This window comes from Rattus norvegicus, chromosome 1 (genome assembly GCF_036323735.1).
Source record: "Rattus norvegicus strain BN/NHsdMcwi chromosome 1, GRCr8, whole genome shotgun sequence".
Classification (NCBI taxonomy): Eukaryota; Metazoa; Chordata; class Mammalia; order Rodentia; family Muridae; genus Rattus; species Rattus norvegicus.
Window position 1 is genome coordinate 252672985 of NC_086019.1, and position 119741 is coordinate 252792725.

At 47.4% G+C, this 119741-nt stretch overlaps 1 protein-coding gene and 1 long non-coding RNA gene across 8 annotated transcripts; one reads left to right on the plus strand and one right to left on the minus strand.

Moving 5' to 3' along the window:
• Positions 1-12421: 12421 nt before the first annotated feature.
• On the minus strand, positions 12422-105658 carry Dnmbp (dynamin binding protein). Of its 7 annotated transcripts, none has more exons than NM_001395001.1 (17): positions 105596-105658; positions 76158-76313; positions 74368-74490; positions 64768-66759; positions 37323-37516; positions 36666-36765; positions 32631-32778; positions 32024-32041; positions 31253-31452; positions 29995-30125; positions 29074-29178; positions 21494-21622; positions 19984-20316; positions 19365-19544; positions 17692-17890; positions 15483-16033; positions 12422-13870 (listed from the first exon to the last, which is right to left on the minus strand). In NM_001395001.1, exons 2-17 carry the CDS (start codon positions 76300-76302, stop codon positions 13685-13687), a joined length of 4734 nt encoding a protein of 1577 aa, NP_001381930.1. In that variant the 5' UTR covers positions 76303-76313; positions 105596-105658; the 3' UTR covers positions 12422-13684. The 7 variants fall into 7 exon arrangements, with proteins under 7 accessions (NP_001381930.1, XP_038935990.1, XP_038935994.1 ...); XM_039080062.2 differs by lacking the exon at positions 105596-105658 and adding an exon at positions 97005-98586; XM_039080066.2 differs by lacking the exon at positions 105596-105658 and adding an exon at positions 78951-80114.
• Positions 78444-80682, plus strand: LOC134484058 (uncharacterized). Its single transcript, XR_010061388.1, has 2 exons — positions 78444-78602; positions 80110-80682. It is a non-coding gene; the product is annotated as an uncharacterized LOC134484058 (long non-coding RNA).
• Positions 105659-119741: the final 14083 nt, after the last annotated feature.

Sequence of the window (119741 nt, forward strand, 5' to 3'; positions counted from 1 at the left end):
GTATGCTGTCTTAGCTGATGTAAATGGACGTGCACAACTTGTTCCCTGTGGCTACCTACACTACACCTTTGCTAACAATGCATTTGCAGTTTGTCTACACTGATGCACAAGGCAGGGCGCTCTCTCTCTCTCTCTCTCTCTCTCTCTCTCTCTCTCTCTCTTTCCCCCCTCTCTCCCCCCCTCCCCCAGCCCCACCCCCACCCCCATAGCACAGCGTCCTGCAAACAGATCGTACTTTCTCTACTGACAGAGGTGAGCGAGCATTGGGTTTCTCCTCTGATACATCAGTGTGATGAACATCCTGGGATACTGTGTTTGTAAATGGGTGGTATGCAGGGTTATCCTGAGCAGCTCCAGTTTAAGCAATGAGCATTAACTAAGATCTGATTTTGGGTTCACTGTGTGTGTGTGTCCTGGCTTCTGTGGAGGGTCAGTATCCTGTGTGTCTCCGTAGCATCTGAGTTTATTACAGTTTTTAAAACGTTGTATCTCATGGTTTCAGCATCTGGGTTCTTTCTCACGTATTGCCTTTTTAATGTTAATTTTTATTCATTGATTTATTTTAATTATTAATTATTTTTAATTTTATTTAATTATTTTTAATAATTTAGCTATTTTCACTTTTAAAAGATTTATTTATTTTATTGTATAAATGTTTTACTTGCATGCATATATGTGTAGCATGTGCATCAGAAGTCAGAAGAGAGCTTTAGATCTCCCTGGAACTGGAATTACAGACAGTCGTGAGCCACCTGTGGGTACTGGAACCGAACTTGAGTCCTCTGTGAGAGCAGCAGTGTTCTTAACCTTGGTGCCATTTCTCCCCCTCTGTATTATTTGTGGTGTCATATTTCTTTGATGTCTCAAGTTTTGCTATGAGTTTTTTTATTTCCTTTACAATTTGATCTGAGATTGTTCTTTGAGGTTGGAGTTAAATTCTTCCGAAGAGAACAGTTGAAGGCCTCTGCCAGCTCCCTGGGACATCACCTAGACCTCTTGGGGCTAAGTTCTCCACTAAGAGTCCAAACCAGACAGTTCAGAGAGCACAATCATCTAAGACCTGGTTTGTGATTTCAAGTCTCAGGGAGAGTCCTCGCTTAAAGAGTAAGATGGCGCTGGGCATGGGCTTCGTGGCTGTTCTTGACTCCTGAACTCTATGTTCCTCATTTATCTGGCCATTTCAAGAGGAGCTGTTTCAAGACTCAGGGTTATCAGAGGAGTCTGTGTGGGTTCATCTTGGCTTTATGTCTTAGTTGGTGTCCTGTATTATTGACGGAGGAAGCCTTTAAGCTTAGGTGGTTTGGAAGCCTGACTGCCTTTGTGCCAACCTCACAGCCCTTTTTTGGATTGTGCTGGAGGACCGTTGTGTTCTTCCATTAGGGGAGGTAATTCTGAAGACTTGAGTTTAATATGAAGATGCCATAGTTCTCAGAGGTTGGGTATACAGCTAAAGTATTTCCCATCTCCTTTGCCCTGGCGGATCCCAGTTTCATTGGTTATCCGAATCATAAGTCTCCCCTGCCCTCTAAAAGTTTGTCCAGAGTAGATAACAGTGTTCCGGTTTCCAGCACCTGAATGAACAAAGTTAAGTAGATATCAAACTGTTGACTTAAGGAAGATGCTCCTTCCCCGACTCTGCAGATTGGATACATTGCGAACAGTTCACAATTAGTGGCTAGTTTTCAAAGCTAGCTTTTGAACTGTTACCAACTTACTCAAAAAGTAAGTTCCTGTAACTGCAAGTTAGCAGACATGAATCTAACACTCTACTGTTGTAGAAATACCCGTTGTCCTATGTTCTCTGAAAGAAGAATGAAGCCCCGCATGGCATGCCTGAGATAACTCCCATTTTTTGGTGGCAGGGGAGCGACATTTGAGGATTGATTAATATAGTACTGTACCTCTAACGCTCTGTCAGAACTACTGTGTGCCTTTAGCTCTGTTGGTTCTTTGTGCTTGCTCTCCCTCTCCCGCAATCTTTGTTGCTCCCTTTCTCCGCCACCAGCACAACCTTTAGCTCAGTTTCTTTTTCACTTCTGGATAATCAGTTAAGCAGTGGAAGTTTCTTGTTCTGTACTTTAAACAAAACAACCCTCATTCTCTTCTCAACTGCACTCTAAACCCATACAATTCTCCAGTTTGTTTCTTAAAACATGTTTCTAGACATACAACGTTTGGAGAAACAAGGGGAACTTTGGAAACCAGAGGCACAGTTTACATTGAGGATGAAGGAGAGTCCTACCAACCTCCAGATCATCTCCCAAACTAATCAGCCCAGGCGGATCCTTGTATGGTTATCATCAGAGAACTTAGATTTACAGCCAGTTCTATTTATTTAGTATCTATTAAGTGTTTTATCATTTTAAAAGTCATTTAATATAAATAAAACTATTTTATTTAAATAAACGCTCACTTCTGCTGTGTTGTCAGTTAATCTTCCCCTCGAACGTTCTTATTTTAGTAAATTAATTTCTGGGACAGTTTTAGGTAGTAAGTATGGAGGACTAGGACTTCCTCCAAAATACCACCGTCACCTTCATTGATCTTTTGGCCTCTTCCTGTCCTTGCTGACTCTTCTGTGCATTAGTATGTTGAATCAAGGCTTAAGGTGTTTAGTTCCTATTCAAGCTTTACGTAGACATTGTACATTAGTCAAACAAACAAAAAACCACGCTGCATCTGACCCACTGACTGTTCAGTAACCTTACTTGGAGACCTACAGATACATGGTCAGAGGAGTTAAAATCAAGAATAGTTTCCCCCTTGTCTTCCAAGGTCAACTAAGGTGCAGCAAACTATGCAGCATCTCTCAAAATGTCCCATAACTACGGAAAGATGCTCAGGTCATTATTAAGCTATTGTCTTATCTCTTTCAAATCTAGCCTTCCTGCCTCTGCTCTGTGAAGTCGAGGCTGGGATTTATCAATCCTGTTTGTTTGGTTGGGTTTTGTTTTTGTTTGTTTGCATCATATCTTAGCCCTGAGAGTTTCTCCTCTCAGGAGCTGAGGCAGAGAGACCTAGGGGAGGCAAAGCCTTTTCCCTGCCTGTTCCTCCCCCCCAGGCTCGCTCAGCAGTGTCTCGGCTGCAGCAGTTCAGACCAGCCCGGATACTGACTGTTTATGGCCCTTCAGACAGTCACAGAACCAATTCTCACTGCTTCCTCTGAAGCTACGGTGGAAACAAAGTAGCCACACTGATTCTCCTGAGCAAACTGCAGCAGAGAGAGGACCAGCCCGACATAAAACCGGATGTGAGGGTTTTGTTTGTTTTGTTTGTTGTTGCTGTTGTTGGGTTTTTTGTAAGCTCATTTTGTGTGCAAGCTTTTGGAAATATCTGAAGAAATACATTCCATTTAGGCAACAGAATGAGAATATCTTTAATCACAAATGCATACTAATCGGGTATTGATGGGACAATTAGCAAACACTGTACAAACAGATATTTAAATGTAGGTAGCTTAGATTTACTTAACGAAGACTAGAGCCTACTTTAAGTGTAAGTTAACCATCCATATAGACTATCAATGAACTTTTTAAAAAAGTTTTCACATTATTTGGAAATGACACAAGAAAAAGATTGTAAAATGTTTTCAAAGAATCAAATGTAAGAATTATTCCATTTTCACAGCCTTTCTTTCTACTTCCTATAAGCAATTGTTGTACTTCAATTCTATCTATCCATCCATCTATTTATCTACCATCTATCTACTATCTATCTATATATCTATTTTTTTTTTTGAGACATTGTTTTCTGTGCAACATCCTTGATTGTCCTAGAACTCCATTTGTAGACCAGGCTGGCCTTGAACTCACAGAGATCCACCTGCCTCTGCCCCATCCCCCAAGTGCTGGAATTAAAAACTCGGGTTGGGGATTTAGCTCAGTGGTAGAGCGCTTGCCTAGCAAGCGCAAGGCCCTGGGTTCGGTCCCCAGCTCCGGAAAAAAAAAAAAATAAAATAAAGATTAAAAAAAAAAAAAAAACAAAACAAAACCGCGTGCTACCACTGCCCAGCTAGAGTTCAATTCTTATAGAGGAAAAAAATAAGGAAGACGTAGAAAATGAGAAATAAAAGAGTGTAGACTAGGCATTATCTCATTTAGGTAAAAAGAAATATAAAGGTAGGCCTTTAAAGAGAAAATAAAAGTTACTTTAGGCTCATTTGAACCTTAATTTTTAAGAACAAACTCGTATATTCAACTTTTTTCTGTGCACAGCTCTGTTCCTTTATTTTATATTAGCCATGCTTGATTTCATGTTATAATGCAGAGTTAAGTCATAGCTGATTTTATGACCTCCATTCCATAAAATATGTACTCCCTAGATCTTTATTCAAAAGCCTTTTTTAGGCTTATATTTACCTTATCAAAAATTTTTTTTTAGGGGTTGGGGATTTAGCACAGTGGTAGAGCGCTTGCCTAGCCAGCGCAAGGCCCTGGGTTCGGTCCCCAGCTCCGAAAAAAAAGAGAGAGAAAAAAAATTTTTTTTAAAGATTTATTTATTTTATGTATGTGAGTACATTGTCGCTGTCTTCAGACTCACCAGAAGAGAGCATCAGATCCCATTACAGATGGTTGTGAGCCACCACGTGGTTGGTGGGATTTGAACTCAGGACCTCTAGATGAGCAGTCAGTGCTCTTAACCGCTGAGCCATCTCTCCAGCCCTCAGAAATATTCTTACGATAGAGATGCTCACAATCAAATCCACAGAACCTGACAATGTCACATTCTGTTACAAAAAGGGGGTTTTGCTATTGTAATTAAGGGATTGGGGACAGAAAGAGTAGACACCAGGTTATTCAGATGCCCAGCGTAATCAGAGCTGGCGGATGGGGTGTGGCTCAGTGGAAGAGCTTTTGCTGAGGTGAGAAAGGAGACAGTGGAGACTTGGATGCTGAGAGACAGGCTGCAGCATTGGTTGTGGAGTTAGGGGAGGAGGTCCAAGCTGAGGAACAAAGTCTGAGAAGGTAGGGGAGCACAATCCCCAGGAGCCTCCAGAAAGAACAAGTCCTTGATTTTGAAATTCTGATGTGTTTTAAGCCACAGAATTCACGGTGATTTGTTTTGGCAGCAAGTACTGAACCACCCTACCTCCTTCTTAAGGTTGAAAGGCATTTTATAGCAGACAAACTAGGTTTGTTTCTGTGTTGTGATTAAATCTGTTTTTCAAGAATTGGGCTACGTATGCCCCACCTGAATCCTCAGTGACAGTTTTGTGTTCCAGGAAGTGGCAGCCGTGCCTTTGTTTTAAAAAGTTATGACCTGTCTCCTGAGAGGCTCTGCCAGAGCCCTACTGATACAGATGAGGATGCTTGCAGCTAACCATTGAGCTGAGCATGGGGACCCCAATGGAGGAGGTAGAGAAAGGACTGAAGAGCTGAGGGGGTTTGCAACCCCATAGGAAGAACAACAATATCAACCAATCAGACTCCACCAGAGCTCCCAGGGACTAAACCACCAACCAATGAGTACACATGGAGGGACCCATGGCTCCAGCTGCATATGTAGCAGAGGAGGGCATTGTCCAGCATCAATGGGAGGAAAAGCCCTTGGTCCTGTGAAGGTTCATTTCCTCAATGTAGGGTAATGCTAGGGCATTGAGGTGGAAGCGGGTGGGAATGGGAGCACCCTCATAGAAGAGGGGGATGGGGGGAAGGGTTGAGATGGGGAGGAAGGGATGAGATGGGGAGGGAGGGGGATAACATTTGAAATGTAAATACATAAAAATATCCAAGAAAATAAAATTAAAAGAAAGTTATGACCATCTTGCAAACTCTTACCTTTGCTTTAAAAGGTTATTATAACCACCTGTTGTTAGGCCCACCTTGTTATGACTGCCTTGTAATTTTCTGCTTCTGTAAAGCTTCCAATTTGCCTGCCAAATCCCCATTTGGAAATTACCTACCCTGAGCTATAAAACCCTTATCTTGGGGCTGGAAAGATGGCTCGATGGTTAAGCGTACTGGCTCTGTGGTTCAATTCCCAGCACCCGTGTGACAGCTCACAACCATCTGTAACTCCAATTCCAGGGGATCCAATGTCCTCATACAGACATCCATGTAGACAAAACACCAATACACATGAAATAAAAAGAGCTATGTTTATATATTGTGATGGTTTGAATATACTTGGCCCATAGAGAGTGGTACTATTAGGAGGTGTAGCTTTGTTGGAGGAAGTGTGTCACTGTGGGGGTGGGCTTTGAGAGACCTTCCTACTTAGCTGCCTGGAAGCCAGTCTTCTGCTAGCGGCCTTCAGATGAAGATGTAGAACTCTCAGCTCCTCCTGCACCATGCCTGCCTGGATGCTGCCATGTTCCCGCCTTGATGATAATGGACTGAACCTCTGACACTGTAAGCCAGCCCCAATTAAATGTTGTCCTTTATAAGAGTTGCCTTGGTCGTGGTGTCTGTTCACAGCAATGAAACCGTAACTAAGACATATATTATAAAAATCCCCTTATCTTCCCCACGTCCAGAGCTGACCCCTTAAACCCACCTTAGGGGAGGCAGCCTATATACGTAAATGAAAAAAAAAAGCTTGCTTTAATTCATTTGGTCATGATTTTGGTTGGTCATCTGGAGGCCACCAAGAACGGCGAGCTCTGTCTGGTGGCTCTGATAAAATTGACAAGAGTTCCAAAGAGCACTTAATTTTTGTAACTCATCCCACCCTTCTGTACTTGGGATTTGAAGTATCATACTTATCACTAATAGTTGGTTGTAACACCTTTTCCAGAACATTTGGTCCTGGTGTGAGAACTACTTCCAAGGTTCTGTGAAACCAAAGGAAAGTAACAGGCAGATTCAGAATTTCATAGGGTATAGTTCGAGGGGAGTTATAATAGAAGTCTTATCCTGGGGCAGCAAGGCCAAGGCATTCTAACATCTCTATAAGAAGCAGGGGAAATAGCTTTAAGGGCTCAGTGGAAGAGTGCTTATGGGAGGCAAACACAGACACAGACCCACAGACTCAGACACACACACAACACAGGTACACACAGACACAGGCACACAGACACACAGACTCAGACACACACCACACAGGCACACACCACACAGGCACACACAGACACACATACACAGACTCAGACACACACACAACACAGGTACACACAGACACAGGCACACACACACACACACAAACACAGACACACAGACTCAGACACACACCACACAGGCACACACAGACACAGATACACAGACACACACAGACACAAGCACACACAGACACAAGCACACAGACACAAGCACACACAGACACATACACAGACACACTCAGATACACAGACACATACAGAGACACACACTGACTCACACACAGACAGACACACACACACATAAACACATACACACAGACAGACAGACAGACACACACACACATAAACACATACACACACACGCACATACTAAGTTGGAATGTAAAGCTATACGTACCGCCCTTTGGGGGTTGTGGCTGGTACTCACAAATAATATTTCTGAATAATTTATTCAGGAAATAGAGATTGTTCTTAAAATTCACCAACAAGAAAAGAATCCATTGCTTAAGTTAGGCAAACCATCTAGAAGGGTTTGTCCGTGTGTGGTTTGCTGTGTAGTATGCTGGGACACTGCAGCCAGACTGTGAGGTTCACCTGTGGTGAGGTGACTCCAGCCGGCTGTGGCCCTGTCATCAGCAGGCTCGTCTTTCCAACTGGAATGCAACAATATTGCTCAGCTGCATCCTCTTTGGAGCCAGCCATGTCCTGCTCTCAGCTGCAGTGAGGGCGCTGGCCAAAGGAAGTCATAATTTTAGCAATGGTGGATTAGGCCTGTCGTGCCTAGCTTTTCTGATCCTGTGCTTAAGGGGTGGCTGCAATGGGAAATGCTTGGGGTCTGACTCCTCTGGGGTGTACCAGAGGCTCTGTTGACACCGTCTGCATGAGTCTTCAGACTCCTCTGGTTGGGTGCAAGGTCCTCGCAGCCTGTCTGTCCCCAGTATTCCCAGATACCGCTAACCAGGCTGCTCTTTTTACTTTCTCCCTCCTGTCACCAGGTCACAGCTACACCAGGAAAGCATCCTATGTGGTCTCTCTCCTTAAAGAGTATCTCTTAGGCTGGGTGTTGGTGGCACATGCCTTTCATCCCAGCAGGCAGGTTTCTCTGAGTTTGAGGCCAGCCTGGTCTACATAGTGAGTTCCAGGACAGCCAGAGCTGTGTTGTGAGACTCTGCCTCAAAAAAATCAATAAATGAAAAGAAAAATAAAGGACATCTCATTAACTATTGAGGCGCAGGAACCCAAGTACTTTGCAAAAGCTTTGAGTCAGATGGTGTATATGTTCCTAATCCCAGCACACTGGAGTTGAGGCCAGTGGAAGGATCATTGGGGCTACATCCTGTGAAGGGAAAGAGAGTGTCAATGAGAGGTGCTGCTATTGGCTACAGAGAGAGCTTAAGAACCTGTGCACGGGAACTGTGGGGTACACAGGGCTTCAAATCAAGTGCATATCTTTGGATGTGTTCTTACAGGCAATTCCTCGTCCTGGAAACCACATGAGTCCCAGCCTGGGATGGAAAGTGTAGTCAGTCCTCCTCTGAATCATGTACTTCCTGTTTGTTGCCTGTGTGCACAAACATCTTCTCATGGGCTTCTTGTCATAATCTTGAGAGGGAGACCCCAAATCTCCATTGTCTAGACGTAGACTCCTCACATCCATGCCTGCCCTAGTGATACTGAACGTGAGATAAATGAAGAGCTACTTCAGACAGATGGAGAAAGCCTGAGAGTCGGAAAGCAGGCACACGAGTGTGGAAGCTTTCTTCAGTGCCTTCCCTTCTAGTGTGCGAGTGGCTGCAGCCTCTAACTTCTACTTCTCTGGCAGCCAATAAAATTCTAGGGAGCCTTTAATCCCAGCACTCAGGAGGCAGAGGTAGGTGGATCTCTGTGAGTTTGAAGCTAGCCTAGTCGATATAGTGAGTTACAGATTAGCCAGGGCTATGTGGAAGAGAGCTGTTTGGGGCTGGAGAGACGGGCCAGCAGTTAAGTCCTGAGTTCAGTTTCCAGCAACCACATGGTGGCTCACAGCCATCCATCTATGAGATCCGATGCCCTCTTCTGGTGTGTCTGAAGATAGCAATAGTGTACTCACATACATAAAATAAGTAAATAAATCTTAAAAAAAAAAAAACCAAAAAGGCAAAACAAAACAATAGAACAAACAAACAAAAACAAACAAAACCCAAAAAATTCTATTAAACATTAATTGCTTAGCTGAGTATGGTGACACATGGAATATATATCACACGGGAGGATCATGTATTTGGGGCCAGCCTGGGCTACCTGGACTCCGTTTGAAAAGCTCAGTTTGAGAGTCTGGAGAGACGGCTCAGGGGTTAAGAGCACATGCTGCTCTTGCAGAGGCTGGAGTCCTGTCCCATTACCCACACTGAGCAGCTCCCAGCTTCCTGTGACTCCAGCTCCAGGGGATCTGACCCTCTCTTCTGGGTTTGACAGGCACCACGCACATATGACATACATTCACACAGATGCGCATTTAAAAAATTAAATAGCTTTTAAAAATTACTTAGACATTGTGCTGGCTAGTTTTATGTCCACTTGACACAAGCTATGGTCATTCAAGAGGAGGGAACCTCGGATGAGGAAATGCCTTCATAAGGTGGGGCGAGCCTGTAGAGCGTTTTCTTAGTGATTGATGTGAGAGGGCCCAGCCTGCTGGTACCTTCCTTGGGCTGGTGGTCCCGGTCCTGTAATAAAAAAGGCTGAGCAAGCCACGAGGAGCAAGTCAGTAAGTAGCACCCTTCCATGGACTCTGCATCAGCCCCGGCCTCTAGGCTCTGCTGGGTTTTGGAGTTCTTGCCTTGGTTTCTCTCAATGGTCTATAACTCAGGATATTGTTAGCCAACTAAACCCTTTCCTCCCCAAGTTGTCTTGGACGCAGTGTTTCATCCCAGCAATAGGAACCCTGACTAAGACAGACGTGTGTCAACCTTTACTGCACACACAAATTCCCCGGGGACCTCTTAGGTTAGTGTTCGTTCCCACAGCTTCCCGAGGATGGTGGTTTAGCCCTGCTGATCCTGCCGATGAGATCTTACGTAACGGAGGCCTAGAAAGCATCCGGTATTGAGATGTATACTCTTCCTTAACGACACCCTGATTTCTTCAGTTTCGTATTCTTTATAGGATATTTCTCTTTCCGTTTCTCAATAAGTCTTTAGCCTAAGTCAGTTAGACTCCATATCCCCAGCGACTGCTTCTCCTGCCTTGGATCCAATAATCTTCATCCGCTTGGAGTCCATTCTCTCCAAACCGGGCGATGCCTTTTAAGGAAGCCAGCATGGCTTTGCTGTCAGTCACCAGCTCCGAACGAAGCCCTTGATGCAGCCCTCGAGCCCCTCCAACTGTTTACACTGTGATGTTCTAGCCGACATTTCCCTGCGGCTAGAAGTTGTGTTAAGTTTATCATGAGCAACATTTCAACTCATGAACCCACTGCAGAATGACCGACGCACAACTAACTGGATATAATTATCTTTTAAATATTTTATTGCATTTCACATAATGCATTTGATCATACTCAGCCCACACTCAACTCAGATCCCCCCCAGAGCCCCAGCTTCTTGGCTTTTGTTTTAATAACTGTCGACTCCAATTTGTGCTCTTCCTACACTTGTGAAGTTGGGGCCATCCATTGGAGTGTGGTCCAACTTCCTAGAGCCTCTAAGAAAACCGAGACTCTTTTCCCAGAAGTCACAGCTCCTCAATTAACATGTGTGTGTGTGGGCGGGGGGGGGGGGGGCTGGCTCATGAACCCTTTCTCACTATAATTAGAATGTTGACTGGGTTGGTGTCCTGTCTAGGAGTTTTACTCCAGCTCTCCCTGACCTCTGACCCTCACAATCTTACACACACACACACACACACACCCCACTTCTCTTGTGGTCTCTAACTGTAACATCTGTATCATTTGTAGCTGAGCAATGGCTGACACTTCCTCTCTGTGCTCTGGCCTGTTGTGAGTTTCCGTGCTAACCACTATCCACCACACAAAGACACGTGTCTGATAAGGTCTGAGGGCTGCATTAATTTATGGGCAGGGGTAAGAATTTAGAGGCAGTTTGGTGTGCACTGAGCTGAACAGCAGTGCTAGGGTCATTGGTGGCGCCTGTGAGCTCCCCAGCCAGAGCCAGATTTCTGGCCCATTTTCATAGCACTGAGCTGTGCAATGCCGGCTGCTGGGAACAGTGATGGTCTTGCCCAGATGGGAACATAATTTCCTTTTGGTGAGAACACTTGAAACATTCACAGAGGAAAGAATTCAGAACCTGTAGCTGGTCTTTGCTACTTTGTGGGTTCTTTTTCCCACCCTCCTCATCCCTGACACTGGATGAACAATAACAGAGGGGAGAGAGGAATTAGGGAAAATCCCGAGTCTAATTCCTTTCCGTTCTTTGACCACGGCTACTAATAAAACAGAACCGACTTCCCTAAATGACCGACACCCACCCACCTATCTTGAGGGGTGGGGCAGTCTAACATTTATATACCTTTAAAAAGTTCCCAGAATTCCAAACATCACACCATCACAGAAATTACCTGCAGCTGGCAAAACTAGGCCTCTGCTAGAGCACCAGGCAAATCAAGGTCAGCTGCTTAGGAAGGTCCGAATTCCACATCTCTACAGCCGGATTAAAACAAAAGCACATTCTAATTTCTTTTGTTGTTGTTGCTGTTAAGAAACCAAAATTCCAAAATTCTCACTACAAGAACCAAAACAAGGAATTGAAATCCTAGAGAGACTTAAGAATTTGGATGAAAAAACTCAGCAAAGACCTAGAAATGCACAGGAAAGCAAGTCCCAGAAATGAAAAACTCTAAATCAATTAAGTGCTGGGATTAAAAGTGCACACCACACGCCCAACAGCCTCATACTTTAAAAAAAAAAAATAAAATAAAATCGGTTGGGGATTTAGCTCAGTGGTAGAGCACTTGCCTAGCAAGCACAAGGCCCTGGGTTTGGTCCCTAGCTTCAGGGGGGGTGGTGGGGGGAAGGTCTCATTTCACCACTTATGGGGTTGGTGATTTAGCTCAGTGGTAGAGCGCTTGCCTAGGAAGCGCAAGGCCCTGGGTTCGGTCCCCAGCTCCGAAAAAAAGAACCCCCCCCCAAAAAAAATTGACTTACAGGGTACAAACACGTGTAACCCCACCACCCAGGCGAGGCAAGAGGATCTCATTTGAGAGGTGCGGGCTACACAGATCACCCCCACCCCACCCCCCAAAGAGAAAGGAAAAAGCCTCAAACTGGATTAATGACTCAAATCTATGACAGTAAACTGTAGACGTACTGGAAAAAGACAGGTCCTCTTTGGCTCAGCAGGGCAAAGATGAGAAAAAAGGCTCAGATTCAAGATGAAGGAAACACACTTACGGTCAATAGAAATGCTTTATTTAAAAAATAGCGACTTAAATATAAACATCTCTAAATATAAACACTTCATAAGAGGCTCCGACCAGTGGTGCAGCCGGGGTGTCCACAGGCTGCCCTGATTCACCAGGATTTTAAGGCCACATGTGCATCTGGAAGGCTGCAGTCTAGGACCCATGCTGAGACAAGTCTCTGGGACCGTTTCTTCACATGAGGGTTTAGCGATCACCTTCCAGCCTTGGGTTCGAGGTCTCATTAGGCACATTAGCATCTGTCTGACTTTGAAATATTGTCCTTGAAGTATGGCAGTTGGTGGTGAGAAAGAAAATTCTTATTTCCAAACTCTAAGGCAAGCTTCTTCGGCCACCGGTCCTACCTACTTCAAAATAAGCCACGTGGGTTGTCTTGAGCACGTGTGGAGGTGACTAGACCGCAGCAGAGTGCTGCGGTGGAAGGGGGTGGGGCAGGCGTCTGGCTTCCACCCAGCAGAATACTTTCAGTGGCTGGCCGGAGTGCCAAGCCCGCTAGACTAGGGAAATCTTGTCAGTCAATAAGTATAGGGAGAAAGGTTAGGAGACACCATCAAGATCAAATAAAATTAAGATGAGTGTCAGGGAAGAGGCAGATGACCATGTTCGACAAGGTAAGAGAACCTTCCAGACACATGGTCCAGACTCACGGGTGGAAGAAAAGTTAGACTGTAAACATTCAACGGGGAAGCAGTGAAAGGCTATCGTGTTAAGAACTAGGAGTGAGGGGCAAGTGTCAGAGAGAGAAGGCTGCCGGGCACCGGGGTGTCTTAGACACCTTGACACACCAGGTTTGGTGTGATCCTGACATAACTGTTCCTGTGTATGGAGGCGAGATGGAGAAGGTCTTGGAACCCACTCCTCCTCACCCCGTGACTACTCAGTTGACCAAGGCGTACGAGGCAGCCAATGCCAGCATCCTCTGATGCCATACAGCTTCCGGCATACAATACTGCATTTCTGATTGGGAATGTCTCATTTCCCAAAGCTGACACCAGCATTTGGCCTGCTTCCTGTGGACACTGAGTCACTGGCAAACCTTTGGGGTCCACCCACGTCAAATTCTAGCGAGCATCAAAGTGTACAACCCAATCAGAACAAAGCTTATTGTGCGCTCCGCGTTATGGATAGGCAGTGGGGTGGAGCCCTGCTTGACAGCAGGTGCCTGGAGCCCACCAGAACTTCTCAGTGGACTGAAAGCGGCCTCGAGGTGGGGACCCAAGGCAACTTGGCTCAGGTGTACTCAGTTTTTCGGATATAGTTGGACGGGACGTAGCCCTTCTTTCCGTTAACTTCAGCCAACCACCACTCTGTATTGCCTGTGACGTCTTTAAACTCAAGGATCCTGAGTCTCTGATTGGCCAACACAGTCAGCTCATTTGGGTTTCGTGCCTTGAAGGTGTAGATGGCAAAATAGACCTGTGTGAGGGAGAGAGGGGGTTAGAAACCTGCGGGAAGTTGCTATGGAGGCAACAGTCTGTGCTGTACAGCTGCTGTGCCCCGTGGGCCTGGAAGAAGAGTTTTCTTTTTTGGTTTTCTGAGACAGGATATCTCTACGGAGCTCTGGCTGTCTTCAAACTCAGAGATCCGCCTTCCTCCGCCTCCAGGGTGCTGGGATTAAAGGTGTGTGCCACCACCTACCTGCCCAGCTGGAAGCTGAATTTCTAATCTGATTTAACTTGGAGTTTTAACAGCTGTATACCATCGAGTAGTCCACAATGAACAGGGCGGAGGAAAAGAAAACTGAAACCATCTCAGATGGTGGCAAGTGCTGTCATCCCACAGCTCGGGAGGCAGAGGCAGGAGGAATGCCACCACCTGGAGGCCAGCCTGGCATTCACAGGGGACACTGTTTCAAAAGCAAAGACCTCTCCAGAACCCGCAGAGCTTTCCACGGTTTCAGAATGGCTTAAAGAACGGCAGGGATGGGGCTGGGGATTTAGCTCAGTGGTAGAGCGCTTACCTAGGAAGCGCAAGGCCCTGGGTTCGGTCCCCAGCTCCGAAAAAAAGAACCAAAAAAAAAAAAAAAAAAAAAAAGAACGGCAGGGACATTTGGTCCACATGGAAGATGGGCGAGCTGTGCCAATTCTGGATTCCACCTAGAAGTTAACTATTAGGACAGCTCAGCCCACCGGCTTAGCCCGCCCCAAACCCTAGTTCCATTCCCAGAGCGGGAAAGAAAAAACTTAAACCAAACTAATGTAATGATATGCAATTATTCTCAAAGCAAGAAAGGTCAACCTGTAGGAGTCATAAATGGGGCACAACATGGAGGTGGGGTTTGCTCGGTGATGGGAGAGGCCATGAGACCCTGGGGCCAGCTAGGCTAGAAGTGAGTTCCCTCTGGGGCAGAGCTGGGACATCTGTCCTAAGCTGTCAGCCAGAAAGAAGCCAGCGGCTGCCATTCTCAGCTGTGGCATGAAAGCCAGACGTGGCCTTTGGCATCTAGACCCCAACAGAGGCAACACGACACAGACTGTATCTCCTGACACCGATGTGAAAACCTGCTGCTGTGTGAGCCCCTGCAACCAAGGTGAGCCTTGGGGGACCAACGTGGGGACAGAAAGGCAGCCCCTGGCCTTGTGAAGCCCCGTGAGCAGGCCGTGTGAAACCAGGAAAAACTGAACCAGCACCGCTCTTTTGTTTTTAGATTCTAGGACTAAAAATATAGCTGGGTGGGTAAAAGTCTGCATGGGTGCAGAGTTAAACAGCAGCCTGCACATCCTGGCAGGATTCACGGGTTTGAAGAGTGAAAAACAGGCTTCTTCTTGGTGTCTTTTAAATGCCCAGGGATGAAGAGAAGAGCCCTAGGGATGGCCTGGTAGTGTCTGTGGAAACAGGCGTGCGTGCCTGTGTGTGTGTGTGTGTGTGTGTGTTGGAGTGTATGGGAGTTGGGGCGAGCTGCTCCCTAGGACAGCATGGTCCTGGGCCATGTAGGGCAGCACCTGGTTTACTGGCCCTGCCTGGTCCTCTCCCACACTCACTCTATGTCTGCCACGCTCTGGAGCCACACAGGGCAGGGTGTGCGTACCTGGTTGCCCTCTGCCTCGCTGCTTCCGAGCCCTCTGTCTCTGTCTCCTGCGGTCTGACAGGCTCTTGAGGTTCCTTTTATGGAGTCACTGCCTTGGTCACTGCGCCCTGGCACAGGGTAACCGAGCACTTCGGAATGCAGGGAGCGTCGCTGGCAGCCCCTCAAGGTTGAAGCAGGTTGGCTGATCTCTCGGGTGCCATCTGCAGGGTTGCCCGGCCTGCGCTGGCAGGAGAAGCCTGGATCTGAAGGGCATGGGGAAGGTCCAGTTTCTGGGTTCCCCGTGTTCGAGGACACACCAAGAGTTTCGGGGACACATTCCCTCAGTGGAGATGTGTCCTGAGGCTGCTTCTGGGGAAGCCCTGAGGTGAAGGACACAGTCATGCTGTTGGAGTTGAAGGTCAAGGCACTGCTGCTGTTCTGGCGATGGAAGCTGGGGGAGGAGCCGCTGTGCTCGGACTCTGTGGAAGAGTGGCTGACCACAGAGGAATCCGAATGGCTGCATCGAGGGTTGTAAGGCTTCAGGAAGGAGCTGTAGACAAAGCCTTTGGTGACTGCAGAAGGAAAGAAAACAGCTAGAGCATGGAGCAAGAGGAGCTGGGCAGGGGAGTGGGGTATATCGAAGAATTTACAACATGCCATTTAAAAGCTAGGTCAATGGGCTTAAAAGCAGTGGCTGGGCAGTTAAGAGCACAGGCTGCTCTTCCAGTGACCTGGGTTCGATTCCCAGCACCTACATGGCAGTCACGACCACCAGGAGGTCCAACACCACCTTCTGTGTTCCACAGGCACACCAGGCATATGTGGGGCACGGACACACATGCAGCCAAGTCACCACAGTCAAACAGAAAGCTAGGTCAAGAGTGATCCACAGTTTGCAACATCCAACACCGGAAGACGCCCATACCCATGGCTCCTACGTTCTAGGTCATTCTTACAGCTGCACCACCCTAAGTAATAAGGTGTCTGTGCACAACTGACAGGACAGTGACAAGACAGCAAACCAAAACTCAGGTAGCTCGTACTTGTACCCTCCGCACTCAGGAGACTGAGACAGAGGGATTACTGCAAGTTCAAGGCCAGCCTTGCTGAATTTGGCAGTGGCACAGCAGACAATGTGACAGGATCTCCAGGGCATCACTAAACTGAGACAAGACTTGGGTGAGCTTAAGTTCAAAAACACCACATCTGGCCAAGATGGATTTCAAGGGCTGAGCTCCTCAGAAAGGCCACCTGCACTCCTTTCCTCCACACATCAGAGCCATCGTAGGGTCAGGGGATGCTGGGACAAGAACACGGCCATGCCCAGCACGTGGTGGTGACAGATGGCTCTCAGCACACAAGTGTCTCTGGTCTTAAGAGAACGCAGGACCCTGGTCATGTGACTCCTGAAGTGGGGAGCGCCCCCTCACGGTTCCCTTTTAATTAAATGCCAGGATTATTTAAGTCTCATCAAACTTTGCCTTTGTTTCCATCCCAGGATTCTGCTCACAAGGGAATTACAGATTTCTAGAGCCAAGGGACTCTCCTGGGTCCCTCCATTAGAGGCTGCCTGGCTTTTTATATGGATTCTGGGTCTGAATTCTAATCTCAGGCTGGTACAGCATTATCAACTGAGCCACCTCATAAAGATGCTTTTAAAGGAACCCCAAAATGCTAAAATTGGCCTAAGCCCCCAAAATACTTGGGCCATGGTCTTTGGAACTCATAGTTTTTTATTTGAGGAATGTCAAATGCTTATCTATTTCATAATGTAAGTTATGATCATAAATTCTTTCCTTTACTCAGTTCAGGCCTTAACAAGGGGGTTCTGAAAAAGCCCTGTTTTTATCAACTTGCTGCATTTAGAATTGTGGGAAAAAGGACTATACTAAAGCCCATAATCCTCCTCCAAAAAGGAGAAAACTGTGAATTGGTTCATTTCGGTCACTTAGCCATAAACGTCGCTGCGGAGAAAGCTGACAAAACCACACACACTTTACAGAATCAGGAGGCAAAGAACAAACACAGTGACTGACACCTTCAGGGTAGATAAATACCACAACTGTCTCTGAAAGCTGTCAGAACAAAAGCAATCCGAAGCAGGCAGCTTCAGGATCAACCCGGGCTCCACACTCGAGAAATCAGGACGATTCTACAGTTACTTCCCCTAACCCAGGGCTCACTCGTCTTTCTCCTCAGAGCCTGACTGCCCAGTGCCTGGGGTGCTCACCTCCGTTGTCCACGAGCCAGCGGTTCTGGCTGCCCATGGGGTCTTTCTTTTTGATCACGCCCACCAGATCACCTTCCAAAAGGGAGACATCCAAGTCCTGAGCTGCGTTGAAGTTGCGTTGGACATGGAAGAGCTTTTCCGGTGGGTACCTCGCCAGCAGGGAGCTCCGCAGTTCTTCTGACTGCAGCATGTAGCTTGGCTGAAAGGCAGAACGGGACCAATAAGAAACCACCGGCCAGCACCCTGGCAGCCACGTTTAATCTCAGCTTGCCATGGCGGGAGCGAGGCACCAACCCTGAGCCACCCGACCACCTACAAAAGACACTTTTATAATCAAGTCAGGCTGTGTTAGGTAAAAGACACAGTGCAATGATTTAATGTCTTGGAAGCTAGGAGGCAAGCTAACACCCTTACTTTATGCAAAAACAACAACAGTGACAACAAAATGATTAAAATGCTACTAAACAGCCAAAGTTCTGAGGCTGGGGAGGTACAGTAGCCCAGAGGCAGAGCATCTTTTTAGCATATATAAGGCCTTGGCTTCAATTGCTAGTAACAAAATAAAAGCAAACAATCTTAAATAAGATTATTTATTCCGTTACAGTGATCTGCCTGCACGTACGCCTGCAGGCCAGAAGAGGGCACCATATCACATTACAAATGATTAGGAGCCACCGTGTGGTAGCTGGGAATTGAACTCAGCATCTCTGGAAGAGCAGTCAGTGCTCTTAACCTCTGAGCCATCTCTCCAGACTCTAAAATATAAAATAAAATTTAGAATGAAAACAAAAAATTCCAAATACCAAGTCTATCACTAGGTCTTCTATTATTGTTAGATAAACCTAAGTAGTGAGGATTAAATTAAAGGTAGGAGCTGGAGAGATGGTTCAGGGGTCAAGGGTGCTCACTGCCCTTATAGAGGATGGGAGCACCCATGTCAGACAGCTCATGACCATGACTGGAGCCCCAGAGAATCCAACATCCTCTTTTGGATTCCACAGGTACCTACACACATAATCTAAAATAAAATCTTAAAAGTGAAAAACTAGAGAAAATAGTAAATCCAATTGTCCCTTGTAAAGTAAACAAATGCTCATGGGGTTTTATAGAGCAAACGCCTAAGAAGGAGGGTAATCAATCGGTCCTTCTGCATAGGAGCCCACACGATCTGCTGCATCTTACCCCTAGTTATAAAATATGAAAGACCTGTGTTAAAAAAAACCAAAAGCCACAATGCTACTCCAGGCAAAGAAGTCATTCATGTTTGGCTGTGTTAGCTGGCTCTCCTAACACGAGATCAAAACCCAGGCCCGATGCATTTCCCTTAATTTACTCCTCAGTGTACCAATGCTTTACTAAGATCCAAGAATGAGCTGGGAGGCAGCTTGAAATGCACACCAAAAACACCGGAACTCCAGGTGGACCCGGCAACCCCATCAGTGATGCCTGGGAAACAGCCTGAGACGGGACAGGCCCGACCACTAACCTCAGGTTCTCCCTTTGTTATGAAAAGTCAAAACTCCCACCCACTACAGTGTTCATGTGCAGGAGCCAAGCAGGCCGCTCAGTATTAGCTACGTCTACTGGAGTGGAGGCGAGGACTGAGGCGGCATGCTGAGAGGCCCGCTGTGCAGGTCAGTCAGTCCTGGGAGCCACGCTAGGGGCCTACTCACCATGCCCAGGAGGGCCTTCCGTGATGACTGGCGGTCTGTGGTTTTCCTCTCGAAGGGCTTCCTGGGGGCTGGGAGGGCCTCGGGGAAGAAAGTGAAGACCTGGAGCTGCTGAAGGACCCGGCTGTGCTCCTCGTGGAAGATGGCGATCAGGTTGCCTTCTCGGTCGCTGGCTTTCAGTAGCTGCAGGCCGTGGGAGTGAAGACCGGAAAGGAGACAGACAGCACAGATGAAGGACCCCTGGCCAAAGCCTTCAGAGCAGCGGTTCTCAGCCCTCCTGATGCTGCGACCCTTTCATGTTGTGGTGGCCCCAACCGTAAAATTCTTTTCACTGCATCTCATAACTGTCATGAATCATAATGTAAATATCTGTTTCCTGATGGTCTTAGGTGACCACGCTGTGGTCAGCAGTAGTTGGCTGAATTATTACTAAAATGACAGCTCATGCAAGAGACAAGGCACGGCCACTGCTTTTGAGCCATCCCTTAGGATGGAGAGAGATGATTGACGGGCTCCGTGGCACCGTGAATGGACCAAGAGTTGGGACCTAATGACCCTACCATGAACTCCACAAAGTACCAATCGTATTCAGAGCTGACACGGCCCGGCAGGAAGGACTCACCGACAGCAGGGGCTGCAGCTGCTCCAGCGCCTTCTGCACGAAGTCACAGTGGGCTTCGGCGTAGCCGTGGATGCAGTTGGTGAAGAGGCTCTGGGCGTACTGCTGGAACTTGGGCAGCTCGTCCAGCAGCTGGGAGTTCAGGGCCTCGTAGTTGTTTCGGGCTGACTGGAGATCCTCCAGAGTCTTCTTGTCCTTAAGCTTCTCCGCTCGCTCAGTGCAGTTGTAGAAGTCCAGGAGCTTGTCGAAACGCTTCTGCACCAGCTTGTAGGGCCCCGTGAACATGTTCAACAGCTGGTTTAAGGGATTGATGACAAGCCGCTCGGTCCTCTCTTTCTATGGGGACAAGAGAGGCCAAGGTGACCCTGTGCAGACCCAAAGCCACACCCTACCAGGATTCACCTGGCAAGTCTCACATTCAGGCCTTTGCCAGTGAGGCTTCTCCCTTTCTGGCATTGTTGCTGAATGGTAAAGAACACGTCAGTACGATGAGCGATTAGTCTGTGGTTACCCTGCCACATACCCTTGTCTCCTTGTCTAGGAGCTCAGTGTGAGTGCTCAAGTCTGGGACTGCATCCTCTCCCTCACTGTCTAGGCCAGCGGTTCTCAACCTGTGGCTTGTGATCCATTTGGGGGTCAGATGACCCTTTGACAGGGGTCGCACATCAGATATTTACATCATGACTCATAACAGTAGCAAACTTACAGCTATGAAGTAGTAAGGGAACGTTATGGCTGGGTCAGCACAGCATGCGGATTGTATCAAAGTGTCAGAGCATTAGGAACCACTAATCAGTGATCACTGCGTGGTAAGGCCCACTTTTGCTTTTCAAAGGATAGTTTTCTTTTATTCCTTCTAGAAAGACAGACGTGGACACAGACGGTACGCCACTACGCACCTGAATACAAACAGGTACGCAATATCGCATTGTCTGATGTGTGCACCTACCTCCCCAGTGCCGAGAACAAGTGTGCGCCACTGCACCTGCTACTGTTTAACAAGAGTACAGGGCATAGATCTTAGGTCCTCAGACCAGGCGGTGGTGGTACACCCCTTTAATCCCAGCACTCGGGAGGCAGAGGCAAAAAGATCTCTGTCAGGTGAAGACCAGCCTGGTAAGCTCCAGGATAGTCAGGGCTCTGTAAGCGAGACCCTGTCTGAAAAACAAAAACAATAAAAACAGAAAACAGAACAAGAAAGAAAAAAGAACTGAGGTCACCAAGCCCTTTTTCAGCTCTAGCAGCATATTATTAAAAGGATTCCCCTTGAAGCGGTAAGCTTCCCCCTGTGGACATTCCTGCTTTAGGCTTACTCCCTGCAAAGAGCTCTAACAAACTCTAAGTCCACACAATGACGTGGCCCCACCGATCTTTGGAAGTTCCTAAGCAATGTGGCCTTTAGCTCTGATGCCTCCTGCCTCTGCCTCTGTGGAAGGGACTTCTGTGTGAGGTGTCCTGTGAGAGGACCCTGAGAAGGGAGCCACGCCTTGAAAAGGAGGCCAAAGTCACTTACAAACCGTGTGAAGAGCTGGTCGCTGATGTATCGATGCACCTTCTCAAACTGTTCCAGGTCATGATGTCCCCTCTCCATGCACAGATCCCATATGCTCATGGCTGCCACCACCTTCACACAAGCAGATTCCTGGAGCCACAAGAAAGACATGAGTGAAACACAGAGAGCTTCCTGCTTTTCGCCAGTCGCCCTGCACAGCCTGTGCTGATGATCTCACCAAGCAAATTCCCCCGTCTCGTGCAGGAGTTTCACTCAGAAACAAGCCTGCCTTTATAAATGATGTATGGGGTACAGAGAAAGGAACTGTAGAACTATAGAAAAACTGGTGAATTTATCAGGGTATTTTTTTTTTATATCCTGAATGGTGGTGGTGGTGCACACCTTTAATCCCAGGACCCGGGAGGCAGAAGCAGGCAGATCTCGAAGTTACAGACCAGCCTGGTCTACAGAGTTAGTAAGTTTCAGGACAGCCAGGGCTACACAAAGAAACCCTGTCTTGAAAACAAACAAACAAAACAAAGAAAAGGAAAATTATATGTGTATGTGCTTGTGGACACTTGTAGAGGGCAGAAGGGACACACGTCCCCTGGAGCAGGAGTTACGGATTGTGAGCTGCCTATCCAATGTGGTTGGGAACCAAACTTAAATTCTTTGGAAGAGCATGAACCCGAAAGAGTTTTCCTCTTTTAAATATGGGAGGCATCCCGAATTTGTGTGTCATCTGAGAGCAGGAGCCATGTTAATCTCTTCTGTCCTGTCCAGATTTTAAGTACCAACTTAAAACTGTCAAACCAAGCACCCAACAGTTTCTTAATTCACCGTAAGTGAACCAACTGAGAACCAACGGTCCCTGGAAAGTTAGCGAGCAATCAGCTCCCTTCCTCCTCCTGACAAACCTTCCTGCTTCCTGCACTGACTCTGGCTCCCCTGGTGGCTTCCCACCACTACACCGAGTATCTTCCGGCAGATGATGTGACACACTAAGCCATGTTCTTGTACCCTCATCCACGCCCACTGAGAGTGAGCTCCAAGAACACAGAAAGTTGTGTTTGCTAGCTCAATTGTATGTTGGAAAAGAAACTGAACGGGAGGGGCCCCTGACTCTCTGTGTCTGTTTTTGAGTCCTGAGCTAGGGTTTGGGGTTTTTGTTTGTTTGTTTGTTTTTTTGTCTACTTGGCACGCCATCTGACATTTTAAAGTTTAGGGAATGCCTACTGTTTTGTTATTAATGGAAATGAAACCCAAATGCCTAAAATCTCCATGAGTCTATTCTAAGAGTCAACAAAAATTCCCATAGCAAAACCCATCTATGTCTCACACAGTTATAGTTTCTAGTGTTTTTAGGTAACAGCACACAGAAGACTTGCACTGAAGTCGAGATAGAGAAATGGGTACCTCAGTCAATGACAATGTCAGATTTAAGACTCCAGGCATAAAACATGCAGGAAATCTGGGACAGGAGAGAAAGACCAAATACAAGAATAATACAAGAATAGATACCAGTCAGAAGGGCCTGGACAGGTGTCCTACAAATTCTAAGAGATCCCACAGATCCCAGAGTACTGAATGCAGCAACCGTTCAACCACAATGGATGCAGAAACACTTTCCAAGATAAAAACCAAACACAAGCAGTAATATCCATGAGTACAGGTCTACAGAAAGTTCTAGATGGAAAACTTCAAGCTGAAGAGGTTAATCACACCATAGAAAACACAAGGAATAAACAATCTCAGGCCAGCAAGACCAACAGGGAGGAAAGCACACAGGAACAAAACAAGAATCAACAAGCACGCTCACTGACAACTCTCAAAATCAGGGTCTCAATCCCCAATAAAAAGGCAGACTAACGGGGTTGGAGAGATGGCTCAGCCATTAAAGGCTAGGCTCACAACCAAAAATATAAAAAGGCAGACTAACAGAATGAACACAAAACCAGGATCCATCCTTCTGAGGCGGCCAAGAAACACATCTCAACCCCAAGGGCAGACATCGCCTCAGGGTGAAGGATGGAGAGAGTCCAAGCAAATGGACCTAGCTGTAGCCATTTTAGTATCTGACAAAAGTTGATTCCAAACCAAAACTCATCAGAGGAGCTAGGGAAGGACACTGCAGGCCGAAAGGAAAAATCCAAATAGAGGACATTGCGATTCTTAACATCCGTGCACCAAACACAAGGATGCTCGAGTTCACAAAAGGAACAAACACTGCTAGACTTAAATCACGTACACACACTCACACTCGGACAGTGGGAGACTTCAGTACTGGACTCGCAGCAATGGACAGGACATCCCCACAAAAACTGAGCAGAGAAATACTGGAGCTCACAGACGTTATAAACCGAATGGACCCAACAGACATCTACAGAACATTTCACCCAAACACAAAAGAATATGCCTTGTTCTCAGCACCCCACGGAGCTTTCTCTGAAACTGAGCACATATTCAGACATAAAGGAAGTCTCAACAGCTACGAGGACATTGAAATAACATCCTGCATCCTATCTGACCACCATGGATTAAAGCTGGGTGCCAAGCTCCACAGAAACAACAGGAAGCTCACAAACTCACCGAGACTGAGCAGCTCCCCACTGAATGAGAAATGAGTCAAGGCAGAAATTAAGAAAAGCTTTCTAGAAGAGAATGAAAATGAAAACACAACCTACCCAACCTCACGGGACACAGTTCTAGTTCTAAGAGGCGGAGTCATAGCACTAAGTGCCTACATAAAGGAAAAAAGAATCATACCCAGAAAGAATAGATGTCAAGAAATAATTAACTCAGGTCTAAAGTGAGTAAAATAGGAACAACAAAAGCAAACAAATAACCAATGAAAAACAAAGTTGGTTCTTCGAGAATAGTGAGATTGACAAACCCTTATGCAAATTAACTAACGGTGGAAAGAGGACATCCAAATTAACAAAATTAGAAGTGAACAGGGGGCAGAACAGCAGACCCTGAGGAAATCCCAACAATCCTAAGAACATACTTTTAAAAACCTGCACGCCACCAAACTGGAAAATCTAAACAAAAAAAGATAATTTTTCTTGAAACATACCACTTACCTTCACTTAACTCAAGATCAGATACACAATTTCAACAGACCTCCAAGCTTTAGCGAAAGAGAAAGGAGCAGTCTTTAAAAGTTGCCCTACCAAAACGAGCCCAGGGCCGTATGATTTTAGTGCAGAATTCTACCAGACTTTCAAAGAAGAGTTAGTGCCAACATTCCTCAAGCTATTCCACAAAATAGAAACACAGGAAGCACTGCTCCAATTTGTTGTATAAGGTTGGTCACTCTGATATCTAAGCCTGACACATGAAGACCAACAAAGAGACACATGAAGACCAACAAAGAGTACTACAGACCAGTTTTCCTTATGAACATAGATGCAGACATTCTTAACAAAATACTTGCAAACAGACTCCAAGAGCACATCAAAAAGATCATCGACCATGATCAAGTAGGCTTCATCCCAGAAATGCAAGGATGGGCAGCATATGTAAATTGATAAAAGTAATCAAGCATGTGATTAAACCAAAGGACAAGAACCACACGGTCATCTCATCAGATGGAGAAAAGGCCTCTGTCAAAATCCAACACCCCTTCATGATAAAAGTCCTGGAGAGATTAGGCACACGAGGGACAGACTTCCACATAATAATAAAGGCAGTTTGAATCAAGACCACAGTCAACATCAACCTAAATGGAGAGAAACTCAAAGCAATTCTGGAAAGAAATTGGGAACAAGTCAAGGCTGCCCACTCTCTCTGTACCCATTCAACTAATCTTAACCAGAGCAATAAAACAGCGAAGGAGAACAACGGGATACAAATAGAAAGAGTATCCTTATATGTAGACGATATGATAGTTTATATAAGTGACACTAAAAATTCCACTGGAAAACTCCTACAGCTGATAAACATTTCCAGTGAAGTGGCAGGATGTAACATTACCTCAAAAAAATCCGTGGCCCCCTATATACAAATAATAAACCGAGGAGGAGGGGTTGGGGATTTAGCTCAGTGGTCTCGAGCGCTTGCCTAGCAAGCATAAGGCCCTGGGTTCGGTCCCCAGCTCCGAAAAAAAAAAGAAAAGGAAAAAAAAAATAAACAGAGGAGGAACTCTTGGGGTAACTCTAACCAAGCAAGTGAGAGGCTCGTAAGACTGAAACCATTAAGACACTGACGACAGAGATTGAAGATAGCAGGAGAAGGAAAGCTCTCTCACACTATTACCAGCAAGATTAACAGTAAAAATGGCTATCCTACCATTCTACAGATTTCACACAGTCCCATCAAAATTCTAACACAATTCTTTACAGATCTCGAAAGGTTAATTCTCAGCTAAAACAATCCTGAATAATCAAAGACCTGCTGGAGGTACCCCCATCCCCAATTTCAAACAGTATTACAGAGCTTTAGTAATAAAAACTTCATATTGGCACAAAAAGACATGTGATAATGGAATCCAACTGAAGACCCAGACACATATATCCACACATCTATGGACTCCTTATTTTTTTATAAAGAAGTAAAAAATACACGCTGGAAAAGACAGCATTTTCAACCAAAGGTGCTGGTCAGATTGGATGACTACATATAGAAGAATGCAGAGAGATCCACACTTGTCACTCTGTAAAAGCTCAACTTCAAATGGATCAAAGAATTCAATATGAGAGCAGAAACACTGAATCTGACAGAAGAGAAAGTGGGGTTAGCCTTGAACCCAGCACAGGAGAAGACTTTCCGAACTGAACACATTAACTAGGACCTCGAGAAACTGAGACACTTCTGCATGGCAAAGGGCACCATCATTCAGACAGAACTGAAACCTACAGAATGAAAAAAAGGATTTCACCAGCTCCGAATCTGATAAAAGGGCTGATAATCCAAAATACATAAAGAACTCAGGAAACTGGGTATCAAGAAAACAAATTACCCAATTTAAAAACAGGGACAAACAAAACAGAATTCTCAACAGAGGAAACTCAAATGGCCGAGAAGCGCCTAAAGAAATGTTCAACATCCTTAGCCATCAGGGAAATGCAAATCAAAACTGCTTTGAGATTTCGTCTCACACCAGTCAGAACGATCAAGATCAATAAAACAAACGACAGCTCATACTGGAGAGAATGTGAAGCAAGGGGACACACGTCCATCGCTGGTGGGACTGCAGACTCATAAAGTCACTGTGGACATCAGTGTGGCAGTTCATCTGAAAGATGGGATTCAGCTACGCCAGTCTGGGGCATACACGCAAAGGAGGGTTCATCCTACCACAAGGACACCACGTCCACTGCTGCTCTATGAGTGGATAAGGAAAACGCGGTGCATGACCAATGGAATATTACTCCACTGTTTGAAAAAATGAAATCAGGAAATTCCCAGGTAAACGGATGGACTAGAAAAGCATCACCCTGAGTGAAGTGACCCAGACCCATAAAGCCAAGCATAGTGTGTGTTTGTTTAGATGTGGATGTTGGCTGTTGAGTCAGATAAACGAGCTCAATCAGTCTGTAGACCCCCTCAGGCTAGGTGAAGGGTATGGGATGGGGGAGAGGGATCCATCTTCCTAGGAGGGGAAATAGAATAACAGACTAGATATGGATGGACTGGGGACAGGAGGCAGGGACAAGGGGATGGGCTGGGATGGGAAGATCAAACATGAAGGGAGAGGGAAGAGTGAGACAGGGAGGGAAGGCTAAAACTAAGGGTCACCTGAGGGGTCACAGGCAAACCTAATACAGTGGAAGCTTCCTAAACTGTGTACGTATAATGAAGGCAATTGGAATGAAGTCACCAAAGGACAGGGAAAACAGAGCCCTAGCTGGACAGACATCTCTCATCACCAAACAAAGCCTCAGTCCTAGGAAGGGGTTGCATCTAACTGAGTTGTTGGCCAAAGGGATCCCCCAAACAACCCAGACTGTTGAAAGACTCTGTACCGAGTGGTGGTGAGACCTCCTTGCTGAAAATAACATCTACACAACTCACTGGGCATGGGGAGCAGGGCTGGTGCCTGCAAGAGCCTCGCTGCTGCTGGCTAGTGTTCTCGGAAGGTCCCCTGCATGCTCCCAAAGAGAACCGTAAGTACCAACCCAACATAAACCCTCTGATCCATGGCCTCCTGCACAAAAGACACCCTGTGCAACGGCAGCACAAAGCTTGTCTGAGTGACCAACCAGTATCTGACCTAAGGCCCACTCCATGAGACAGAACCCACCCCTGACGATGCTTGGGTGACAAGAACTAAGACTAGACAGCCGGGGATTTAGGGGAAAATCAAATACGACCCTTCTGCAAAAGGGACACAGCAATCCAATGATTCCTGAGGACACTCTGCCATGCGCAGAGATCAGCGCCTTGCTCAGCCCCCATCAGAGACCCTTCTCCTGCAGCAGAGGGGCACAGACACAGAGACCCACAGGCAGACATGATGCAGGGAGTGAGAGGCTCGGATCAGCCAGCCCTGTCCCTCCCCTCAGGGATTGGGAACCCTGAGGAAGAGGAGGTGGGAAAAGGGTAAGAGACAGCAGGGATGGAGGAGAAACAAGGGAACAAGGTGCTCTAAACACAGCGGAGGCAGTGTGCCTCACTGTGAGTCAGGTCCCCACGAGCTACATGGGTCTGACCCAGACGGGACTAAGGAAGTGCACACATAGCCCGTCCCTGATAGTTGTCCCCCCCACCCCCTTAGTGTTAGTGTTGTTGCCAACAGAGCTAAGAGGTAGCTGTGGAGGGTCCTGTTCTTGCCATATCAGGTCAGGGCTTTAAAAAATCAATTTTAATTTTTGCTTTACTTTTATTTTAGTTATTTGTTTATTCATGTTTTTGTTTTTTTGAGACAGGGTTTTTCTGACCTGGAATTTGCTCTGTAGACCAGGCTGGCCTCAAACTCACACGAGATTTGGCTGCCTCTGCCTCTGGGATTAAAGGTATGTGCCACTACAGCCTGGCGGCATCATCATTATCACCACCACCACCACCATCATCATCACCATCATCTTAAGCCCATTTTTATGGGATTCCTGAACGTGCAAACAAGATCTCTTTATCTCAGTTTCTTGTGTCTTTTTGTCTTTTCTGTCCTATTCTGATTTGTCTGATTTTGTTTTATCTTTTTGCATTTTATTTTCATCCCTTAGATGCCTGCTGTTTTCTAATGAGAGACAGAAAGGAGTGGATCCCGATGGGAGGGAAGGAGAGGGAAAGGGAGGGAGGGGAGGAAGAGCCCAAAGAAGTAGACGGAGGGGAAACTATAATCAGAATATATTGTATAGGAAAAAACACTCTATTTTCTTTTTTTTTTTTTTTTTTTTTGGAGCTGGGAACCGAACCCAGGGCCTTGCGCTTGCTAGGCAAGCGCTCTACCACTGAGCTAAATCCCCAACCCCAACACCCTATTTTCAATAAAAATAAATAAATAAAGTGCTTACTTTAGAATGTGCTAACTAGTGAATAACTGAAAGAAAAATAATAAAAATTCCCCCGTGGAAAAGCGTTCACTTCAGCCCAGAATGCTTTCACTAAACAATGTGCAGGGTGAGTGAGTACATGGTGGAAGACCGTTCCTGACTCACCCGTATGTGCTGGAGGTAGAGGGACAGGTCTCGGATAAAAGATTTAATCAATCTCTCCTGCATCCGGAAGTTCTTTTCTGTCTCTTCAAATGCTTCATCTTTTAGCTGTTCAAGAGGAGGAGGAGGAGGAGTGCTTTTAGAGACCCTGGACTTCTGCTCGACAGACCTTCCATCAAAACTGTAAACCTGTAGTTAGTTTCCCTGAATCACATCAAGCTGAGTTTGGATACCTGCCTCTGTGGCTCTGACTTCTGGAACACACGTGGACCTGCCTACTTCTGAACTGACTTCACAGCCCCATGTCCTGGTGGGGCGCTGTCCTCTCCAATCCTGGCAAAGCCACATCTGCCCACCAGCCCTTCCCCTGTCCTTGCTCTAGCCTGGCAGCCCCTCCCCAGCTCCCTCTGCAAAGCGTCAGATGAGCTCAGGTCCAGAAGCACGTTTTCACCCAACTGTTTAACAACAGTGCGGCAGTGTTCAGAAACAAAGTGCGAGTCGTGGCAGGTGAGTCCCTGCCTTGTACCTTCCGTGCTGTTACTATCTGCGTGCGGCACACAGGACGGTGTATGGAGACTTCCAGGTCTGCAACTGCCAAGCTGCAGTTCACACTGCTCAATCTCCTACTTTCATGGTTTCCTCTTTGTAGCACAAGGCGTCCATTTAGATGATCTTCTAAATCCCCTCTAGCTAGTATGTCTGCCTTGTGGATCAGGTTCCCCAAATAGATTATAAGCGTCTTAGAGGTACGGAGGCCACAGTAACTACTGTATGCTGGCCCAGCGGGTCTCCTAATTTGCCTCTGTGTAGATTATAAGCAGTTTGGTAGCTGCAGGGCCCAGTCTGCACTAACCGGCCAAACCAGAGGAGGCACCAAGAAGGGTCCCTTGCCAACTCATGCCAACGGCTGCCCTCAGGGCTCACCTGGGGAGCGAAGCCAGTGAGGTGTTTCAGGTGACTGCTAACCCGGCTGGACTTCTTGATGATGGAGTGGATGTTGAGCTTGGAGATCTTCTCCATGAGGCTGTCTTCATCCGCTTTGCGGTACTTAAGCACTAGGATGCAAGCCAAGGCCATCGGTCAAAAGAGCCCCTCCCCAAGCCTGAATTCAATGAACCTAACAACCCAGAAACACGGAGGTTTTTCTAAAACCGAACACAACGTGAAATTAACCCAAACAGCAACGAGTGCTTGTCCTTGGTAACTTATAACTGAGCCGAGTATTAGTCTGAGGAACCAGACTGAACAGAGACATGGCTCCCTCCACAGAGAGAGACTGGTGGCTGGGGAAGTGAGGAAAGGCAGCAGAGCCAGAAGGCTGGGGCTGGGGACGCCCGAGTTCCATGCTCAGGCCTGTCACTAATCGAGGCTCAGCACCTCTTCAGGCTCACCACTGTGAGCCACCTAGGGTTAGTATATGATGGCTGGTATACATGAGGTATTGATGCATGACCATTTCACACAGTGCATCCACTGCCATACTTCAGGCATATTCACAGAAACCTCTGGACAGTGCAGTCGATGGCAATGGTGCCGTGGAGCAGAAAGGACACCATGCCCCTGCGGAGGAGGACATTACGTCAGGAGGCCAAACCTAAACGAAGGGCCACCATGACAGAGAGCCACTGCACTGCTCAGTACTGCAGTGACAGGAGAGGGGAGAGGCAGGGAGTGTTGTTTTCTTGTAGACTTCAGCCCAGTGCACAAGAGTAGGGAGAGGGCCAAGCTGCCATTCTGTAGGACCTGACTCAATGCAACCTCCATGCTGTGTCTGTAGAGTGTTCATGCAGTTAGAGATGGCACACGGGAGAGCAAAGCAATCCTGCTCATTATTCCATGGGGGAACGAGTGGCGTCTGTTAGCTGACTGCCCAGGGCTGGGAGGGGAGATGAGGGGCTCACAGCAGAGACAGGGCACTGGGCACAGGTGGTGATGAGGGGGAAGAACCTGCCGTCATCACGGCCCAGTCACGGACACACCTCCACAGAGGCGTTTTCTGCCCCACTGCTCACTGCCCAGTCATCCCTGCCTTGTGTCCAACTGTCCAGAGCCATCCTCGTCATCGCTGCCCCGTCTCTCTCAAAGTCCATTACCCAGCCCCACCACACCAGGCCCTGCCTTGTCCAGCTTTTGGGAAGTAATTCTTTAGAGAAAAGCCTACAGTGACTGTGCCCTTACTCACCTAGATCCTTCCGACGCTTATATTCATTAATGTTAGCATTGATTTCCTTGATGGCCAGGACTGCGCTGGTTAAAGGCGCTTTATCCGGGTGGGATTCCGGGGTGGAATTCAGCAGCTCCATTAGCAGCAGCGGGTAACGCATTATTCTCTGTACGGGCTTGATGAGGAAAGAGCCCAGGTTGATGTAATTGGTGCATCCCCTGGAAAAGCAAGCAGAAGAGGACTCCAGTCAACAGCCAGCACCACGGCCTCTCTGGGCATCACCTGCTATTCCTAAAGACAGCTTGGTCTTTGGCCCTGCCTTTGGGTTGCGTTCAGTCAACCATATAGTCCTGTACCACACAGTAACGGCTGGGCCCTGAGACATTCGATGTTAGGTGACTATGTTGTACTAATCCCACAGAATGCACTACGCACAGTGAGGCAGCCACGGTGCCCTCGCTGGTATTCGCTTTGGGACCCACTGTCATACGGGTGGCTAACCATGGACTGAGAAGTTGCTCCGTTGTGGTGGTATTTACTGGGCACCTGGTAATTATTAAACGCTATTCAAGGTACTTTACAGTGACCCAAAGATCCTTGTGGTGGGAAGAAAACAAGCAGTAAGCAAATTGATATTCAAAGTGGTATCTGGTAGTAAGTGCTACGCAGAAAATGGCAAAGTAGACCTAGGTTTCTGTCTACAGAGAAACAAAAGCAGACCTCTAAGAGCTAGAAGAAATTCACTGAGTAAATGGTATGTGCACCCGGCACCAGGCGGAGGGGACTTACCATTCGTGGTACAGGCTCCTGCGTAAGGGAAAAAGAGAAAATGTATTAGAGACAGCAGCCACTTTCTCAAAAGCCACACAGGACAGAAGAAAACTCTAGACACTAATTAGACAGTGAGCTATCATTTTCCTGGCCGCTTCATGCCAAAAATGGCTGACTCAGTTTGAGACAAATACAAGTCCTTCTTCTGTACATCTTCCCTTCCCTTCCCTTCCCTTCCCTTCCCTTCCCTTCCCTTCCCTTCCCTTCCCTTCCCTTCCCTTCCCTTCCCTTCCCTTCCCTTCTGACAAGGTCTCACTATATAGCATGGGCTGGCCTGAAACTCACTGTGTATACATGTTAGGCTTGAACTCACTACAGTCCTGCCACACCCGGCTAGTGCTGAAATTAGAGGCATGTGTCGCCGTCCCTGGCTTGCTCTACAAGGGGCACGATCGGGAAGTCACCTAAGATCTCCATTACATAATGGAAACTAGCAAGCTACAGCACAGGACGCTCCGTATGAATCCCTTATGTGTGAAATACTGTTGCGGGCAGACATCACAGGGAGAAATAAACATGGGGCATCTGTGGGAGCCAGGCAGGGGGAGACCACCAAATCTCCTACTTGAGATCTGCCAAGTAGTCCTGGAGATGCTTCTGGATCCTCTCGTCCTTCTCGTAGATATCTAGCAGTGAAATGGCTTCGTCGTGGTTCTGGCAGTAAAGTCTGTACGTCCCCTCAAGTTCGTCCCGGTGATCCAGAAACACGGGTCCTTTAGGCACACACAAACACGCAATGACGTCAGGGCTACTCTCAGCATCCTAGCCAAGCGTGCCAACAAATATAAGGCCATTCAAGTTCGCCTGCTACAAGAAGCAGTAGGATACTCCATCAAACTAATAAAGGCCCCTGTGATAGCCACGAGTGAGAGAACTGTCACCCAGGTGATTATTTTCTCAGAACGTGTACTTACAAACTCTGCCTCTATACGGCTTCCAGCCCTCTTTAGGAAGGCAGAGAATGGCATCTGCAAACACACTCTGAGGCGTCAAGTGACCGGGTCACATGACCTTCTAGTTCTCTACTCTCCAGGAACATGGACACGAGGATGAAGAAATGCCGCCACAGCAGTGGTCTCTTACTCTGTGGTACCGCAGGGCACAGTGATCTACTACTTTGATCTGTACTAGGCTCGTGCTTTGCACCCTGTGTGTGCCTGGTGCCCATGGATGTCAGAGGAGGGCATGGGATCCCCTGAACCTGGAGTTACAGTTGTGAGCCAGCATATGGATGCTGGAAATCAAACCCAGGTCCTCTCTCTACAGAAACAAGTGCTGTCTGCCCCTGAGTTACCACTCCACGCAGCCCCTCGAGTGGGCTTTCTGAGTGGGCTTTGTGATAGGTAACGGTGCGGGATGAGCTTGGCTACCGCCACACGGTCGCTCGGTGACAGGTAATCAACTAGATCAGCGTTTATGTCTGGCTGAGTGGAATCGAAACTGAAGGTAAATGGAATAGTCTCAGGTGACCTGAGCTGATGTCAGTGACAAAAATCACACTCGAAGCGGATGTTAAATTTCAGCTAGAAATCAGTAGAGATAGATGAACGAGTAAGCAAATATGCTCTTTCTTTCCTCTACAGATTTGCAGACAATCAGCAATCATAGGCTAACAGGTCTACAGCCAGTCAGGCATAGCACTGACCCCTAGGTAAGTTTCTACACGATGGTTTATTAAGTGTGTGTGTGTGTGTGTGTGTGTGTGTGTGTATCTTCTGGTTCTCACAGAGGACAGAAGGCATCAGATCCCCTGGAGCTGGAGTTCGAAGCAGTTGTAAGCCACCAGCATGGACGCTAGGAGCTGAACAGGGATTGTTCTTAACTGCGGAGCCATCTCTCCCGCCCACAATGAAAGAGCAGCCGCCTCAACTCTCTGCCTTACTAGAAATATTCTCTCCTTCACTCCTTCTCTGTATAACTTGCTAATGGCTTCACAACGCTTTAATTTACCTTTCTTAGCCTCTCAGACCCTCCCCTCATAGGATGCTCAATCTCTTGTCCACTCACTACCTACTGAGGACTTGGGCTTGAGGCCGTCTGGGAGGCTGGCCTTGAGGCTGTCTGATGCTGGAGCTGTGATGTTCTTGTGCCCCTGGCTCCCTTCCTCACCACCACCGCCATCTCTGTTCCTCTTTCTTAGGCTAAACCTCCTGCCTGGATCTCAGCCTTTCTGTCCCTAAGGCCATACTACTTTCCCATAGATGCCTTCAGCATATCTGAGCCTGCTATCTAACTTGTTTGACTCACCAGAACGAAAAGGAGAACTGCAAACGAACAGTGCAGGTACCGTGCAGGTGGGGGCTGGCTACTCTAAGTCCTCACTTGGCTCTTAGACTAATAGTAGCTGAGGCATTCACTCAAGCACCTTGTAGGGCCAATCCTGTCACTAACAGTATGACTTCCTCACCTGGAAAGTTCTAGGAGGCAAAAACACCTTATACCAGAAGCAACCCTTGCAAACCTTAAAGCAAAGCTCCCCCTTGCAAGAACTTAAACACCAGTTAATGAAAGGACCACTCACTGCCCTCCCCTGAATGCAGCCAAGAAGGGGGAAGACGCTCCAGTCTGACACGATACTTATATGGAGTCCTCTTGACCAGGCAGTCATCTGAGCCCTGACTGTGTCTGCCCATGTCACCCCATGCTCCCACCACCCATCTTGTAAGAGTGCTGTCCCTCAAGTCCCAAACACCAGCTGGTACCTCAGTCGAATCCGACATAAGTGGGAGCAGAGGGGAACTCACCCTGGTGAAGCCTGTTAAGCTGGGCCACCCGAGGGCCCCGACATAACCCATAATGGAAGAAAACTGACTGATTAATCCTCTTGAGATGTCAGCTAAATTTCTTGCTTCTTTCCTCATTTCAACAAACCACCTACCTGGAGGTACTTCAAATGCACTGCATGATCTTACCCACCAGCCTGCCTTCGTGCCTCATGACTGAGTCCAAGGTGGGTCTCCATGACTCCAACACATGTTCTCACCTCCGTAAGACCAAGGTACCCAGGCTTTGCTTTCTAGTTGCTCAACAATAATGACAACAGTGCTCACCTAGCATACATACTGTGTGTGACTGAGTGACCATAGGAACCGGAGTCTGAACGGCAGGCCAGTGAATTATGACCAAGGGCAAACTTCCTCCCCATTGTCTGTTAGACCACCTAAGCTTCACAGGGGTGTTGGTGGGAATGCCTGAGATCCAAGCAGGCTGCCCATGCATTGTCTTCAGCCCACGGCCTTTCCCCCATGCACTGAGGAAGGCAGGCCCTGACCCTGCTTTGACGGCTCCTTAGGAATCAGATAAAGGCAGCATCGTCTAAGCTGGCAGCATGACCCCGCTCTCCTTCTAGCCGTCAGTTCAGACACAGGCACTGCAGCTACCGCCAGGCAACAACAGAGAGAAAGCAGACAGAGTTCTGGAAAAGGTCTGCAAACTTAAAAGAATTTTTTGTTTGTTTGTTTGTTTGTTTGTTTGTTTGAGGCAGGGCCTGCTATGTAGTTCTGACTAGCCTGAAACTAACTATGTAGACTAGGCTAGCCAGAAGCAGGTTTCCGTCCTCTGCTTCCGAGTGTTAGGACTGCAGGTGTGCACCCCATGACCAGCTAAACTGGCATAGGGTTGGTCCCCTTTGCTGGCTGTTGCTGAGTTGCTGCAACTGTGAAGGGCGCGTCTGTCTCCACTGAAAGTATTACAGTATGTCTCTATCATGACATCCTGGCAGAGGGTGGCAGAAGGGATGGAGGGCCACCTCTGAGACCAGGCTGTAAAGATATGTCCCATCCCAGGTCTTCTCCCACGCCTGGCTCCTTCTGGTGACTCTGGACCCAGCCATTTGGAGAAGAGTCCACCGAGAGGCTCCCATGCAAGGAATGGAGCCTGAGACCCAGAAGACAGCAGGCCAGGCCAATGGTCCAGCCCCAGCCCCAAGAGAATACTAAGCTAGGGCCATTCATCGTAGCCACTTCTAGTCCTTACCCACAGGGCCTGCGAAATGTAAAGTTGCTAAGTGTCCACTTACGAACATGGGGCAACAGGAAACGGATAAGCCCTAGGTTATGAGAATGATATGAATTTTCTTTGAATACTTTTTATAAATTATCCACAAAAAGATTTAAAATTTTGAGACAGGGTCTCATGTAGTTCAGGCTGGCCTCAAACTTGCTGTGTAGCTAAGGATAACCTTGAACTTCTGATCTTCCTGCCACTACCACCTGTGTTTGCAGATGTGTGTGCAACATCTTAGCAACAAATGCATTGCAAATCACTACCTGGGAGACAGATACACAGAACTGAAATATAAGCTTTTTTTTTTAAAGTACCTATTACTATAGTGTATTCTGATATTTTCTATGTATCTTATTGAAAAATAGTGAATGTGGCCCACTAAGTTGATTTCATAACCCTTCAGTCTGAAAACATCATCCTGTATGACACCCGAACTATTGCTAACCACATCAAAGCTGACTGAGGTGAAAAGAGAAGACAGGGAGGTCACAACCTCTGCACCGTGTAAAATGTCATCTCCCTTTCATTCCACCCGGCCTCAGAAGGGCCCCCCTCCCACCACACCCGGGACCAAAGCAATTGCACCAGCTCATACCTACAGCATCGGTGATTTCCAAGGCTGCCAACAACTGCTTTGAGACTTTAATCACCGTTTGCATGTTTCCAAAAAGTCCTTCAAAATCAATGTTTGGTACCTGAGCAAGAGGAACAAAGTGTCAAGACGCACGGAGCCATCACTCATATTAGAACATTTCTCCAAGGTCATCTCCCTAACCTGCCTCGTTTCTAGAACAAAAGTATCCAGAACCATCTTTGGTGTCATTTTTTTGTCCCTAACTAAGCTGTGGCCTAGCTCCAGTGTCCCCCTAGGGTTCGCTTGTTAAGGACCTGGGGTCACCAGGAGGTGGGTCTTTCAGCAGGTGGGGACTATTTGGAGGAAGTTACATCACTGAGGAGCTAGCTGAAGCCCCGCCCCTTCGGCTTCCGGGATGCCAGGATGGAGCAGCTTTGTTCTACTGCGCTATCCCTGCACAATATCCCTTCGCTATCCTTGTCACAGGCTCAAGAGCAACAGCCTCAACCTACTGCAAGCTAAAGCCTGAGAGAGTGTGCCAAGGTAAGTCTGTCCTCCTTTCTGTTCGTTCTTTATTCCCTCGCCACTGAGCCGCTGAGTCTGCAATTACGGCCTCCAACCCCAACACTTCCAGTGTAAAGGATCACAGCGACAGGGTCACAGGATCCCGTCTCCTACCTGTGCCTGCTGCAGGGGCACCATGACCCTCTCGACGCACATCTCCAGATCCCGGATGTAGTCTTTTTCCGTCTGCAAAAGCTCAGCCACCACCTTGGCTCTCTTCTCCAGCATCCTCTGCTCAGGCTTTTCGGTGGACACAGACCCAGAGGGGGCCGCCAGGGATGAAGACTGGGAGGAGAGGAGCGTCATCTCTGGAAGGGAAAGGAGGAGAGTCATCAGCAGCTCTGTGAAAGGAGGGCTCTCCTGCACTTTGAACCAGGAAGCAGTGTCATAGGAGGGACAGGGCTCTCCGGACTGTGGACAGCCAGGAAATCTGATCAAACCGTCCGCGTCCGTCCACCCTAAACACTGGCAGGGAGCTCAGCAAACTCTCTCAGCAGGGATATCCTCCCAAGTATGTAGGATCCTTTTCATCTTGTCCCCCAAAGAAGCTGATCACCCTAAGGGGACAATGCACTGTTTACTAGCTCTCTGTAAAGTCTGAAGGAATGCCGGCCTTCTCGAGAACTAATTTTATTTAATCAGATAGAACACCTGTTCCATAAGCTGTGCAGCAAAGCCGCCAGGCTGGGTGATGAGGACACTAATGACACAGCTCATTGAGAATATTAATCTGGGGCAGTGAGGTGGCTCACCTGGTAATCCCACTTGCTGCCGAGCCTGAGAGTTTCCCCCCTGGCACCCACAAGGTAGAAGGGAGAGACCGATGTCCTCCGAACTCTACATGCTTGCTACTATGACACATGCACACCACCCACGTGCACACACAGAGCACAGAAATAAATGCGATAAAAGGTTTTAAACATTGTGAGAAAAATTACAGGCAAAAAAAAAAATAGAACAATTTTTAAAAAAGACTATTATGAGGAACACTAACAGTGCCAAGTTGGGAAGAGAGAGGGATCATCTACCTGGGAAGTGAGGAGTTATTGGGATTCACGCCGCCGTTAGATTTGGGAAAGATTTGTCTCCCTAGCCAAACAGTATGAAGATGGTTAACTCACATAGTCCTAAAAGACAGATATAAGACACTATAGACATTAAGTTCTTTAATCAAATTTCATTTTTAAACATCCTGCCTGGTATGGTGATACCTGGCATTAATCCCAACACTCTATGGACAAAAGCAGGGTGGTGGTGGTGGGGGTCTTTGGGAGCTTGAAGGACAGCCTAGTCTGGAGAGCAAGTTCCAGTCCATCCAGGACTAGCCATAGTGGGAGGTTTTCTGTAGAAGGAAAACAATCCGACATTAGCACTTACATCTCCTGATAATTGGATGCACAGGAGGGGATGCATAAAGAAATGAGGAAGTGTTTGCTCATTTAAGAAATCGAAATAAAAATAAACAGAAGGTGGCCGTGGAGCAACCTCTGCTGAGTTTTCTTTATATTCTGGGACCAATTTGAAAATGACAGGTTTGCTAAGTCAGTACAGTACGCTGTTCAAAGCAGCAGAAACAAACCGTTCCCTAGGCTGGCCTTTCAGCAGACTGGATTCTCCAAAAATCTTTCCTGCGGGGGGCGGGGGGGCCCTAATCCTAAAGAGTTAGGAATGTCAATGTTTACAAGTGGGGGTGGGAGACTTCTTACATTGCAAAGAAAGGAGGTCCAGGCAGAGGGGGAGGAGAGGGAGGGGAAGGAGAGATCCTCACAAAGATGAGGCCAGGGAAGGGCAGCCAGGGAAGGGCAGCCAGCCCAACAGGGACAACTTCAGTATCAAAATTAAGTCAGCTCCAATGCATTATAATCCAGTGAATCAAACAGGAACTGGGAGCCCACGCCCCTAGCACACAGGACGGGGAAGAAGTCTCTCTCTGGGTAGTCGAATTGCAAGAACCAGAAAAATGACAGATTAAAAAAGCCTTCTCAAGCTATCCATAAGTAATCAGTAAAGGACGGGTGTGGTATGCATATCTCTGTCCCCAGCCTGGTCTACACAGAGAATTCCAGGCCAAAACCAACCACACCAAAAAAAAAACCCCAAGTCATCAGCAGATGGTGCTGGTGATAATGGTGAGGTTGGGGTGATCGGGATATTTGCATAGTTTTAAATTAATTATTATACATTACATGTTAATTTCAAAAATGAAAACAAACAAAAACCCATAACTACACAGTGGAGAAAGGACAGCTTGACCCAGTAATCAAAATCAGGGTCACCAGTAAGGGGCAACCATAGGCTTCCAAATATGCCTGGAAACATCATACACCCACTTTTGCAGTATCCTAGTCGCAAACTGGTGTTGAAATGGGTCTTGAGGAAACATCAAACTCAAATCGAGAAGGTATATTCTTCAAAAGGCCATTGTCATGGAAAAAAAGAATTGTGAGAACAGTTTTCCAACCTAACTGGCCATTCTGTGCTGGGTCGTGATTTGAAGGAGAAAAGTTCCAAACACAGCAGCGTCTGGCACGGCTGGAGAGCAGCTGTAGATTAGAAAGTGACCACATCAATGTAAAATCTCCTGCAGCAGCGAATCCTTTACGGTCTCACAATCTATACCTATACTTACTATGCTGATAGTTTGCTTGTGCCAGGCCCTGAGTTTTATCCCCTACCAGGCACATAAGGCATGCAATAAACTCTCAGAAAAAAAGAGAGAAAGAATAAAAAAAAACGATAAACTTAAGAGTGCACAGGGAAGCCAGGCAGTGACAGCACACACGTTTAATCCCAGGGAGGCAGAAGTAGGCGGATCTCTTGAGTTCCAGGCCACTCTACAGAGTGAGTTCCAAGACAGTTAGGGCTACACAGAGAAACCCTGTCTGGGAAACCAACCAAAGAGTACACAGGGAGTTCCTGGTACCTTGACAATCTTCTTTCTAGAAATTGTATTGTTCCATACGTTTAAAAACAGCAGCCAATAACAGCTAACATCTTTCTTGAACTTTACGTCACGAGTGGTGACATTTCAGACATCCTTCTCATTCATCACTCTGCTACGCTCTCATTCAGACACCCCTGCACCACACCCACAGCTCATTCATTTATTGCTGCACTGGGAATGGAGCCCAGGGTCTGGCACAGGTTAGACAGATGCTTTCTTACCCCAACCTTGTGAGAAAATCCTAATGAAACTGTTTCAAGTTCTCTTGGTGGCCAGACTTTGTGTACTTGTCTAGGCTTTTTTGTTTTGTCTTGTTTTTGTTGTTGTTGTTTGTTTTGAGAGACAGGGGTTTTTCTGGGTAGCCCTGGTTGAGCTGGAACTCGATTGGTAGACCAGGCTGGACTCGAACTCACAGAGATCCTTTTTAAAGGCTTAGGCCTCCACTGCTCAGATTCAAAGTGACAGGTTCTTATCCCCAAGTAGTTTAGATCTCATTAGTGGCAAACTGACGAGAGAAACTCACTAACACAAGACTATAAAATTCCTAAGAGAACGTTTCCTAATTCCAACCACATGGGAGCTAACTTACACATTATATCCCTGGACTCACTTAACATGCCAATGCTTTAAGGTTTGTGATAATTATCTCTCCCACTTAACAAATTAAAAACCTAAGACTGGGGAGAGTGACTGGCTTGTCCAAGGTTCTGTGGACACACCAGCTCTAAGAATATCCTAGAAGTCCAAATGCTGAACATTTAACCCAGGACCCAGGGCCACTTTAACTGCACCCTTGTCTGGGCTCAGGTGGAGAAAGCCGGTTAGAGCCTTCTGCAAGTCTTTAACCCTCCCCTGGAAACTTTCTCCCCTGGGAATCAAAGATCTATTAGTGACTGACTGGAAGCACAAGCACTGGGCAAGAACTCACTCATCAACCAGAAGCTGGCAGCCACACTAGGAGACTCACATTTTATTTATATCAAAGTGAGAAAACTGTATCCTAGTCATTTCTTCCATAATGGTGATGACACATTTTTCTCCCAACTTCCAGAATGCTTTTTTTTTTTTTTCAGACAGGCTCTTGTCTACTCAAGACAAACAAAACAAAACACCAAACCCTGTTTTTTTTTTAATAAGATAAAAAAACACTGTCTGCAAAAACTGCCATTTCCTGGGTACCCCTCCTGAGAATCTGACTCAGCAGCAAATCTGGATGGGATCCAGGAATCTGATTTTTTAACAAATCCCCAGAGACCTTCCTGCTCCACTGATAACCACTCTCCGGTCAGAAGTGTCTGCTTTGAAATCACTTCAAATGTAAAACTGGTATCCCTTTAACCCACATACCTGCTATGAGAAGGTTCGATACACCATTAGGGTTGGAAATATCATTCCGGGATAGAGCTCTAGACTAGGACCCTGGAGGCCGGACACTGATCAACACCACAAAATGAGCGAACAAAAAAATTCAGTATTCGGAAAACCAAGTGAGAAAGAACTTCACTTTCAACTAGCCGCAGCGGTGACAGGATCTGACTCTTACCCTGGGAGCCCCACAGAAGTTCACCTCTGGGCAAATTCCTCCTCTGTAAAACGAGGAGAAGAACACCTGTTTTGCTCAGTCCTTGGTGGAATTAAATACGGTAACTCAACAAAAGGTAGCTCTTTTCCCACGGTGGGTGAGACACTGCCGTCAGCACCAGACCAGGGTGGGGTACGTAAATTAGAAAAAATGCCCTGGGCATTGGTTCAGAAACCTTACTTTCCTATACGAACAAGAGCTGGAGAGAAGCAAGCGCGTGGAGAAAAGTGAGGTTCTGCATCAGCCTACCAAAAACTAACAAGTGCGGTCCAGAGGCCCCATGTCCTTGCAGGTGTTCAGGGGCTGCAGCTGACTGCAGGAATTTAGTGATTTAAAGCAGGGCAAAACAAACTGTTTGCAGGCGTTGCGGGTAGTTGCTCCGCTTCCCGCCACTCAGCCCAACAAAAGCCAGTTCTCCGCTGCTCCGCGCGCTACCCGCAAATTCATTTCCACCAGCGGGTGGACCCATGGCTGCGTCCAACAGACAAAGTCAGAGGCAAAGCCAGGCCCTGTTCCCTTGCCAAGAGAGGTCGGCTGTGCGTGGGAGGGGAAGCCCAGCGCGCTCGCCCTCACCTCGGGTCCCAAGCACGCTCTCTGCACCCGGGGTCCCCACCATACCTGCAGCCCCGAGGCCCCACGCGCCGACGTGCGAGGATCAGCAGAGGAGCTGAACCTTCTCCAGCACCCAGAAACCTCCTTGGTCCCCCGCCCCTCGGGGCCCACCAAACAGGGTTGGCCCATCCCCCGGCTTCCCGATTTTCCCTCTGAATCGCCCCAGGCACGCAGGCACAGCCGCGGGGCTGGTGGTAAAGGATGGAGCCGGACTTAATCCCTGCTGGACCAAGCACTCGAGCCTGCGCCCAACCCTTTCCTTGCTGGTCGCTTTTGCTTAGTACTGAAGCCCAGGAAATTCCTGCTCACTCTTAGCTCTGGCCTTTTCAGCCATCTGCTAAACTTCGTTTGGGGAGGCCGTCCTTTCCCCGGAGTGATAGACACCTAGGCTGCATTGTCTGCCCAGGTGATACCTTCACTTTGCCCTGGTCTTGCCAAGAGGACCCAGCTCTGTTGTAGGTGCTACCCTCAGGAGGCAGAGAGGTCTCAGGTGCGCCGGTGTCAGGGCAGTCAGAAGCCAAAACTAGGTTGAGTGGAACCTGGAGCCCCTTCACACATTACAAACATTTACACTTTAAAGGAATCTAGGGAAAAGAAACCTTCAATGTGTCATTCTGTAAATAAATAAAGAGGAAAAGAACTGGGGTGGGGTGGGGGTGGGAGAGAGGATGAAGGAAACACTGCCATATATTTCTAAATACACTTGTATAAAATCACCATTGAGTCTGCCTCAGGGAAGTTGATATCTGAATCCAACTGGTACTTTTGAAATTTTGCTGAGTGCTACAGGCAGACACCAGGACCTGGTACACTTCTAGCTAACACTCCACCAACACTGCCAGCTCCCAGTAGGGAGTTTTTGGTGTTACAAAAGAGCGTAATGAATCGTTAGGGGGAAAACAAAGCAAACAAAACCAACAAACAAAGTGGCACCCGAGATACCTCGGTGGGGTGAAACTCTAGGCAACTGCCTTTGGGGTGGCCCCTCCCAGAGCTGACAAGTACCTGCCTCCCTCCCCAGGCTGCATGGTGGGCCATTGCTTCCCTCCACCCTTGAAGGGGCACCTTCGAGTTTGTAAAATGTATTTAACCGGATATTTAGATGGCACTTAGGATGCATGGCAAACACTGCTACAACGCTTGCCTCCTCTGACAACCTCCTGCCACCACTTCTGACATCAGTGGTGGAGAAAGGGAGCAGCCAAGCTCCCCGCCAGAGCTGTTTTCCTTCTACCCTGGCTGCTTTTCCTGCCACTTGGGACCGAGATGCCATTTTTGGTTTTGGTAGCCATCTAATGGCTAAGGACGAAGGGGGGATAGTTTTAAAGTCGAATTCTACACAGTCCTCACAGTCCCAGGTCAGCCATCACAACTGCATAGCGATGCCCTTGGTACAAAGGCTGTACTCAAATGTCAGTCTGGTAAGCCCCAAGTATAAAGCAAACTGAAAACCCATCAGATAAAATCTGATTATCGAGCACAGTGAATATTCAATGACATTCCAGGGATTATGACAGAAACTGTGTGGGAGAAGGGGTGAAGGGAGGGGCCTTTCATTTTAAAAATTAAAAGGTCAGCAAAGAGAACATGGACAGTAGATATATTTTCTCCGGTTCTTACTTTTAGAAGGCTTTTTGTTTGTTTATTTATAGAAGTACTCCAACTGGAGCCCAGAACCTCAAACTCTACCTCTGAAGTAAGCAGTTCCGACAGTTCAAACAGACCTTTTAACACGGGGTTCACTCTTAGGAACTTACTGTGTAAATAATTGGACAAGTGCACATACATCTTTGATCAGAGATAGTTACCAGAGATGTAAGCCATTAAGAGCACTTACTGCTTTTGCAGGGGACTCAGGTTGGGTCCCCAGTGCTCACAGGGTGGCTGACAGCCCTCACTCCAGTTCCAGGGTCCCTGGCGCCCCCTTCTAGCCTCTGTGGGCACTGCAAGCATGTGATGCCAAAGTATACACAGAGGTGAAACACCAACACACATTCATTTCTTTTGTTTTTTAACTAAATAAAAAATAAAGCTTAAACAAAACAGCAAGCATAGAAACCAACTAAACACACAACCGAACGTTCCTCCAAAGCAGCCTGGTTAAATAAATGATGACGTATTCATGTAACGGGAACTCTTCCAGTCACTACGATTTATTTGCAGGGATGGGATGAGGCTCAGTGAGTAGCGCTAGCTGAACATGCACAAGCCTTGACATTGATCGCCACACTTCCCGACCCAGGTGTGCTGGTGCAAAGCTGTAAATTCCAGCCCTCGGTAGGCAGAGGGTGGAGAATCAGAAGATCAGGGTCATCCTCAGCCACACAGTGTATCTGAAGGTACCCTGGGCTACATGAGACTTCATTTTGATAGAAAAGGGGCTGGGGGGGTTGGGGATTTAGCTCAGTGGTAGAGCGCTTGCCTAGAAAGCGCAAGGCCCTGGGTTCGGTCCCCAGCTCTGAAAAAAAGAAAAAGAGAAAAAAAAAAAAAGAAAGAAAGAAAAGGGGCTGGGATATATAGAGGCATAGGTGCCTGTGCACTAAAATGCAATGATATTTAATGTGTGCTGTTGAAAACAATCAGTATACAAGCCAGCTTATGAAAGAACTGTGATTTTGTTGAAAGGGAGATTCGTTTATTTTAATTAAAATTTTAATTTATTGATTCTTATTCTCTCTCTCTCTCTCTCTCTCTCTCTCTCTCTCTCTCTCTGTGCGTGAGACACACACACACACACACACACACACACACACACACACACACACATGCCCTGTAAAGTGGGGGAAAGATCTTTGCTGTAATACAAGTGTGCTCTACCACTAACAGTCAATTACTTTGTAAATCTTTCTCAAACTCTTTTTCACTTAACAATCTGTGATGTCTTTCCTGACTTATGACTTAATCTCTTTAAACTGATGACAAAATCAGGCAATAAAGATGACACCCGGTAAAGGGAAAGGCAGCAGGGCAGCCATCTTGGCTGGCCATCCTTGCTTTCCTTAGCTTTTTTCTGTGTAGATGCAGCCTGTGCAGTAGCAAGCAAGCCCCCAGAGGAAGCAGCCTCAGGATCTGCCCTTCCTTACCTCAGCCCGCCAGCAGGAGTCATAAATCCTGGTTTTCTATATTCCCGTGCCTTGCCCCAGCCCACCGACCCAGCCCCCATTCTTTTCCTCTAGTGCCCACTTCACTTGTGTCTGGAGGCAGCTTGCCCTTTCTCTGTGAGACTGTCAGACTGGGCTTGCTGTCTTCTTCGGGGATCATGGGAAACTTTTTAGAGATCGCCGAACTTCACTGCTGAATCCTCAGGCCCCTAAATCCCAACAGCATCAGACCCCGCCCCCCACCCCCACCTTTGTTTGTCAGGGACTGCCGGCTTAGGCCTAGAGCTGGGAGAAAATCCCTGCTGGGAGGGACAGATTCTTGGAGCTTGCTAGAAGCCAAGCCCCTCTCCATACTTTGTTCTCCAGACCCTTATCCATGTTCCCATCTAGAATCCATGCTAGTCTGTAAGTCTGCAGTTTATCACCAAAGAACGCAAGGGGCAACTGAGACAGCATTTCTGAACACGCACACAGAGCTGTTGGAAGCTTCATGCTGGGTTACTTTTAGGTTTTTAGGCAGAAGTAAAACAATAAGTTAAAGATAGATCATTAACTAGAAATATTAATATAATAGTTCACTGCCCAATATGAGGACTTTGAGAGTGTGGAGGGACAGCTCCACTAAGAGAAGGGGCACACACTGCTCTTCCGAGGACTTGAGTTCAGTTCCCAGCACTCCTGCTAGCTCCCAGGTCCTTATAACTCCAACTCCAAAGGACGACACATACTCTTTTTTGGATTCTGCTGGTACTGTGGTCACGTGCACAAACCCACATACAAATGCATATAGTTAAAAAATACAAATAAAATCTTTAAAACAATTTTTAATAGAATTTTTCTGTCAGCTAATAAATTTTTTTTCTTTCTCTTTATTATTTTGGTTTTTTGTTTGCTCATGTAGCCTAGGCTAGCCAAGGACTTACTAAGTTGCTAAGTGGCTTTCAACTCCTGATCCTTTTGCCGTTATCTTTCAAGTGCAGGAATTACACACACACAGCACTGTGTACTGCGAAAGAAAACTTTTCATGATTAATGTTGTCATGTCGCCCGCACTGGCCTGGGACGCGGTATTCCTTATGCTTTCCTCTCACAGTACTGACAAGCATGTGCCACTGCTGACCCACCCTTTTGCTGAGGGTCACACCTGGCTTCTGGCTCTCTCCTGCCCCACTTGGTGACCCACACTTCCTTTGGTGTATTTGCTTCCTCTTCTTTCCTTTTGGTCTCATGGATGGCTGTGCCTTTCTTAACAGTCTGGTGGGCTGTCCAGGCAGTGTGAACTTAGAGCCTCTAGTCACATCACATCCATGATCTGGAGATGGGGGAAGATGAATACCACTTATGTTGTAACGTGGTCTTGAGCCCGTGGGAGCGAGGGGTGGACAGTTATGGCCAGAAAGGGATGTGAGTAGGCTAGAAATGGCCCCATGAGTAAAAACCTGAGTTGGATCCCTTGGCTCTGCAGAGAGGTGGCGGGTGCGGACCGGCCCCACAAAGCTGTTCTTTGACCTCCACATGCCATCCCACCAATAAATCTGAAAATTATATAGACTGTTAACCTTTAAAAAGACGTGGTACATGTAGGTGTCCAATTGGCAAGGGTGGGGCTGTGGCCGTTAGTGTTACTCATCAGCTTGACAGGGTATACTGTGTGGAACAATAGGCCTCTGGCATCTTAGCCCTATTAATCGGTGTGGGAGACCCCTAACTGCGGGTAGGACCATTCCCGGGCTGGGAATTCAGCACTGTATAACAGAGGAAGTCGGGTACGTAGTACGGCGCATGCACTGTTCTCCTGACCGTGGACGGAATGTGACCGTCTCCTTCAGCCTCAACTGTGGACGCAATGGGACCGTACAACTCCTGCTGCCTCAGTTTCCCTGTGTTGACAGTTTGGTACCTGCATTGCCAGCTAAAATAAACCTTTCCTCTTTAAAGTTGCTTTTGTTAGAGTATTTATCCCAGTAACAAGAAAAGAAACCCACACTCCTGGTAACGTTCACCGTGCCTCTGCTATTCCGTGCCCTACCTACTACCAAAGGGGAGCTCCGCTCAGGTCACAGCAGCCTCTCTGCTGTGTGACATGCGTTCTACCCCTAGTACCTCCCTCTCTTCTACATTTGTTTAAGAAGAATGAATGGACCCAGTCTTCTGGCTTCAATGCAGCAGACGTGGCAGTCTGGGCAGTTACGAGTCCCTCCAGATCTAGGCTCGCCTGGGCTGCCTTGGATGTTTGTCAGTTTCTCTGTGTGCTCTCTCCTCTCTCATAAATTAAGTACTTTCAATTTAAGAGCTTTTTAAACATTTTAAAATGTGAACTACATCTTCCTCAGTGCATGGATATATACATTTATAAAATGGATGCACATATATGTATGTATACTTACATATACATAAAACATGCCTTTTGACAATTTTAGCTGTATTTTTAAATTTTACCATTAACTTACTTTAATTAGATGTAGTGGATCACACCTGTAACCCCAGCCCTTGGGGGTTAGAGGAGGGAGGCTGAGGCAGAAAGATTGCTCTTGAGTTTAATGTGAGTCTAGGCTATACAATAAGTCCTAGGGCTAACCTGGCCTGAGAATCTGAGAGAGACCATCTCAATACAACAGTAAAGAAACAACAACAACAACAAAAACAACAACAAAAGCCAGGCATAGTGGCATGGATTTAATCCTAGCATTCGGGAGGCAGAGGCAGGAAGAAGAGGAGCCAGCCTGGGCTACATAACAAGTTCCAGGCCAGCCAAGGCTATATAGAAAGACTCTGTTTCAAAACAAGCAAATAAATAAAAAGCAACAAACAAAAAACGTGGGGGAGCCTCACAACTTTTATTTTTCAGAAATGCTGGTTGCAGCCCACTAAATATACTTTAAAACCCAATCACGTGTGCTGGAGAGCGGCTCAGCAGTTAAGACAACTCATCCTTGCAGAGGACCTGGGTTTGCTTCTTAGCACCCGCATGGTGGCTCCCAGCAACCTGTGACTCCAGTCCCAGGAGATCTGACATCTTCTGACCCATGAGTCACAGACATACATGGAAGAAAAACACTCATACATACAAAGTAATAAGAAAACCCAATTATGAAAATTATCCATTATTTATTAGAAACATTAGATCTGTTAGAATTGATATAAAAAGACGCCGTCACCTTCTCAACCTGGAGCCTTTAGCCTCGGTCTCCACCAGAGTTCTTTCAGATTCTTCTCTGTGAGGATCCTTCCTCTCCAGACCCTAACATCACTTACATCCAGCCCAGGTAACATGGAGTTTGAGACACAGGATTCGACACACCAGGTCCTTTCCTGTCATAACCACTAACATTCTTAGCAGCATAAAACCTTAAAGGTAACTGGTGGCTTCTGTCCTGCTGACCTTCCTACTGATTACTAATTAGCAGCTCCAGACACGGCATTAAGACCATAATTATGTGTAGGCATTTCGAAACTATCAAAAGCAGCGCAAACCGAAGAGGACATGACTCAAAGCAAGAAAATGCAGCTAGGCCACATTTATATTCATCCATTTACTCCCCGAGACCATTTCCGGCCTTTGACAAGTCAGGGGATAAAATACCAGAAGACAGCCAACAGGTAGCCTGGACCAAAAGCTAGAGATCAAGTCGAAGGCCAGGAAAGGGCTAGGTTTAAGGAAGAGCTCCTACAGTGAAGCCAGTGAGGGGAAGACCCCAACACCTATGGAGAAGTCCCCTCAAATCCTATGCACACGGGTGAAGACAGCCTCCCAGTGAGGAGCGTCACTCAGTTTTCACAGAAACCTGACACTTTAGGAGAGAAGGCCTCCTAAGTCCACAGACCACACCCTAGGGCCAAGGTCCAAAACTATAGCAGACACAGCCCAACCGACCCAGGACAGATGTACACAGAAGGAATGGGTGAGGCTAGGGAGAGGTGAGGAGAGAGAAAGCAGGGGAAAGGTCTGGCCTCTGGCTTGCGAAAGGGGCTGGGTACAGCCACAGAGTAACTGCTTCTCTGGTGGGTGGACGGGAGGGATGGGACCTGGAGGGGAGAGACAGATGGGACGTTTTACCCTTAGCTGAAGTGTTTACAAATGTCCAACAGGAGCAGTGTCTATAAACCTGTGCCTTGGGGACCATCAAGTGATGGTCTAGTGGGGCGGGTGATCTGTAAGGGGAAAGGGAATCAGTGGGTCTCTCACACACACACACACAGCCATGCACACGTGCACGCATAGACACACAGACATGCACACGTGCACACACACACAAACATGCACACATGCACGCACAGACACAAACACACACAAGCACACATGCACACGCACATGTGCACACACACAAGCGCACACACACAAGCACACACACACATGCACACACATGCACAGACACACAGACATGCTCACTCACGCAACACACACAGACATGCACACGTGTGCACACACAGAAACATGCACACACGCATGCACACACTAGTATACAAGCAGTTACTATATTCCAGACATGTGAGCAATATCTTTTAAAAACATTTTTTAAAATATGTATGTGTGTTTTGCTTGCATGTACATGTGTGTTCCATACATGCCTGGTGCTCATGAAGACCAGAAGAGGGTACCTGTTACTCTGCAAATGGAGTAACAGGAGGTTATGAGCCATGATGGTGCTTGGAACTAAACCTAAGTCCTCTGCAAGGGCAGCAGGAGTTCAAAACCACTGAGCCAGCCCCATGGATAATACCATGGCTAGCCAATAGGGAATCTAAAGCTCAGAGGCTAAGCAATTTGCCTAAAATAACACGGTTGGTAAATACTGGGGCTGAGATTTGAACCCAAGGCACGCCCGCTCTAACACTTGTTTCCTCCCAAAGTGCCTGTGGTTGCAGGTAACAGGCAGTAAAGGTCATGGCTGGTACTCAAAGACAGCTACCAGCCCAATCCGGAGCCTGGAGATTTCTATGGAGGATGGGCCCTGAGGATTGGTCAAGGAGGCATCAGGAGTATAAGACATGCCAACAGCTCCATGAGGAATCCTCACAGGCAGATACAAGGACAGAACTGTGAAAGTGCAAAGGGCGCGGTGGAACCCAGCCAGTTTCAGAGAGATCAGTGTGCACATTACAACACACTAAACAGTAACAAACACCGTGGTGATAGGAGGCTTCCAACAATAAGGAACTGCAGGTAGGAAACAAAGTTCACCTACGGATGTGGGAGAGGGAGGAGGAGCCATATTGGAGCCCACAGGAGGAATCAGTCAGACTTTTCTCTTTGAGTTGGGAGGAATTTAGATGTCACCTAATCCCCAGGGAAAATAAACTCACAGAAAGAAAAGAAGAAAGATTAGTCTGCTGAATTCCTCAGCCTCCTGGCTGAAGCCTGGTTAGATCTCTTTTTATCTTCCTAAGTGTAGATGGGTGGGGCCAGCTTCGGGCAAACGGGACCTGGGAATTTTAAGTGCTATCAAGCAGAGGAGCATGGGATAAAGACTGTGCAGGAGGACAGTGTGTGTGTGTGTGTGTGTGTGTGTGTGTGTGTGTGTGTGTCTGTGTGTGAGTGTCTGTGTGTGAGTGTCTGTGTGTGTGTGTCTGTGTGTCTGTGTCTGTGTGAGTGTCTGTGTGTGTGTGTGTGTGACTGTGTGTCTGTATGTGTGTGTGTGTGTAAAATGATGGCATCTGGGCTTGAAACGGGAGTTTATCTTTTTGGTCTTTGATGGCCCCGGACAAAGCTAAGCGGGAGCCGTTCTGTGGGAGCCCTGTGTGAGAAGGAAGGAGGTAGGAGGGAGTCTTCCAGATCATTCCCCCTCTCCAGTTCCACCCCTGATCCTCTCTAACCATAACCAAGGCCCCTGTACCACACTTGGTTAGAACAACACAGGCTGTTTAGCCTGAGAAGACACAATGTATGAACAAGCTTATCAAATAAAGCATTAAAGACACAAAGCAAGAGAGAGATCATGTGATCAGACTCCTAACATTCCCACTTTGCAGATCACTGAGGAAAGGCTGTGAGGATGAGATGGTGTATGTATACCTGACCTATCAGGCGCAAGGTGTGACATACTGAAATCCACACCTGGATCCCACTGGAGTTTATCATGCTGGCTGTAGTATCGAGAAAAGAACGGCTGATGGTGTAACCAACAATTCTTTCCCACTGAAATCTAAACAAGTTTAGGGACTGAGAGAAATTTGCCAGACAGGTAACTCTTAGCCCTAACACCAAATTGTGTTATCCCTGCAAGAATAAAAACATCATCATAAGGGTGGAAAGAGGTTTGCAACTGGGGACAGCTAACAAGAGAGAAAAGCACTCCCACGAGAGCTTGTCTTGTTTGAAGATCACGGCACATCACTTGGGACACTATGTAATGTTGCTCTGCAAGATACCCCTGAGGATCACGGCTCCAGCTCGGTCATATGCAGATGCACTCAGGGGGCCAAGGTTCTGAACATACATCAGCATGCCTGGTCTCGCCACCCCATCCATGTCACCTATTCCCAGGATTCACTTTTAAGCCCAGAAGGCCGGCTGGACTCCTACCTTGAGGCTTCTTCCTTCTTTGCACGAACTCCGAGCGTCTCAGGGTGCTGGGAGCCGTGCGGCGGAAGCAGCCATTCCTTCCCCAGGGCTCTGAACCACTTAAAGCTCTCATCTCCCCCAAGTGCCAGGTATTTTCTAATGCAGGGGCCCGGGCAATCCCAAAGCCATGTTCTCTTTGCTCGCCCCCAGGATGCTGCTGCAGACCCTCGGAGATGTCTCCTCCGTTTCCAGGGACCCTCATTCCCGTGTCGATGTCCTCATACTCCAAATCCTCTCCTCGATGGAGAGAACCAGCTTGTCTGTACTCATGAGACTCAGAGTTTGAAGAGAGAGTATCATGGTCTTTATTTTCTGTATCATTAGCCAGATCCGCGGGACAGTCAGTCTTTGCTCTCAGGTAGATTTTGTTACGTTGGCAAACCTTCCTGTCTCCTTCATAGTACCTAACAAATTCTTCACCTCCGGCGACCCCATTCAAATCTGGAGGCTCCAGAGACTCACCGTTGGTATAAGGCCCAGGAACGAGACACGAGTCAGTGTGATCTCTGTGATCTAAGTTAATTCCTTTACAATCCTCAAGGTTGTAATTAAAATTCCTCAGGCCCATGTACCAGTTCCGAGGTTGATATAAATTCTCCAAAGAGTCACCCAGATCCCTGTAGCCGTTCCTATGTCTGGCTTTTTCCGGGTCCTCAGGATTATAAATCAGGTCCTTACAATTTACATAGCCATTCACCGGTTCACATTCTCCAGCTTCCGGGATCCCAGCCCGGCTTCGCAGAAGTAGATGTTCCTCTGTCCCAGGCCTGACATTCATACACTCTATGTCTTCTCCATTCCTGTAAGCAGCAAAGCCTTCTGGGAAGAGACCCTCCTTTCCACTTCGATTTGTTTCTCCAGAGTCCATAAAGTCTGATTCACTCTGCTCAAAATCCCAGTACCCACAATCCCTTTTTCTGTAGGGCCGATTCCGCCTTTTGGCCCGGCTTGTAGTGTCCAGGTCATTTTCAGGGTGGAGCCCACCTGGCTCAGTAAGGCTCCTCTTCCGGAGGCTCCTGCAGTCTTCATACTCCCAGCTGGAGCCCCGAGGCCCTTTCCGATCTGCGACCCTTTCCTTCCCAATCCCCCGTGTCTCACTCATGGCCAGTGTGATCATGGGCTTTGCTTCTCTGTCCCATGGGCTCCGGGGGCTGGGCCGAAACTCAACAGGTGCAGTGTAGCCTGAGGCTGGCTCTGTCCTTAAAATGTCTCCCACAGCTCTGCAGTCTTCCAGTTGCTCTGGCTGGAGTACAGGGCACTGTAGAGTCATTTCAACTTCAGGAACCAATCAGTGAGCTACTCTATCTTCTCCTCAGGGGCCAGGAGATAATTAGTAACTAGAATCCATGCGATTGGTTTTGGCAGCATTGTTGGTGTTTCCCTGAGCTGGTCGGACTGGCTTGGCTGCTTTACGCACTGAAGGGACCTGCACTCTGATGCCCTCAAGGTCTTGTAGAAAAGGTGATGTGAGAAAGAGCTCCCTTTCAGAGCCAGGCTGGGGAGGGTCTTATATCAACCTGCAGACTCACGTTCAGGAAGCCACCGAATGAAAGCAAATGCAGCTCCAATGGGGCCTCTAGACCCCAAGGAAAGCCAAGGTTCTCTTCTCGGAGAAGCACACTCCTCTGGCCTGAGGGCTTCGCTCCTGTGAGACTCCAGTAGCCAGGCAGTACACACTCAAACCCACAGCCACACAAGCTCTGGCACAGAAGCCACCGCACTGAAGGAAGAATAGGTTGTCCCATCACTTTCTCTGTCATGGCAATCACGGTGTGAAATGTCTTGTCTGAGAAAGTTATGTTCTCTTTCCTTAGATACTCTTATCAGAAAGCATCACACCATCCATTTTCGAAAATTATTTTCCATCCAGTTTATACACTATGTTTAAGAACTAGAGAATGTGGCTAGACTCGTAAAGGATGGCGTGAAAGTGCCTGTGAGAATCCAGCAAGTTTCTGACAGACAGACAGACACACAGATAGAAGATAGGTCTTACACATGAACATTGAGAAGAGAAACAAAGGGATGCTCACTTGGGACATCACAAAAACCATATGCTATAAAGCAAAAGGCACAGCAGAGATGGCTCAGAGGTTAAGAGCACCGACTGTTTTTCCAGAGGTCCTGAGTTCAATTCCCAGCAACCACATGGTGGCTCACAACCATCTGTAACGGGATCCGATGCCCTCTTCTGGTGTGTCTGAAGACAGCTATAGTATACTCACATACATAAAGTAAACAATTCTTTAAAAAAATAAAGCAAAGGCACGTGGCATGTACAACAAACACAGTTGGCGACGGCAACAGAGTCAAGCCCTCATGGGAGAGGTTTCACATTGGCCTCAAATGGATCGCTCTTCCAGCTACCTGCTCCACCATTAGATATAAAGATCTTTAGTTTTCATCTAACTCGCAGTGTTGCAGTGAGACCGGAGTAATATGCCCTGTCCGTAATTCAGTGTTTGTTCTCTTTCTTATAGACTGCATATTCTCTCCAGGACTAACTGGTCCATACAAGATGGCCACGGGGACTCCTCTGAACCTTCTAGCTCTAACAGTTCTCGTTCTACCTTTCCCTCACAGCGTCCTAGATGGGCCCTTGAAAACCATGGTGACTTCCTTTGCTGGTTTGTGGTCCATACACACCAGGCAAGCATGCGGTCACTGAGCTGGATCTCCAATCCTCTTTTTCCCTTCGATTTTGTTGTTGTCCCTTGAGACAGATCTCTGTGTAGCCCTGACAGTCTTGGAACTCGATATGTAGACCAGGCTGGCCTTGAACTCAGAGAATTGTATCTCTACCTCCTGAGATTAAAGGTGTGCAGCATCACTCTGCCTCCTCTCTTTTTGAGAAAGGGATTCATTAAGTTGCTCAGGCTGGTCTTGAACTCACTCTGTAGCCCAGACAGACTTTGAATTTATAAGCCTCCTTCCTCACCCTCTTGAGTAAGCTGAGTTTTCAGGCTGGTGCCATCATGCTTGGAATTTGTCCACTTTGGGATCCTTTCCTGAGATTCAGCCCATGTATTTTCTTCCTGTGAATCTTTTCATCAGCAGCAACAGTGACTGTGTGTGTGTGTGTGTGTGTGTGTGTGTGTGTGTGTGCGCGCGCATGTGTGTGGTGTGTGTGTATGTGCGTGTGTATGTGTGTGTGTGTGCATGTGTGTGATGTGTGTGCATGTGTGTGGTGTGTGTGCATGTATGTGTGCGTGTGTGTGGTGTGTGTGTGCGTGTGTGTGGTGTGTGTATGTGTGTGTGCCTGGGTGCATGTGTGTTTGTGTGCATCTGAGTGAGCATGTGCAAGCTGTGATTGGTGCTAGAGGTGAAAAGAAAAGCCTGATTTGATTTTCACTATCCTTCAAAATAAGCGAGCAATTATTATTATTTTTAACCACACATAAAAAATAATCTGTTGACTGGAGAAATGGCTCAGCGGTTGAGAGCACTGACTGCTTTTTCAGAGGTCCAGAGTTCCAATTCCCAGCAACCATCTGTATGGGACATGATGCCCTCTTCTGATGTGTCTAAACAGAACAACAATGCACTCACATACAATCAGTCAATCAATTAACTGAAAAAAAGAAGGAAAGAAAGAAAGAAAGGAAGGAAGGAGGGAAGGAAGGAAGGAAGAAAAAGAAAGAGAGAGAGAGAATCCAGCTGGATATGGTGAGGAATGGTTCTAATTTCAGCACTTAGCAGGAAGATTGGGAGTTCAAGGTCATCTTGGCTAAACAGCAAGTTCAAAGCCAGTGGAGCTTCCTGAGACTCTGGGTGCCAGCTATGATCATATACACTGCTGCATGTGGCCAGGCCTGCTTCATACACCAGATGTAAACAATTACATCTAACATGGGCATTCTACCACGTTATCATGGTGTAGTTCAGAAAGAAATGTGCTCCTGCCTACACTACCACTCCCTCATCTCCAGTCTTGACTTACTGAGCTCCCTGCACAAGGCAGCTCCTACCCCCAGTCCACACAAACCCAGATCCCCCAGGAACACACAGGACTGCTGTGCTGACCTCGATAGTAATCTATAAGCTTAAGACTGTGATTTGCCCACCAAATAGGCAACAATATTTAGAAGGACAACTTTATACAAAACAACAACAAAATCTATAGAGAACTCAACAGACAATGAAGCTTTTTTTTCTTTTTCTTTTTGAAACAGGGTCTTACTATGTAGACCATGCTAGTCTGAAACTTGCCATGACATCTGGCTATTTGCCTGCCTTCCTGCCTTCCTGCCTTCCTGCCTTCCTTCCTGCCTTCCTTCCTGCCTGCCTTCCTGCCTGCCTGCTTTCCTTCCTTCCTCCCTCCCTCCCTCCCTTCCCTCTCCCTCCCTCCCTCCCTCCTTCCCCCTCTCCCTCCCTCCCTCCCTCCCTCCCTCCCTCTCCCTTCCTTTCCTTCCTTTCTAGACTTGCTTTACTTTTAAAATCATATATACACGTGTGTGTGCCTCAGTGTGAGTGTGTGCACTTGAGTGCAGGCATCTATGTTTTCCAGCCTCGTGTGGGTGCTAACACAGAACCTGGGTCCTCCTCCAGAGTAATCTGTGTTCTTAACTGCGAAGACATCTCTTCGCCGCAGTTCTTACCTTCTTTTGTGTGAAATGGGCAAGTTGATGGTCTCTCTGCTTTTAAGTCTAAAAATCTGATGATCTTGCCTATTTCTCTTTTCTTTTTTTTTTTTTTTTTTTCTTTTTTTTGGAGCTGGGGACCGAACCCAGGGCCTTGCGCTTGCTAGGCAAGAGCTCTACCACGGAGCTAAATCCCCAACCCCGATCTTGCCTATTTCTAATCCAACTGAAAACAAAGGTTAATTTCATGTTCAGAAAGGCGCGTGCCCTTTCTCCCAGCACTCAGGAGTTTGTGGCAGCCTCGTCTACACAGCAAGTTTTAGGCCAGCCAGGGCTACACAGGGAGACTCAGAGTTAAAAACAAGTCAAAACAGCGAGAATCACGCTAGTCATCGTGTTTTCCCCTATAATAACTGTAGCAAGTGGTGCTGGGAGTGGGTGGATCCTGAAACTTGAGACCTGCTAGCGCTACATGTGAGATACAATTTAAAATGGGGAGCGGCCAAGGCATCTGCCAACCAGCCTGTTACCTGAGTTCAACCCCGCAAGGCTGAGGGAGAGAACTGACTCCTGAGTTGTCCCCTGACCTCCACCCACACATACATGAATGTAATTCTTAAATCTCAGAAAACGGGGTGGGGGTGGTAAGGAAGCTCAGCTGGCAAAGGTGCTTGCCACCAAGCCTGACAGCCTGGGCTCAATCTCCCAAACCCACAAGTAGGAGGAGAAACAACTTCTGCAATTTGTCCTTGACCTCTGGCCTCCTCAAGCAGAAACACACATGCACGTGCACACTCACACATGCACATACCCACAGAGGGAGAGGGAGAGAGTGGGGGTTGGGGAGGGAGGGAGGGAGGGAGGGAGGGAGAGAGAGAGAGAGAGACTGTGCTGGGAAAACAAAGTTCTCTGACAACAGTATCTTAGATAAGGCCTTCATGGTAAGGAAAGCAGCTGGTAGGTTGGCCAAGGGAAGAGAGAGAAAGAGACTCCAAGACCTACAGATGGTCAGAGGAAGACGCTGTGTGAAACGAAGCTGCCTACTGCAGGGGAAGTAGGTGGATTGCTGTTTGTGCTGTTTGTGGTCTGTGCTGGGGGCTCAACCCAGGGCTTCCCACACTCTGCCACTGAGTGGCCTACAGCCCCAGCCCTGTGTCTATGTCTGGACTGGAACTTGCTGTATAGGCCAGGCGAGCCCAGAACTCAGAGTTTAAGGATGTGAGCTGCCATATCTGGCTTCCCCATACCTTTGACTGGTTAACTTTCTTTGGAAGTCTTTCTTTACTTCATTTTCCTTCTCCCGCACTCCCAATCCTGTGCTGGTTTACCTCCTTGGTGCCCCACACTCCACCCTGGGAGGGCTCTGGTCAAACGAAGCCCTGGACCATAATCTTCTCCAACCCCCGTGGTCGTGTTCGAGAAAGATGGAGCTGGGGGTGGCAGAGACAGCCAATGGGGCATGAGGACCAGAGTCTGACCCCTAGAACACACAACAAAAGCTGGGTGCTAAAGTTTAGGCTTCTAAACCTGGGAGGTGGAGAAAGCCGGATCGCTGGGCTTCTTTACCTGCCAGCCCAGCCCGATTGGAAAGCTGCAGGCCACTGAGGAGCTGTCTCAGAAAACAAGGCACTGACCGCCTAAGGTTGACCTTTGCCCTCCAAACTCCTGTTCCTGTGCTGGAGCATGGGTGCGCGTGCTCTCTCTCTCTCTCACACACACACACACACACACACACGGACACACACGGATACCATCAACAGTGTGGTTCTGACTTATTCAACACAGCCGCCTGTAGTAAGTAGGCTGGTCTCACTCAGGCCAGCTGAGCTCTTTTGCTATGTCCTATGTCCTACAAAGTCTGTAAACTCTGAAGTACCTGGATCTACCCCAGTTTCCCACCCTGTGCCTGGCCCTGAGCATGAGGAAATAAGTGTTTGCAAAGTCACCCTACAAACTGCAAAGAACTGTGGCTCAACGGTCAATCATAACCAAAGAAACAATCCCAAGCTCATTAAACCGTCAGCCCTAAAAGGAAGAACCAGTTACTATTCTGGATTAACAGATTATTCAAAGGTTCAGGCTATGTTTGCTCTTCTGTACCAGGATAAAGTCCAGTTGACCTAACCGAGGTAATTTGTACTGAGCAAACACCCTGGAGCAGCTGCCACGTGGGTTAAGGATACTCGCTCTCTTCCCGTGCCCTGACTAGAAAGAGGGGAGGGTTATTACTGTCTACTTTTTCACTCCTTGGTGGGGTGATACCAGGATTGAAGGAAGGACCTTGTCCTGCCTAAGTAAACATTCTTCCACTGAGCTACACCCTGGCTCTACACAAACTTTTAACATCTTTTAAAAAAGCACAAATCGGTTTGACTATCTTATTTATTTTTGAGACAGGGTCTCACTATGTAGCCCTCAGTGGCCTAGAACTCAGAGATCCCACTGCCTCTGCCCCCCAAGTGTTGAGATTATCCGTGTGTGCCCCACAACTGGCCCAGGTTTGGAGAGTTTATCCTATTCTACGACTTGGAGAAAGAAATATTATACCAGAGACATTTCAAGCAGTTTTTAGAATGATAATTTTTTTTATAGAGACAAAAACTGCATTACATATTTTGATTATCTCTAGAATATTATAGATTGCTTTGCTGTTCCTTATCAGGAATCTCCCGATTGTTAACCTATTGGCATTCTTCAGTGTGCCTTAGATCCCACCCAAGGTTTTGTTGAAAACAGGAGTTTCCTTAAAAAACAGATTCTGATCGCATTTACAAGTCCTCACTAACAATCACTCTGAGACTGGGTGTGGCAGCACTCACGGAGGCTAAAGCAGGACACTCAAAAGTTCAAGGCCAGGGGCTGGAGAGATGGTTCAGTGGGTTAGAGGGCTTGTTGTACCAAGAACCTGGGTTCGAGTCCTCTACACCCGCTTAAACAAACAAATGAACCTGGCATAGTCACATGGGCCTGTAACCCGAGGACTGAAGGTTTGTGTGTAGGTGTGATTGGGAGTTGGGGGGGGGGGTGCGGTAGGCTGAGGCAGGACGATCGCTGGCTCTTGCTAGCCAGCTGGCCTCGCCAAACAACAGTGAACTCTAGGTTCAGTGAGAAACCCTGTCTCAAGGGGAACAAGCAGACCATGGCAGAACCGCCCAGCATCCTCAGATCTTGACATGCATGTGCCTGGGCATACGGGAGTATATATATATGCATACGCTGTGCATGCACCCAAGCACACACACATGTGTACACACACACACACACACACACACACACACACACACACACACGTTCCTAGCCAGCCAGGATTATACAGTGAGACCTTGTCTCACACAGTCTTGGGCCTCTGTTGACCTCTTTCCTCACATTATGTTAGAGACAAGAATGACAGAATCTGGAAACTTCTGTGCCAAGTGGGAGGCTGACTCACTCTGTGGTGAGGCAAACAGTGGCGTTCCAGCACCAAGAGTAACTCTGTAGGCCGTAGGCATGATTCAAAAGCTGCCGGACAGAAAGTATGATTAACTAGAGGCTGCTGTCAGCAGGATCACTAGAGTTTCCGAGATGCGCATGTGAACAATACCATGAATGTGCCTTCCTTACTAACCGGGGTGAGCCCTTGCTTGGCTCACACTGAATGCCGTGTTCGATGCGTGGGGAATTCATGCACATGCAGACTATGTGTCAAATCCGGGTCTGAGAGCCTCACCTAGAGATGGGGAAAGACTATGACGTACTAGAAAGGACCTGTCCCAGGCCTCCAGCACTCAGGAGCTCTCACTGGAACTTCTAAATGTAACAAGTTCTAAGAAACCCAGTGCCGTCTGGGTGGCAGTGGTGTACACCTTTCATCCCAGCACTCACAGGAAGGGGCAAGAGGATCTCAGTGAGCTCAAGGCCAACCGAGTCTACATAGTGAGTTCCAAGATAACAGGGCTACACAGAGAAATCCCGTCTCAAAAAACCAAAAGGAGAAAACAGAAACCCAAGTCTGAGGACTGAGCTGTACTATGTCTGCTGCCCAGGGAGTCCAGAGATGCATGTGTGTGTGTGTGTGTGTGTGTGTGTGTGTGTGTGTGTGTGTGTGTGTGTGTGTGTGTGTGTACATGTGTCTAACGCTTTAGACGTGGCCCCTGACTAGTTGATCCTCAACCCACGTGACTGGAACTCCATGAGGCAGACAGCACTTCTAGCATGTTATACCCTACTCTCAGCAAAAATAAAGACGATTTCTAGATGACACTGCCTTGTCCCAAATAACACGACCGCTCAGGACAATCTATAACTACCTTGTAACACTCTACCTTAATGTATATGGTAATCTGAAACGTAAAATTCCCAATCCCCAGTCAGAGCTAAAGACTGTTTTCTAGCCTATGGATTTCGTATAATGAAGTCTAAATTATTTGGACCCTTTACAGAAGAAAAAAAAAAGGTAAGAAATTAGAAGATATAGCAAAAACGTCTTAGAAAGTATCCAAAGGCTGGTCTAATAATATATAATTATGTTATCAAAGGCGCCTCAGGCAGTAGAAGCACTCAGCACTTAAAACATGCGCTACTCTTAGAGTCTGTCGGGTCCCACGCACCCACTTCAGGGCGCTCACAACTGCTGTGTCTCCAGCCTCAGGGAGTCTTAGACACACACAGAGTATTAACACTAATAAAAAATAAAACCTGAAAAAAACCAACAGGGGAAAACTAGAATCCTAAAAACATTGTGTGAAGGTATTTGCCAATCTCCCCCTACCCGGAGCCTGAACTTTGTCAATGACCTTCTGACCAACAGGGGTCAGACATGCACACGCAAAACAATAAATACATTTAAAAAAAAAAAAAAAGCAATAAAAAGGCCCAAGGTGAATCATCTAAAAAAATGAGAGAAAAGACTAGGCTTCTCCTCTGAGGATAAAGCCTAATACTAGAGATGCAGGTTGAAGAAACCCACCATCATGATTAACCAGGAGTGGGTCACTCAGACCAGGGGACAGGGATGCGGGGTGGGGGAGCGGGCGGTGACACCCCACACCCTGGGGGAGCGCTCAGACAGTAACACGGGCTCAGGGCCCAAGGGCTTGGCTCAGAGCTCTTGTTAAGAGAGTGCCTGGGAGTCCATATGCTCATGGCCCTACATGGTCGTAATAACAATTCACTTACAAGTAAAGCACAGATTAGTAAGCTCGTTTGCACTGCATGATTTATGCACACCTTGTAACATCTTCTAACTCCAGCTCTGGGATCTGCAGCTTTCCTTTCATTTGACTTCCAAGAGCACCCATGGCATGGTCTCATATTCTCTACACACACCCCCACAAGTACATATAAATAGAAATAAAAATATATCTTAAAAATAGTGCCACTAAGTCTTAGCATCTTTGAACCATTCAAAACAATCAAAAAAATGTTTTGTTTTTTAGAGACAGGGTTTCTCTGTGTATCCCTGGCTGTCATGGAACTCTGTAGACCACGCTGGCCTTGAACTCACAGAGTTCCAATTGCCTGTGCACGCCACCACACCCGGTAAAAAGAGAGCGGTGGAAAGGAGCCCTGAGGCGTAGAGGACGACTGATGGGTAGCATAAGACAGGAAAACAAGACAACCAGAGAGCTGGGGCTGCTAGGAATGCTCTCATGACATCACAGTTCAGGGTCTTGGGGGCAGCAGCCACAGCGGAGTAGCTGTGTGGTCTGCACAGGGCTGGATGTTTTGCTGCAGGAACTGTCTGCTAAGCGGCTGGCAGTTCTGCATTGGTGGTCTGCAGGACCCAGGCGTCCAAGCTTAAAATGGCAGGAGCGAGTGACCAAGGCGGCAGGAATTCCGAGCACTCCGGTGGCTGTTACAGGAACACTTAACTGGGAGACAGCTAAGCACCTACCCCATGGCTCGGGGGCAAATGCTCCCACTCAGCACGGGCGGCCTGGGGCCAGTTACACTGACCTTGCTCCAGGGCCCTCCCTACAGCCTCATCTTAGAACTGGGCTACATTCCTTGGCACAGACCCTTCTGATAAAGGTTTTCCTTACTTTCTCAGTTCCCTCTGCTTTCTGCCCTTCAGAAAATGACTCAATGCTGGGGCTTCCAGTAATACTTTCTCTTAATGGATCCTTAAAAGGTGTGTTTAGGGCTGGGCATGGTGGTGCACACCTTTAATCCCAGCAGCACTCGGAGGCAGAGGCAGGCTGATTTCTGTGAGGCTAGCCTGGTCGACAGAGTGAATTCTGGGACAGCCAGGCTATATGGAGAAACCACAACCCAAAGCCAAACAAAAACAAAAACAAAAAAACCCAAAACATAGATATTTGTATGTATGTATGTATGTATGTATGTATGTATGAATCAATCTATCTATCTGTCTGTCTATCATCTATCTGTGTGCTTTGCCTACATAGATGTATGTGTGTGTGTGTATGTATGTGTGTATGTATCTACCTGTGTAAGTGCTTTGCCTACATGCATGTGTATGTATGAATGAATCTATCTGTGTGCTTTGCCTACATACATGTATGTGTGTGTATGTATATATATATGTATGTATGTATCTACGTGCTTTGCTTACATGCATATGTTTATGTATGTATGTATCTAAGTGCTTTGCTTGCATGCATGTATGTGTGTGTATGTATGTATGTATGTATATATGTATGTATCTACCATCCTACCTACCTACCTACCTGTGTAAGTGCTTTGCCGGCATGCATGTATGTGTACTGCCTGCATACCTAGTAGCCTCGAAGACCAGAAGAGGGTGCTGGGTTCCCTGGAACTGCAGTTACAAACAGTTCTGAGTCACAATGTGGTGCCAGCAACAGAACCCAGGTCCCCTTGCAAACCCTGAGCCACTGCTCTGCCGTTTAAGGGAACTTTAAAGTCATCCTCTCGGCATCCTGTCTTAGAGATTTAGGTCTGTACCACTCTTCATCTGCCTTTTCCTCTCTTTCCCTGAGATGGGGCTTAGTTATGTTGCCAAGATTAGCCCTGAACTCATGACAGTTCTCCTGCCTCAGCCGCATGAGTGCTCAGGTTAAAGGCACATCCCACCACGCCATCTCTGTTATATATATCTCAGTATTCCTGTGAATCTGATGGATAGCAAGTCTCCAGAGGGGACGGGGGAGGTGGCTTAAAGAGTCTGCTGCATCAGCACAGGACCTGTGCTCAATCCCTAGCTCCCAGGTAAACAGCCAGGAATGACGGCACTGGGGAAGTAGACAGGTGTGGCACACTGGCCAGCCAGCCTAGCCTAACCGGCAAGTGCTAGGCAAGTGGTTCTCAACCTGTGGGTCATGACCCCTTTGAGGGTTAAGCAACCCTTTCACAGGGGTCACATGTAAGAGATCCTACATATCAGATACATGATTCATAATGGTACCAAAATTACAGTTATAAAGTAGCAACGGAAATAATGTTATTTCCTCACCACAACGTGAGGAACTGTATTAAAGGGTCGAGCATTAGGAAGGTTGAGAGTCCGTGCTCTAGGCCGATAAGAGACCCTGTCTCGAAAACACAAGGTGACAGTAGTGGAGTAACAATAGCCAAGGTTGACCTCTGACCTATACACACCTACACACATGCATGCATGCCTACACACGTGGGAAGTAGAAGCTAAGAGTAGTGAAAATACACCAGCTTAAACCTCAGTCCTCTTGGCAGGCAGGCAGGCTGCTTAATGGCTCCCACTCTTAATTTCTCCCTCTATGAAGTGGCCATCTGAGTCCTCTACCAGGGCTGGGAAGACTATGTAGACAAATGATAAGAACAAATGCTTACTAACAGTAAGAGATACAAGCTATTACTACTGAAATACCCTGATCAGAAAGGTATGGGTTTCAGCCTTCTTCGGAGACTTGGCCTGGGAGACTTAAACTCTTTCAAAACTCATTAAGACAGTTTCTTCTAGGGACTTCCTATCGGTGTGCACCCTGGATGCCACGGCGGTAGAGAGGGTGCTTTGTTAACGGAAAGTGCACATCTCTGAGGGTGGGCTTCTCTATTTGAGCAGTAAATGAAGTCAAGAGGACACAGCGGTCACAGATACAGCAAGGCAGAGCAATCTCATTAGGCACGGGACGAGGGAGTAGTAATGAGGCTGTAAATCTGTGTGGATCAGGATGTTTCTCACACATCGAGGCCCTCAGGGAGCCTCCTTGCCAGGACTTACAGTCTAGTCTCACCTACCTCTCAGCTGCTGGAGCTCCAGGTTCAGACTCTGAATGGTGCTCTCGTAGGATTTGAGAGTCTCGAGAGTCTCCGCCCTCAACGATTCATCTTGCTTTTCCTCTAACAGCAAGTTCAGCTCTTCCTGAGCCCTGGTGTGCATGTCCAAGTCGTGTTCCACATCCTGAATCCTCGCCAGCACAGATGGGCACGGAAAAAGCTGGGCTGGGCTCTTCTCTGTGTACTCAGAGCCCTCCTTCTCTGGAGCCTCCCAGCCAGGAAGGGCACAGGAGGTGGGCTTGGGAGAGGCTGTGTTCAGCCTCTGCTGGGTAGGAGGTGGCAGGGGAGCCGGGCGGGATGGCCTCACAACCAAGGGGGGTCCAGGTTTTGGGCTCTGGTCAACCAGCAAATGGGGAGAAGTGGATGTTGGGGTATGAGGTCTGGGCGGCGGTGGCCTCAGGGCCTTTCTCCTCTCAGGGAAATTCCGTGAGGGTAGTGAGTTTGAGGAGCCTCTCACGATATCCTTCTCTGAGTAAAAGTCCATGATTGAAAAGCGGCGTACAATTTTCTTTGGCTCTGTGCTGGGCCCTGACAGACTCTTCTCAAACTCTATCAGCTGTTGGGTCAACTTGGAATCTAAGTCCAGGTTGTCCCCCTGTGACGCTGGGGTTATTTCTGTGGCGGGTTCCTTGTCTGGTAGGCCAGGCCTCCTCTTTGGTCTCTCAGGTGCACAGCAGAGGCTGGCAGCATTTTCTGCAGATGTTTGGTGCTTCTGAGCACAGCTGGCCATGGCTGTGTGGCTAAAGTGGCCAGGTCTGTTTACTCTTGACGCTGTGAGGGAGGAGGCCCTGTGGAGGTGGGGCGCTGGCTTCTGAAGCGACCAGCCCTGGGTATATGTTCTTCTTGGAGGCAGGCTGGAGTAGTTCCTGGTCTTGGCTTCTAGAGGGAAAAGCTTGGAGAATGTGTCTGGGCATTGGCGGCTCCCTCCTGCTGTTAAATAATGCTGGCTCTTCTCCTCTTCGGGTTGAAGAGGTACCTGTGGAGGCAGGGAAGAAATGCCATTGACTTCCTGGGAGAGGTCAGGTGTGGAAGGGTCTTCAGCACGAGGCCCTTCAAGATCCACATCTGGGGAGCTTCCTGAGGCATCTTCATCCTGACCAGAGATCTTATCTACAACACACTCGGGGGCCACATGATCCAGGGGCTCCTCAGAGGTTTGTTCTGGGAGACCAGAGTCAGGTGTTTCTTCTTCACACTCCTGTGGATCCTGTCTTGCTTCCTCCACCACGGAGTCCCCCATCTCGCCCGCTGAGCTTTCAGAGTTCTTGGGGAAGCTGTCTCCCTGGGGCAGAGCCATGGTTTCCTCTGATCTGTTGCTAGGACATAACTTCACAAAGCGATGGGGAAAGATGCCTGTCTTGCCCTTCAGACGCCCTTCCAGCCAGCCATCCTCCAAGGTCCCCAGAATTCGAATTTTGTCCCCTACCTCAAAATCCAACTCATTTGATTCCAGGGCTTGGAATCTGTAGAGGGCAATCCCATAGGTCCCCGCCTGCTGGTCGTCCTCGTCACCCTCACTCTCCACTTCTTCTGGAGACACATCCACTTCATCATTGAGCGTGGAGTCATCTCCACTTCCAGCGTTTACCGACTCATCCGCAGTCCTCAGGGGCCCCAGAAGCTCTACAAAACCTTCTGGGAAAATGCCCCTTCGGCCCTCTAGCTCTCCCTCAAACCAGCCTGGTTCAGGCACCCCGATAATGGTGATCACGTCTCCTTCCCTGAAGTCTAACTCCTCATCCAACTGGGCAGAGAGGCCCATGAGGGCCCGTGCTTGTCCCATGGAGTACTCTGGAACCTGCAGCAGCATGTTCTGGGAATGCCACTGTCGGCTTTGAGAGGAGAGGCAGAGCTCATGGATGCACGAAGACGGAAAGAAACCCCTGGCGCCCAGGGAGCTTCGGCCCTGCAGCCATCCTGCTGTGGGAGTACCATCAATAATCACCAGGTCTCCTGAAAAAGAGAAGCGGAAGTCAGGACCTTGGCCAGAACCCCGGGGAACACAAGGCCAACAGTGCTATTGTTGAGAACGGACTGCCCTGTGGGGCCCAGGCTGTCACCACAATTCTCCTGCTTCAGCATCCCAAGTGTTAGGCTTGCATGTGTATCTGAGAAGGATCTCTCCTTCTAGCACCTGGGTCCTGAAGACAGAGCCCAGGTAGCTGGGTTAGCAGCAAGTACCTTCACCAGCCAGTAACCAGTAACCAGCAACCAGTAACCAGTAACCAGTAACCAGTAACCAGTAGCCAGTAAACCGGCTCTTCAAATAACCAGCATCTCGGATTATCTCCACAAAACATAAACCAAAAGTTGCATTTGCCTTAGTGTTTAGATTTACCAGTTTCAAAAACACATTGCAGGGTTCTGTAACCCGTCGCTTTATAACAAACACTGGGTTATGTAACTGTGGATATTAACTCTGTGGATTACTGATTTTAATTGTACTTTTTGCTTTTCCCCTGGGCAGTGCTTGGGTCAATTGACTGAGCAGAGCCGCTTGGGAGATGTAGAGCAGCAGGAAGAAGGACAGACGGGGGCAGCAGCACATGGTTCCCAGTCAAACACACTGGAGGGTGGGCTTGACTTTTTATATGCTCCTGGGCCTTTAAAAGAGATCTATTGGCTATGCACTGCTGTTTGCCACACGCACGCACGCACACACTCACACTCACACACACACACACACTCACACACATACACGCACGCACACACTCACTCACACACACGCGCACACACTCTCACACTCACACACACGCACACACACACGCGCGCACACACACACACACATACACTCACACACACCGATTTGTCCCTTCAATCCTAGTGTTTTTATCTCGTTACGTGCACGTCACCTGACACACAGTTTACACTTAGTGGCAGACACCTTTTATATTTTCCACTTCTTTTTATTGTCCTGCTCCCATATTTCTGTAGTCCTTATTATGAGCCCACACCCACTGGCCAAAGCCTTGGGTCCTGAGAATTACAAGTACCCCCTCTCCAGCCCCGATGGCCCTAAGGCCTGCCTGCCACCCAGGTCACAGAGGGAAGTCACAGAGGGTGACTGCTCAGACACAATGGGTCTCTTGGTGAACAGGGAATCAAAGCTATAACTCCCACTCGGCCAGCTTTGAATGCCTGGCTCGCTTCATGCAGTGCCGTCTGTTTGGCCAGACCTCCGTGAGCCTGGACAATGGGGCTGTTCTGCTCTCTATTCCAACAGAGTGGTTTTGATGAGCTTTACTTCCGGGCAGACTGTCGTTCTGCTAGTGATTCACAGATAATAAAGGTGGACTTTCAAAACAAGATGACGCCCTGCTCCCCACCCCCAACACAATTTAGATGGCACTTCACCTCAGTCCGACACTCCCCGGCTTACATTTTTTTGATTTCTTTTTCCCCCATCCCTGGTAACTGCCTTTATTTTATAGGCCTAACTGTTCCTGGAGTGGATTCTTAGATTTTTGCCTGTTTGGTTGGTTGGTTTGGTTTCTCTGTTTTTTTAAAAAAAAAATCTTCTTTTAATTAGTCAAACAAACTACACCTCCAGAGTCCTGGGTAATTCTTTAGGAATAGAGGATGCCTGGTGGTTCTAGACTTCAAAACCACCAATGTAAAGGAGTCCTGGGATGATGGGAACAGGCTTGGGAACAGGACTGTGGAAACCATGGTGGCCCTCAGGGCTGCTCTGGCCCTTGGTTCCAACGTGGCCTTCCAGCATGGTGCTGGTTTCTCTGGTCGCGATTTTTTATTTGAACAGGAAGAGGGTTGGAAGTGAGAGTATAGGAAGGAATGCAGGTCTTGTTAGTATCTGTCACAAGCAGTCTGGCTCTGCAGGGCTGGCTTCCTTCCTCCCTGAGGACACTCATGGCACTAACTGCCCAGGGGACTGTGTGCCTTGTGCAGGCCACATGGTTTATGTAAGGAACCTAACTAGGGTTTCATCCTAATGCTTCAATACATGGCATTAAGGTTTAGGGTTCTTGTGTGATAAATATCGGCCAGCATTATTAATTATCACTTTACCTTATTAGCCCTTTGAGAGGAGGTAGCCTAGAATGCAAAGCTTAGACAGCCATAAACATCTATAATGCTGAGGAAACAGGTAACTTCCTGGAATGTTGGGAATTGTAGTTCTTGGTAACTATGGTGGCCTACAGGTTTGTCCTTACATGTCCCTGTGACGGCACTGAGCTGGATGGCCCTCCAGCTGGGAAATTCTAAAACAGTCCTGACCAAAGTCCAGCTCTCGGTCAGTAGCTTACTATTTAATAAAGCTTATTTTAAATTTGGCCCAGAATGGTGGAGTTGGTTTTTCTGGAGAATCTAAGGATTAATTCATTCTCTTATCGGAAGAATGAAGGGTGGTATCCCGTAATATGCAGCCCTTCCTTAGTCTTATTCTCCTGATCCTTTTGTCTTTTTCTTGTCATATTCTCTTTTCCTTTCTTTTTCCTTTCCTTTTTTCCCTCTTTTTTTTTTTTTACTTCACTTTTTGTTTTCTATTCTTGACTTTTCTGGAAGACAGTTTTGCTTCTGAACCCCAAACAATTGCTCGGTTCAGGGAAGGGGGCAAGGGCGACACCTGCTGGAAGAGTTACTGATGACTCCAATTCCAGGGGAAACACCCAGTGCACAACTCCACAGAATGATGGAGCGAACAGGCCCGGGCACATCAAAACCCAGGCAGCCACAGAGCTTCTCTCTGCCTGGTTTACACTATAACCCAGCAATCCTAACAGCTACCCTGATATAGGGATGTCATCACCTCCAACTTTTACATAAGGAAACTGGGTCTGAAACTTGCAAATAACTAGCCCGACATCACAGTTACTATGTCGTGGCAAAGCTGGACTTGAATCTAGGGTCATCAGCAATCTATCTTCTAAGCCATATTACCCACTTTTTACACACTACTCATAGCACAAACACAAATTATGCACCTGTCTGCACGCACGCACACACAGACACACAGACACACAGTTTTTCTCTTTTGTCAATTTTACTTATTTTTCTTTTGTGTGTATAGATGTATTGTGTACATGAGTGTGTGTGCAGTCCCAAAGAGGCCAGAACGTCTAGAGATGGAAATACAGGTGACTGTGAGCCTCCGTGTGGGGGCTGGAAAGTGAACCTGGATCCCCTGGAAGAGCAGCCAGCGCCCTTGACCGCTGAGCCATCTCTCCAGCCGCTCTCATTAATCTTAGTGATACTTCTTAAAAGTAACTTAACAACAACTAAAAAGGCAGTGATAGAACACAGAATGGCTACAAGCCCAGGCTGGCAGTGTAGCTGAAGACAACCGAATTTCAGATCTGTCTGCCTCTATCTCCTGAATGCTGGGATTAGTAACACTAATGCCAGGGCTTTGTGGATGCTAGGCCAGCAGACTACCAACTGAACTACATACATACACTCTTAGCACCCAATACTCTTAAAAGTGTCCACATCTCCTTCTGATTCATTTATCAGCCAAGTTCTGTGCACACAGAAGAGAAGCTGTGCCACTACCGTGCTGGCTGGTCTCAAGTCAGCTGCACGGGCAAACCAGAGTTATCTGAAGGGAGGGAACCTCAACTGAGAAAGTGCCTCCTCAAGGTCCAGCTGTAAGGCATTTTCTTAATTAGTGATTGAAGGGGGAGGGCCTAGGTCTTATGGGTGGGGCCACCCCTAGGTTAGGAGTCCTGGGTTTTTTAAGAAGTTAGGCTGAGCAAGCTAGGGGAAGCAAGCCAGTAAGCAGCACCCTTCTGTGGCCTCTGCATCAGCTCCTGCCTCCAGGTTCCTGCCCTGCTTGAGTCTTTTCCTGACATCCTTCACTGATGACCAGGGCTGTGGAAGTGTAAACTGAATAACCTCCTTCCTCCTCAACATGCTTTTTGGTCCTGCTGTTTGTTACAGCAATAGAAACCCCGAGATGACTAGAATAAAGGTTTCTAGGGACAGAGCAAAACAACAGCCCGCAGGGATTTGGATAAACAACGGTAGAGGGCAGGGCTAAAGGAATGCATATTCTGCTACAAGCTGGTCTCATAGCAAATTCCCTTTAAGTGGAAGGGCTGTCTCAAGGCCTAGGCTTGAAAACCAGGGAACCTCAGACTTACATCTGGTAAACTGTGAGCAGTCTAAAACAATACTTCACTATGTAGTAACTTTGTTCCCAAACAGCAAAATTAGTTTTGACTGATGTGAGGTGCCATATAAAGAAACAACAGGGATTAAACATAATTTCAGTGTGTCCAGCGTCACGGAAAGGGACAAGGTAAAATTTAACCTCTTCCTCCAAGAAAGTTTGACTTTTTCAAATCAGAAGCCATATTAAACTCTGAGACATGCCAGGTGAGGGGTGACAGCCCTGAGAGTTAGCTCGTCTCTCTTTCTAGTTCTCTCTCCTGTGAACTCTCACCCCTGCATCCTCTCCTCTCCTGTGGACCCTCACCCCTGCATCCTCTCCTCTCCTCTGGACTCTCACCCCTGCATCCTCTTCTCTCCTGAGGACACTCACCCCTGCATCCTCTCCTCTCCTGAGGACTCTCCTCCCTGCATCCTCTCCTCTCCTGTGGACTCTCACCCTTGCATCCTCTCCTCTCCTCTGGACTCTCACCCCAGCATCCTCTCCTCTCCTCTGGACTCTCACCCCTGCATCCTCTCCTCTCCTCTGGACTCTCACCCCTGCATCCTCTCCTCTCCTGAGGACTCTCACCCCTGCATCCTCTCCTCTCCTCTGGACTCTCACCCCTGCATCCTCTCCTCTCCTGTGGACTCTCACCCCTGCATCCTCTCCTCTCCTGAGGACTCTCCTCTCTGCATCCTCTCCTGTGGACTCTCACCCCTGCATCCTCTCCTCTCCTCTGGACTCTCACCCCTGCATCCTCTCCTCTCCTGAGGACTCTCACCCCTGCATCCTCTCCTCTCCTGAGGACCCTCACCCCTGCATCCTCTCCTCTCCTGTGGACTCTCACCCCTGCATCCTCTCCTCTCCTGAGGGCTCTCACCCCTGCATCCTCTCCTCTCCTGTGGACTCTCACCCCTGCATCCTCTCCTCTCCTGTGGACTCTCACCCCTGCATCCTCTCCTCTCCTGAGGGCTCTCACCCCTGCATCCTCTCCTCTCCTGAGGACTCTCACCCCTGCATCCTCTCCTCTCCTGAGGACTCTCACCCCTGCATCCTCTCCCTCTCCTGAGGACTCTCATCCCAGCATCCTCTTCTTCTGGACTCCATGTTAAGCTTTGTAGACTTAACAGGTTACAAGGAGTCAAGATAAGACCTACAGACTCATGGGCTCAGCAGTTAAGATCATGCTCTACTCCGGAAAAAGACCAGAATTTGTTTCACAGCAGCCTCGTGGCAGCACACAACATCTGTAACTCCACTCCCAGGGGATCCTATGCTCTCTTTCGGCTTCTGTAGGCACCAGGTGTGCACGTGGTGCACAGACGCACAGGCACAAGACCCATATATATATGAAAGTGTATGTTTGTTTGTTGGTTTTTAAATTAAGATTATAGATTCAGGGCTGGAGAAAGAGCTCAGTGGTTAAGAGCACTTGCTTTTCATGCAGAGGATCAGAGAGTTCAGTTCCCAGAGACCACACAGAGTGACTCCCAAACACCTGTGACTTCCATCCAGTGGAGCTGACGCCCCCTTGTGTCTGTCACAGGCACTGTGTGTATGTTGGTTTTCACTGGGAGCCAGGATTAGGACAGACAATGACTACTCTAGAGCTGGGGATGTGACTGGGTGGACCAGTGCTTGCCTCACTGCCTAGTGTGTTCATGGCCCTGGGTTCAACCTCCAACATTCAGACAGATAGACAGACAGACTGACTGACTGACTGACAAGGCCATGCTGCTCACATCCTGTGCATGGCCCAGAGAGATGTCAAGAGGCTTCTGTCCTTTTGCCATCCTACCTGGGGAAGCTTGTCCTGGAGTCCAGACCGCTGCTGGGCTAGCTATGAGCGAGGACAAAGGTCCTGCTGTAATCTCACCGGCTACACTGACTTCCCAACACAGCTAACATGCACGAAACTCCCATGACATTGAGGAAGAACGTAAGAAAAAAAATCCAATACTCTTTCCCTCTTATTGACTAGGGAATAGAGAAGTTTGCTAGGTCTCAGTTCCCTCTGACTGACTCAGTGTCTCTGTCTGACTCACTGTGTGTGTGTGAGTGAGTGTGTGTGTGTGTGTGTGAGTGTGTGTGTGAGTGTGTGTGTGAGTGTATGTGTGTGTGAGTGTATGTGTGTGTATGTGTGTGTGTGTGTGTGTGTGTGTGTGTGTGGCCTCTGCCTTCAATGTCATATGAAAAGAACAGTTACAACACAAACAACCTGGCTTGCCAGCCCTTCCATTTTGATTTGATGACTGAGTCTGGATCACAAGCCTCAGTCTGCAGCACTAGTGGTCTCCGTGTTTGTGTAGAACAGCATGGACTTAACCAAGTGGATGCCTGGCAGGGGCTTCCTGTGCATCTTTGGGAGTCCCTGCCTATGGAGTACACTGTGAGAAATCCTTGGATCAACCTGGGGAGGAACTAGCACCATCTGTGTAAGTGGTTCTCACGGGAACGTTTACACATCCGGCGGAAGCACAGAGACAGCTTGCAAGTCTCTTGTTTGTCAAAACGACCGTTTCCCTGTTATACATGAGTAAGTGCAACACACCCCCAAAACCGTACATGGGGAGGAGATTAACACTGTCCAAAGTGTCCACCGCACAGCAGTGTAAAGGAAATACTGGACAAGGACACTGACAGGTGCCATCCTGAGGCCACACTTCTCACCTGTAGAGGTGATAGCTTCAATGGCTTTCGAACTACGCTATTACGTATGCTGTGCAGTTGCTGACACGCTGAGTGTTGAGGATGAGAATACCTTTGTGGGAGGAAGAGTTGGCTCAGCACTGAAGAGCAGATCCTATACTCAGAGGACAGGCGCTCATACACATCAGGCAGCTCTCGACTCCGGCACCAGAGGAGCCTGTGCTCCTTGTCCCCTCCCCAGGTTCTTGCAGCTCCTATGCATGTGTTCCTAGCCAAACTCCCACCCCTCTCCCTCACACACACAATTAAAAATAAAGATAGGTTGGCACAATGGCTCACGCCTTTAATCCCAGCACTCAGGAGTCAGAAGCAGGTGGGTCTCTGTAAATTTGAGGCCAGCCTGGTCTACAGATGAAGTTCCAAGCTAGGGGTATATAGTGAGGCTCTGTCTCAAAAATAAATAAATAAAATTTAAAACAGTAGGAGAGGGGTTGGGGATTTAGCTCAGCGGTAGAGCGCTTGCCTAGCAAGCGCAAGGCCCTGGGTTCGGTCCCCAGCTACGAAAAAAAGAAAAGAAAAGAAAAAAAAAAACAGTAGGAGAATTCCTTTCTGAGGAAAACACTATGAAAGTTATCCAACGCACTCTAGCGTAAGGCCTCACCCTCACCCCATCATAGGCCTCACCCTCACGCCATCATGTCGGTGTGGAGGACTTGGCAGAGATTGACGGCCCAGTGTGAATGAACACTTTAAAAGACCTCCATTTGCAAGATTCTGCAAATCTCCCATGCTCTGCTTACCTCGATGGAGGGAAAGACTATTCGGCTCTCGAGATATGAAATCGCAGGTGCAAACAAACAGCCTCTCTCCCTCTTTCAGACTGGGAATTGTCACGATCTCCACGAAACTGCTGGGGAACTGTCCTGAGAAATGGAAGTGCAAGTGTTAAACACAGAATGTTCTTTTACTCTCAGCCTGAGTGCAAGGCCCCTTTCTTTTCTGAGTCCACTTACAAGCCCTGAGTTGAAAACCGACTTAATGCTAATAATTAGAGAGCTTACTGTAGAGGAAGTGCAAGGTGCAAAACCAGAGGCACACGGAGGACAAGGACACAATTCAAAGTCATTTATCAGACCAGTGAGCTGGTTCAGCGGCTAATGACACTTGCTGCCAAGCCTCACAGTTAGATCCCCAGGTCCACCAAGATATGAGGAGAGAAATGAGTCCTGCAAGCTGTTGTCTGCTCTTCACATGCTCTACACATGCACTGGTATATGCACACGCACGCGTACACAAATACACACACACTCATGAACATACACAAACACATGCACACGTGTGCACACACCACACACACACACACACACACACACACACACACACACACACACACACACACACAACATGCATTTTACCACCAGCACTCTAGCAGGTTCACTACAAAGGAAAACGTAAGTTGTGAAGTCTTGGTCTTCAAAGATCTTGGTCCACTGAAACCAAGGACATGGGAAAGCCATCCACAGCAGCTGTCCACACAGCCATGGTGGTTCTGAGGAGGCTGATAGAGGTCAGGAAGAGGATAATTTTGTTATGAAGCAGAGCATTTCAGTATGCAGATGGATAGGGTCTTAGAGGTGGTGTAGAAAGACGGGCATGTCAGCTAGAGGACAGATTCCCAGACACACCATCCTGGTTTGAGCCATCGTCAGCGCCCTCTGGTGACAATAAATCTCTTCAGTTGCCTTCCTGCCTTCATCTTGCTCTTCCATTATTCTTTTTAAAAAAATTTTTATTGTTTCATTTTATTTGTACGTGTGGTTTGCCTGTATGTCTGTGTACCGTGTACAGGCCAGAAGAGGGCATCTGATCCTTTGAAACTGGAGTTACAGATGGTTATGAGTTGCCATGTAGGTGCTGGGAATTGAACCCAGATCCTCTGGAAGGGCAGACAGTGCTCTTAACCACCCACCCATCTCTTCAGTCCCCCATCCCATCATTCTTTTTCTTTAATTAATTTGTGTATATTTATTTTATGTATGTGAGCACACTGTCACTGTCTGCAGACACACCAGAAGAGGACATCAGATCCCATTACAGATGGTTGTGAGCCACCATGTGGTTGCTGGGATTTGAACTCAGGACCTCTGGAAGAGCAGTCAGTGCTCCTAACCACTGAGCTATCTCTCCAGCCTCCATCCCACCATTCTTAAAACAACAGCAGCAGGATTTGATGGTGTGGGAAGAAACGAAGTTCCTGGCCTCCTCAACTCCTCACCTTTGACCTCTGTAGCCCCACTACACCCTTCGGCCACTTGGATCCCTGCCCATGTTTCCTCAGTGTTCCTGTGTTTATGCTTAGGTCAGGGCCACCGAGCAAGCAGTTCTCTCTCACACCTGCTCCTAGGTTTTACCTGAACAGGAGCATCGCTTCTACCAGAAAACAATGTTCTTACCTCCCCAGAGTTGGTAAGTGCTCACAGCCCTGTGAACCAGGACTGTATCACATGCTCCAGCCCACACAGCGCACAGTGTGTAAGGACTAAGTCACCGTGACTGTGTGTTGTCTGATGAGAAGGCCTGCCTCTCTCACCTGTAACATCTTCCTTCTTCCCTAAAAGCCAAAATTCATCCACCACGGTCAACACCTCAATTACGTCCCCCACGAAGAGTGGCAGCTCCTCCGAGACGCTAGGGCAGAAGTCAAAGATGGCACGCACCACGGACCCAGGCTCCATGCTTCCTGGTGCTGGAAAGGAAAGGTGGGAGCATCAGAGTGTGGTGCTACTTAAGACATAACACTACCGTGACTCTAAAAACAGAAAGATAACGTAAGGCTAAGATATAAAAACGTAAAGACGATTCCTTAAAGTACGAGCAATCTCATTTATTTTCATCCGATTTTCAATGTAACTCTAGAATTGGGACACAAACACCAATAACAACCCAAAATTAACAAAACTAACAAGCAAAAACTAACAACACACCCAAAGTGTAGAGACAGCAAAGACCTGAGCTAGGAGCGTGGGCTTTTTTCAAAGCAGCAGAGGAGGAGGGAGGGAAAATAACATTTTAACATGTTTGAAGTTCTAGGCACTGTAGTACTTTAAAAATACAGTATTTAAAAACGCTTTACATTACATACAGCATTTCACCCACTTCCCAAGATAACCCTAAGAGTAGGTTGATGAGGTTCTGTAAATTTAGACAATCGAATCTGCCCAAGGACACAGAGTTAGCGGCAGGCCAGGGTTCACTGGGGCATCCCATGCAAACCAGCATCACACAGTCGGAGGCCAGCAGCAGAGCCAGGACTCACTCACACACCAAGATTTAAAACCCACAGAAAAACAGAAGTCCGAAAAAAGAACAAGAAAGTCGCATCCATGGTGTCTCCAGGGGACATTTGGTACTGGCAGATTGAGTTTTGTTTCTGGTTTGAAGAAGCCTGTGGCCGACATCAGTATCTCCAGTCGGCACTGCAATGGTCCATTGCCTGCCTGTGGGGGTCTGGAGACTTCAACTGTGTCTGCACACCAGAAAGTGAGGGCACAAGGGGCCTGGTGTGTTCACCGGGGAGCGCTCAGCCATGACCAGACACAGGCTCTCCAAATGCCTTCCCAGGAGTTTCCACACTGGCCAGGGCCCAAGTGTTTCTCTAATTTCCTCAAAGACTCGCTTGATGTTGCTGAATACGGAAAATGTTTTTCATCTCACATATGATTAACCTCATCAGAAGCACCAAGTCGTGCCAGTGAAATGGCTCAGCTGATAGAGGTGACTGTCACCAAGCCTGCTAACCTGAGTTTGATTCCTAAGACCTATGACAGGAGAGAGTAGGGGGCAGGGGCTGGAGGGACAGCACAGAAGTTAAGAACTTACTGTTCTTCCAATGGACATGAGCTTGATTCCAACATCCATGTCAGGCGGCTCATGGCCACTTCTAATTCTAGCTCCAGGGAATGCAAAGCCCTCTTCTGACCTCTAGGGTACCACACACACACACACACACACACACACACACACACACACACGAGTAAATAAGTATATATAAATATTTAAAAAAAGAACCGGGCTGGAGAGATGGCTCAGTGGTTAAGAGCACTGACTGCTCTTCCAGAGGTCCTGAGTTCAATTCCCAGCAACCACATGGTGGCTCACAACCATCTGTAATGGGATCTGATGCCCTCTTCTGGTGTGTCTGAAGACAACTACAGTGTACTTATATATAATAAATGAATAAATAAAAATATTTAAAAAAAAGAACCAAACGTCTAAAGGAAAGAAAACAATAAAGATAATTGACTTGTTCTGTCGGGTCAAAATACTTGCTCTTGTGTTACTGTTTTGTATTTTTCATTAGTGAGATGACAGGGACCACAGCAAAATAGAGAAGTGGCTATTGAGTCCCTGTCCCCTTCCTACCACAGGCTTCCAACTTTCGCTTTCCTTTTGTGGTGCTCTGGAGAGAACCTAGGGCCTCATACAAGCTAGACCAGCGCCCTACTACCGAACCTGGATTAAAACATCTAATTAGCCGTGCCTGGTGGGGTATATGACCTTTAACCCCAGCACTCAGAGAGCAGAGAGGTAGGAATCTCTGTGATAAGAGGTCAGGATGAGCTCTGGGTGAGCCAGGGGCACATAGTGAGGACTTGTTCCAAAAGCAAGAAGCAAAACCCAAACCTAATATTTACATAAATATACTTTGAAGAGACAGCACAGTGTGCGTGTAAAACACTAGGCTTGGAGCAAAATTCAAATCCCTGCTTTCATATTCTTAGCTCATTCACCCTGAACACTGTACTCTCGGGTCTTCTGTTTCCCAGACCTGAGAAGCAAGGACATTGATACTTTCACAGCGACACCATGAGATGACTGTAGTGATAAAGATCAGTGACCAATTCTTACTCATGCCACACTGGACTGTGTTCCACATCAGTGAGTCCTCCCAACAACTGACCTGCCTGTGCACTGTTGGTTCCCATGTGGCAGATGAGAACACAGGCTCGAAGAAGTGATAACTCCAAGTCACACAGTAAGTCGGACACAGAATGGGAATCCAAATCTGTCTGACTCCAAAGCCTTACCCAGGATGCTGTGTGAAGGTGCTGAGGGCATGACAGGCACCTAACTGTCTTCAGTTACTGGCAGTTACAGCCTCTCAGTAAACATTAGCTTACTAAAACTCATGTCCATAGCTAATTCCAAGTTCAAATCTGTGTCCCTGGCCACCAGAGAAGAAACTGTCTTCGAGTATAAACACTTCAGACCTTCTTTATTTCAACCTGGTTAATCTAATTTTGACCAGGTTTTAAAATAAGCCCACGGGGTCACGTGTGACGGCACATGCCTGTCAATCCCAGCACCCGAGAGCAAGACACACCTTGAGTCTTCCTGACGTCGTCCACAGATCCAGAGTGAACCGGGTTTACTCGGGCTGCTGGAAGCAAGCTCAGCCTGTACAGTACTGCGCTGTATTTAATCCCAGCGACAGTCCTGGACAGTTACAGTGACCTGCTTCCGGGTCAGATGATCTCATCCATCAGCTTCATTAAAAAAAGATTTATATATTTTTATCTTACGCATATGGGTGTTTTGCCTGTATGTATGTCACATGTGTGCCTGGGCACCTACCAAAAAAGGATGTCAGATCTCTTGGGACTGGAGTTAGATGGTTATGAACTGCCATGCGGGTGCTGGGAATTAATCCTGGAGGAGCAGTCGGTGTTCTTAACCTCCGAATTATCTTCTTAGCCACCCCACCCAGTCAGTTTTCCTACCCTTTTTTGTTTTATTTATTTATTTTGAGACAGAGTCTTACTGAGTAGCCCTGGGTGGAACTCACTACATAGACCAGGCTAGACTGGACTCCTAGAGATCCACCAGCTCCTGCCTCTCAAGTGTCAGGCTAATGGTGTGTGACACCATGTCCAGTTCAATTAACTTCTAGTTACAGTCTACAGCGCCAACATCATGAAAAGTTCCCAGATAGATAAAGTAGACAGCGTCTGGATGGCAGACTGGCACGCCTCTGCAGACGTAAGGGACACTGGTTGGCGCTGTGTGTGTGTGTGTGTGTGTGTGTGTGTGTGTGTGTAAAAGGGTATCAACATTTTTCGTACACTCTGAGTCTCATTTTCTGGCTGTCTTCCAGGCATCTGAAGTTGCCAGATGTCAGATTTCTACAGAAGGGTAGTGTTTTGTTTTGTTTTGCTTTTAAGCAGAAAACCAAGCATAATATTTGGCAAACCTCTTAGCTGTCTACGTTATTAAGTCAAGTCCTCAGGATTGGGTCAAGATGGACAGAAGTTTCCTGTACATTTTCTCAAAGTTCTCACTGTCTGACCAAATATATGGCTCGTTCTCTGAGCTGTTAGGTAAGGAACTGGCCTCAACCCACTGATTTCTTTGCCCTTTAGCCTCGTGAGCTGAAAGAGTTAAGCATTTCCTTGGCTCCTTTTCACTGTACAGGAAAATGACTCACACGTAGAGGAGAATCTGGCTCAATAAAGTCTTTTACTGACTGACCTCCTACTCTGCAGGAATATGTAATCCCAAGAGACACACACCCTACAAGGGTACAGAAGTCACAGCTCTGTGATTCACGCGTGAGCTAGGAGGTGACGGACACTCCCGGAGCTGATCTCGCCCCCGTGCACAATCTAAGAAGCACCTATTGTCACCCATGCTGGGGCCATCTAGAAGCCTGCGGGTACGTTTCAGAACTTAAATCATTAGTGGCTTCTGTAAGCTGTTCCAGCTCCAGATGGAGGTTTGCAGAAGAACTACAGGACAGATGTGCTGAGGGAAAGCTGGGGACATTGAGAAGATGCAGAACCCTATCCTTCCCTACCAGCAAATACCTACATTATCCTCTAGAGTCAAAACATAAACATCCTCAGAAAGATGGTTCTCCAAACCCTTCTGGAAGGTAAACTCCAAAGGAGTTTGTGAAGGACGCGGCTTCTGCCTATTTGTCTGCAGGCAGGCAGCAGTGCACGCATGGGAAGGCTTAAGCAGCTAACGGAAGTTGGTTGGAATAACTGAAACCACTTATACCTCAGCCTGTAGTAGTTCTGCTCACCTAACGGTAAACCAGCCATCTCCAGTGTAAATAGTTTCAGTCTCCAGTTTGTCTACGTCTAACGGGTTGGGGGTGGGGGTGAGGAGGTAAGGGGGAGTGGGGACAGTGTGAGCCCCCCAGGCCAAGCATGGGTATCCAGGGCTTCTTGTTCTGAATAGCCCAAAGGATACCAAGAACAGCCACCACCTGAGTGCCCACCATGTCACATGCGCCACACTGAGCCAGGAGCCGGCACCATCCACTACACTGTGGTCAGTAAGGCTGGAATCCTAGCACAGCCACTTAGCAAACCCCGACTCAACAGCTAACGAACAACTCCCCAGGGTTCTTGTGGGCTCCTAGGCTCATGTTCTTAAACTAAAAACATTGCTTTTCTTAAGTCGCACCTGTCTTTCCTTCAACACCCGCCAATCTATCCCTTTCCCTTTTCGGTTTCTTCACTATTTTGTCAGGAACTGAAGTAGAAAGAATTGTACACTCGCTGCCAAGATTATAGCACATCTACCACAGGGACTTTGTCATCTACTCTCTGTCCCTTACTCACTTGCCATTTGTTACTTTTATTATTACAAAAAAAAATCAAAGAAATACCCATCAAACCTGGGCATGTGTGTCATAAGCAGAATTTTTTTAATTGTTTTATTTTTAATTTTTAAAATTATTATTAATTTTTTTAGATACACCAAGATCTTGCTTTGTAGTCTAGACTGGTCTTGAACTCGTGACAATCCTTTTCCCTCAGACTCCCCAAGACTGGGGTTATAAGCCTATGCCCCCACACCCACATCTACATCTGTTTACTGTTTGTTTTCTTAAATTAAGGACTCTCTTTCTCTCAGCCAAACTTACAATTCTTTTCTGCCCACTAAAACATCAGTGATGAATCTTTTCCAAAGTCTCAATTTTTGCATTAGTTGCTTAGAATTTAAACTCTTCGTCTTTTCTATGATTTATTAACATAATCAGCAAAAATTTATCTAGCCAGGCAAGATAGAGACTTGGCTCCAGCAGGCAGACCAGTCAGGGGACAGCCTTTTAACACCATTCTTGAAACAGTGCTCCTCTGGCCACAGAAGGGCTAAGTAGCATTTAGATTGCAGTCTGCTATGGCAGACAATGTAACCTCCATCCCAGAGAAGCTTCCTGCTGAGAGACCCTATGCACTGCCCCAGAAGGAATGTCTTATCCATCCAGCATTGATTCTCAACCTGTGGATCTCGACCCCCACAGGGGTTCACTAAGCTATCCTGCCTATCAGATATTTACATTATAATTCATAACAGTAAATTACAGTTATGAAGTAGCAATAAAATAATTTTATGGTGGGGGGGTCACCACAACATGAGGAACAGTATTAAAGGGTTACAACATTAAAAAGGTTGTTTTCTGATCTAGGAGGAGAGTATGTCTTAAGTCTGCAGTAATTGTGTCTGCATGCATACGTGTGCATACATGTGCTATGTGTGCAAGTGCATATGCACATGTATGTGTGTGTACATGTGCCGGAGACAAGAGGTTGAAGTCAGGTGTCCTATTTTTTAGTATATTTTTTACGTATTATTTATTTATTGAATGTGTATGTGTGGTATGCATGTATGTATGTGTATGTGAGGATGCATGTGTATGTACATGCCACATACACATGTGAGAGGACAGCTTGCAGGAACTACTTCTCTCCTTTCATCATGTGGGTTCCGGGCATGTAACTCAGTTTGTCAGGCCCGATGAGATACACCCTGATCCTCTCAGCCGCCTTGTGCACCCTCTTCTCCTTATCTTTGAGACAAGGTTTCTCTCTGAACTTGGAGCTCACTGATTAGGCTTGATTAGCTGGCCTGCAAACCCACCCCACCCCCACCCCAAGTGCTGGGGTTGCCGATGCATGCCCCTGGCTTTTTATGTGGTTGAAGGGGATCTGAACTCAGGTCCTCCTCATGCTTGTACCACAAGCACGTTACAACTGGGGCCACGCTCCTTGTGGATAGTCTAACATTTATTATGGGCCAATGCCTCTTGATTCAGGTTTGCCCTAATGGCATTCCAAGGACATTCAAAATGTACAGGAGACGGGCTGGTCCTGGAACCCAAAAAGCTTAGTTTAGTGATCCCCAGCTGTCCCCTCCCAAACATGCTCTAAGAATGCTAATCTTGGTGATTCGAAACAGTGAACTACAGCCGTCATGAACTCAAGGAGGCTATGAAGCTTGTACCCCTCTTGGAGGGGCACAGACATCCTGGTACAATAAAGACCATGGCAGGTGGGAAAGGAGCATCTTTAACTATATGTCTTTAAATTTGCCTGGGGACTGGAGAAATGGCTCAGCGGCTGAGACCGACTGCTGTTCTTGCAGTGCACCAAAGTCAGAATCCCAGCATCCCTGTCAGGTGGTTCACAGCCTGTGATTCCAGGTCCAGAGGAATTACATGTTCTTCTGGCCTCTTGGACATCTAAGAGCATGTATACATACACACATACACACATACAAACAAATACATTTTCACAAATAAATCTGGGCCAAGTGTGATGACACATGTCTTTATTTCTAGCACTCAGTGAGGCAGAGGCAGGCAGATCTCTGTGAGTTTGGGCCAACTTGATCTACAGAGCAAGTTCCTGAACAGCCAGGGCTACACAGAGAAACCCTGTCTCAAACAAACAAACAAACAAACAAACAAACAAACAAACAAACAAACCAGGGCCTTTGGCCACATTTAATTTTTTTACAACTTTGCCCCACCCTCTTTGAGGTGGTCCCATCCAATCAGAATAGGGCAGGGGCGTGGCTCAATAGGAGGGCAGGGCCCTGGGCTGGGATCTCCTGCCTGACTCACTTCCGTGTTCACACACCATTGTCTTTATGAACAACAGGTTACATATTTCTACATATTTAAACCCTTATCATCGCTGTTCCCTCCAAATGGTGCCCATCTCTCCTGGGCAGGACTCCTCCGTCTTCTACATTCCCACTCCCACGGACTTTGTCTATCATCTTGAAGATTTACGCGACATTTGATCGGGCACGTAAAGTTTTTTCCCCCAAATGCACACCGATCGTGACTTTATTTAAATCTTATCAAACAATACTGCAGAAAAACATCGCTGCGCCTACGATTTAGTTGGCAAAGACCACATTTAGCAAACTTAAGTTTTAGTCTTGCGTGTACAAGCCAGACACACACTAAACTGTAAAACGGAAAGACCGTTTCCTATTGTTTGAAAATACCAGTTTAGGAGAAAGATCCATAAAAAAGAAAAATCAAGCAAACACAGACCTTCAATAAAAGAACTGGCTCTCCTTTTGTAGTGTTCCTTTTTACTCCCTAGGCAAGCTATTGCTTATGCTATAGGATTTAACTGTTGCAGTGCTAAAAGCCAACTGTTTAGGGAGGAGGATGAAAAAGGAATGTCTGTAGGGCGTTTTTTTAAAGGTACACTAAGCATAAAAGTATCTTAGGAAAACAAGGTAGGAATTACTCAAGGCTAGCTAGGTCTCACTGGATAGAAACACTGGACTGAATACCTCACCCGTGTGTGATTCTAATAATCAAGGAACTTAAGACACCCATAAGTCTTTATTTTATGTGTGGGCATGTCTTCCTTGCTTGTCAGCCTACACACCAAAGCCCACAAGAAAGTGGATCCTCTGGGATTGGAGTTACAGAAAGTTGGGAGTGCCACCCGGGCACTGGGCAGTGAACCCAGGTCCTCCGGAAGAGCAGCCAGTGCTCTTAAGCTCTGAGCCATCCCTCCAGCCCTGGATATGTGAACATTAAAGCTATAAACGTAAAATGATGAAAATATTCAGAAATAAGATATTTTACAACATGACATGCAACATGTACTATTATCTGACCCTTCACGGTGGACCTTGAAGATGCTGTGCTAAGCGAGATGGGCAGACGGAGGAGAAACACGGCAGGATCCCACTCAGACGAAGCATTCCGCACAGCCAGAGCCACAGAGGCAGGAATGGCCAGAGAAATAGCATTAAGTGGGTATGGCCATTCAGTTGGGAAACAGGAGGAAGTTCTGGAGGCAGATGGTAGTGAATCAATGGTAGGAAACTGCACCCTTAAAATGTTCAAAATGGCAAAGGGGATATTATATTTATTTATCACAATAGAAAAATCAACATGTTTAAAATGTTGTAAAACGTGATGGAATGCGAAAGGGAGACTGATTAATTTTCATAAGCAACATATCTGCAAGTCTGGACACACTGTTAAAACTCTGAGATCATGAGCTGTAGACTTTCACCCAGATAGATACTGATATCAACCAGCCTAATGATTAATTTCCAACACGGCCTTTGGGGTAAAGGTCTGAACTGAGTACACACCGCGGATACAAAACATCAGCCCTTCCAATTCTGTCCTCGGGCCTGCTCTGCGCCCCAAGGCGACCTCGAGCACCAACTCTGGATTCCTGCTAGCTTCAACCGATGAGAAGGGCAAGGCAGAGGCTGGAAAGACAAGGAAACGCTGGGTCCAACCAATAGGATAGCAGGGTTCTAAAGACAGCGGCAGGAGACTCTGGGTTTCCGTCCCTGTTGGACTGACTTGGTGAGGCAGCCCCATTCAAGGCTACAGGCAGGAGACCTCCAAACAGAGCCTCTGCCCAATAAAGTAACTATCCCATCCGCTGGCTCTGCAGTAGAGCGGCTCCCCGTTAGCCTTGGTCTCAATCTCTTATTATTTTCCCTAAACCTGTGCATTCTAAGTTGGACTTCCTCAAAACTCAGTCCCTGCTTCTGCTGGGCCCCAGGATGAGACAATGAGACAGGCCCAAAGGATTCCTAGAGCACTACCCGTGGAGACTGTGTATCGGAAAGAATGGAAACCTAGAGTATAGAAAGCATGGGGCAGTCTCACGGTTCCACTCCTATAAATCCGAGTGAGAGAGAGACACCGAGGACATCAATTTTGCAGGTTTAAAAACCCAGTAGAGGGCTGGGGATTTAGCTCAGTTGTAGAGCGCTTACCTAGGAAGTGCAAGGCCCTGGGTTCGGTCCCCAGCTCCGAAAAAAAGAACCAAAAAAAAAAAAAAAAAAAAAAAAAAAAAAAAAAAAAAAAAAAAAAAAAAAAAAACCCAGTAGAGGTCAGGACAGAGGGCTCAGCGGCTAAGAGCATTTGCTATTCTTGCAGAAGACCTAGGTTTGATTTCCAGCAGCCACATGGTGAGTCACAACTGCCTATAACTCTAGTCCTGGGAGACCCAATGTCTCCACAGGTGGCCCACGTGCACGTGGTCCGTGTACATACACGCAGGTAAAACACGGTTACAGGATCGCACTGTGAACCCTAGATTGTGGATTATTTACTGGAAAAATCTGTTTTTACTTATGGGGTGGCTTGGCCCTTGTACACACCTTTAATCCAAGAGCTTTCTGCTTGAATATTATAAACAGGACTAAATAAAGTCAACATAGGTCAGGAGGTGACCCAAACAACCAGTTGACAGGAAGTAAACATAGGATTATTAAGGAAAAACCATAGAGAGGAAGGGGGAGTCAGGAGGACAGATAGACACACAGGATGTAGAAGGGAGGGGCATTCAGTTTGAAGGAGGTGTTTTGGAGGGCCATTCCTGGTGGGTCATTGACTCAGGAGGAAGGTCAGCTGGGTGCTTTCTCTGCCTCTCTGAGCTAACAGGCTTTCACCAGCATTCATTGTTAAAATTGAACAATTGAGATTGTGTTAAAAAATAACCACACTCAAACACAAATTAAAAATTTAAATAAAATCTTTAAAAAAATATTAGTGCCTAAGCTCTTCCTCACTCTTCCCTCAAAACTTAGCCAGTCTATTCACTCTCTCGGAAAGCACGTGACACCATCTACATCTAGAGCAAACACTCTGAAGGGGTCTCCCTGACTGAAAGGCCTGTTCTGCTCCTCCCTGACTAGGGATGCTTTATGGAGGGAGATCTCAAGTTTTCCCAAGTTTTATAACTGTATTCTCCAGGAAATATGACCTTCAGGGAACCCACTTGGAAGACGATGACATCAGGCCTGCAGTGAGGCATGTCCAACCTCGTGAGCAGCTCTGAGCTTCTCTCCTGACAACACTGGCAAGTGTAGTTTCTCCTCTGTGGCAGGATCCAAGGTGTCAGAAAATGAAGCCCAAAGCAGCTTCAGGAAGGAAGGAAATGAGAGACATTGGGAAAGCAGTTTCCTCCATTGCCCCGTGTCACCAGAGCTGGCGTCACCAGTGCTGGTTGACGCTGGATAGGAGGCCAGCGCTTGCTGGCAGGCATCCTTGAGGAAAGCACCAAAGGTTGAACAGGAAAAGTTATAAACAACTGTGGGGACCCCACCGGGTGGGGGAGGGAGTGTCACAGTGTTTCCCTCAACACCACCGAAGCTCTAGTGAACTCTGGCTCTACAATCTGTGGAATGCTCAAAAACCAAGGACCCACACTCTGCCTGGGAGGGGAAGACTAAGAGACTAAGGCAGGACCCATCCTAACAGGTCAACTACCACAGTTGTCACATCTCAGCTTGTCCCGAGGAGGAAGGCAGCATTCTCAGCCAAGGGGATGGGGTAAGGTGCTGAGCTTTGCCAACCATGGAAGGGCTGGCCCTTCAGTCCTCACATCTGAAGTGAATGCCTCAAAGGTCCCCTGAAAGCTGTCCCACCAGGCTTCCATCCCACACTGCGTGAGCTGACACGTCCCTCTCTTTCTAGTTTTAATCTCCTTTAAAAAAGAAACTGCCCTTACCCTTTTGTATCAATATTCTCTTTTGAATAAAACTGTGTAAATGGAGGCCCCACAATTAAGTTTTGAAACCTACATTTTAAGACATTTATGGGGAAAACTTTTTCCAAATGACCTAACGTAGGAGTTCCTTAAGCAGGTTCTCGGACTGACGTTTCTTAAATCATGTGTGAACCTCATTTATGAGTGGAAATTTAAGAACCACTGACTCATAGCTAGATAAAAGGGACATGTCTGAGCTGGACAGCTTAACGACAAGGTTCCACAACGGTGCAGATATAACATGCACAGAATCTGTGTGATAGCGGTTGCACAAGTCAAGATTAAGATGAAACTCTGCGGTGAAACTTGAGTGTGCGACCACAGATCACAGCACAGTGCACAAATGAAAACAGGCATCTCGGAGTGACTTTTCAGGAGAGGCTCAGAGAACGTCTTCCCACAGGGCTCCAGGCAAGGAGGACACCCGGTACCGAGATCTGGGACACAGGCATCGAGTTTCTTTTCTTATCTATTGGTTCAAGGTGAGCTAGCCTTTCAGCCTCCTGAGATTTAAAAGACATGGAATTTCTTTATCCCCCAGCCCATGTCAGCCTGCGAAGTATTCTTGATGCTTTGGGAGAAATAATAAAGGAATTAAGAAAACTGTAGATTTGGACAGAAAAAAAAAAAAACAGAATTGTCTGGCTAGAGTTAAAAATATCTGCGACTATGCCCAGGGTAGGGAATTTAGGTCATTTTAAAGAGTACCGATATCCAAACGCCCTGGAAAATAGGCTGGCAGTTTTACACAAACAACAAGAGTGGCCACTGGCCTCTTACAGAAGCTAAAGTCACCACACTGGACGGAAGCATGGAGTCTCCGGTAGCTTCCTTTCAAGGTGAACAAAGAACTATACCAAGATGCAACATACCAGTGAACAGCTTAGAGAGTTGAACGATCTTAAGGCAGGACGGTCAGCCTTGCCCTTCCCCACAAACATACAAAGGGGCCACGCCTTATCAAGAACGAGGGGAAAGTGAATAAAGCTGTGTTATTTCAAAGTCTTGGAACACATTCATTTATTACAATTTTAATTTGTTTTAGTTATTAGTAATAACAATAAACACACAGGAGTTGGCAATAAGCAATATGATTTGGTAAGAGTAAGGAAGGAGAGATGTTTGCACTTACTTTAAGCTACGTTTTACAAAGATAAGGAAGACTGTAGAGTCTGAAAGAGAACTGCAAGATCAGACCATGCAGAGCGGCATCTGATGGAGAAGGAAAACAGTCACGCGGGGTCTGACAGTCCCATAAGGAGGAGGCCTGGAGAGTGAGCAGCAAACAAGGAAGGGCCAGGCGTGAAGGCATGTGTCTTTCTTTAATCCCAGCACTCAGGAGGCAGAGGCTGGGAGTTCGATGCCAGCCTGGTCTACAGAGTGAGTTCCAGCCCAGGATATCACACAGTGATATCCTGTCTCAAGCTACGCCCTTTCCCCCTCCAGAAAAGGAAAGAACTGAAGAGGAAGACAAAGTCTAACCCTCCTGGGGGATGAGGAGATTCAACAGTTGGGGCAGGGTCACCTCACATAGGTGGTCGTTTCAAAGTGGGTAGCAATGTGCAAGAAACTGGGGCTAGCATTTTTTTTTCTTTTTTTTTTTTTTTCGGAGCTGGGGACCGAACCCAGGGCCTTGCGCTTCCTAGGTAAGCGCTCTACCACTGAGCTAAATCCCCAGCCCCTGCATTTTTTTTTCTTAATATTTCCTTTAAACCTTTGCTTTTAGTTCACAAATTTGGGTATCCTGTCAGCCTGTAAGTCTGTGCATCACATGCATGCAGTGCCTGCACAGACCAGAAGAGGGCGCCAGATCCCTTGGGACTGGAATTAGAAACTGTTGGAGTGCTGGGAATCTATCCCAGATCGGCTGGAAGGGAGGGGCAGGCAGTGTGCTCTTCCCAGCTCTTCCCAGCTCTTCCCAGTGGGCCATCTTCCCAGCTACCACGTTATTTTAATAGCAGCTGGGATAAGATCAAGCTAGAAACAGGGAAAGATTTCTATCACAGACTGCCATGATAGAGAACAACCAAAAAAGTGCTTTAATTATGTTACAGATACCAGTGATGATGCCTGGCAGTTGACATAGGCTGGAGAGCTAATTGCCTTACAAATTGCAAATGCATACACTCACTGCCAACTAGTTAACTTATGCAGTTAACTAGAGCAGTGGTTCTCAACCTTCCTAACGCTGCGACCCTTTAATACAGTTCCACTGGATGTGGTGGCTCCAACTAGAAACTTATTTTTGCTCCGACTTCATAACTGTAGTTTTGCTACTGTTAGAAATCATCATGTAAATATCTGTGTTTTCCCATGATCTTAGGTGACTCCTGTAAAAGGGTTGTTCAACCCCCAGGTTGAGAACCACTGTCTGAAAGCTTCCAGAGTTCTGTTCTGGGGCCAGCTAGCAGCTGGCACAGGGATGCTTCCTCAGACACTGAGGTCAGAGTTCACTGTTTTGTTCTGTCTAGCTCTACATACCATTTTGTTTTGCTTTTACAAAACAAGTGAGGGGGCTGGAGAGATAGACGGCTCAGAGGTTAGGCAGTTCTCGTAGAGGACCAGGGTTCAGTCCCCAGCATCCACGATAGCTTACAACAGTCCTACCTCAGTTCCAGTGGACCCATAGCTCTTTCCTGACTTTCTCAGAGCACAGGCATGTATGCAGTGCAAATTCATGCAGGAAAGCAGAACACCCATACATTAAATAAAAACAATAAGTAAATCTTTCAATAAAACTTTAAAAGATAAAAATGAATAAATGGTTGATATTTAGCAATTTTTTCCCTGTATCCATCAAGATGAGCAATTGGCCTCCCTTATTCTGGGAATGTGGTAATTATATTTTCAAACATTAAACATTTTGAGTTCTTAGGTTGGATGCTAGCTAGCCCTTTTCAAACCGAAAGTTTTTTTTAAAAGGTTTATTTATTTATTATATAGAAACTACAGATAGTTGTGATCCGCCATGTGGTTGCTGGGATTTGAGCTCAAGACCTCTGGAAGAGCAGTCAGTGCTCTTAACCATTGAGCCATCTCTCCAGCCCTAAACTGAAAGTTTTGAGTTGCAACTATTTAGAAACTTTATATTATGCTCCCAAGCTATAATGATCTGTAATCCCAACTCTCTCCCTTTTCTCCCACAATACTGGGATCAAACCTTGTACATTCAAGCTACCTCCCCAGCCTACCTGCCTCTTTTCTTGTAGGAGACCTTGTCAGACATAACATACAGGAGCCTGGCAGGCCCCATAAGCTGACTGGGGAAGGTACCTTTTTCCCCTCCTCCCCTCTGCAGGCCCCTCCCCGCCGGCCCCTGGCAAACACTAGTCTACTTTCTGTACAGCTTTGTCTTGCTGGCACATTTCAAGTTCGGTTGACCCACACACTATGAGGTCTCCATGTCATTCTTTCCAACAGTGTTTTCAAGGCTCAGAGGTTAGGCAGTTCTTGTAGAGGACCAGGGTTCAGTTCCCAGCATCCACAAGAGCTCATGACAGTCCTACCTCAGTTCCAGTGGACCCGTGACTCTTTCCTGACTTTCCCAGGGCACAGGCATGTATGCAGTGCAAATTCATGCAAGAAAGCAGAACGCCCATACATTAAATAAAAACAATAAGTAAATCTTATCGTCATGTCATTTTTAAATTGTCTGTTTAAGGCACAGAGAACCATTATCCACAGACCACAGAGCCAGGCCAACTCCGTGTCCATTCCAGCTCTATCTCTCACTACAGCTACAGGATGTCAAACAAGCCACTTAACTTTCCTGTGTCTTCCCTTCTTCCTATGTGCAACGAGTTTACTCTAATAGGTGCAGTGACATCTACATGGATTAATATATTCGAAGCACTCAGACCAGCACCTCATATAGATATGATTATCTGTGCTGGGGAGAGTCAATTGTTGGGTGATATTCTAAAAATCTTTTCTTTTCTTTTGGGTCCTACCATGTGGCACTTGCTCTGCAGACCAGGCTGGCCTCCAACTCCTCCACCTGCTTCTGCTTCCCCGTCTGGGACTAAAGGCCTGGCCCTCGAAGTCTTTTTCATAGCACTGAGGTGTTACAAGGTCTTGAAAGATTCTGAGGCTGAAGGGCAGCTCAGTGATTAAGAGCTCTTGCTTCTCTTGCAAAGGACCCGTGCTCAACTCCCAGCACCCGTATGGTAGCTCACGCCTAGAGGCCCAGGGGATTCAACACCCACTTCTGCCTTCTTGGTCCTGCATCCACATAAAGTAAAAATGAAGGGAAAAGTAAGACAAATCTTTAAAATAAAAGGAGAGAGCCTAAGGAAGAGGAAGGGGGTGAGCTAATAAGTGCTGGCTTCCTTTGGGAATGAGAATGTTCTAGAATTAGTGGTGGCATGGTTAGAAACGCACAGAAGCCACTGACTCACATACTCGCTGGGATCTTTATGGCCTGTGATTATTTTAAGTTTTAAAAATGAGTGCCTCTTGCATTTCAGCAATCTCAGTACTTTAATCAACTGTCAGAGGCTTACACGAACATCTACTTGAAACTGGCAAGCGTTTACATGGCTTAATCAGCCCTACCTCTGACCGCACTCTCTGAACTTCATATTTTAATGAATATTTTAGTCTTGCAACTTATACCTGATCTAGGGTAGAAATGAGGGTAGCCGCAGTGTCTGGTGATTTGCACATTCCCTGGGTGGAAAGACATCACAGGACAATCTGTTGGGGCAGTGACAAAAGCATCTGACTAAGGTCGTGAGTTCAATCCCTGGAGCCCCACCTGGTGGGAGAGAACTGACTGCTGTACATTTTCTTCTAACCTCTACACACGTGCTATTGCAAGCAATACATGGACACAGATGCACATGCATGTGTGCACTCACACATGCATACATACACATAAATAAATATTTTAAAAGGAACGCTTTGTGTGTGTGTCTGTGTATGTGTGTGTTGCTAAGTACTGATCCCAGAGCTTTATGCATTCTACCCATGAAATAATAAGTAAATTTAAAATGGGAAATCACAATTATTCCTAAATTGAATTAATAACTATATAAAGAACAGGATCTGACCCTTAAGGGGAAAAGTATTAGTTTCAGTTTCTTCCTTCTTTTTCTTCTGTATACGTGTGTGAGTGTGTGAGTGTGTGTGGGTCTGTGTGTGTGTGTCTGTGTATGTGCGTGTGGGGGGGTCTGTGTGTCTGTATGTGTGTGTGTGTGTCTGTGTGTATGTCTTTGTGTGTGTGGGTCTGTGTGTCTGTGTGTGTGTGTGTCTGTGTGTGTGGTGTGTGTGTGTGTGGTGTGTCTATGTGTCTGTGTGTGTGTGTGTCTGTGTGTCTGTGTCTGTGTGTCTGTGTGTCTGTGTGTCTGTGTCTGTGAGTGTGATAAGTCTTTTGTACCCCAGGCTGGCCTTGAACTCACTAAGCAGTCACAGGTGGCCTTGAACACCTGATCCACCCACCTCCACATCCTAGGTGCTGAAGCCATTGGCATGTGCCACAACGCGTGTATGTCACATGATCCAAATCAGGCTCCACTGGTGCTAGGCAAACTCACAGCTAACTGAGCCACGTCCCCAGCCACAGTCTCAACTTCTGACGGACTTGTCCAACTCTGTGACCTTGGGAAAATCCAACTGGCAACTCCTCAGAGTGTAGGCTTCTTCATCTATAAATTAAGATAACGGTAACATCCTTCATGGTGTATGGCAAGGATTAAACCTGAATTGTCCATAAACTTCTGGAACACCTCCTAAGGAAGGGCAGATGCTCAGAAAACAATGGCCTCGATGATGACCGTCATGGGTGGGAGAGGGGAGGAGGGAAGGGGGGGATCATCATCACCCAGATTAACTGCAGCACAAACAACAGAGGTGAAGCATTTCTGGGCGGAGCTAACTTCTCCGAACTACAACTGTGCTCTTGAGCAGAGGGAGAGCTGTGAGTCCTGTGGTTACTGGTCATGGGGAAAGAGCAACGGACACCCCTTTCTACCACACTGAGCGATCGTACAGCAAAGTAAATTCGCAGCAGACCCACACAGATTTGGCTGTCTACAAAGGAGACCCCTATATAAAGGCCCAGGAAAACCTTTGCCAAATACCTTTCTGGGGATAAAAGGAGGACCTGAAATGAATTTAGTTACTTTTATATATAAAAAAAATAGTCTTGTACTTCTAGGGGAAAAAACCCATAGGTTCTGCATTTGAGTCATTTAAACACAGCGGTCTGACTCCGTCTGCCTTCTCTGAGGACCTGCTGCTGCCCCGGACTCCAGCTGCCCACAGGCCTCACCTCCCTCAGCCTTGTTTACCACACTGTAGCTGGGAAAAAGCAAACCTCACACTTCTCTGTGCCTGGAGTTCTTCCTCCCACACTTGCAGTAAAACTCCTCCTCAGGGCAGACAGACCTGTTAAGATCTAGTCTCCAGGACAGGTTTGGCTTCGTTCCCCGCCACCCTCAATGCACCCCATCTCCGGCCAAATCCAGTTCCATGCCGCAGCTCTCTGCACGGCCACAAGTGGAGGCTGCTTTTCAAGTCCTTGTCTTCTGTGTGAATGGCTGCTTCCCTTGCTTGGGATGGATAAGGAGTGTTTCTTAATTTGGGGATTTCAATTTTTAGATTATTTGAGCAAAGGTCTCATACTGTACCCCCAAGCTAGCCAGGAACTCACTGGATAGCCCGAGCTGGACTCAAACTGGTGGCACTCCTCCTGCCTTAGTCTACCAAATCTGGGAGTACAACCATGTACCACCATGCCCACCTGAAGTATTTGATATTTTTCGTTCACACTGCAAGGGGAAAGAGTAAAGCAACAGATCACCCCAACTAACACTCCACTTGCAAATAATTCATTTTAATTTTTAAGCATGTCAAGTCATAAAGTGAGACAACTAACCTGGTTTGAATTTCATTTATGGAATATAAGAATAAACTTTAAATAAATATTGGTCAAATTCACATGGAGGCTTTTCAGTGACTGTCAACTGATGATTTAACCAAAGCAAAACTCTTACTAAAATGATCACCCTCCTTAGGGCTATGATCCACTCACTGATGCCTTTCTCCATCTCTTAGGTTAACTATTTGGCTTTAAAACTAGATGAACAGACTGACGCTGAGCCATTTTCTTCTTGGAACCTTTGAATCAGCGACAGATCAAACATAGCAAACTTCACGGCATTAGTCCGTGATACTTTAACACTGCTTTGTTCTCCTACAGAGCCATCGGTGATGGATGGGCAAATGTAGCACACCCCTCCCAAAACGAAGGAAGGAAGGAAGGAGGGAAGGAAGGGAAGAAAGAAGAAAGAAAGAAAGAAAGAAAGAGAGAGAGAGGAAGGAAGGAAGGAAGGAAGGAAGGAAGGAAGAAAATAAGATAAATAAATAAATGAACCTGGATCTCCTCGTGCCCACAGTGATTCAGATACTGGACACTGGTAGTAAGAACCTGTGCTATTGAAAGCTATGGGTTCCGAACCTTCTTTATTAGTAGCCAGATGCATAGTCCTGTGAGCTGCTCCAGTGTCCAGGACCAGAGCAGGCAGCTGCAGACTCTGGTCGCAAAGCAAACTCACTCTCCTCTACCCAACCCTCTCAGGACCCTCAGGTGCTTTCTAGGGGCTAAGGAAATGGCACAGTTAGGCCGCACTGCTGACCTGACTGGATCCCCAGAGCCCCCTGGACTCCATACAGGGTACACACATCTGTACCCTACCATGTAACAACAGGGAGGCAAAATCGGAGATGGGAGAAGCTGTCAGGCCAGAGAGCCTGGGTTACCCAGAGGCAGGGAGGCTGCCTTGAACAAGACAGAAGAAGGGCAAAGACCAACGCCTGAAGCTTAATCAATTAAACATGATTGTGTGTGACTGTAATCCTAGCACTAGGCAAGCTGAGGCAGAAGGACCACCATGAGTTTAAGGCTAGTTCAAGCGTGATGGGGGGAGCTTCAGTGATAGTCAGCAACAGACCTTTGAGGAAGGTTCCGCACTACGCATCAGGCTTCCCTGCATTAAACTGAGAGCCAAAGCAGTATCTTCCCCCTGCAATCATCCTGGAGATTAAATGAGCGAGTGCCCATGGAAATGGCTAACAAGCTGACGGCTGGTATATCCCATGATTATCAATTATTTCATACTGGAGATACGCTCTCCCCTCGTGAGCCGGGCTAGCCTTGACCCTGCAAACCTCCTTCCAAGCCTGCACCACCATCGATTCCAACTTCCTGTCACTTGAATTTGGACAGTCAATGAACTCAGGAGAATGTACAGACAACACACCAATAACTACAACTGACGCTACTGCTCCATTCCCTGTTGCAGGAGAGTGGGACCTGTTTGTTGGGAGAAAGCGAAGGCACAGGAAGAAATGGGTGTACAGAAGCAGCTTTGGACCAGACCGGAGGGCAGTGCCACTCGAGACCTGACTGAGACTGCGCAGCCCCCAGCGCTGAGCCCTAGGTAAGGGCCACAGCACTGGCCTCAGGTCAGCACTTCCCGGTCCTTGTAGCAGCTGTCAGTCAACTATCCCACACTGTGCTGTGAATAGGAGGTCTGGCCTGTGAGGAACAACAGCCCAGAGTCAGATCCAGAACACTACTTATTGTTCAGAAACAACAGAAAAGGCAAAAAAGTGTCTACTTTACTAGAGATGGGAGGAGAGAACAAACTGGAAAGGGGAGATCACGGGTGTGAGGCTGGGGAGTGAAGTACAACTCGGCACATCCATTGCAACTTTTTCTGCTGACGGGGCAGGCTCATTTGTGCTAAAAGAATCGCAGCGCGAGAACAATGCCTGCCCGGCCTGCACGGGGCCCAGACCCCATGGCTGGAGGTCAGCACCAGGCATTCTCTCCTGGTCCCACTCCCATCATGGCTACCAGCATCACAGGTTCTCACTCTGCCTCCAGAAATATGCAGCATGCCCCCCCCGCCCCCCCGCCCCCCAGCAGAGGCTGGCATAAGGGCAGAGGCTCTCTGGGTGGACAGTGTGCTAGGCTCTGCTCACACCGTCAGGGAATAAATGGGATCCTACTACCTCACCCCTCCCTCGAATTAGGAGGAGGCTGAGAACTGAGAACTGTATTTTCTCATCCCCCACCCTTGCAGGCTTCTTGTGTGGGTCACAAGATGGATCCATTGGAAGGGGTGCGCTGAGGTGCCCGGGTACTCTGGCATTTGAGGGATGAGTAAAGTGTCGACTGTATTCCAGAAGGTGGCGAGGGTTAAAGCCGATCAGGATGAAGGGATGGGCCTGAGGAGGAAGTACAGTTGTGTGGAATTGAACATGCTGATGGTAGGAATGTTAACTCAGGAGTTAGCTCACTTCCTGTAGTTTATGTGGTCACATGTCCATGGGACACAGCACAAGGCAAACGGAGATTAGGGAAACAAAAGGATTATGTGGCGGCGTATTTCAGTGTCAAGAGAAAATAGGTGCGGGTGCTACTGCATACTGCAATTCCAGCCCTTGGGAGGCTGAGGCGGGAGGATCTTTGAAATTCCTAGGCCAGCCTGATCTACATAGCAAGTTCTAGGCCAGAGGCCAGGGCTACATGCTTTACTTTAAAAAAACAAAACGAGACAAAAAACCATTCTCTTCACTCCGTTTACCTTGTGAAAGGGAAAACTGCGGTCTGAAGGAGAAGATCGAGGGACTAAACCAATGATGGACATCAAATCATCCAGCAAGCGCCTCCCTGCTTCCGGGGCTGGGGTCAGCTCCACCGGGGATCCAGACCACGCCTCCCTGCTTCCGGGGCGGGGGCCTGCCCCACCGGGGGTCCAGACCACGCCTCCCTGATTCCTGGGCGGGGCCCTGTCCCACCGGGTCCAGACCACGCCTCCCTGCTTCCGGGGCTGGGGCCTGCTCAACTGGGGGTCCGGAACACAAATGATGATTTAGGGCTTGACACTCAGTATGCTGTGGCTCCTTCAGGCTCAGCCTGGCCCAAGTGACCAGCAAGCTTCTCCCTAGGCCTACAGCAATTATAGCCTGTTACCCTCCTCCGTCCTTCCCAGAGGACCACGGTGAGCTGAAGGCTTAACCCTGCCCAAGGAGGAAGGCTTGAAACCATGGTGTTAAGAGCATCCCCTCCTCCACGACAGGAGAAATAGTCTGTTTACCAGGTGGGCACCAAAGGGTAAACAGAAGGGGTTTGCTTTTCTATATTTTGCAAACTTTCCATGTATGATAATAACAATAATATATATATAATTATTATATATATATACTGGTGTAAAGTGGGAAAGCAGGGACAGTGGTAACTACATGCCCAGCCGCTGTCACTGAAGAGCCACCCATGTCTCTCCATAACTGCATTGCTCCTTAGGGTATCCTTAAAACTGACACCTAGAGTAGAAACTGACCAGAGTAAGGGCACGACTTTGCTTGCGTCTTTATCGATGACCACGCTAACCACTACAGTTACAACACGACTCCCCTTCTCGCGGCTATTTAAATTTTGACTCTCAACGGCAGAAGGAAAACGTGGCCTCATCGTGAAGTAAGTTAGTATTGCACCGTTGGGATCTGACCGTACATTAATATAAGGAGAGTGCAGAAATACTGAGGACTCTTCTTTGTGTTAGGAACGGCTCACCGTAGGTTTGGGTTTGCAGCGGGAGTGAAGAAGCTATCTTGTTCCCTCAGGGCTAACAGCTATCCAGCAAAAGCTCAATGGATTATAAGCAGAGGAAGCACCTTCCCCTGATGAAAGGCACACACACAAACTGCACACCTTCATCCTATCCCTGGGAGGCACCGCACCGAACAGAGCCTGACCGGCACATGGAGGGGCCTTTGAAGGCACGGTCGTTGCTCCTTGATCAGAACTGCACCAAGTCTCAGTGTAATATTCATGACATTAACATACAATGTGCACCGATTGCAAATACATTTCTAGTGATGATGAATGTCTTTTTACTAAAGATTGGTAACAATACATAGTGTGTGGGACATTAATACAAATTTCAAGAAAATACAGAATTAGCAGTGGCAGCGTCACCTTAAATGTGCTTCATCCCATCTGATTGTGGAAGCTAAGCGGGTTTGGGCTTGGTTAGTACCTGAATGGAGACCTAACGATGCTGTTGGCTTAAAAAGAAAGAACATACAGATCTGAGAAATAACTATATATGTGTATATATGAGAAATAATATATATGTGTATATATGTATATGTGTATATATATACATATATATATATATATAGTAACACCATAAGGTAGGCCAAGTTTCAGTATTAAAAAAAAGATATTTCTTCTAATAAGAATGTCCACATGTTTCCTAAGGAAATACATTTCTGAGTCCTTGCACTCTACTTCAGAACAGGGTCAGAATTTAATAGCTGGAGCGAAGATGAGAGAAAAGGCTGTGTTAAGCATCTTAAACTGCGAGTAGCCATTTAGAGAGAAATAAGATCCACAGTAGGATCAATACAAGGAAGAAGAAGCTCTCCCCTCTGGGCTCACTGGAGGACTTGGGCTCTGTAGAGTTACTCACCAAGCTAGCACGTGCTAGGACTTGGGTCTGACCCCACACGCTGGGGACAGGGACATAAAGGACTTAAAAAATGAAGTGGTGATGCCCCTAGAGATAAATATCAATGAGACTGTGCCCAACTCAAAAGGGCCAGGGAGACTCCAAAGGGCATAGAAACACACAGAGGACCCAATACCGCATGATGGCCAGATGCTATCAGACGGTGATTCCACAGAGGAGACACTCAGGAGCCCTTCATACTTTTTTAATGCCTCTTCTGTTGGTTTTAAATTATTTCCAAGCTCTAAAAACAATAAGGCAAATAGTGGAAAGACATCCCACGTGCTTTTGGGGTTACCATTAACTTTTTTAATGCTACCATTAAAAAGATGTTACGCCTACTCAGAGTAATTTATAAATGTAATGCGATTCCAATTTAAAAGTCTCTCAAAATATAATTTCTGAGCAACTTAATGAATTTACTCCAAATTTTATAAGGAAATGTAAACTTTGGCTTAGGAACAGTTATGTTAACTTTAATGAACGACGCTGTGCTGGTTGTCACAAGATGACTAGGATGTCACTGTAATGAAAACCTGGACAACAAACCTTGGAGCGAGAGCTACAGAGCAGTGGGACAAAAGAGGTGTGGCGTTCCGGACCAGTGGGACAGGCAGTGAAGCCAGAGAACACTTTGCCATGGGAGTCACAGAGGGGAAAGAGTACCGTGACTCAAGTTAAAAACTGTGAGCTTTTCTTCTTCTGGTTTTCCCCCCATCTCCCTTCCTGCCTCACTCCTGTCCCTGACCCCCAGATGCTATCAGAAAACATAGCTCATCAAATAGAAACAGGAGAGGGCTAGACGCAATGTGGATTAAATGTCTCTAAGACTTAAAGTCACAGATGAGACCCACAGACGGAGTTTTAAGATACATAATTCTGTGGGGGGGGGTGGGGGTGTGTGTGTGTGGTTTGTGCATTGAGTGTATTCGTGCATAATGTGTGTGTGTGCACTGAGTGTGTGTGTGTGTGTGTGTGGCTTGTACATTGAGTGTGTGTGTGTGTGCACATGTGTGTATATCCATGTACATTGAGTGCATCCCCTGCAGAGGCAGAAAAGGCATTAGAAGCCCCGGTACTCAGGAGCTGCCTGATGTGGGTCCTGGGACCTGAACTTGGGTCCTCTGGAAAACAGTAAGTACTCTTAACCACTGGGCCATCTCCAGGATGAAGTTTTTTAAAAACAAAATTTGGGATGCATAAACCTAGATTAAATAACATATCTGGTCATATAAAACTAAAGATTTATCTTGACCAAATGAAAATAGAATAGGTCAGAGGAGAAGACGGGGCCAAGGTATAATGTTCTGGACAGTATCCACCTTCTCATCCTTCTGCAGATCAGTGACCCCACAGACTTCAACTCCAACAGTACAGCACAGAGAGAGCTGCACAGAGAGAATGCACGCATGCACAGGCATTTACAAGCAGCTGGGTGCCTAAGAGATGCTCGAAAGGACTAGTAATACAAACTAAAATAGTCAGCTGTCACTTAGCACTTATGACATCACGAAGGGCCCAAAGCTGAATGCTGGCAAAACGTGAGAGCACAGAAAATTCTGAGGGACAGAGACGGATACAGCCATGCTAGAAATGAGTCTGGGATCACCCATGGAAATGCTACCCAGCCTTACCAGCAGACAGAAGGTAGAAGAGGGTGTTTACTGCTGCCCTTACTTGTGGTGTTGGGAGTAGGTTAACCTGAGCACCCACCGGTTACACAGGGGACAGGCAGCTGTGGTGTGTGATCCAGAGTGTCAGAGAGGAGAAGGGGGTGCACACACACCGACAGTGCCTGGGGACAGGAGAGCTACAGCACCAAAGTTAACACACATAAAGCAAACACTCCCGCCTCGCAGGGTCACACACGAACAAAGCACACAGTGGAGGGCAACAGAAGACAGCACCGGGGGTGGAGCACTGGAGCCGTGGCTCAGCGGGTTAGGTGCACTGCTGCTCTTGAGGACCTAGGTTCAATTCCTAGCACCCATGTGGTGGCTCACCACCATCTTTAGCTCCAGTGCCATGGGACTAGGCTTGTTTGCATATGGTGAACATATAGACATGCAGGTAAAATGTGTTTATATCTATATCTATACCTATACCTTTATATCTATCTATACCTATACCTATACCTATACCTATACCTATACCTATACCTATATCTATATCTATCTCCCAGTGCTGGGGGGGTCAGAGAGAGGTGGATGGATGAGTTTGAAGCCAATCTGGTCTACATAGCAAGTTCAGGCTGTCCAGGGCGTGTGTGTGTGTGTGTGTGTGTGTGTGTGTGTGTTTGTGTGTGTGTGTGTGTTTAAAAAATGGTCTGAAGAGCACTTGAAGGCAGGTAAGTGGGATAAAAGAACTGAACGCAAGAGAAATCTTTAGACTGTGATAAGATAACTCAAGCGAGAGCCAGGCCTGGTGGCGCACAGCTTTAATCTCTCGAGGTCGAGGCAGGCAGAACTCTGCAGGTGAATCTGTAGGCTCCTCAAAAACAATAGCAACGAGGTTTGAATGGCCTGTGGTAGGCAGAGAGTAGGTCTATTTCTTCTGGAAAGTTCCAGGGTTTCCTGACAACGAAAGCTGCTCTGGCTGCCAGATGTGTGGATGAATGACGGCTCTGGTCCTGTCTCAAGCGGAAAGGGAAACCTTCCTTCCTTCCTTCTTTCCTCCTTCCTTCCTTTCTTTTTTCACCTTTGGAGACAGGAATTAGCTACATAGCCCTGACCAGCCTAGAACTCACTATGTAGACCAGGCTGGTCTCAAACCCATCCATCCACCTCTCTCTGCTCCCCAGCCCCCCCCCCCCAGCACTGGGATTAAAGCAGGTATGTGCCACCATGTCCAGCTCTGGTTCTCATTCTTGTGGCCTGACTGAAAAGACCTGACCCAATTTCTCCGGATTTGGGATGATCTCTGGATTTGGGGTGATCTCTGGTTTGGGAGTGATCCTGGTGGGCTGGTGTCAAGATTTTAGGTCCTCTGAAGTTTTTACCTAAGAACCTCATGCTGCCTGTTCTTGCCTCCCTGAAGAAGGACGGCAAGAACTGAACTCCACGTGACCTGAAATCTTAAAATTCTGGAGCTGTTGGAGACCCAGTTATTCTGCAGATGAGGAAATGAAAGGCCAGAGAAGAATTCTGGTTTAGGGCCACACAACTAATGTAAAAAGGAAGGCCTCCAGTTCTCCCCTTGGTCCACCCCACCATGGTCCCCCTGCTCCCAACATGCACCCTGCCCAGCATCCACTCTTAACCATTTTTAAACAGACAGAGAAAGACCCTGAAAAGCCCCCCCCCCCCACTTCTCAGAGTCGAAGCTGGATTTTTGACATCCAGCCTATTCTGAGGTGTCCTTTCTGACCCCGACCACGTCATCTGCCACTTTTCCCATGTCTGCCCTGCCTGGCTGCTGTGACCTTGTCAGGCCTCCTGCTGACAAGCATGCTCCCGCTCCAGCCTCTCTCTGCTCCTACTCTCCTCTCGAGTCAGAGATCAGCAGACATCTCAGTAGAGGTCTCCCCCATCGCTCTGTGTGAACAGTAACATCACCCCTCCCCCCACCACACCCCCCACACACATACTGTACTCTCTTTCCTATCTAACTGCTTGGAACTTTCCATTGTATTCTGATGACCGGATCCCCTATGCTCACACACACCCACTGTCGCTCAGGCTCCCACTGGAGTATGCACGAGTCAGGCCTTTGCCCACTCTGCCCACACTTCCGCCCTGACTCCTACAGTACTGCCTGGATCACGCAAGTGCTCCAAAAAGTATTTGCGGAATGAATGAATGAATGAACGAATGAATGAATGAACTGACGAACCACTTGGCATCAGAACACAACCCTCAGACTCAAACTCCTTGAACAACACTTTATTGTGCTGTCTGTTCTCGGTAGCCACATATCTTCAGCCTACAGAAAAGACTTACAAAGTCAAAGATAAAATGATTCATTTTAGGCCACCCTGCACTTTTTTTTTCCTTTTCTCTTTTCTTTTTAAGACAAGGTCTCACTATGTAACCTTGGCTGAAATCTACAGAGATCTACCTGAGTTTAAAAGATTAAAGTCGTGAGCCACCACACATAGCACCAGTCAGTATGTCTTTCTTTTTTAGCCTTGGGGTTGGGGATTTAGCTCAGTGGTAGAGCGCTTGCCTAGCAAGTGCAAGGCCCTGGGTTCGGTCCCCAGCTCCGAAAAAAAAGAAAAAAGAAAAAAAAAAAAAAGAATGAAGCGCCTAAGTTAGCAGTCACTGGATAGGATAGCTCTTTCATGGATGAAGGATGGGGGTGGGGGTGGGGAATGGGGGCGAGTGGGGGATGGGGATAGGACATAGGGGTAGGGGATGGAAGATGGTCTGGTTACGGCTGGGACGGTCCATCTCCCTGCTGTCCGGGTCAGAAGCTACCTCATAATGCACTCCCAAAAGCAAGACTGAGTTATTTAGTCTTATTATTAGTTATTAGAAAAAATTAGTTTATTCAGAGGCTTTCCCGGCTGGGTGTATAAGAAACGACTCCATGCTCACTGGTGTGGAAAATTCTGAGGAGTATTCTGAATGAATCTCAAGAATGTCTTATTAACAACAGCAAAGCTTGAGAACCTCCCAGGTGACAGTGACAGAGTCACAGTGACAAAGTCACAGGCAATTACGTTAACTGACTTGTGTTTTGTCCCAAAGGGAAAAATAATAAACCTGGGAAAGTAAGCCAGCTTTGTACCTGCCCATAGATAGCAAGCCTCTGCTTGTAAACCATTTGAATCCTTTTTAAGAATCCGCCTTCCCACCCTGCCCAGTTTGAGAATAAGCAATCTGCAGCTTAAAATATGACTCTGCATTTATTTTAGCCCAGTACAAATCAAAATGGCCCAGAAGGCTGGGAACGGTGATGAATTTGAAGCATTTGGAACGCACCGTGCAGAAAAAGTTTCCTTCTAAGGCAGAGGGAAAGAGCTGTGCTCTGGAGACATCCCCCGTGATTCTGCAGACACAGAGATAAACGTTCAGAACGCAGTCTGCCCGAGCCCTCGGCGGGAGTGGAGCGTCCTTGGCAGTACAAGCTCAGTGGGCAGTCTGGGGGAGACCCTACCCTGCCATGTGGGTGAAGGAGGAATGTGGAGTGGGTCAAGCAGGCAAAGGGGGTGCTCAGAGGAGCATGGGGCCAGAAAAGAGGAGGCGAGGGGGATGAAGAGGTTAGGAGGCTCTGCTTTGTGGGTTACAGGGCGAATAGCTCATACATATTTGAACAGCGTCTATAAAGATAACTACCACGTGTCAGCCCAAGCCATGCACAATGTTAGCTTAATAGTCAGCGCAGTTTGAGTCAGAATGTTCTCCGCTTATTGGAAAAATTACCTGTGACGACATGTACGTCACTTCCATGCCAGGCACGCCATTGGGTGACATTAACACAGAAACATCAGTCACACACACACACACACACACACACACACACACGAGGGGGAGGGGAACAGGTTTCACTCATTTCAGACTGAAACTCCTCATGTGAGTGGGGGAGCTGGGAGCGACAGTGAAGTCGAGTATCAGCTATATCATACGAACAATTAATTTTGTCTTCTTAGAACTTCGTTGTCACCAGGAGGGATCTGTTTCAAGTAACTTGACATACAAATTAATGGCTTGAGTGGTGGTGGAAGGGCCTGAGAGAGCCCGAGAGACCACGAGACTCAGTAGTTTAGGGGAATGAGTCCTGATGGACACACTGACTTGAACATTAGACCTCGGCTCTGCTTTTCCTTCAACTGTTTTATAAATGCAGCACTAACTGAGGGAAGAATTAGGTCTGTGCGCTGCAAAAACCGACTGTTGATCAGTCAGCTCTATTCGAGTCATGTAACTTGACTAAGTCCAGTGGAGTCTAAACTACGCTCCAACTCGATATCGTATGATCGGTGTCATCACTAGCTTGTCACCATTATTAATTAGGAGGTTCCACGAGGTGCTCCCATGACTATAAAAGAAGTATTGTAAGACAGGTTACAAAATTTGCCGTCCATAATTCCACATACGACCTTGCTTTTCAAGTTGGTTTTTAAACTTGGTTCTCTGCGCCCCAAACATTCTTCTCAGCTCTTAATACACACCAGATGCCGGCCTATCTGGTCACCCCAACATCCTTTTATTCGAGTGACAAGACAGACAACCATCCTCCTTTGACACACACACATGCCTGGCATCAGAGCAATCGTCCTGGGTACCTAGAAACTCCAGTAAACCAAAGCTGCACCTCCGGCTAAATATAAATAGTCCTGGGTTATTTGGGAAACCATCCCTGCCTGGCTGTCACGGAATCCCGGCCTCACATGCCCACCAGCTGCAGCGGTGACCAGAGGCAGGACTGGTGCTCAGTTCTTCAACTCAAAGCCAAAGGCAGGGCGGCGCAGTGACAGCGTCCCGGCTGGGCACCTCGTCCCCGCGTCCGCGCCCCGGGACGGCTCCTAGGGCTGCGGGGGGCCCCCTGAACCCCTCGGTCGTGCGTGAGGACAGCGAGGGCCTCCCATCCCAGCCTCGCGTCCCGCGGAGCGCAGCGCAGCGCGACCCAGAGCAGCGCCGTAAGCCCTGAGCACTCCGCAGGCGACCGTCCCCGCCACCCCGCCACCCCGCCACCCCGCCAGAGCCCGGCCCCGCACCGACCTGCTCTCTGCGCTCGGCGTTCCCTCCGCGCACGGCCACTGGTGGCCCAGCCCGGCCGCGGTCACCTCCCCTCGGCGGCGGCGGGCGGGCCGATCCGGGTGACTCCGCGCCGCCCCGCCTCCCTCCGCGCCTCTTCCGCCCCGTGGCCCCCCGGGCTCCGCTTCCCGCACTCGCGCCCCCTGGTGGCCATCCAGCCCGTCGCCCCGCCACGTCAGGGCTCGCGCTCCCAGGGCCTCTAGGGGGAAACTGAGGCACGGGCTGCTAGGGACGTTTAGCGATACACCTCGCTCAGGCTAGGATCCAGATCCCCACGCACCCGCGCTGCCGCCAACCTAGAAAACAACATTCTCCGTTGCGCGAATTCTTCGCGGTAGAGGCTAGCCTCGATCGCCCCCTCCTCCAAGTGCTGGATTACAGATTACAGGGGAGCACCACCAGGTCACTGCCCACTCCCCTTCAACTTTTTTTCCTCCCGAGCAAAGTCTAACAGTACAACTGTGAGGATTTAAAAGCAAGGAATCATAGAATACAAGAACCAGACGCCTGGGTTTCTGAAAGTCCCCCAGGATTTCTGATTGTTAAAGCTCACAAGAGCATGGAGGAGCTGGTGCAAGTGTTGGGGATTCCCCATCAGAGGACCTACCTAGCAGATTGGAAGAATGAAGGAATCTGATATCACGATGCACACACAGCAGAGATAAAGCTTTATTTTAAAATCTCATTAGCTATATTGTTTCTTAACAACTTAAAAATCGTAGTAAACTAGACATAGCACAGTGTATCGTTTGAATCGTTGTAAAGAGCGGAGTTCATCAGAGTAGATGAACCATCATCTTGTCCGGCACCAGGACCTTTTAATCCTCCCAAACTGAAACTGCTCCCTTCGAACAGGGACTCCACTCCCAGCGATCCCTCGTCTCCGTGTCCTTAAGAATTCTACTCTGGAGACCCTCATGAATGGAAACCACAATACTTGTCCTTTTGGTGTCTGCCTTATTTCGGTTAGAATAATGCTCTCGGTCTGTGCTGTTCAATGTGTCAGAATTTCCTTCCTTTTTACTGCTAAACATGCTACGTTGTGTTGATGCGTTTGTCCTTCAGTGGGCATTGGGTGGAGTTTCTCTTTTGGCTACTGTGGATGAGGCTCTGACCCAAAGTATGCCCATATCTATTGGAGTCATTGCTTCTAGTTCTTTGGAGCCTGTACCTAGCGGCGAAACGGCTGCCTCACTTACATGATTCTCTTCCTTTGCTGTTTGAACACTGAAGGAAGGCATTCTCTTAGTAAAACATAAATATTGCAGATTTTGCTTTTTACAAAATTTAGTAAATGCTTCAGTAGCCTGTGAAGCAGTGAGCTCTCCTCCCCCCTTTCAAGTAAATCGACGACCTATTACCGAGATAATGACCATTATCATTGTTTTTCTTTCTTTCTCTTCTTTTTCTTCTTTCTTTTCTGTTTTGAGACAGGGTCTCCTTTCTCTTACGTGGCTCTGGCTGTCCTAAACCTCGCTATGTAAACCAGCTTGGCCACAAACTCCCGGAGATCCTTTTGCCTCTGCCTCCACCTCCAAGTGCGGGATGAGAGGTGTGCACGGCCACACCCGGTGCTAACAGTTGTTATTATGAACCAACCACAAGTTTATTTTCTGTGTATATGCGTTTCTAATGTGGTTTGCAGACAAGGAGTCCCTATGAAAGCAAGATAAGCCCGAAGCAAAGATTTCATTTTGAAACTAAAACAACATTGGAACGGTTTACCATGACTTAGCTCTGTCTAAACTCCTCTGTTTTTTCAAACATTTATTTATTTATTTATTTATTTATTTATTTATTTATTTATTTGCCGCGGTAGGGGGCACTTGAGGCAGGGGTCTCATGAGGAGGTCAGAGAACAACTTCTGGGAGCCAATTCTCTCCTAGCATGTGGCCTTCAGGCCTGACAACACGTGTCTTTCTGGGCCACTTCTCAAGCCCTAATCTAAACATTTTCCTTTCACGTAAGAGTCAGTTTGGAATAAGCAGGTCACCGACTCTCAGAGGCACACTCTTTGGTGGTTGCACTAAAGTTTGAGACTGAGGGCATCGTGGAGAGTCTAAAATAAATCATGAACGGTATAATACCATTCTTCTGAGCCAGACAGTCATAGGAATGGTTTGCTGCCCTGAGACTCCTGCTAAGCTTGGGGGGCTACACAGCACCCTCTTGTAATAATTCACTTGCTTCTGTCTCTCAACAATATTATACATTTCCACACCTGGAACTGGTAACCAGACTGGTAACAATCAAATGGTATATTCCCAAGGTATCCACATTAAAAAAACAAAAAACAAACAAAAAAACCAAGTGGCCAGAACTGGTTTTGTATCTATTTCCAGTAAGGGAAAGCTGGTCCCCCCTTTTCAGAATCAATCTATTTATTAACTTGTGCCTGTGCATAATGATTAAAGTGAGCATAATGATTAAAATTGGGTGTATTCAGGAGGAGGCAGACATGGGCAGTAAGAAAAATTAATAACCTAACCTATCAGTCAAACTAAATAGAGGCTAGCCCAAACGACACCCTTTGGTAGCCAACCCTCCCTTCCTTTAGGCCACTAGGAGACCTCAGCTGCTGCCTGAGGCCCTTGGGGACCATCTTTCCTGGGGCCCACTGACAATCTGGGCAGTGTACCCCTCTCTAAATCGTGACTCTTGGCTCTAAGTGAAGTTATCCTCCTTCCTTGGCAAATCAGTGTGAGCCCTTGTTCTCAATCCTTCGGATAAGAGGCCGAGAATGTTCAAACACCCTCTGAACGAGGGAAACTCACTGTACTCTTGACACAAAATGGAGCACTGCTGGGCCTTTGGGATTCAGTCTGCCCAGCCGACAACCGGCTCCCTGTCGAAAGTCGTACTCCACAGTCCTGTGTCAGGAGATAAATCATATGCCAGGTCAGCATGGAGTAGAGAGCAAGAAGAGAACCAGCCAGGGACACAGCAGATTAACCCCTAACACCCCGGCACTTCTCTCAGCACAACAGGGCTGACAGGTAGGACGGTCCTTGAAGGAACGGAGAAAGCCCTCACCCAACCCCATTTTTTGTCCTGTTTGGGAGCTCACATAGGGACTCCAGCCAAAATAAAGGATGACCGATTTCTTTGACTGGAAAGGTGGTGGGAGGCCTCTCTGTGAACCCAATGTTTTTCCGAGACCAAAACGAGGAGAAAAGAGTAGCGGTGCAAAGAGCTAAGGCAGTGATTTCAGGGAGAAGAAACTGCAAGGCTTCGAAAGCAAAAGCAACTAGTTAATCCCGAGAGGACCCGTGTGAGCGAGTAACTACAGAGTTGTGAGCCTAGAAAACACACAGAGGCCAGTGAGGCGTCTCAGCACGTGGAGGTGCTCGCCACCACCAAGTCTGAGGAACTGAGTGTGCTGTAGGGCACTCACGTGGCGGGAAGGAGAGGATCCACCCCAGAAAGCTGCCTCTGACCTCACACGTGCACACAGACCGTAAATAACGAAGTGCGTAAAGAGCAAAGAGGAAGTGAACGCCCGGGCGTGAGGATCATCTGGACTCCAGTAAAAACGGACCGAGGTTTAGGATCAATATCTGTAGTTGAGAGGACCGGCATAAAACTGATCAAAAGAAATCTAGATGAGGTTGGGAGTACAGCTCAATGGTGGAGTACTTGCCCCACATGCATGAAGCTTCAGACTCAAGTCCCAGCGTCAGGTAAACCAACCAAGGTGGCACACACCTGTGCTCTCAGCACTTGGGAGGTGGAGGCAGGAGGATCAAAAGTTCAAGGTTACTGTTGGCCGCATAATGGCCTCAAACCCAGCCTTGTGTACACCAGACAATCCTGATAGGTGGGGGTAGAGAGGGTGAGAGAAGATAGAGAGGGTGGGGCCTGCCTTGTAAGACATGAGATTAGTATGTAACATTACAACCTGGAAATAAAGCTGGAGAGATGGCTCAGTGGTTGAGAGCACTGACTGCTCCTCCAGAGGTCCTGAGTTCGGTTCCCAGTAACTACGTGGTGGCTCACAACCATCTGTAATGGGATCTGATGCCCTCTGCTGGTGTGCCTGAAGACAACTAAATATACTCACCTACATAAAAATAAGTAAATAAATATTTTTTTTTTAAAAAAAACTTGTGAATAAAGACTGGAGAGATGGCTTGGCAAGTAAGAGCACCGGCTGCTCTTCTAGAGGACCTGGGTTGATTCCCAGTGCCCACGTGATAGCTCACAACCATTTGTAGTTCCAGTGCTGTAGGATCAGACATCTTCTGGCCCCTACTCAACCCAGGCACATACATGGCTCAATGACATCCATTCAGGCAAAGCACTCATACACATAAAATAAAAATAACCAAATACTTTCTTCTTCTTCTTTTTTTCTTTTTTTCGGAGCTAGGGACCGAACCCAGGGCCTTGTGCTTGCTAGGCAAGCGCTCTACCACTGAGCTAAATCCCCAACCCCCAAATATTTTAAAAATTGTATAAATATATGCTTCCTTCCGTCTTCAGTAATTTCCAATAAACCCAAACACAGAATTCTTGTCACTTTTGGTGAATCTCAGCTGTTTAAACTATTCAGATGTGTCAGCCTTTGATCTCAGATCTAAAGGGAACCCTTCCTGACAGGGGGCAACCCTACCTGCCAGGGCACTGTGGGTCTAGGTCTGAACTTTCGCTGTCATCGTGGACAGCATCAAAAAACGGCAGCTGGTCCATGGCTAGGCCCACAGCAGAGCTTCTCTTGAATGTACCATGTCCGGGCCATAAGCTGATTAGAGTATCAGGCTGCTGACTGAAGCTGGCCTCACACAGGATCCATGATAATCCTGGGGGCAGCCAGGGGCCTCGTCGAAGGTGAGAAGTACAGCCTGATGCCCGTGCTCACTCCTTCTGCTCAGTACAGCCTGATGCCCGTGCTCACTCCTTCTGCTCAGTACAGCCTGATGCCCGTGCTTACTCTCACTAAGGAAGAAGCTGTCCAGAGCCTGGTGGTACACTATGGAAGATGGGCTTTCGACTATTCATAAAAAGGGGTCAGAACACATCTCGAGTCCAGGGGCAGAGACAGTGGAAGACCAGCGCGCACCAGGGATGGAAGTGGGCAGGGAGGGCATTTTCCCTCACAGGGTGGAGGAGGATGGTTTTCACAGAGCCACATCTGTTTGGAGGACTAGTGCCAAGGCAGGGCCAGCTCCGAGCATGGGCTCTCGACATGAGGGTCTCAACAGACCTCTAGCTCCAAAAAAAATTTACATCACCACTCATAACAGTAGCAAAATTACAGCTATGACGTAGCAATGAAAATAATTTCATAGTTGGGGGTCACCATGGCAAAACTGTGTTAAGGGGTCACAACATTAGGAGGGTTAAGAATCACTGTCTTAGAGAAAGATAGCAGGCTCCACTGGGGGCTCTAGAGTAATGCACTTCCTATTTTGTTCTTAGGAAAGTTCCCTGTGGGAACAAACAACACAAGAACTGTACTCAGTGTCTTTGCAGGGTGTTTGATGCTATGCAGAAGGCCCACTTCTCATCTACCTGTGGAAGTCCCAAGTGGCTTCAGAGTCCATCTCGGTTAAAAATAAAAACAAAGCCAGCAATGGTGGCGGCACAGACCTATTATCCCGACAGGCAGAGGCAGAGAGGCAGAGGCAGAGGCAGAGGGAGAGGCAGAGGCAGAGGCAGAGGCAGAGGCAGAGGCAGAGGCAGAGGCAGAGGCAGAGGCAGAGGCAGAGGCAGAGGCAGAGGCAGAGGCAGAGGCAGAGAGAGAGAGGCAGAGAGGCAGAGAGGCAGAGAGGCAGAGAGGCAGAGAGAGGCAGAGGCAGGAGGATCTCTGTGAGTCTGAATCCAGCATGGTCTAAATAGAGAGTTCCAGGCAGACTCGGCTATGTAGTGAGAAAACAAAGGACATTTTTAAAAAAGTAGACAAAACTAAAGCATTAACACAAACACCCATCGTAGCACATGAAGCTCGCCTCAATGTGCAGATGCTGAACTCAAGTAATATTCTTAAAACTTATTTAGCTTTCATTTTATTTTTATGAATATCAGTGTTTTGCCTGCGTGTCCGCCTGGGTTCCACACATGTGTCTGATGCCTGTGAAGGCCAACAGAGTACATCAGATCCCCTGCAATTGAGTTATACAATTGTGAGCTGCCATGTGAGTGCTGGGAATTGAACCCAGGACCTCTGGAAGGGTGGTCAGAGCCCTTAACTAAGCCATCCATCCAGTCCTAGAAGCAGTATTTCTTTTAAAACCTATCTATTTTTATGTGCCTTTTTTTTTCCTATTCTTTTTTTTTTCGGAGCTGGGGATCGAACCCAGGGCCTTGCGCTTCCTAGGCAAGCGCTCTACCACTGAGCTAAATCCCCAACCCCTTTATGTACCTTTTAAAAGAGGTCTTTCTTCCTATTTCCATAGAGATAAGAAAGGGAGAAGGTATTTGGGTTCTGGAAGAGTGAAGGAAATCAGAAACTGGTAATACAGAGGCTAAAATACCAAGGACAACTGTGTTTTTGCTTCATGTGTATGAGTGTTTTGTATGCTTGTATCTCTGTGCGTCACTCGTATGCCTGTATGCCTGGTGTTCAAGGAGGCCAAAAAACGGTGCTCGATCCCTTAGGCATGGAGTCACAGATGGTTGTGAGCTGCCGTGTGGGTGCTAGGTATGAACTCAGGTCCTCTGAGAGAGCAGGCAGTGATCACCGAGCCATCTCTTCGGCCCTGAAGAGAATTTTATAGAAAATATTTATTATAACCTGGCCTTCTGTAAGGACCACAGCGTATAAAAAGTCTCCAAGGAACAGAACCAGGATTCCTTATTTGAGTAGAATTAATTTTTTTTGGTAAAAAAAAAATCTTGATGGTTATTTGTGTGTGTGTGTGTGTGTGTGTGTGTGTGTGTGTGAATTTTTGCACGCCTGCATGTTCCACAGTGCTCCCGTGGAGGACAGAGACCAGCTTGCAAGAAGTGCCAATCAGATCTCTCTCTCCGCCATGTGGAGTCTAACAATGGAGCTCTGGTCATCAAACTTGGCAGGAGCATCTATACCCATCTTGCTGGCTCCTAGAGGTAAATTTTAAAATGTAGCTGGGCATGGTGACGCAGCAGTGAAACTGTAACACTTGAAAGACTGAGACAAGAGGGTCTTGAGTTCAAGACTAGCTTGGGCTACCCAGTGAGACACTGCCTCAATAAAAACAACAACAACAGCAACAACAACAACTACAGGTCCACTGTTTGTGGCGGTTGTCCACCTTACTGGAACATGATGATAAAGTTCGTCTTTTTCTCTCTAGATAACCTTGGCACACACCATGATGAGCATAGAGGTGGTCACTGTCACTCTTAGTTTATAAACGAGGAGCAGAGGCTCCATGAGGTGGGCTCCTCTCGTCTTCCTAAGCTCTCCACGACACAACCACTCATATGGTTTGTATCAGCAAAGCATGGTATGTATGCGGCAAGGAGTCCTGCATGCCAGGCTGGCCTTGAACACCATGTTGCTAAAGATGTCCTAGAACTTCCGAACCTCTTGTTCCCATCTCCTGCCCACTGGGATTTGACGGATGGCAGAATGAAAGCCCTGCAAGTCCCCTGTCCTGGCTGGTTTTGTGTGTCAAACTTGACACAAGCTAAAGTTATCACAGCGAAAGGAGCTTCCGTTGAGGAAATGCCTCCATGAGACCCAGTTGTAAGGCATTTTCTCAACTAGTGACCAAGGGTGGGAGGGCTCATTGTGGGTGGTGCCATCCCTGGGATAGTAGTCCTGGGTTCTATAAGAAAGCAGGCTGAGCAAGCCAGGGGAAGCAATCCAGTAAGCAGCATCCCTTCATGGCCTCTGCATCAGCTCCTGCCTCCAAGTTCCTGCCCTGTGTGAGTTCCTGTCCTGACTTCCTTTTGTGATGAACAGCAATGTGCACCTGTAAGCTGAATAAACCCTTTCCTCCACAATTTGCTTCTTGGTCATGATGTTTTGTGTAGGAATAGATAAATGACTAAGATAATAGGCAAGCACTCTACCAAGTGAATCACGGCCCCAGACAATAATTGTTACGAGGTGGCACACCGCCTTTCTACTTTTTGTTTATGTGTTTATTTAAATTCACTCACTTTGTTTAGGAAGGGACAATTTGTATGAGACCCTTGGGTGAAAATCAACCTATCTATATTACATCTATATGTGATAATCATAGCAAGTTATCATCTGAATAAATGCAGAGGACACAAGGCTGACACTAAACTCTCATTCCTGAGAGTGAGGGCTGCTCTTTCAAGTGTTAAGCAAACAAACACACGAACAAACAAAGCGCAAAGCTATTCACTGTTGGACGTGAGGCTGCCCTGTGGTTTTACTCCATTTTGTGTAAGCCTAGGGTACGCAGATGGTGCCTTGCTCTGGGAGACTCCAGTAGAGAAGCAGCATTTGACTTGTTTTGAGAAAGCAGGATGAATCTACACCTGGATGGACCAGCCATGCAGCACAGACCAACAAATGACTCATTCCCACGAGTATGCCCCCATGACATTCCCACATTACAGCTAGGCTGCGTCTAGGCTGGGAGAACACAAGCTTGTAGACCTGTCAGTCACCTTGCCTCCTCTTGGGAGAGACTTCGAGAAAGAGGCTATCACCACAGACAATGAAATAAAAAGTAGAGAGATTTTAGGCTACAGAGTGGGGTAGCAGGATCCAGCTGTGTGTGAAGTCCTCATGCACAAAGACTTAGCTATTTAAGACACTAGTGCTAATCAGAAATGAAACTTTTACTGTGGCATAACGAGAAAAAGGAGTTAGTATACTTTTTGAAAAAAGATTTATTTATTTATTTATTTATTTAATATATATGAGTACACTGTAGCTGTCGACAGACACACCAGAAGAGAGTGTTGGATCCCATTACAGATGGCTGTGAGCCACCATGTGGTTGCTGGGATTGAACTCAGATCCTCTGGAAGAGCAGTCAGTGCTTTTAACCGCTGAGCCATCTCTCCAGCCCGGGTTAGTATACTTTTAAAGATTGCACTTTGTTTATTAGTCTGTTTATTTCATTTGAGACAGGATCTCACTGTATAGACCAGGCTGGCCTTGAACTCACAGAGATCCTCCTGCCTCCCAATTGCTGGGATTAAAGGCCTGTATCAACATGTCCAGCTCAAACTTTTTGTTTTATGTGTCTGTATGGTATGAGTGTGTGTGTGTGTGTATGTGTGTGTGAGTGTGAGTGTGTATATGTGTGTGAGTGTGTATATACGTGTGTGTATGTGTGTGTGAGTGTGAGTGTGTATATGTGTATGTGTGTATGAGTGTGTATATACGTGTGTGTGTGTGTGTGTGTGTGTGTGTGTGTAGCAGGAGTTACAGGTGAGTAAGAGCTTCCCAAGATGAGTTCTGGGAACTGATCCCAGGTTCTCTAGAAGAACAGTGAGCTCTCTTACCTGCTAAGACATCTCTCCAGCCCTGGATCATGACTTTTAATGTTAAATGATAGATTTCCTAACCTGGGACATGAAAGCTGTTATGAGTTCATGAAGGTGGAGAGGATGGCAGACATATTTCTTCTAATTGGCCTTATTAGAAAGTTAGTAAGTTACTCCAAAATAGTGGATCTTTTAACTTGTCATTAAAATGTTTTATTGGTCTGTGGAATAATAAAATAACTTTATTGGTTAGCTATAAACCACAGCATATAAACATTTAGGTATTTTGGGAAAGGAATGGAATTGTGGTCCTCTTATTTCTTATTTTTGCTTGATCTGATTCTGGAGACAATTTAAGGAGATTCATCAGCTCCTTTGATCTCAAACTCAGCATGGTTTCTCCAGGCCTAAGGCCTGGCTGGAGACACTAAAGGAAGTCAAAGAGGTCTTTTCCCTCCCCATGAGGGGAACATGGAGCCAAGAAGCAGTTTTATTTGTCTGTTCCCAGGACTGTGTGAAGAGGGCCAGCAGAGAGACAAGCCACAGCCCACCCTGAAGCTGCTCTCTGCAGGTGTTCAGGGTTTCTGCCAACTCTAGCTGTACCCAGTCAGGGAGAAGCTTAACCAGTGTGAGGGAAAGAGAAGTAGAGAAAGACCCAAGATGGGAAAGGGCGCCCTTGGTGAGGCGGGGAAGAGGCGTGGTGGGGAAGGGAAGGTGCGGGGTGAGGATCATTAAGCAGATGACAGGTGAGGGGAAGCCTTTCCAAATGGTGGAGTTTAACTTTTAGGAAGAGCAGAGGACACACGTTTGCTTAGGCATCTGCCCAGCAACATTTTTCAAGGTTTGAAGTCTGAATGAAGCCAGTGTTGCAGCTGCCCTGAGGTCATACTCCAGGTGGGAGTGGGCCCCTAGCATGCTGGCTCTGGGCCTGGAACACAGTAGGACAGATCACGGAGGACGACCCTCTCCACACAGAGACTTCAGCTTCTCCAGGTCTGATGCCAGACTTGCCCAGAGACAAGTTGCCCCACTTTATAGAACCTCGTTTTGGGGAATAGAACCCAGGTCCTCCTGGGTGTTCTGTTGCCATGGAAAGTGGGTCCTTCCTGCTCATTGCTGACCAGACTCTGTGGTTTGGATGCTATGCCATCCTATGCTGAGTTAGACTTGTAGTGTGGGGGAAAGTGAGAGCATCCACCTGTGGGCACACATTTTTTCCAACCTCTGTTAATAAGGGCACAGGGAGGTAGACCTTTTTAGAAATAATTTCTTTGGGGGTGAGTCCAATCTTCGTTGTCCCGATACAGCGGTTCAGTCCTGTATCAAACACCAGACACGAATCAGCAGCTGCCATCCCGTCCTCTCATCAGGAAGACACCACACATGAACCAGCAGCTTCAGGTCAATCCTGAAGAAACCACAAGGCTTGACAACTGGCTTGAGTCTGAGGAAGAGGCAAGAAGCCTCAGGAACCTCACGAGTAAGGCGAACCAATTCGCGTGTGCTGTTAGCAAGGCGGAGCAAACCAAACTACAGCTCCAGCTCCCAGCGTCCGTGGGGTTTATGTACCTAATTTTTTTAAAGATTTATTTATTTATTTAATGTGTATGAGTACACTGTCACTGTCTTCAGATATATCAGAAGAGGGCATCGGACCCCATTACAGATGGCTGCGAGCCGCCATGTGGTTACTGGGAATTGAACTCAGGACCTCTGGAAAAGCAGTCAGTGCTCTTAACCCCTGAGCCATCTCTCCAGCCCCTTATTTATATACCTTCACCGTGCATTCTTTCACGTGTTTGCTGTAGCAAAACATCCTTTCCTCTGGGAGCTCCAGCAAAACATCATTTGACACAACTGACTTTCCAAAGAAACCGGAAGTTTCCATTTCACCTACCAGGGTCACCCATGTGCCCTTGCATCCAAGAGATGCTAGAGACAGAGAGGCTGCTCCCTGCTACAGGATCCTTGGGCTCATGACTCCTTTGGCCTGGGTTGATTACAGGTCTGTTCTCAGTGAGCCTCCCATGTTCTCCTTTCCATATCAGCCCGGATGACATCGTCTGCTCTGATGAATCCTCCTCAAACATCCAGACTCTGCAGGTTCCTGCTCCTGAGCTCTGGGCTTCACATTTCAGATAAAGATTCTTCTTCTTAGGTTTTTATACAGTAAATTGTTTTAGTTTTTGTTGCTTCCTCCACATTTGTCTGACTCCAAAAAGGTAGAAACCGTGTCTCTCTGGTTTGTCTCTCTCTCCACCACTCAAACAGGATGTGGTTTATACACGCAGCTCGACTGTCCACCAGATGAACAAATACCACTGTTGTACTATAGTCTCTGTTCCTGTCGATCCATAGAACACTTTTGAAAGCAGACTTCTCTGTACGTGCCTGGATGGTGTTCCTGGTGTGTATGTCTGAACACCTTGTGCATGTGTGGTATCCATGGAGACCAGAGGGTATCAGATCATCTGGAACTGGAGCTACCAAGGACTGTGAGTCACCATGTGGACGCTAGGCACCAAACCCAAGTCCCCTGGACGAGCACCAGGTGCTCTTAGGGCTCAGAGTCATCTCTCCGTCCTTCTTTCCCCAACACTTCTGAGGGCAAACATGGTTTTTTTGCACACCAACAACCAGTTCTTCAGCCCTCTATACTCTACACACACTGGGTCCCCAATAATTTGGTTCTGTTAGGACACTAAGTTCTTGCTAGGAACTGAACTTGGGTCCTCTGGAAGAGCAGCAAGCTCTCTTAATCACCAAGCCATCTCTCTAACTGTTTTGGGACTGAATGAGAAGTGGAAGGGAGCCCAGTGCTCACTCTCATTGCACCCTGATCCTCGGCTATAGAACTCAGCAGCTGTGACTTCCACTGTGAGGCAGAGTAAACCCTTTCTCCCCTAAATTGCTTCTGTGAGAGGTCTCCTCCTCTCTTTAAATTTATTTTATGCAATGAGTACACTGTTGCTGTCTTCAGACACACCAGAAGAGGGCGTCAGATCCCATTACAGATGGTTGTGAGCCACCATGTGGTTGCTGGGATTTGAACTCAGGACCTCTGGAAGAGCAGTCAGTGCTCTTAACCGCTGAGCCATCTCTCCAGCCCCCTCCCCCCTCTTCTTTAATCACAGCAACAGGAAAATATGCTAAGAAACTCTTCCCTTGCCCTACCCTGGAGGGAAAGGTCACACTTATGGGGTTGGAAAGATGGCTCAGCAGGAAAGAGCACATACCTGTCACCAGAATCCAGTTCCCAGCACCCAGCACCCAGCACCCACAGCAGGTTGCTCACAACCACCTGTAACTTCACCTCTGGGTATCCGAGTCCTTTGGATTCACACACACACACACACACACACACACACCACACCACACCACAGAGAGAGAGAGAGAGAGAGAGAGAGAGAGAGAGAGAGAGAGAGAATTTCCTTTTAACAGGCCAGGCATGGTATATGTCTTTAATCTAAGCACATCAGAGACAGAGGCAGGCAGGAGGATTTCTGCTCACATTTTCTTCTCAGTGTTGTGTTAATGACTTTAGCTCTGAGGAAGACAGAACTAAAGACCATCCAGTCTTGGGACACTAGTAAGGCATTCCACAGCCCACTGACAGTTTAGTGCAAACATGGGAACACTGGCATCCCTGCTCGCTCTAACCTTGTCCCTGCTCACTCTAACCTCGCCCTTGCTCGCTCTAACCTCTGGGTAAAGTTCACTACACCTGATCCTTTAAAACCTGTTGTATGGTGCCGTTGAGATGGCTCAGGAGGTGGTGGCAGCTTGCTGACAAGCCTGAGGCCCTGAGTTCAAGTCCCAGGACCCACTTGGTAGAAAGAGGGAATCAACTCCTACAAGCCGTCCTCTGATCCCCACATGCATCATGCCATGGTATATGCACGCACAATGGTAACTAAATATTTTCTTCAATCTGTGCATTTTATTTCTGTGATCTTTCGGGGATGGCTGTTGTTAGCATTTCCTCTAGGCTCCGTCCAACAGTTGCTTAGCAACAGCCAGGTACTAGGTCTCCCACCCTTCCACCCCCCCCACCCAACATTTTCCTCTCCATGTGTTCTGGCCGGCCTTTCCCCTTCTCTCTCCTGTCTCTGTCCTTCTCTTTCTTTCTCCGCATCTACTCCCTTCCCAGACCCCCTTCCCATGTCCCAAATAAACTTCATTTTATACTAGACCTGTTGTATAGGAACAACCTTGATACCTTGGAGGGGGGTATGCCTCAATATGGACCCACTAAGGCACCCCCTCCCACTCATCACCCCTCGTGGCATTGGGATGCTATCTAGTCTAAAAAGTGAGTGTCCTCCCACCTCAAGTAGGAAGACGAATCACTCAACCATGAACAATTCCGTTCAGGAGGGAAAGTGCCACAAAGACCAAGAAATCAAACGGGCTCTCTAGCACCTGGGGTTGACCACTGTCTTAGAAGCAGGATGGTTGGGGCTGGGGATTTAGCTCAGTGATAGAGCGCTTACCTAGGAAGCACAAGGCCCTGGGTTCAGTCCCCAGCTCCGAAAAAAAAAAAAAAAAAGAACCAACAAAACAAAACAAAACAAAACAAAAAAAAAAAAAAAAAAAGAAGCAGGATGGTCTCAGCGTAGCCTCTCAGGAGACTGCTGCTTCCAAACTCATCACCACACTCAGAGTCCAGATGCTTGTGCTGACAAGGTCCTGCCTGAAGGACCGTCCTCTGAG

What these genes read in the sequence shown, in the direction of transcription:
- Dnmbp (XM_008760486.4), bottom strand. Translation starts at nt 78,552, where the DNA reads ATGGGAACCAACAGTGCACAGGCAG. An exon ending in AACCAACAGTGCACAGGCAG is followed by an intron (nt 76,314 to 78,527) that starts GTCAGTTGTTGG and finishes TTTCCTTTCCAG; the next exon opens with CACCAGGAAGCATGGAGCCT. An exon ending in GAAGAAGGAAGATGTTACAG is followed by an intron (nt 74,491 to 76,157) that starts GTGAGAGAGGCA and finishes TCCATTTCTCAG; the next exon opens with GACAGTTCCCCAGCAGTTTC.